Source organism: Numenius arquata, chromosome 1 (assembly GCF_964106895.1).
Source record: "Numenius arquata chromosome 1, bNumArq3.hap1.1, whole genome shotgun sequence".
Classification (NCBI taxonomy): domain Eukaryota; kingdom Metazoa; phylum Chordata; class Aves; order Charadriiformes; family Scolopacidae; genus Numenius; species Numenius arquata.
In genome coordinates this window covers 44,591,883-44,733,575 of record NC_133576.1, presented here as the reverse complement: position 1 = coordinate 44,733,575, position 141,693 = coordinate 44,591,883, and the positions used below count along the sequence as shown (strand labels likewise).

Genomic DNA, 141,693 nt, shown 5'->3' with positions numbered 1-141,693 from the left:
TGTCTCTCTGTTCTCTTTTGGACCAGAGCAATGACCCCAAATCTCCTAGAAAGGGACTTTTTTCCATGGGATTTCTGGCTTGATGGCAAGCAGGGATAACTGGGTGTTTCACTGACAACTCCTTCCCCTCGGGCCGTCTCCCAGGCTGTGCTGGATCAGGGTGAAGGTCAACCTGGAGGCAAGGGAGGGTGCTGCAGCCCTCGTGTCCCACACTGCCAGCCCTGCAGAGGCTCCCACTGCTCCCAGCACTATTCCAAGATTAAATCTTACTTGACTTAAATTTCCTTCCACTGCAAACATTTCCTTGAATTAATAATTTCTCAACAATAGATAATCAAAACACTTGCCAGTATTTTATTTTTAAATAAGCCAGGTGAGGGTCAAAAGCAGATAGAAAACAGACTGATTAATGAAATGGGGTGCTGGGGTTTTTTTTAATTTTCAACAGACGGAAAAGCAATTAATTTTCAGTCTGATTCTGTTGTTTTGATTTATTCTTCATGGGAATCCTTATAAAGGCTTCCAGCTAGTTGTGGCCCCAGTTAAAAGCACGGCTGGGAAGACGGCCACAGCCTGGTTCACTGCAGGAGGGCCAGCACAGTTCCCTGGGGAGGATGAGAGAGGATGAGATGTGTCAGCTAGTTGAAGCAAAGCAGGAACCCTCATTTGTTTCAAATACCTTCTTCAAACAAGTAAGAGGATTCTGGGTAGGGACACAATTAAAAGGAATCTCTTTCTCCCTCAAGGAAGCCAAATCCTGAGGACTTTTGCCTCTATCTGGGCAAAACTTTCCCACGATGCCTTGAAAGGTTTGCGTTAGCATAGGGTAGGCAGAAGGTCTGGCAGAGTCCTGGGGCTTGGGGCTCTGGCCCCGCTCCAGCAGTATGCCGGTGCCCAGCCTGCACAGCGACTCCAGAGCCACGTGGCAGATGCCCACAGCGGAGGGTGGCCCATCCTTGGCTTTATACTGGGAGCTGGGGATTGACTGGGAGCCATCAGCCTTCACTTGCAATTGTATAAGCGCTTAGGGCGGGGTGAGGTTCCCAACATTTCACTTGGGAAGCCCCAGATGCATATATTTTGCCTGCTTTGATTTTGGTGGGCAATAAGGAGCCTAACTATTTCTAACCAGGGGTGTTTTTAAACTGGAAATATTTCTGCCTGGTTGTTGCAGCCAGACATACTGTCACCCAGCTCAACGGTACCGAGAGCGCATGGCGAGCAGGGGCTGCCTTGCTTCTTCAAAAATCATCTCACCATAACTTCTGCCCCTCTTCAGAGAAAAAACAAGCCCTGCTCTTAGTCTGGTTAAACTCACTGACCTTAACTGAGCTGACCTTGCCCGTGACCTTGAGCCAGAGGAATCTCCAGGCTCTCCCACGTGATATTTGTGCCCATAAACACCTGGATTAAGTGACCCGTGCCAAACACGAAACAACAGCAACGTAGTTTGCTCAGCACTCACCCGTGGCCACCTACTACAGCCCTTCCCAAGCAAGAAGGAGGTGGTGTCAACAGGTGACCACCTGTGGCCACGTCGGGAGATTTCAGCAGTGCCAGTCGTGGATGACCAGGGCCAGAAACAGCTGGTGGCATGTCCCCAAGGACCTGGGTCCTCCCTCCATGGGTGGCTCAAGAAGCACTTGCTGCTCACAGCTTTCAGTGGTTGGTGACAGGAGCTGGGTTTGTGCTCCAGAGCCAGGGTCAGCGCTGTTTTTCTTTTCCAAAGAGCACGCACGCACTCGCTGTTGAGTTGTCACAGATTTGCAGCACCAGGAATTAGGGGCATTTTTTTTAATGCAAACACAATGTTATCTCATTACGTGTGCTCTCAGGGCACCACAGCATGAGGAAAGCAATGAAAACATCTCTCCCCTTAGGGCAAGGCGATTTTCTAACTGGGACAAGAAAAGAGTTGTCCTGGGCCAAAGCCAGGCAGAAGGGATTGCTGGCCAAGAGAGAAGTTTTAGTCCTCTAAAGTCTCTCCAAAATCCCACTGGCAAAGCTGAGTTACACCATTGAGAAGTAAACATCCTCATTTTAAGACGAGCTGCAGCAACCAAAGCTGTACAAAACACAGGCAATGGGCACTGGGATTTGGCACGCATCCCTTGCATTCCACTTTGTCTCCATCAACAACAGTTATAGACCTCTAGCCTGGCTTGACCCAAGGTAATATTGCTTTCCTAAGATCCAGAGAGTTTTCTTAAACTTGGCCCAGACTCATGTGATTCTCACCTCAGGCTTACTTAACCTTTGGTAAGGTTAAGGAACTCCAAGGATAGTAACGAGACCTGAAACTTGGAATTACTATATAAAGGCTCAAAACTGAAATGAAATCTTCAGCCTGTCCACTGGAAGACTCCCATCAAGACCTAAAGCTACACTGTGGAAACACACTAAATAAAATCTTGCCTATGCTAAAGGCACAATGTGGATGAATGACCTGTGCCGTTTTGAAAAAATGAATATATTTTATCCTTCTAGATTGCAACACAGGAATATGTTTTTTCCTATCAGAGAAAAGCATCCTACTGTTTATTTTAGTTGGCAGATTTGCTGCCAGAAAGGAAATGAGAATATTATCTCTAATGAGTCTTCTCATAATGGCAATTTTCTAAAAGAGGTACCAATTCTAGGTTTGTGTCAATAGTCCCTCATCTGCAAGCCATGGAATAAATCTCCCAAGCCTACTACAGTAGGCTTGGCAGCCTCACTTCTCCAGAGCCAATGTGATAATGTCTTGACAGAGCAGCAATTCCTACTTTAACAGCGATATAGATTCTTCCCACATGTGTACAAATACAATTATGCCTACATTGTGCCTCTGGTCTCCTCTGAACCAAACACTCTAACCCACATTTCTCTTCCCCATTTATCTGCTGATTCTTCACCACATTTGGTCTGCCCACCATTTAAAATGCAGCCTCATGGGGGTGACATCCTGCCTCATTTCTTTGGAGGCTCCTCATTTTAAGTCATTTGACCCATGTCTGCCAAAGCTATTTGAGGGAATTAAAGCAACATCTCAGGAGGTCTCTCTGGCATCTGTGGGAGGCATGAAGCCACAATGTCCCTCACCACATCTACAAGTGGGCCAAAGAGTCCACCTGCCTCCTGGATCTTGGCAGCAGTTGGGTGAATAAAGCCCTGATCAAACAGTCCTCTGGTTTTCAGGCTTCACCGAACTAGGATTCATCTTCTTTTAAGCCTGCTTCCAAGTGTGACTGAGATGTGTCAAAAGTCTTTGATCCTTGCACCATGTGGCAGGTGAGCTGAAAAAGCAAGAACAGTCTGCAAACTAATCTCACTGCTTTGAGTTTGTGTTTGGTAAGATTTTTGCAAAATCATCTTTGTGGCTGGTCTTTGCACAAAGAAGTTGTGTTGAACTGAATGTCTAATTGGTTCAGCTGGTCTAGATTCGATCACTCGGGGCCACTTTTCTCCATTTCTGAAGTGTATGTGTGTTAAAAAATTAAGAAATCCTTGGGGCATACTCAGAAACTTGGAGGTCCTACATATCCTCGTATGGAGAATGTTGTTTAGAATGTGGCAACGCTGCTGCTGACAAAGGTGTGCAGCTGAATATGGCAGGATTTTGACAGACCACTGAAATAGAAAGTTCAGCCGTGGCGTACATACTGAGCATGCATTACTCTAGCTTGTTTATCCCAGCATGCAAAGACCCGGGCAATCTATCAAGAAGCCAAGAGCATCTGAAACCTTTGCCGGATGCCCTTCAGCAGGACTTCAAAAACAAGCTCTCCTAGTCAAGGACGTGCTGGTTAAATATACCCCCAGGGAACAATTAATTCCTGTGCCCTGGCATTGACTGCAAAACCAGGAGATACTTTGAGTTATCCTGTGGTGGCAGGATCCAGAAGTCCCTCCAAGAGCACAAATGTTTCCCATTCTCCCTTCGACAAAACTCCCCATGGACAAGGGGTCCCAGTCGTGTGTTCAGCTGCGTTTGCACTCAGTTTCCAATTTGCTGTTTGCTTCCTTGAAGAGGACTGTGGTCAGTCTAATCCAGTTTTTCCCAGTTCCCCCCTCTTCTCTGCCTTGGGAAACTGTGGGTTTGTGTCCATGTCATCACTTAGAAAATGTCGAGCTAGCCTCAGTCCAAAGCTTTCCTATGGAAATCTGTGCTTTAAGCTTTGAAGGAAAAAAAGATTCAAGTAAAAACTGGAAACTCAGACCCAGGCTCTCCATAGGAATGGGAATCACAGACAAAGGGGCTGCTGAATACTTCCACAATGGCCCAAGCACTCGAGATCCACGCTTGTAAATGTTGCACTGGCATATGGGACTATGCACATCAATGCAGCAGTGAATTTCTTGTACTTCACCATAAGCCTATAAAACGAGTGAGCCAAAACTGAAGGTTTGTGGAGGTTCACAGATCTTTCAGTCAAGGTCAAGTCTCAAGCAAACCTGAGCCAACACCTTTCACTTGGAAAGTGCCGGGTAACCTTAGACTCTTGATAGAACTAACAACACAGAGGGGTTATGAGTCCAAATCCATCAAGTTGCTTTGAGACCCTTTCAAGACCAGAAGAGTGTGTCCAACCACATTTCCAAGTCCAGACTTGTTTCTTTGCTGTAGAAAATAATGCTGCAATATGAGTAAAAATGCAACAAAGTTCTTCAATGCCAGATCTGTTAAGAGGGGAAGAATGATTTCTTTCAAAACAAAATGAAGTCACTCCCTCATACTGTCATACCCACATAAGCTTAAGCACTGAGAAATGTGTATCCTCCTGATCTGGCCAGGATTCCTCATGCTGGCACAGAAGACCAGGAACACTGGCTGCCATTCCTCACCGAGTCCCCTGAGTGACACTGTCCAGGTTCAGATATGCTTTTTTACTTGTCAGGAGCTGACAATGATAATTCTCTCCATCCTGCCACACCTCTCTATGAGTCATCAGGTTTTTGTCTCCTGAGTCCTTTGTCTCCTGATCTGGGCATTCTGAGAAGCTGCCCCTAGATGTACTTCTCAAAGACCTGCTAGCCCAGATGCCATCAACAACTACCATCCCTCCTGTCCCTCTCCTGCCAGTTACTCCTTTTGGAGTTTTGCATACCAATCTTCCCATTCATTCTCCTTCCATACCAATCTTCACATTTCTAGCAAAACTTTCTCTACCGCTATATGGGCTCCTCATGCATGTGCACACCTTTCAGCTGAGCTCCAGGATGCTACAAAGGGGGAAAACCCAGCTCTCATTCAATCACTGGAAGGGTTCAAGGGGCTCAGATGAGAAGCTAAGTATACTTCAGCCCAGTCCTCCAGCAGGTCTTCTAAACTCAGTTCTTCCTGAGCACAAAGTGGGTGCTTTGGAAAAGATTCACCTGCTCAGATGTAGACACCTGCAATTAAATACCTTCTTCTGAGCTTGCTCCCTAGCCAATGGACATAGCCCATTCTGGGAGCAATACCTCTCTTTCTGATGGAGATGGCCGAGATGATGGGTTAGATGGAGTGTGCCCATGGAGTGGCTATTTTTTTCCATTGTCTGCCCAGGGAGAAAAGGACAGTGAGCTCAGACTGAGATGTCTACTCTGTAGACCTCTGAAGTTAGGTGAGATGAATCCTATCCCTGCAGCCCAGAGAAGAGCAAGCAATGGGGGTGGGAAATGCATGGGTGGTGGGGCTTGCCATTCACAACCTAATCCCAAGCCCTTTCTCAGCTGCACATTGCACATGCAGTTTGAGCTTCCCCACACTTCCTACAAACTTCCTAAAAAGCGTGAGCAACCCAAAAGCAGGTTTCCCAGGATTCTTCTTCTGCAGACTTCTCCCAGAGTTTTCATGTCGCAAGCATCCTTCTCCTGCCAAGCTGCTGGGGTGCTGGCAAGGCCCTTGAGCTGGTCTGCCGTCCCCCTGTAGTGCAGTAGAATTTGTGGCTTTTGATCTTTTGCCCTATGGATCTACGTGGCTCAAGGATGGTCAGGAAGTGCTTTGTGGTCTAGGGTGCATTGAGGCATGGGAAGAAAATGTTCTGTGAACCCTGGTGGGCAGGACAGCCTTCTGTGTGGTTGCTCGTAACAGTAAGGGACTGGATGGGGAGACTCAGGTGGTCACTTCCCCACCGATGTTACTAAGTGCATCTGTAGGACAGGTAGGTCAGCAGCTTGGCAGCCTCTAGTTTACCTACTGACGTGCAACTACCTTCTGATTTTTGCCTGTGGCTCTGATTCTTAAAGGACAAGCGAGGGAAATCTCACGTTACTGCTGGCCTCCTCTAAGCATGGGGGAGTTTTGTTGCCAAGCAAGAACAAACTGCAAGCAGAGTAAATGTACAACCAGGGTGCAAGGGGAGCGCTGAACACCAGCCAGCGTGTCACTGGCAGCCGGTAAGTTTGTGGGCTTGGGAAGGACATTGCTTGGAAATGTTACAGAAGACCTTGATGACTCCAGACATTCTGGTGCGTGCGTGCACAACGGCTACCTCAGTAACAGGTGTTAAAAAGTCCTGGCTCACTCAGGAATAGGCTTTGCCACCCTCCCTTTCCCTATAAATTTCTATTCTCGGCATGGTGGCAATAAATAACCCCCTTGTCATGCACCATGGGCACACCAAGTACTCAAACAGGGCCATCCTTTGGAAGGAAGGGGTTATTTTCAGCAGCGGATTTTAGCTGAAAAGGGGAAGCTCTGAATAGAGGCCCTGGCATTTTGCAGGGCTTAGTTGAATTGTTCGTGCCCGCTGGTTCCCACAGTCATCCCGGAGCGGTGGTGTCACTGTGTCCACACGAACGAGGGTAAAGTGATAGTTTGATTAATGTCAGCAGTCCGGCACTGGTGAAGTCGCAGTCTTTGCTCTTTCCTCAGCTGAAAAACGATACGGCTTTGTCGCTCTTCAGCAGTCTGCAGGGACGCATCCTGAGAACCGGCTGAGCCCAGTGACTTGGTGAGGGGAAAGAAATGGGGGATGTGTGTGGGAAACTGCTTATTGTTTTGAGAGAGAGATACTGTCTCAAAGATGAAAGAAAAAGGAAGAGCCAGATGCCTTGTATGGTTAATGGCAAGTACAATTTTAGTCTGACAGGCATATCAAAATGGCCCTCTAAAAAATCACCAGATCAGTCTCTCCTCCTCCTAGAGGGGACGTGTTTCTCGGTTTCCAGTTGCAACCTGAACGTATTTCTTCCATATTAGAGGCTTTAATAAACCACACTGTCTCCAGGGTTATTTTCTTGCCTTGATTCAGTGGGGATTAACATGAGGCCAGTTGCTATTCACCATCCTCCTATTTTCCATGGCTCCTGTACACCACTACCCCATATGTTTCTGGAGGGAAGGTTTTCCACTTTCCGTATGGTGTCCTACAGCCTAGTCTGCACTGCGGTGTCCCTGTCCTGGCAGGTATGGCAGGTATGGTCCCACCATGGGTACACCATGAACCCTTGGAGCACTCACAGGCAGCTGGAGCCTTGGCTGCACTAGCAGTCAGGCTTTTTGTGTGAGCTTTGGTCTGACAGAAGTGCTCTGGGGACCTGCAGAGACATGGCAAGGACTGGGCCTGGCCAGGGCTCTGCACAAGGGCAGATACATGGCTACAGCTAGCCTTGCCTCCTGGACCTGGCAGCGATTTATGAGTGATCTGCTGCATAGGCACAAAGCGGTCATGTGTGGGGAGAATCTGAGTTCTTCATGGGCAAGAGGGGCTGCAAGACCATGGGTTTCCCCTGGAGATGCAACTCTAGTTGCTACCAATGCAGTGGAGTGGAAATGCATTGTGTATACATGTAGGCATATGCAAGCTATCTCTATCACTTCTTTGGCATTCCCACTGCATGTGTACAACGTACAGATCAGTGCCTTCCATTATGCACACCAGATGCATCTGTTCCTTGCTTGCCATCTCTCCTTCCCAGCTCAGAAGGAAAGGCTCTAGCCTTTGGAAAGCACTGCTGCCAAATTCGTCCTGCAGAGGAGCTGCCCCAGGGGTACAACATCAGGAATTAATGCCGCCAGGTGAGCAGAAGCAAGCCACTGGAGGCCAGCTGGAAGCTGGCTGCAGAAGAGAGGTGATGCGGAGGCAGAGTGAGAGCTGGAGTGAGGCTGTACCAATTTGGGTGCTGGGCAGTAGTAGGGACCGGTGGATGGATCAAAAGGCAGTGGCCTTTAGGGGGAAGACACTGGCCAGAAGGAAAGTTCAAAGGGAACACAGTAAAAAAACCCCCGAGTTTCTCTGGAGCAGTGAAAGTTGGTACTTTGCTGTGGAGCACGTAGAACGTAATAGTAAAAATAGTGGCTGTACCCTCTCTTGGTGCTCTTGGTTCTCTGCAGGGGCCCAGCTAATGCCCCTAGGTAGCATCGCTGTAGCCTCATCTACAAACCCAGCCCGAAGTCAGGCCCTGGGCCCTTCCCTTGGAGTGGTTAGGGGGCTTTCCACCTATGCACAACTTTTGTCTTCTCCCATGAGGCCTCTTCTCAACTGCCTCATGCAGGGAATAGTTTGGGGCTTCCCAGGGAGTCTCTGAATTGCTAGCTACAGGGACTTTCCTCAGGAGCTTTTTCTCCCCACCAGGACCCGTCTGAAATTTTGTCCACCCTGTATAAACAGGTGCTACCAAAAAGCTGACTATAATGAGAGTAACAACACTCACACTTTTTCCAGGGGCACTCACCCACCTGGTCCAAAATCCTAGGAAAGCCACCCTCCAGACACAGATGTGCCTGGCTCACGAGGGCATTGCAAACCCCTGCAAGCATCGCCAGCTGGCATTGATGTCGGGGCCCCGTTGGTGCTAATTAAGCTAATGGAGGAACTTCAGCTCAGTTCATCTTTTTCCTTAATATCCTCCTGGGTGCTGGTAACCAAACAGCTGTTCCCCATCTTCCTGGGCACTGGATACCCTTGGCAAGAGCTAACTCGCAGACTCATCCTGTAAAAGAAGATGCCAGGAGCCCTCTTCCTGCCCATGTGCTTGCTCATGCAACTCCTCTTCTGTGTCTCCACTGGCTTCCTAAAACTTATCACGCTTAAGCTTTGGTCCCTACTGTTGGGGGGCTCAATAATTACCTCTCTCCATCTCGACTCTGCCCACGCAGGGCTTGTGCAGCTGCCTGAGCTCCTGTAATCTCTCTGCATGGAGCCACCTGAGCAGAAGCAGTTTCTGTACCCGGCGCTTCCAGGCTTAAGGCAACCCCATGTACGTGAAGAGTTTTCTCTCCAGCACCCGTATATTGCATATCTACAGAACACTTTTTAATGTAAAAAATTAGACGTAATTTTCACACTTATAATAAGAAGTAATGCAGAAGTCATACTGATCTCTTTTCCCCTCTGTATTCTCCAGACTTTCATCTTCTCTTTCCTTAAGTTCTATCAGAGAAGTGAGCTAGAGATTAAACCAAATTTTTGCTGCTGTTGCACGGTCTCCTAATCCTGCTTCCATTTAATGGCAGACACCTTGTGTTACCTGAGTGCTGACAGTGCCTGTGGACCCCTGGAAGGGCTGCAGCGTAGGCATTGCACAGGAAAATTTTGGCAGCTGATGTAGCAAATCTTGCTGCTGCCACTGGCCCCCTGTGTGCCACCCTGTCCTTTGCAGAGACAAGCATTGCAGACTGGAGGGCACAGCAGTTGGAAAGGAGTCATGTCTAACCCACCATAACAACCATGGTCAAGGCTCATCTCTCAAAGCCCTCACTGACTTGTAGGCTGGCTTTGGTGCTTAAAACCCCCTCTAATTTTTCCGGCTCTGCTAGCAGATATAATGAAAAATATTCCCTCTGTCTACAAATCTTTGACCTGGCCGTGTCCTGAGACATCGCAGCTACAGCAAAATATGCTGGAGACCTCAGCATCTGGTTGTCTTCCAAGGTAAAGAGAGCATTTCATCTCAGACGCTTGAGAAACGTGAATTCACGCCTGATTTATTGGGGGACATCATTCTGTGGTGCAAACACGCAGTGAGTAGCTCCTCTGTGCCCCAAGCACTGTGGGAGTCAGAGGGAAAAGGGTTTTCACCATAGTGACTGCTCACCTCGGACTGACTCCCTCTTGCCGAAGCATCCCTGTGTACAAACCCCTCCAGCAACAGCTGGCGATGAAAGGCCTGCGCATATGAAGCCACAAATGCTATGGATATACATTTTTTCCTTCCATTCATGCTGGCTTTTACATTTACAGGTAAAATGCTGTCAGACTCTGCTGTCTTGTTTTTTTGGTTTGGGTTTTTTTTTTTTTTTAAATCTCTCGCTTAAATGATTGCATTACAGGACAAGGCTACCTTCTGTGATTTGCCAGGCACGAATTTGAATGAGAATCTTAAATGACAGTTAAGCCCTCATCAGTGGCAGACTCCGAGCATCAGCTGCAGGGAGGGAGAGCAGTACAGTCCAGCTGCACAACGATGGCACGTTGATTTCTGTTATACTCTGCTGGAGAGCGTTTACAAGTATTTCAGATGCTAAGGTGACTCCTGCACTTTATCTTATCAAAGTAGAAACCAGATGAAAAATGCATATAGCCTGTGTCATGTATTTTTTTTTTTTTTTTAAGTTTGTGTTACTGATCCATAAACACGTTGATCTATACTTTAGCTGGAGACTTTGTCTCTGAGTTATCTGTCTGCTCCCCAGGAGAGAAGGTGGAGTGTGGCTGGGCTGCCTTTTCTGAGGAAGATGGAAATCTTCATTATAACCAACTTCATGGGTTCATCCATCGGCACGATTTCTTGTTTGGATCTTCCATGCATCCCAGTCCATATCTCACTTATTCCATGCTCCCTTTCTTAGTAAGTTAAAATGTTAGGGCATTAGTAGCGCCTGGAAGAGAAAAGCCAGCCTAGCAAGCTGCCAGTCACCTCTAGTGGGTACTGCTAGAGAAACTACTGCCTAGCAAAAAACGGTGAACAATCACTTGTTTTTACAAAATCCTTTCCCAGACTCTGTTGCATCACCCTGCCATTGCTAATTAACTTCATTGTATTCCATTTTCTCTGTGTAGATGCGACAGGGTATTTGTTTTGCATTAAATTCAGGTGAGCCTTTGAGCTGACGTTGAAAATCAATGAGAAGCAGAAATCATCAGGAGAAGCTAAAATGTTACAGAGGCAGAATGAGCCTGTTGGGCTTCCTGGCTTCAGTCCCATGAACAGGGTCATATATTCTGGAGTCGTGAACTTTACAAGGGAAATAATGACATATCCAGAGATTGAAACAAAGCTATGTATAGCTTTTCTTACCCCTATGGCCAGCTGAAGCAAATAAATAAGTCAGACATTTTGCATTACTGTTTTGTGGACTGTTTGGGAGTTGTTCATAAATTGTTGGAAAAGAAAGGTCAGGCTCTTAATGAATGCTTTGGAAAATCAGCATCTTTGGGATGGATTTGACACGCTTTGTTTACAGTGTGAGACAGTTCAACATACAAATCCTCTGAAACGTCCAAGGAGCCTTCCAGCAAAACCAGCGGAGACAAGGCTAGACAACCCAAATATTTCTCCTTAAGTAAAAACAAACAACAACAAAAGAAGCAGGAAATTAAGCCCCAGACCTTCCTTAGTCAGCACCAAAAACTATGAAGCAGCCTTCTTTCAAAGTTCTTTATAGCTCACCTCTGAGCTCTGGTGACAGACTCCTGGGTGAGTTATCTTAATATAAACAGCATCGGAGCCAAATGGCGCTCTGGTATGAGACCCCAGGATCATGCAAGGGATAAGGGTGGACAAAAAGAGACCCCTTTGTACCAGAGCTTCCTGCATGGCAATGGCCTGCACGTGGGGAGAGCAAAACAGTTTGGGGGGCATCTCCCCTCCCAGCTTCCCATTGTTTCCACCCCAGTGGCTTAGTGGCAGGGTGACCCGGCACACCTCATCCTCTGGGCACTGGCACAGCTCAGCATGTCAAAGGTGGGAGAGAGGCTTCGGCTCTAAGCAACCTCTCCAGTGGAAAAAAAAAAAACAAAACAAAAACAAAAAAAAACCACCCGACGTTGCAATCAGCAATTTGGAGGGGAGACAGTACTGCATTAAGTCCTGGGGCGAGGGGCTGACATCAGCCTGAGTGGGTGGAAAACCGAGACAGTGCGGACAATGGTGCTGCTCCGCTTCCTTTGGAGCACATTGTCAAAGAAAAAAAGGCAAAAGAAAACTGAAAAAAGAACTGCTGGGGGGAAACAAAGAAAAAGAAAAAAAAAGAAGAAAAAAAAAACAATCTCTGGAGGAACATATAGGAGACGCTTCAGAAAAATACCAAGCGTGACCTTTCGGTTGGGTGTTTCCTTCCAAGCAGGGGAGGCCACTCAGTCCCAAAGACGATGGGCTGCTGCCACCTCCCGGCGACCCCGCAGCCGTCGCTGAGCGGAGCCGAGCGGAGCTGGGTACCGGCCTCCCCGCCGGGACCTGCCCGGAGCGGAGCCGCTGGTACCGGGCAGGCAAGGAAGGAGAGCATCAGCCCGCCGAGGAAGGACCGAGATGCAAGGCCAGCGCCGCTTGTTTGAAAGAAAGCTGGAATGGTTGGTTGAGTATGTAAAAGTCCTTTGGTACGGCATCTCTGAGCACAGCATTTAAGGCAAGGAAATAAAATATTCTGCAATAAAATAGGTGCAAATATTCTGCCAGCTGTGCATGGGTTTGTGTATGCTGAAATAACTTGTGTTCGGGTAACTATAACTTACTACACCGACGTCTTTAAAGGCAGAGCAGAGAGTCTGATATAAGCTGTGTGCCTTTCCCCCTGACAGGAGGCTAATGAAATGATCACCCAACTATGAAAAGCTCACAGAGAAAGCACTGCAAGCAGAGCATGGAAATTCCCTTTTTCTCAACAGAGACCTGACTGCCAGCTGGGTTGTTGGTTTCCCTGGGATCTACCAGTCCACCCCACGCAATGGCATGCTGTCTAGGTCCATGTCTTCGAGAGGTCTCATGCTGAACTGACTCCGCACAGGGCTTCCCTACCTCTGGACCCTCACACAGACCAAGGAACCATCCCAAAATAGCTCCAGCAAGCTATGGCAGCGCACTCTGGAAGCAGAGAGCGCTTCAAGGAGGAGAGTCCCTGCACTGGTCCCCCAGGGCCTTGCTGATCAGCCTCTGCTTATACCCCAGGGGCAGCTGTGTCTCTCACCCGGCCCCAAAGCAGCCGATTGACATGTACTGGCTGGTGGTCCTTGGACCACTCAATTAATGTCACTGTGGTTTGGGTAGATCACCTCTTTGCATGCTGTGGTTAGAGAGCAGGCAACGGGCACAGCAGGAAGCACTGCTCTTTTGTGTCAGGATTTCAAAGAGCTCCTGTGCTAAAGCCCCCGTCCTCTCCTTGCCTGGCCAAGGAGATACATCTATAGCTGTGTGCTCTGCAGCATGCTGGAGGTGGCAGATGCCCTGCTGGGTGTGCCAGACATCTGTAGGCAGTGGCCGACAGCTCTCCCAGCCACCCTGAGCTGGTGGGTGGTGTGTCCCCCTGACCCTGCCCCCTCCCACAGTGGCAACCCCATGATTTACAGCTCAGCACAGTAGCCGTGGTGGCAGCACCTGCTGGCACCCTGTCCCCACAGCAGCCTGGGCAAACTTGAGCTGCGAAAGGGCAAGATGGGCAGGATATCAGGCAGAGCCACATGATGATGTGTAGTGGCTGGCAGGGATTTCCCCAGCAGCGCAGGGTTTTGCTGAGCCCCTGCCCAGATGTCAGCGCCTCTAGTGAGGGAGGGCAGCTCCTCCAGGCCAGGCTGATCCCACCTTTCTGGAGTAGAGGGATGATTTTCTGAAGAGTTCAGGGCCTTCATGGTTTGTGGTAGGTCTCTACAAGGCAACTGGAGGATGGCCTTTGGGTTGGGGGCAAGTCTCCTGAGTTTTGGTGAGTTACAGCACGCCATCATCTTTCCTTAGCATCTCCGACTGAGATTTCATTTTTACCCGGCTTGTGCTGCACTCTAAGATAATGCCATGAACATCTCTGCCATGTTCCAACCTCACATTTTTCCATTAAAGTGCCAGTTAATTGCAAGCTAGGCACCAGCCACGTAACCTGGCTCCAGTCCTGCTGCGTGGGCTCGTGCACGAACCCGACTGCACTTCCCCTGGGAAAAGCCCTGCAGCTGGATCGGGAGCTGGGAAAGGAGGGACTCGGTAATTACCTGCTCTTCTCACGTGAGCTGGTGGTTTTTCGAGCCAATCCTGACCACAGGTCACGCCAGAGGGACGAAGTCCAGGTTCGGCGGGGCAGAATCCACATCATCGCAGTCTCTTCTGGCTGTGTTTCCCAAATTTACGTGCCTGACACAGCAGCAATAAACCGCAGAGCTGTGCCCAGTGTATCAGTCTTACATGCTTTTGAGAGAATACTGGGGGATTCTGGGGTGTATTTGGAGCCCTTTTTTGCTGCCAATGGGGACAGTTACTGCTTTTTTAACCTCAGATGATAGAGACCTATGTGGCAGAGCCCAAGTGTTGATGACGATGCCAAGGAGATGAAAGGTTATAATGGCTGCATGCAACAGAATTTGCTTTAAAGAGAAAAAAAAAAAAAAAAAGAAAAATGCTGGTAAACTTTCATATTTTTATTCTACTCCTGAGCTTTACGTAACTTGCAAATTAATCAGAAACCAAGAAATGCCAGAGTTGTGCAACCCCCGTTGGGTCCATGTGCCTGCTAGCCTTGTGCCCCGGGTTTCTGTCTCCCTGGGGAGATGCTGAAACACGGGGCAAAGGGAGCCCTGCCAGAGCGCAGGAAAGGCTGCCACCCTGTGGGGACATGGCTTTGCCGGGAAACCCCTCCCTCTCTCCCGGGCTGTCCTTCTGCCAGAAGCCAGGGGACAGAAGTCCAAAGCAATTAGATAAAGCGGGGGCGAGAGGGGGGAGTCAAATCTCAGCAATCTGCTGATTGCGCGAGCCCTTGCACAGAAGGCTGTGGGAACTCTGTGTGCCTTCTCCTACAAAGGATGAGGAGGGTCCTCCTTATTACCCTGCCAAGAGGGGTGACAAGGTTGAGAGCTCTGGCCTAAGATGCTCAGGGACAGCTTCCTGGCTGGAGGCCTTCAGATTGGATCCTGCCAGCCCTTGTTCCCAGCTTTTTCTTGGAGAAAATGGGATCCTGGCAGAGGTGACATACCCTGCCCAAGCAGCGCCCAAGGAGGGGAGAGGGCAGGTACTGCACCAGGAGCTGCTGCTGTCTCCCACGTCGCTGCCACCACCACTGGGTCACTGGGGCCTGTGGGAGGAGGGCGAGTTGCTCAGAGGGGGATGCATGCCCCTGGACCACTGTCTGATGCTTCCCCCTCAGGACCCTTTAACAATTTCTCTGGAGGGGAAGCTAAAGTCGTTTCTGTTTTGCTGTAGGCAGGCAGGTTAGCACTCTGAGTGGAAACAGAACCCCCGGTTACAAGCCACCCTACACCAAACTTCCCAGACACTGGAAGGCGCCATTGTTGCCCTGTGGGTAGGGTTCTCCACTGCTTTTCCCTCCTTGATAAAACCATCCACTGAATTTCTAACCAAGAAGCTTCCAAGAAATTTTGTTAATCCTTGAAGAGTATTAGGAACACCTTATTAACAAGTGAATTTGTGCAGAAAGCTGTGATGAAGCTCCCTCTTGAAACCGTGATCATAGGTTATGAATGACAAGACTTTCTTTAAATGAAAGTTAATCTCAGGAAAGGGAAACTAATTTTTGCAGTATCAAGCGCACAGAAGAGGAGGATGAGGAGTACCCCAGAGTGATGTGTCTGGGAAGACTTTGGGGTGAAAAATGTGAAATATTTTGAGTGACACATAGACACTGGTGAGCAAGGAGGTGTTGTTGCCCATGCTCAAGCTCTTCTGTGGACCAGCAAACCCCTTGGAGCCAGAAGAGCTCTGGGCTTGAGGACAGTCAGGGGAGCTTTCAGTGACACATCCCCCCTCCTACAAGAAACACCACCAGCCACCCTGCACGTCCCTGCACAGAGGCTTTTAGCAGCCGTGCATGTTTTTAATTAGCTGATGGATTGCAGAGGGCTTTAAAATCAGGCCTTCCCAGAGCAGCAAGACAGTCGAGGTCTAGTGTCCCCAGGATTTGACCCAAAAGCGAGGGGCTGCACGGGTCCTTTGGTACCCGCTGTATTGCAGCACCAGAGCTGCTGCCCCCCCTGCACGGCTGCTGGCTTGCCCCAAACCTGCCTGGATTTCCTATCATCAACACTTTCGCTTTCTGCCATCCAGACAGAAAAAGGGGCCCGAAAATGGTTCAAATGTCATTTAATGGGACAGACAGACAGACACACTGCTCAAACACCTGCAGGTAATGTCTGCACACAGATTACGCTCAAAATATATTTCCCTATTTTTACACCTCTGAGAGGTTTGAATGGGGGCTAAACGTTTGGGGCTGGGTTTGGGGTTTTTTTTTTTCTCACAGCCGAGTTTGTGTCAGGAAGGTGAGAGATGTCAGCGCACAGTGGGGAGGCACCATGGCTCCACCTGGGACATGCCTCCGAGGGGACAGGAGCGGAGGCCAGGGGCTGTTAGCATCAGGCAAAGCAGTGAGAGGCAGCTGCTGTAAAAATGCCCTTTCCCTGCCATAGTAATGGCTCCCTCCTGGTACAAAATTGCCATTTCCCCAAACGCGCTTATTCACACCTTTTCCCTGCAGGTGAAAACGCAACAGGCTGCACATTTTTTTTTGGTAGATAGCTTTGGGATTGCCCCATAATTAATCTCAGTAAAAAAAAAAACGGTTTAAAATAGTGTCAGGTGCTGAGGGGATTCCTCGCTTTCTAATTACCAGACAGTAATCTCCTTCCCTTCCCTCTCGCCCCTGCTTCTGCGGTGCTTCCCCCCTCCTGCAGCCGTGCCGCTCTTCCTGGCTGTCCTCTGGCCACCCTGTTCCTGGTGGGCTCTGCCACCGTTGCTGTGATATGGGTCCCAATAATGCTCCCAGCACCCTTGGCCTCGGGGGGTTCAGGCAGGGGTCAGGGCTGAGCCCCAGGGCACATTACTTTCCCCAGATAAGGGGTGATGTACTTGCTCCTGGCCCTCTGGGGTTTGGCCTAGATGTGGTGGAAGAAAGTGCCTTTTAATTTTAAAAGGCCTAGAGCTTCTTTGTTTATGGCTCATATTAATATTTAAACCATGCCATGAGAAAAAAAAAACAAAACTAAAACCCCTGCATATATTTTCTCTCTTTTTCACAGCTAACCAGCAGCAAAGGGGAGAAGGTTGGTGGGTTCGTCTCTTTGGCAGAGCAAACACTCTTTCTCCAGGTGTCCTCACCTCCCAATGAGGGCATGGACCTGTGCTCTTTCCTGGAAAGGATGCGCTTGTTTTGTTGTTGCCCTGCCTTGTTTTGTAGGCGTGATCTGAGAGCACCCAGAAACATGCCAATTGAGACAAACTTGTTTGCTCCTGGGGAAGCAGTGACCTTAGGAGCCAAGGTGGATCTCAAAAGCTCCACTTCATGTTGCAGGTCTTGGATGTGAAGATCTTTACCAAGAGGAAAAACACTTACTGTCTGAACTGATTTTACCTATGGGATTAATTATGGGGATATGGGGTTATCAGTGATGCTATGCTTTTCCTAAACACCCTGGATCTCCACAGAATCATAGAATGGTTAGAGTTGGAAGGGACCTTAAAGGTCATTGAGTTCCAACCCCCCTGCCCTAGGCAGGGACACCTCCCACATCCATCTGTGTGTGGAAAGCTATTTGAGTCAAGCATGAGTGCTAAACGTTCAGTCTTGAGCGCGCTCACACCTCTGCAGGCCTGGGAGCCATGGATTTCATGTGTGGCAATGGCAGGGGGAGCTAGTACCTACGCCCTACCCACTCTGCCATCAAACAGCTTTAATCATTCATTTCGGATAAAACCCTTCACATCATATCACGCAAATGAGGTCTGCGTTGCCATCTTTACTGACGCAACAACCCTAAGAAATGGCATGGTTGTTGAATTTTGTTCTTTGTTTGATCCTTTTGTTTTGCTTGCATGAAGGATGACAGGAACATGAACCAAAGGGCAAGCCACCATCGCAAAGTGTACTCCCAGCGGTGGAAAGCTCTTCCTCCAAGCTGCGTTCGGCACCGCGTTTAACCTTTCGACTTCAAAAGCCTTAGAAAGGAACAAACGAAACCCCCAAAGCCAATTGCGTGTTTCCTATATCTCTTTATTGACCGCCACTGACCGTCGTCTTAGGTGGAGTGCCAGATACCAGTGGAAGAGGTGGAGCTACCCTAGAATTACAGCGAGAGGAAGGGAGACGGGGTGTTACACATGGGTTGGGGAGACCTGGCTGGGGATGTGAAGCCTCTGCACAGCCGCGAGCCACCCCCTCTCTCCCCTGAGGGCCTACTAAGACAGTGGAAAGACGTGCTTGTCCTCGTGTCAGTTGTCCCTAAGGGAAGTGACAGGGTAGTGGTGTGAACAGATAGACTTAAACACTTTGCTGCTGGAAAAAAAAAAAAAAACAAAACAGGTTGCAACCCCCGAAGGTAAGATGTTGTTATTATTTCTCCTGCGGTTGCGAGGAACCCGTGGCACGCTCATTGCATGTACGCAGGATCTCCGGTGTGGGGCTTGGCTCTGTTGCTTTTATTATTTTTTTTTTTAAACTCTGCGTGGGGTAGAGCAAGTCTGCAGGGCTTTTGCCCTGCTCCAAGCCTCGCCTCAAGACTCGGAGCACCAGGAGCCAGCGTGAACTCGTTGCACTCCCTCCTACCTGGTGGTGGTTATGGACTACAGCACCGGACGAAGACCCTGTCAGCAAGTACAACAGCGTGGCAGCACGTGCCATCCATGCCACCCCCACAGCACAGCTCTTCAAAGTCCACCAGCTGCTCACCCAGCCCCTCGGCCCATCCAAGGGAAAGGGGACCAAAAAAAAAAATAACCAAAAGAAACAAAGGGAGGGAAAGGGTAGGGGGGAAACCAACAAAATAAACCCCTCTAGATATTCACTGATATCTCTGCAATGGCTCTGGGAATGAGACCTGCAGACGGTGGCAGCCTGTGTACCGCAGTGGCAGGCGGGCTTAGGAGGAAGGGGCGGAGGTGGGCTTCTCCTCCCGGGACACGGGGATGGGCCTCTCGCTGTGGCTGGCGTCCATGTTGGTGGGGACCTTGGGGCCCGAGAAGGTCAGCATGCCGTCGTTGGACAGGGAGCAGGTGATGGCAGCCTGGTCCACGTTGGCGGGCAGGCGGTACCGGCGGTGAAATTCACGGGAGATGTAGCCGTGGTCATCCTGAGAGGCAGTGGGGAAAGGAAGGCCCATCAGAAACTCCCTGGCATCATGCCGTGCCTCCCTCCATCCCATCCCATGGCTCCGTCAGAGGTGGGTCCATGCTCACCCTGGCTTATCATGACGCTGTACTGCCAGTAACACCGAGTACATCTCTGCTTTTTATCCTATTTAACAGGTTTGTTGGGGCAAGTGTCCCCACGTGATGCCCCTGAAGCTGCAAGAGCGGAGCAGAGTAGCAGGGTGTGATTTTGGCCGTATTATAGATTGGGATCTGATCTGGACGGGGGCTCTGCTGTGGCCTCCGATTTCAAAGGATGCTTGGAGAGAAAGCCTGGGGTTCTGCGAAGGTAAAAGCAATGCGTGTGTGTCTGCCCATGTATTTCCTTACTAGGAAGCAACGCTGTGTCAGCCAAAGTACACAGTTCTGGTCTCCTCTTTTTTTTTGGCCAAAAGAATGAGAAATGTAATTTTTTCTTTAAGTCAGCTGTAAAAACGGCTGCTGTCTTCCTCTGGAAAAAATATCTATATTAAAAAATACATACTGTTTCCAGGCTAGAGCTTTGTCTGGCCAAAAAAGTGTATGAAAAGAATTAAACCCCTGCTGGTATAATTCACTTTTCGACCCCCACAGATATTTCCATGACATATGTGTTAAAAGTTTCCAAGCCTGAGGCACTCGGTTGTTTTTCTTTTGTTCTGTTTGCTCTTGCTTTTCTCTCCCAGATCAGCATACGAAAACTCTGTTTTTACTAACAATTCTGGCTTATGAAAACTCAGCCATGCTTCAGTAGCACCAGATGATGTTCTTTGTCTGGTCCAGTGTTATTAGTGAACAATGGACATCATCATCTGATGGTTATGGAAGATGTTGATTGAAAATAAACAAAAGAGGAGTGGATTAGCTTGTTATTGTCAGATATCAGGTTGGGGCTCTTAAGGGAATAGGCCATGCCAATAATGACAATTGATAAATAACTCCTTCTTCTGATATTTTTTTTTTTCCTTCAGCTGAGGACTGTTGGAAAGAAAGAAAATGGAGCTCAACCCCCCCAGTTGCTTCACCATCACTTCTACTTACCTGTCTTTCACTGTGCTTGCCATGGATTTCCACAAAGTCATCGATAATCTTCACACTCAGGTCTTCGGGAGAGAAGTGTTTTACATCCAGCATGATTGTAAACTTGTCCCGGTCAGACCTCACCTGAAACAAACATTGTTAGACAGTAAGACCCGAGCTCTAAGCAGGGAGGTGGTGCCAGTGTCACAGCAGCTTAAAAGCCAGAGAAGGAGTGGTCTGGCACGGCACGGTATTCCCTCCTGTCACTACAGGCATCATCGGGGAACTTCCTTTCCCATTGCAGGGACCCAGGGACACTGGGAGGCTGCAGTAGGCATCTGCGCCATTGCTACTGCTCCAGGGAGAGGCATCACTTCTCGCCGCTATTCTTGCGTTGGGGACCCCTTTGCACTCAGCGATCTGGCAGATGCACCGGGCATTTGTGCTCAGCAGTAAAAGGGGATGGAAACTAGTGTAATGTTCTCTGATAGCATACATTTAGTTCGTTCAGTGATTTATAGTTTCCTTGTGGTCTTAGCTCTGGGAGGAAGCCAGTAGGAGAGGGCTAGGAAAAGCACCGGTCCCTGAGCTTCAGACGAGACCCCCCATGGCTACACGCTCCTTCTAACACTCTGCCTTCCAAGAATTGCTCCTGGGTCCTCCAGTGTGGGCTTGCAAAAACCACTGGGCTCCTGAGGTGGAGAAGGAGGCCGGAAGAAGCTACCCCTCGCCAGGGTCCTCTCCCACACTGAGCTGCCCTTGCGGGCACTTACTTTGGGAGCAGCCTGGCTCTTCCCTCACCATATGGCCGGCGGGAGCCAGGGCAGGAAAAGCAGCCTTTTACATGTCGGAAACAACCATCAGGAGCCCAAACAGTTTCCGATTCTTGACGGGAAGCCTTCTGCCCAGCAAGGGTTTCCCTCCATGCCCAAGAGGTCCTCCTCATCCCTTCATACCCCAACACAGGGCTACAGCCACCAAACCCCACCGGCTAGCCGCAGGTTGAGGAGAGTGGAGGGGAGGCATAAAGAAGGAAAAGAAGGAAAAGGAGAAGAAGAAGCTGAAGGGCCCTTACCTCTGAAATGCCCGACTCCAGCACACTGCGGAAGAGGGACTGCCTGTAGTAGGGGCTGATAGTGGAAGAGAACAAAGGCAGGAGATCGTACTCGAAGAGACCCTCTCCGAAAAACTGGTCGAACAAACGGCTTGGAATGAGGGGTCCCAGAGCACGCTTGAACCAGGGGTGCTGGATGGTAATGTCCATGCTTGCTGCTGCTGCGACCTGTGGCTGCGAGGGGAGACAGAGATGCCTTGGCTGGACTGCGCAGTGCAGCCCCAGGGAAGCTCCCCCTATATATACCGGTCTTGCAGAATGAAGGCATTAGCGGGATTTCTCTGGAAAGACATGATCTCATGATGGAGGCAACGTGGTCAGCAGAAATGCGGGACTGACCTGGAAACGACAGTCTGGTTGGAATCGGTGCCAGATCTGCCGGAGGGATGATGCCAGGCAGCAGGCTGTGAGACACGGGGCGCCCGTGCCCAGGGGTACTAGCAGGTCCTCTACGGGATGAAGCAGGCTAAACGGGACACCCAGGTGGGCGTCTCAAGGATGCTTGTGAATTAGGTCTCCTCTGTGGGTCTTTGTAACCCGCCCTTGGCTTTTCGTTACTTTGCTTCTGTTTCTGCCCCTCCTTGAAACGGAGACACAAAGTCTCTTCCAAATAAATAAGGCAGCTTTTTTCCAAGCAAGAAGAAAGGGTTTGATTTGGGTTGAAGAAAGGGAACTTTTTTCGTGACACTATAAAGTGTATCCGCCACCTGAGAGGGGCCTGGCAGCCCTGGCGTGGGAATCCTGACAGGGTTGGCAGGGAAGCAGGACGAACGCATGATGCAGAGCATGAACATGAGTTTGACAAAACAGAAACTTTTAACAAGCAAATATTTTGCCAAAAGAAAGACAGAAAAATAACTTTGGTCACCGACTGTAACAGCAGTCCCAAAGCTGCTCTTGAGAATGCCTTCATTTTTGTTTAGGAATGTTGTGGGAGATTCATTTATCTCCCAGTGTCACGACACCGATCCTGCTTAACATGCATTTCTGGTTACGGCTGTTTTCCATTTCTGTTTCACTTAAAGCTGCCTTTAAGGGGTCATCTGCCATCCTGGGCGGACCAGGGAAGAGGCACATGGACAGCCCACTGTGGGAGCAGCAAGCTCTGCCAGAGAGTGGAGGCAGCTGGGTGGCAAATGGTCGGTGAGGCTGCCCAACTCCACAGCAAGGCTCAGCACGAGGCTGTGGCGACAGCTGAAACCCCATTTCCACTGGAGTCAGCTGCATCCTAAGGACCTTCAGGACAGCAGAAGCACCTACATCAGGATTGTTGTGCGTCTCAGCACCTTTCGCAGTCAGCAGGGAGTGAGGGAGAGGGAGGAGAAGGCACCTCCAAAAGGCACTTCAAAGCTGAGGGGCTGAATCATCCTCTGCTGCTGCCAGGGACGAAAGAAACTGAGGACGGCCAAGATCCTGGCATCAGTGCTTTGGGAGAAATGGGATCAATCCGGGCCAGAGGAGCTAAATTCAGAAAAGAGTTGAGGCAAAATGGCATTCAGTTGAGCATTGTCTGGCATACAGGTGCTACATGGTCTTGGAAAGTCCTTGACTCCCACACGTGATCCCTCCCCAAGCAGTGCGTGGAGGCAGGCAATGAAAAGTGGGAAGCGGAAGATCCCATTATAGAGGCTTCCCTTCATGGAAAGCAAAAAATTGAGCAGAAAAACACCCAAAAAGGCAGTAGAGACCACTAAGAAGACAGACAAGAGTTTAGGTTCAAATTCACCCAGTTCCAGCAAGAAAAGGCCCTGTGATCTGGCCATGACTCTCAGGCATGAAAGCTTTTCTAAAATCAGGTGCCAAAATGAGATCAATCCCTCCTCAAGACATGGAGGAAAAAAACACGACAGACAGACCTGGCCCCCATTCAGTCCCATTGTCCCAAATCTATCATTTTGCTTGAGAAAACGAAGGGAAAGCAGTTATAAAGCACTAACAAGATTTTTCTTCAAGAGCTCTATGAGGTTTGGGTCTTTGCCCCAGGAGAGAAGAAAATCTCCCCTCAGCAACCCAGGGAAGTGGTGGAGGCACCATCCCTGGAGGTGGTTAAAAGACAGGTTGACATAGGGCTCAGTAACATGGTTTAGTGATGGGTTGGTGGTTTTTTTTTTTATTAGAGTTAGGTTGATGTTTGGATTAGATGATCTTAAAGGTCCCTTCCAACCTAGATGATTCTATGATTCTGGACCAGCATTTTCATGGCTCTCCCTAGAATTAATCATATCCATTTTGCCTTTGGCAGATATTTTGTCTTTTATGGGCAAAATACTTCATTTACAGAAGTTTTTTCTGATACAGACTTCACACTGTCTGCATGCCTCTGGGCAAAAGTCTCCTGAAACTCATCACATCTAACTGATTTAAAACTTCGGTGTCCAGTGCAAATGAGTTGTCCAGGCTCCCTGTCCAGTTTGTGGAGACAGATGCCTCCAGATGGCTCACATGATAATATAGGTGGCTAGGAAAGCTGAAATGAGACACCTTTCAGCAGTGCCTAGATTTCAACTGACTAACCAGGGAGCCTGGACAGCCGCCTTCAGGGAGACAACTCTAATGCTAACCTCCTTCTGGACAAGCAGAGCTGGTGAGATGAATCCCGTTCAGTGTGATTTGTGTCTCCTTTCAGAAGGAAACTGTACCTGGGAATGCCAAGAGGGAAATGGCAAAGAGGGAAATGGCAGCTAATGAACTCCACTGGCACCGGATTAAATAAAGAATTAGGTATGAGAGGAGAAAGCGACCGCTTTGCACCAGTTCAAGGGACCATGGACTTCTCACAGAATGCACAGCAGTTGTGCATCATTATCACTTACTGAGCAAAAGCAGTGAGATTTTCTGGCATTCCTATAAAAGGAAGAAAAACTAGTGCATATGCTCACGAGCGCACTCAGAAGCAATGCACCAAAGGTGAGTTCTCCCAAAGCCTCCTTGCAAATTTAGAATGCGAGTCCAACTCAAAAGGTTTTCCAGTAGGATCTGCTGTTTAGCTTACTTTTGAAAGAATCCCTTCGAAAGCTATCATGCATAATTGCCAGCACATGAGACATTTAGTAAAGGATGTTGCCCAGGACAAGCTGCAGAAATCCTAGATCATGTTTCTGAGTAAAGCAAACATCAGTGATCAAGCACTAAATATAAGTGCTTGTACTTAGCTGCTATTAATTTGTTCCCGGGACTGACTCTCACCTGCCGATTTCCAGGTGAGTCCAGAGCTGTTTCCAACCCCTATGTCAAGCTCTATACAAGCCCAATGTGAAGAAAACCCCAAGTATTTAAGCGGAGCAGTGACTGGCGAGGTGTAACTGAGGAGGGTTGGTATGCGATACTGAAGTGATAATACAATTTGGATTACTCTTTCCGGCTGCCGTGTTGCAGCAGCCAAGAAAGGCAACCTCTCTGCTCTGATCTGCATGTTCTTTCCAGTTAACCGGTCTCTGCAGAGGATGCAACTCTTCAGATAGCTCTTACAGAAAATGGGAATGAGTTCCAGTACTTTTTCTTTTGAATAGACCTGTCAACCCAAAAAGGTAGAACTGTACTCATTTAGATGGTCCTCTGCATTTAGATGTAAGCTGTTTAGTGACAATATAAGGAAGTGAATAATCTCTGTCAATATTCAATGATAAAATTGTTGCAGCATGCTAATCAGACTAGGTTTTCCCTTTGGAGTAACATTTCTATAAGGTACGAAAAGGAGTTCATGGCAGCCACACAGAGCTGGGGCAGGTAATAATGAGATTTTGCTGCAAGTTTTCTTCCTACCAGTCTTCCAGTGATGGGTAATACTACATAAGGTGTGTGAGGGAGCTGGTGAGTGGGAAAAAATGACCATGCTTTTCTTAATCTTACATAGACCTAGCTGTGGAAAGGATGCAAGAAGTCCATAGAAGTCAGTATGCAAGCAAACAAGCTAAGAGGGCAGGCTCACAAGGGAGCCAGCATTATCAGTTTTGGCTCATAAGCTGCTAAAAACTTACTAAAAGCTCACCCTAGAAATGAACAGTTATGAGCACTTATTTCTTTCTTTTTAAGGGAACAGACCTTTCTTTAGAAGACTGCTGTTCTTCAAACAAGTGCATGCCACTCTGGGCAGTGCCACGGTCAGATCCAAACCTTTCTACCATGTCTGGCCCAGGATGCTGATGGAGGAAGGAGTAACTGATTCTAACTGCAGCTAAACTCATTTTCCTCTGCCCTCAACCCCCACCAAATACCATGTAAAGCACGAAAGTAGTGATTTCAGCCAAGTTTTGAATGCTGTTGATACCTTGCTAAATTTTGTAATGGATGGGAGGAGGCGAGGCCATGTTACCAGTGCAATTTGCACACCTTGTTTAACTGTGGTTCGGGCTGCAGAGCTAACGCAATGGGAGGGCTGACATGAGAGAGAAGGTAGATATTATATTCTTTTTTTATTAGATGAATAAGTGTTTCTTGTTAAAAGCAAAGAGAACACTTGAAAACCCCTCTTTGAGGACAGTTCATAGCAAGAAAGAAGGCAGTTAGTGGGAGGGTTGCTGCATGCTGAGCACCTTTGAAAATCAAGCCATGTATTAAGAAGTTTAAATATAGATCCAGGAGCCTAACTTTCGGCAAGTGTATTTAAAAAAAAAAAAAAATCAAAACCTTGTCTTGCTTTTCTTTTAAAGAGAGATCAGCGTGACCCTAGAGAACTCTGCAAATTCCCATGCCTCCCAAAGAGCCATCGGTTGCCCAACTGGGAGAAGGTGAGCAACCCCCTGCCCTCCAGCAGCTTGACTTAAAGAGCCAGGAACTAAGACTGTCTTGGTGTAAGTCATCATAGGTCTTCCTTCCCTCACCTCTGCAACTCTTGCTTAACGAATGGTCAACCCCTGTACCACAAGTTTTCTTCCAGGTGGTTCTCCCTCGCAACAGTTTTTGTCCCACAGGGATCGTGGTTGCAAAGCTGCTGATCACAGGAGCCAGGGAGAGAGTGATCACAGAGGGGACAAGAGGGGACAAGTTGTGGAGGTGACATTTCTACCTAAAAAGAAATCTTTGTCCCACTGTTGTTAAGGTACAATGCTCTGTTTTATTGCTGGTTTTTGGGATTCTTTTTGCTCTCCAACATCTCCTTCCTCCCTATTTTAGACGGATGGGGCAATTTTTTATTTCCTGGTTTATAGTGATCCACAATCAGATTTACTATTCCGCTGTATGCTGGAAAAGTTAAAATATCCACTCTCCTCATACAAAGACTGATATTTATTTTATCTAAAGAATTTATATAATACCAACAGTCTGCCTTGGTGCAGCCAAAGCGGCTTAAAAAATTACTAGCAATCCCTTTTTTCCACCTCAGAGCCCACATCCTAAACACTGAACAAATCCCATCAGTGTTTAGGGCACATAACATCATTGTTGTCAAATCAATGGTGAATTTACGTGCTGTTAATCCTTGGCATTTATTCAAACAAGCTCAGCAAGTTTTCGCAGCACAATGCATTTTATGTTTTCATCAATGGATTTACATAGGGAATGAGAGATGCTCTTTGCTTCCCAGTCTGCAGCAGCATATCCAGAGAGTGGGAGATGTGAAGAGAGCATCCAGCACGCCCAGAGAGCCGGAGAACTGGAACAGGAGCAGGTTTGGAAATTTACAGCTTCTAAGCAATGATGCTTCTCTCCATCTGTAGAGCGCTTTCCAGAGGAGGTAAGTATCACCACGGTGACTGGGAACAACAAGTAAAACGACTTCTCACCCAGAAAGGCAGAGATACAATTCGAGCCCTTTTCACCCCCCTAGTCTTTTCCGTGAATAAAACCACCTCTCTCGCAACTCCACAGAGCTTGCTGCTGAGAGTCCCTCTGCCTTGCAACCAGATCTCATCTCTGTGAGCTCTCCATGGCCACTCTTCCTGCAGTATAAAATATTCCCTTTGCTCTGGAAATTACACCCATTTTTCAGCCCAGAGAATTTGAGAGTGTAGAGTTGTTTTGTGACATGATGTTTACTCACCTAAAGCAAAAAAGTACGGTAAGGGATAAAACAGTTTAGGAGGAATTAGAACCTTGACTATTTTTCATAGGAAAGGAGAAATTACGTCCATTCTTTTTTGGTATTAACCTTTACCATCTAATTAACTAACTAAATAAAAAAGATGTATCTTCAGATTGAGACCTCTTCTTTTAAAAAAAAAAATAAATCACAACTTGCTGTATGGTTCTTTGGTTTTATAGAATTTTTTTTTTCCTTCCAGTGTTCTTGACAGTTTAGATGTGAGCTACTTCTGCATTGTCAAAATGAGCATTCCTGCATTGATTAGATCATCCTACAGAGCCTGTGTCAGAGCAATCCTATAGATTTTTTTTCTCCAAAGGATCAAAACCCAACCTCTGCCCTGGGAAGGTATGGTGTACAGGGAGGAACAGGGATATCCCAGGGAATGCTCTACCGTGGATATTCATTCAGCAAATAGGCAATGTGGAAGGCTTGGGAAGCAGACGAGACTAGAGGCAGTGTCTGGAGAGGGGGAAAAGAGACTGCAAGAGGAGTTAGCCAGGAAGAAATGTGGCTTTATCTGCTGGTCCAGGGAAAGAGGGAAATTGAACAAGTGGTGCTGATGTAGTAGGGAAGGAGAGGCAGAAGAAGGAGGTCTGAAGGAGCACTGGAAGAGAAGAGATGATATCATGGAAGGAGGGTGGTCTGTCCAAGACATCTGTAAAGGGTGTTCTGCAAACCCTGCAGCCACTTGGTAATCCTGCAGTGAACCACACAGTCCTGGTTTAAGTCTGCCTCTCCTTGTCTGAGCAGAGTTTGAAGGGAAAACAGTAGACACCAAAGGTAGATGTCATTGCATGAACTGTTAAACCACCTGGGAATGCTCCAAATATTGCCTAATCACAGGTGATGCTGCAGTAGTTTAGTGCTCAGGTGTAAACTGGCACTGGGAATTGAGCTGTTTGTTGGTGCTAGACGGACCGTGGAGACGGCTCACAGAGACAGGAGGTGGGCAGGGCAAGAAGGCAGTATCAGATCTAAAACGGACACTGATGCAAGGGGGTTTGGGCAGGCTAGTTGTATTATTGATTCAGGTTAGAGAGTGAGAGGTATCAAGAGACCTATTGGTACTATAGAGGCTGAAACCAACAAGATTCTCCACCAGGTACTGTGTGTACATAGGCTACCTGCATAATCAGTTTATTTAAAGTTAAACTATATAACCTACCACAATTGCACAATACAAACAGCATCTGGATTCTACTGCAGGGAGCACAGCCTTTAACAGGCAACCACACGAGTGAACCTCTCTGAACCTCCACTGGGTTCAGAAGTACCTGTGCAGCGCCATAGGACCTGCAAACCTCCCTGTGCTGAGGAGAAACACAAAATAATCACAGCTTCCATCTGGCTCAAAGGGATCCACTCTGTTCATCCAGCAGCCTAACAGAGAGCAAAAAAAGCTAGCACTCGATGGGATAACGATCCTCCGTCCCTTACGCCTGGATGCCAGACGAGTCTGTTACGGTGGCAGCTGTCTGGTGACTTGGAGAATTTATTTTTACAGTAGCTCAGTGATGGGAACCTTCAAAAAAAAAAAAAAAAAAAAAAATCACTTGGCAGAGAAAGACCCGAATGAACCATTTGTCTAAGCTGCTCCCAAATCCTCTTGCTGGGTTTATGTGCACTCATGTGAGGATGAGCATTAGTACGAGGGTGGTGGAGGTTAGCGGCAAAAAGATTAGCACGATAGGCTGGGCCAACGAAATGCTGAGACCCGCTCTGCGTGCGTCACCGTGTGCGCGCACAAACGACGCCAGGGCCCCCTCCCAGCAGCTCCTCTCAGCTGTTACGCACCGCAGGTTTATGGCTGCTTTGCATCACCGGAGAAGGGGAAGGAGTCGGTATGAGCCAGCCACCCCCATTGATGTCTCTTATGATCTTGCAAGGTAAATAGAGCACACAGGCTGGGGACTGGAGCACACTCCTGGGGAGAAGACCGCAAACTAAGGGATAATCAAGCTGAAGAGCATCACATTTCCCAGACTTTAACCCCTAGGAAAGTGTTACGCTCAGGCACAGCAGATGGGATGAGACTTCGGATAGTTGATGCAGCACCAATGGTCATGGCTCTGCTGTGTATAATTAAGGTTAAATGATAAAGATTGTCACAGCATCTCCAGTCAAAAACAACCCCTCTTTTCCCTTTCTTTTTTTTTTTTTCTCCCCAGATGCTTTATGCATTTTGTCAAAAGGTCATAGCCGGGCAGCCAAATACAGTGAGGGAAAACATGCAAACAGAATAATCCCCGCTGCAGCTGTTGAGTAAAAGAAATAAAGGAATTTTGTATGTTATAGCTGGGAAGAGCGGTGCAGAGGACGGGAGTTGCAGCTGTGGGTGCAATAATAGGAGGAAAATTTAGAGCAATCATTTTTAAATGCAGGGCCCCAAATGTAAACTCCCAGCATACAAACACAAAAGTCTTCACATAACATTTCTCATTTACGAGGGTGACACAATGACCTGCAGATCACAGAGGAGCTTTTCAGTGACCCACTGAGGATGTTTTCAGTTATAAAAGTTTAAGTAATGTATTTTATGAGCTGCTGTAGAGTAAAAGAGCAGTTCTGGAGGCTTCAGAGAGCATTCAGGCAGATGAGCAAATAAAACTTTGCACTAAGTAATACTGCCCAATGCTTGGTGTTCTTTCTCCACCTACTGCATGCCAAGAGGAATGCTCTGCAGCCTCACTGAGCTACCTGAGAAGTGACCCTCTTCTAGTGCTACGCACTGTTTTGCCACTGACTGAGTGCCTCCAACCTTCCTTTCTCACTCCGAAGCCTTGTCTGGCTCTCCCCTCTGACTCCCCAGTTCTATCCACTGGGATACCTCTATGTATTTCTGTGCTGGTGAGCGATTATACCTTGCGTCAATGCTCTTCCGTCTTCCTCTGGGCCCGTGTTGCTTTACAATTCTGTTCCACGGTACCTAAAAGAGTTGTCACCTCCAAAGAGCTGCTTGATCTTCACAACACCGCAGCAAAAAGCAGTCCATCATTCTCTGAAGGGCATGAAGATTTGACTGCTTTTGTGACCCTGCTGTGGCCATCCTCTATCAGTGTTCCAGCCTATATTGGAAGCTGGCTCCTGCCCCAGGGATCACCTGAGGGTAAGAGGGATGAGAGAAAGAGGGCAGACACTAAATCTTCCCTGTGGTAACAAAATGTGGCCTTGGGGGCTCCATCAGCTCTGCTCCTCTCTAGGATGGGCAGTACTTCCCAGCTGGGAAGGTCTTACTTGCAAGGAGACATTCAGACATTGGTACTAATTACCCTGGGAGGGGAAAAAAGGGAACTAGACACGACCACGTCATCTATAGTACTGAACCTGCTTACTGCCCCCTGTGCTCCCTGCAGAAGGGGTGTAAATAAAGCATTCACAGAGGGCAAAGGGTTGTTTCCCGATGGGAATGCATTCCCAAGAGCCTCACAACTCAGCCTGGCACACAGCACCCTTCCCCCTGCTCTTCCAACCTGCACCACTAACACCAGCCACCACGCCAGTCCTTGTGCACTCTGCTCCTCCTCTCTTGTGCTACCTTCTTTTGGAATTTGAGGTTTCTTTTTTTTTCTGAAGACAAGAGTTTCAAGAGGCTGCAACTGTGAACAAGACAGTCCTTCAGCCACTGTGCGCTGCTGCGGCTGTGTCACTTAATTTCAACCCCCTGCCCTGATCCAGGGGGTTAGATTATCTTGGCCTGCAAGGATCCAGTTTGGTTGAAGAAGTTAACAATCAGCAAAGAGAATACCTGCTGTAATCAATAAAAGCATGAAAAAAGATTGGCGTATATCTGAGAAAATGAGGACAGCCTTCCTGAAAACTGCTCCCCTCCCTTTGGTATTCCCAGAGCCTGAGAATTTCAGGCCATGTAAGTAAAAGTGCAGTTCTTGTAACACCAGGTAATAATTGTCTTCATAAAAAGCAGAAGAGATGTTGCCCTGAAAAAAAACAAAGGCCTTCTTCAATAACCCTTGTTATTGCAAGGGTTTTGACATGGCTGCTCCGTGGCTTACCACAGCTGGCAAGTGCTTTTTATCTCCATAAACTGTAGCGCAGGCAATTTTTCCAGTGTGTTCACAGCATATCAGAAGCAAACTGCAGTCTTCGGTTGAGATCACAATATGCTCTACATCCATTTAGCGTCTATTCCCATAGGTTGCCATACTGCAGAGTTGGCTTTTCCTTTACAAAGCACTCGAGCAAAACATGCTCTGGGGTCTGACAATTTGCGCAACTCTGGAAGGGGTTGAGCAGGGTCATTTTTACCATTCCCAGTTGCATGTAAAAGACTTTTTTTGAACCTCTGAAGGGCACCAACACCCAAACTGCGTACAAGATGACCTGATTTAGTCAGGAATCTCATCTATCCCATGAGCTTGCTCTATCAATATTATTCTCTACATATGGGACAGACATAGGTGTTCGTTTTCAAATGAGCTTAGCTTTCATTTTCACCCTTAAACGAGGTTCTGATTTTCAAAGTGTTTGTCTTCCAGCTCATTCTGCGTCACAGACAACTATATTTTCCCAAGTAGCCCCCAGGCAATGTGCCATATTCCTCTAATACCTGGCCTCTGGTACAGATAAGCAAGAGGAGGGAAGTGGTGTTATCAGTCAAACAAAAGAAGGTGCAAAGGAAAGAGCTGAGGTTTCACAGGTGCTCCTGCCTAGTTTCACACCTCTTTAGCTTACTATCCCCTAGACAACAATAGTCTTTGGAGGTAAGCACTGGTTTTAACTTGCCCCTGCATGCTTAAATCTCAAGTTGAGTGCATTTCCCTGGCCCAAACACCCAAAGCTAAACCCTTCCAACTGCGAAAGGAAGCTTGACTCCCAAGCAAAGCCATGTTATGTGACCCTCAGTCTAAAGACCCTACATTGTACAAAATCCAGAGCCAAACTGTGTAGCTGGACCTCTCCTCAAGGGCTTCTGTTCTCCCAAATGTGGCATCTCCTGACCTTTGCACCAAGTCCTTCACTAGCCCAGAAGTGTCACACGCACCCTGTGCTACATCCAGCATCACGCCTTTGCATGAAGGGGGCAAAGACGGGAGGGGACCTCACTGCAGCCCATCACCTCTTTGTGGCAGTGCAGGGCTTCTGTCTGCAGGCAAGGAATGCACTTTAGGGCAATGCCCCAGGGACTCGGGACTGGAAGAGGGACTATCACACCATCAGCTCCCTAATCAGAGAGCCATATTTGCAAGCCTGCTCCACCCCAACCCAGCGACAGATGCTGCAGATGGCACTCTGTGCTCCACTGGTCACAGTTAGTGATAAACTGAGGATGGGGAATCACCAGGAAAGACGAACTGAGCAGCAATTTCTTTTTCTTCCCCAACCTGGACTGTAGGAGTGCTCAGGACCAGACACACAGTATCTACCACATCAAAACAGAGTGAAGCATGACAGCTGTATGATTTGACCTTGTTAATCCAGCTAGTTAGTAGAATGTGTAAGTCAATAGCAGCTGTTAATGAGCCTGCATCAATATACCTGCTCAATAGCCAAGCACTGCTAACAGGACATTTTTTGCAGCTGTGACTTTAAAACCACTTCTGGTCTAGAAACACAGCAGAGCAAAATTCCCATGACATTCCAGTGAAGACAACTGCTTAGGAAAGCAGTTTATATGGGGAAAATAACAAGCAGGCTCTTTTGTAGGCATTGGCATTCTGATTGAAGTGCCATGTATCTTGCCTTAGGGTGCTCATTGTAGCTGTCGATTTGCTGAGAGAGACAAAGGGCAGAGCGAGCATGTGTGGAAAAGCGCACAGAAACAGGCTTGGATGGGTGTCTGCTGCCGTTCACCCACTGCAAAGATGAAAGTGATCCATTTTAATGACTGTTACAAAGGTAGACCAGCAATCCCTCTTCATCTCCTGGAGATGCTGCCCTCAATATCCATTTCAAGGTGGTAAAAGCCTGATTACATGCCACAGATGCCACTTGCTTCAAAAGAACTTTTTTCACACTGTTCTTTCTAAAAACTGCAGCAAGTGTGTGCACTTCTTGGGACAACTATTCAGCCATTTTTCAAACAACTTCAAATGTCCAGGTTGGGTTACAGCCAGCCACTTTCAACCTCTGGATAATAACCTCTTCCCTAGAGGTGTGTCAGACCCACAGAGCGGTCCCAGGTAGAGCCAAGGAGTCAGGTGGAGCCTGGGAGCCCGTTCTTGCAAGCTCCCTCCAATCTAAGTGCATCTTCAAGGATGAGCAGTAATTTTATATTTTGTTTTGTTAAGCAGAGTAAATGAATACCATTCACGCCTTTTTTTTTTTTTTTGTGCTAGGGGAGACCTGAAAAATCGCTGTGACCTGTGAGACCAGCTCATTGAGACCACAATGCTATGGCTGTAAAAGTCTCCCGACTGTTGCAGCGTCCTCCCAGCCCATCTTTGCAGTCTCTCTGAGATCAGGCTGGAGGGTATCTGCTGGGGGCAGCTGTGGTGAGGGACCCCAGGTCCCTCTGCAGCTGCCAGCCCGCTGCCAGCAGCTGCCCAGGCTCCTCCGCCAGGTCCACAGGGAAGCTTTTAGCAGTTCAATAGAACAAGAGGCAATATGGGCTAGAGAACTGAAATCAGCAGCATAAATCTGAGCCTAATGAGTGCCAGGGGCTACAGGAAAGCTGTTCCAAGTGACAGGAGGTGCAATGGAAAAAACCTTTCAGCCACATCAGTGAAGGGACAGGGGAGCCTCTTCAATTTAGGATCTGCCAAAGGTCTGAGTAGCCTCATGCCAGTTGCCAGGCTACTGACCTACTTCAGCTGCCCTGTCCTAGCAGAACTAAGGATCCCTCTTCATGACACTGTCACCTTCCAGCTCTCTCACTACCTCATACCAACAAAGTTAGGAGGAACTAATGCTCCTGCTGAGATTGTTTTAAATAGATTTTCATCTTGTGGGAAAATAGTTGTCTAGACATGTCTCCAGCATTCAGTATCGCTCAGCTCTGAAAACTAACTCTAAAACTGGGTTTCTGGGAAACTCCCTTTGCCTTTGCTAATCCAGATGAGGAATGTAGGTCCTTTCCAAGACCCTGTTTGTGCTACACCCAAAGGACATTTCAACAGCTATCCAGTGTTGCGTAGGTTTTCTGCAGCAGATTTACACCCCTAGTGTTACTTACTGAACTAGTGTTATTTCAGCTACAGCCACTTTACAGTGCTAGAACTAGTGCTGTAAATACTATCGATCTTGGCCCCTGCCCTGAAAAAAACAGTTCTGCTGGATGTTGTGAACATTTATTTCTTGCTAAGCTCCAGGGAAATGCTTTAAGATTGCAAATAACTTAGCATTAGCAAACTGACCTTTTTTTTTTTTGCTAAGCCTCATCAGTTCCTTAGTCAGGTGGTAGCAAAGAAGTCTGTTGTTGCAGTTAGTGCCCTGAAATTAAGGGCTAAAACAACAACGAGAAGAATTCACACGAGGCAATGCAGCTCTTCAGCTGTGTCAAAGCCAGCAGCTTTGATGCTTGTGCTTTCACAGGACTGATTAAACAGATCGATTAGATCTGCATCAGCCATTCCGCAAGTCATAATTGGAAAATAATATTTTCACAGGATTAGAGCTTCTTGCTTTGAAAATAAGCAGCTTGGGTTTGGGTAAAATTTTCCAAGGCACCTGTGCGATGCAGAGAGCAGAGCCTGATTTCAGCATGGGTCAGCAGACCCGTGGCAGCTTACCTGGCCTCTGAAAGGCGATGGTGGCAGTGGAGAAATGATAGCCTGGGCTTGGGCTGCACGTCACGCTAGCACTCAGAGCCTGCTTGCTGGCATGTTTCTACTGCAATTGCTTTTGCAGGGTGAATCTCCTCCTCTGCCTCTTCTCCTGCGGTAACTAAGGCTCTCTGACAAAGGCCAGAATCGCAGTCCCGTGTGCAGGCTTGCCTGCCATCCGTGTTATGTACCTATGCATTCACACCAGACAGGGACAGCCTGACTGGGGCAGGCCCCCACCTCCTGGCTGAGGTCAGGGAAGGGTTTGTGTGAGAGCAGGAAGAACACACCACAGCGCGGATTACCTGGAGAGCGCAGCTGTGTAGGGCAGAGTGAACCCCTGGAAGCTGAGCAAAACTCCATGGCAAAACTGCAGCCTGCCTTGCCCAGCTCTGGGGAAGCGAGAGGGGTTGCAAGCAGGCTCCATTGAATTCCACTGGCCTCCAGATGGGCTGTCTGCTGCCGCAGGACTCTGCAGGCAGCTGGGAAAGCAGAGCTCACAAGCCAGAGGCTCTTTAGGGCAAATGCACTGCACAAGGCAAGGGGCTCTTGGTTTCCTCCCATGAGCTCCTGAGGTGTCATGTACCCATCCCTTCTCAGGCCCTCCGTGCAACTGTTCCACCCCTCTTTCTGGACCAGTAGTTTCCCCAGAGATGTCAGCTCACAATTCCAGATGGTCTGGCAACACTTTCTAAGTGCTCCCGTGTTTATATAGGGTCAGGCAGCCTTTCCTAAGTTATTCTTCCTTCCCCCACAGCGGATCCCACATTTGTGTCCCCCCAAGATCTCCACATTTCTCAGATGATAGATTAGGCTCCCCCAGCATCACCCAGCATTTATGTACTCAGGCAAATGCAGGCAGCACAACCCTCAGCGCCTTGTTTCACACACCAGCAGAGAGCCAGGACTGTAAGCTCCCCCCATGTGCTGGGCATTGTCGGGGGGCTCCCTGCTGCTCAGAGAGGGTCCCAGGGGAGGACAGGGCAGCAGCACCCACATTGCAGCTGCATCGGGGAGAAGCCATGCCACAGAACAGGGAGAGGTAGACTCCAAAGTAGCAAATTGCATACTTAATGTGGGAATACTGGGGCAGCCCAGGTCTCCTGTCCAGGCTGCTGGGTCTCACAGGAGGGGAGCCTGGGACCACCAGCTCACTGAAGCAACTCTTCTGCCTCTGTAATGCAGGGGTCACTCACCACCCAGCACTGGGCCATGCGACCTGCTCTGCCCTGCATCCCCTCGACACCCATCCCGAGCACCTCATGCTGTCAGACGGGTCATGGTGGAAAACGCTGCCCTGGATTATCTCTAGCTCAAGTTCTGCCAAGGATTTGTGGTGCCGTGTTGGGTGAGCCCTTCTAGATGAAGGCCACCGGAGGGAGCCCCAGCAAAGCAAATGAAGGCTCATAGGAGCTTCTGCATCCATCATTTAGAGCAGTGGCTTTCAGGCAGTCATCCCCAGGCTCTTCCATGTCAGGGGATTATTTCGTGGGGGATTCATGGAAAGCAAACCGAGAGCAGCACATCTTTTTTCAGGAGGTGTCCATCACTGCATGTCAGTCCACCTCTTTACTAAACCACAGGGCATGGTGATGCAGAAAAGCTCTAGAGCACCCATTGAGTATGCGCCACAGGGTAGTGGGAACGTCTCATTCAGCTGCGCTTCTTACCCACATTTGGCCCAGGAGAACTCCTGTCAGCTTTGGTGGGAGGTTTGTCTGACACAGGGAAGCAGCAAGAAGCTTGTTGTAGGTGTATTGTGCCTTGCCTTTCTGCAGGCTGTTATGACTGGGCTCTTTTCCTAAACAAAGCATCTTCTATAAATATATTTCAGGATACATCTGGCACGCTCCTTTTTTTTTTTTTGTGAGTGTGGAGTTGTGAGAAGAGTTCAACTGCAGACAGCAAAGGGAACGTGCAGGACGTTCCCCCCCGCCAACAGCTTGCTCTGATATTACTCCTCTACTTCATTGGCAGAAATACCTGCTATTTTTAGGTCTAATATTTGCTGATAAAAAAGCTCCACTGTGAGGGTACAGTCCCATGATGGGCTTGAGCTGAACAACTTTGCTGCTAGAGAGAGGGAGAAGCCTTACACCCTGTCTTCCTCCTTCTACCCTACTCTTCCCACTTTCCCTCCCTCCTCCCACCCTGTGCTCCCATCTGTGCAGTGCAGCCTCATTTCCCCTTGCAAATTCTGATTGCAAGATAAAATGATTCAGCTTATTAACCCGGCCATTTGAGAGAGTTCAATGCGCTTAAAATGCAGTCAGGCAAGTATGAGAGATGGAACCAAATAAGCACGGGGAGGGGTGGAGGGAAACCTGCCCCTTACACACATCGTGGCTGAGCTAATGTTAGCTAAGCTCCTGCTGTATCAGGAAACCACAACCAAATGAAGCCAGCCAGAGCCAGGCTGAAAACAAACAAAATGATGCAAGCGGGATAGCAGATCTGCAAACTGCTTTCTGGAGGACAACATATGCAAAGAACTTTCATGGGCTCAAGGGGCACTAGGCAAGTCCTTGGAGGAGAAATATAATAAGAGGTACTGCACTGATGAACCACTAAAGGCTCAGGAGGTCCCCTGAGCTGGAAAAAGTTGGAGGCTGGGAGCGTACCCAGGGAGGCAGGGCAGCTCATGTATGCACACCCTGCTCTGCCTCTCCCTCACAGATATGGCTTTTCTTTTGCCAGGCACACACACCCACTAGCGATCTGCTGCCTCCTGACAGAAGGCAGCATGTCCTGCTCCAGACAGGGAAGGGATTCTCAACATTTTCAATGCATCCTTCCTGATAATCAAGCAGCCATGGAAGAGCCTGCACCAGCCAGCGCTCCACCACCACGCTCCAACAGCTGCTGGCAGGAGGACCTGCAGATGTCTCACTGCTGCTACTGGTACCTCTGTGCACACAGTAACCCGCACTGAGCTGGAAGCAGCCTCTGCACATGTATGAATTGGTCCCCGTAGCCTTATCAGCAAGCTCCTGCTGCACACCAAACACCTCACCCTGGGGGACTGCTTCCAACTGCCAGGCACTTGGGAGAGGCCCTGGTGCTCCACCAGATCAGACAACTGTTGTGATGGGCTCCCCACCATAGAACATGGCAGTTCATGGCAGGGCTCCCTCCAAATTTGCAAAGGTTTCCACCAAACTCAGCTTTTGCTGCCTTGCCGTCCTCTCAGTCCTCTGACTGCTGCCAAGTACCTGGGGGCAGCAAGCAAGCAATACCTGGAGAAGTTTTCCAAGAGTACTCAGAAGGGTCCAAAGAGATCAGCTTCTTTCACAAAGTGCTCCATCCAAACTGCCCAGAACAACACAGAGAGAAATTTCCCTCAAAGGAGCGGCTAGATTTGCTTGTCAGATGGACTTTGATTACTTTCCAGTCAATCCTTTTGGCCCTTGGGGCATGTGACAGGGGCGAGATGGATCAGGGACAGCCCTGGGGCAGCACTTCACATGGCTGGGAAAGGAGGTCTGAGACAGGAGAGCCAAGATTACACTCACAGGGGCAGGCACTGAGAACGGAAGAAAAAAAGGTTTTTCTCCTTTTTCTGGGGAACAATAGGGATGCCACACCCCCCAACCCCCAACACCCCCCCCAGCCACAGCACAGTGATGCTACCAAGTTGTGCACATTTGGGGAAAGCACAGGGGTGGGCACAGCCAGAAGGCAAGGGATGAGGCTCACCTGGGGAAAATCACCTTCATGGTCCTAGTACTCTCCTGCCATGTCAGTACCGCTACTGTCTCCACTGACTTCTCTTCAGGGTCAGGCTAGCACACATCCTGAACAAAACGTGAATCTCTGCCTAACAAGGGGGGGGATAGGGGGCTATGGAGAAAGAAAGCAGGGAAAAATCAAGTGATTTGCAGCTGGATAAGAAGAGTGTAAGTGATGGGGTGCAAAAAATCAAGCCTCAAAAAGTGGCTCTGGAGGAGTCAGAAGTGAGGCTGCTGCCTTGGGATGTACTTGTGCACTGAGGTCTTCCTCCTGGCATGAATAAGGGGAGGCCACAAATACATCAGTGCTCACCACTGTGTGCAGAATGTTCCCGCTCCTGCCCCCGAGGCTGTGGGACTAGTTTTGCACCCCTTGTTAGGGTGTTTCACCCTCTCTGCCAGCTAAGAGGTCCTGCCAATTCATGTATGAGTGAGGAAATGGAGGAAGTGCAACGCAAGTGCAAAAGATGCCTCCACAGCACTGTTTGGAGGTGGAGGGGCTGGATGTAAGACCTCCCTTATAGTGCGCTTGGGCTTGGTGAACCTTCCATCTGAATTGCCAAGGCTGCTCCTAAATTCTTATCCTGACTCCGAACACCTCCTGTCCATCTTGCTGGTGGGAATATCACCTGATTGCTATGCCTCCTCTGTAAAGGGAGGAGGATGGGGTTTTTGTCTAGCTTGTAAGCTCCTCTGGGCAGGTAAAGAGGGCCCTTTAGATAAAGGAATCAGCATAATGAGGGTCTTAACCACAGATTTCACAGCAGCTTGCTGGACCAAAGTGCTAAGCACAACATCAAGTTAAGTGTTGCACTTGATTAATTTTCCTGGTTTTCAATTGTAAGGCACTCTCTAATAGCAACAGTTAACAAATCAGCAGTATTCCTAATCAGGGGTTGGATCACAAAAACTCCCCAAGGAAAAGTTTCCATAAAACACCCAAATCTCTCAGCCATGCTCTGTAGTCTCTGCACCATTGCTTCTCTAATACTGTCCTTCAACTCAGTATCTCCTCTCCTTTTCCTTGCCATTCATCCTACCTCACTGACTGCCCCCCACATCAAACTAGTTACATTTACCTTCACCCACAGCATCAAAGCAGTGCCCTTACACCACTGACCGTGACTAGCGCTCAACTGTGAGTGACCTGGAGGACTCAGAGAGGGGCCACCCCCATGCCCTCTGTGGCATGGCCCTTCATGCCTGTGTACGTCGCCCTGACACGGGAAACAAAGCCACAGCCAGTTTGCACCAGACACGCTCCTCCCCTAGACCCATATGGTGACTATGGCTACAAAGACCTCACCCTTCTCTCTGCTGTGCTGTGTAGCATTTACTGGGATTGCTATAATTAAGAATCTTTGATAAGATCTGCTTATATAACCGTGGCGATTAGTGAAGTATAGGCATGGAAGTAGATTAGATGAGATTACTAGCTACAGCTCTGTTCTAATGTACACAAGTTGCCATCTCTGATTAATTTTTTGACGTTGCATCTTAAATTGGTTCTCTTTCCTTGCAGTTGTGCCTTGTTCCAAGAGATGCCAAGCAGAGAGCTGGTAAAATTGTTCAAAGGGCTTGCTGGCTGTGGGTTACTAATTATCCCTACACATGCACTGTTAGCAAAATCCCTTCAACCTGAGAAACCAAGTCCTGTGCACTGGCCTGGAACTCCAGCTACCTCTTTAATTAACACAGAGTTCTGGGGACCAGCAACAAAAAGGTGCTATTTTCCAGTGAACACATTAAGTACTTTATGTACTGACCCCCCAGGATGTGTTTCAGTGTTTGTTTCAACCTCTTTTTTTCTATATCCAAGCACTGCAGTCTTTTGTTTCACAACCATTTTTTCTTTGCCTTTCATCCTCGTTCTGCCTCTCTTAAAACTGGCTGCTTCCCTACCACCTTATTTTTTCTCTCACATCTTTATCTCCAAACCAAATCTGGGTGGCACCATTTTCTCCTTTGCCATGTGTTAGCTGGTATCCAGGGATGGTACTGGGCTTAAGAAAGCAGATGAAAACACAGGAGGGCTTGTGGCAGCATTTAACCCAATAGATCCGAGTAAGTTGGGGCGGTGGAGTAAGCTGCAGTAAGTCACTAACCAGAACAACCCTGTAGCAGTGGAGAGGATGTGTAAAGCTTGGGAACGTACCCAAGCTGTGTTTCCCTCTCCTGAGTCCTACAGATGTCCTCATTTAGGTTTGGGCGAAATAAAATACACAATAATGAGTAGTTACATGGAATTCTGCCTTTGATTCTTGCTTTTCTCTGGCGACCCTTTCCTTCACGTTTCCTTTGCTTTGATGGCTCCCGTCTTCCCTCCCACCTATCTAGCTGTGCTGTCAACATTAACTTCAAAGGGTCTTCTTCCTTCTCCCTCACTTCTCACACTCCCTAATTTCTGTCACTGGCCCCCTTCTTTCTTCTAAGCTTGGCCCTGTACGCAAGGTGAAGTCACTCAAGGAAGCTGAGAAGGAGCCTTTTATCCTCACTGTGACATGTCCACATGACGTTGCCTCCATTGTCCGTAGGCTCTGTCCACACGGCTGCCCTTCCATTAGGCAGATGCGCTGCAGCATCTCTTTCTTCCAACAATGGTTCGGCTACATCGACACAACGGGAAGATAACCCTCTTTTGAGATAGTCAGTTGTAACACTGCTAACATCTCTAATGTAGACGTCTCTCTGACACTGGATTAATTTCAAATTCACTGACATCCCATAAACTCACACACAAAAAACCATTTTGTTTCATTTCTCAATTCATTCTTAGATACTTAAAGAAGAAATGTGTGAAAAGACTGGCTGCTATTCCTATGCGAAGCACAGAGATCCCTTCTCCTGACACACCACAGGTACCATGCAGGCCCAGCACCCTCCTGCTCTGGTGTGTCACGGTGCTGGTCGTCTTGTCGGCATGTGCATGGCCAGGCTGAGCACAGGAGGGAAATGGGATGCCAAAAGAGGCAGAGGGTTATAAAGTTCTGGTGGGGATGGACTTCCCTGTCCCCAGTATGAGGTATAGAGGACTCCTGGTACAGAGGACTGATGAGAAAATAAAGAGCAAGACATGAGTGGCCTTATTTTTCAATAGTTTCGTGACCCCTGAGGTGTAGTCTGGGTCCTAGGACTGCTGTCTCACAAAACTGCGAAAAGATCTTATTAATCAAGCACTCTCTACCCAGCCAACTATTATTAGCACCGTACCAATTCCAGAAGCCACAAAGCAGAACTCCATGCAATTTGCTCTTTCACCTTGTACTCCTACTGAGTTATTTTAGGCATCTGCATTTGCTGGAGGCATCATAAGATTTCCACTTGTCATGCACAAAAGCGTATTTCCAACATGGGAGCAGCTGTTTGGGTTTGTTTTCTACTGGCATGTCAGGGTACTTGTCTGTGAAACAGGGATGCCAGGGTCGGCAGACTTCAGCACAACTGAAGTTAAAGTCTAAACTAACGCTATTCTCTGGAAAATGTTTCTTGCTCGCAGCAGCACATCACCCAACCTAGAGCAAAGGGAAATCTAAAGTGAACGGGGCCTTTACAAGATAAGGAGTGAGAACCCAGTGCATTTCAAATTGTGAAAACAGACTTTAATTCCACAAGAAGAAAAACACGTTACAACATATTTTAGCTGAAGGCTTTGACAAACTCTTTAAAGCAAAAATCAACACAATTTTGTTCTGCTTATTACGTAAAGCATATACTCTCTGAACACACATTACAGCCTGCTTTCAGTGATGAATGAAAATCATCAGGAACTTCTGCTTTGCCAGAGCTCATTGCAAGCCACTGCAGCTGTAGCTCCCTTGAGGACTTGGGACAGGTCAAGACTCGCAGCAGGTTCTCACTGGGTGACTTGAGCTGCTACTGAAAGGGGCTGTCCCATTCCTTCATCACCCTTGCTTGCTCAAAGCTACACCTGGAACTCCAGCCCAGTGAGACAGTTCAGTTCATTACATGAGCAGGAAATCACTCTTTTATTTGCAGGGTTTGGCTTCCGCTGGTTTAGTGAGTTTGAACTGCAATGTTAAGCCCAGGTAGGATGCAGACCAGCAGTGAGCAACTGAGGCACAGAAAGTACATCCTCTAACACACAAACCTTATTGGGCACATACCTGTTCTCTGATAACAAGATCTTCTGACTTTGCCAGGGATTTTTGCTTCTAACACCTGGATCACAATTGTCAATTTGAAGGGAAGTCGGTGCACGAGGAAGGAGTGAAGTTAATCTGTCTGTACATGGCAGAAGTTCCAGCAGAAAACTTTTGTTGTCTCAGTAAGGAGCAGTGGAGAGCAGGTGAGCTTTACATCCCCAAAGAATATGTACAGAAAGAATATGGAAAGGCATTCAGCGGTGCCAAGAGGACTGTCCTTGTCCTGTGATGGGTCACAGTGTCTTTGAGTCAGCTCAAACCAGCTGAGGAATTCCATGAGGTGTCATAGAAAGCAACTAGACTCCCTTCACTGGGTGTAACTACTGTCAAAGTAGTGAAACATTACTAAAATTGCTGTCCTGTTTTTAAAGCAGACGCGTTTTAAAAATCTTTTGGATTCAGCCAGAAAAATAAACATTCAGTGTACTTCCTCAGAACTGGACTTGCTGTTAAGTTTCAATTGTCTTGTGTTAGGACACAGCGCAGAGAGCACTTGTGCTGGCCAATAGTCCTACGGACTACAACTGGGGCTGTGAACACTGCGCAATAAAGCATATTCGTAAACGTTTCAGGGAATTTCAAAATATCTAAAAGATGAAATTTACTTATAATACACTGAGGTCTCAGTCTTGATTTCTGCATCAACAAAATGAGTAAGCTCACTTTCCTGCCATGATTTTCAGACTGCAACACCACTTCTGTTGCAAACGCTCATCAGGCTGTATAGTATCAGTCTTCTGCATGCGCTACTATTCCATTTAAAAAATTTCAATTTGCTTGGTTCAAATTTGCAGCTTTTGGCCCGTAATTCCCTGAAGCTTCCCAGAATGACCAAAAAGTGGTCCTACACTCCACTCCGCTTTTAATTAAAATGCATCCAAATTTTATTTAAACTCCTTCAGAACCTGCACCTTCCTGCCTTTGAGCAATTACTTTATTGCAGCGCTTGAAGCTGTGGTAACAAAGGTCTAATTCGGATTTCTTGTCAGTGTCCTTTGCACCTATGAGTAATTGCAGGAATCACAGAATGGTAGGGATTGGAATGGACCTCCGGAGATCATCTAGTCCAACTCCCCTGCCAAAGCAGGTTCACCTAGAGCTGGTTGGACAGGAACACATCCAGGCCGGTTTTGAGTATCTCCAGAGAACCAGACTCCACAACGTCTCTGGGCAGCCTGTTCCAGTGCTCTGACACCCTTAAAGTGAAGGTTTTCCTCATTTTGAGACAGAATTTCTTGTGCTCCAGTCTGCGCCCTTTGCCCCTTGTCCTGTCACCGGAAACTGCTGAGAAGAGCCTGACCCCATCCTCTTGACACCTGCCCTTTAGCTATTTGTAAGCATTGATGAAATCCCCTCTCAGTCTTCTCTTTCTCTAGGCTAAACAGATCCAGGTTTCTCAGCCTTTCCCTGTAAGCGAGGTTCTCCATCCTCTTGACCATCTTTGTAGCCCTTTAGCCCTTCTGAGCCCTTCTCTATAATCGTATTTGTCAAGGCAGTGCCCCAGCAAACCGTTCTTTCATGGCTACCTTTATTTTTTTTGTCAGGCTGCCATCTTTTGAGTTGTCACACCCTTTAGCTATGTGCTTCAATATCCATCAGAGGCTTCCCAATTTCTTTGAGCTGCAGGCTAAGCCGCCTTTCCCCTGTTCTGAGCTTACTCTGGCAACATCCAGACTGCTTCATACATTTGGGTGCGACACCCTGACGGCCACACTGCCGACGAGGAGAGCGCAATTAGCAAATGTGGCCACACACCTGGACAGGGAGGTGCAGTAGTACTCCCCAGTAATTCCCCCACCTGAACACACTGACCCAACGCTCCCGCTGAGATACGTGCCCGTCTCTGCGGACACAGGAGAGCTCCCCCAACTTCCCACAGGGCCTCCTCCGTCCCGCCACAGGCCACTGGCTCAGCGGCCCAGCTCCCCACCCCCCCCCCTCCCGCGGGGAACGGCGCCGTTATTCCCCCTCCTCTGCCCAAGGCAGCCTTCCAGCCCCGCCGGGCAGCCACCGGACACCGTCCCGGGGGCGTTAGCGGCAGCTCCCCGCCGCGGCCGGGCCGGGCCTGCCCCGCCACACCGCTGCTGCCGCCGCCGCCGGCACCACCACTCCGCGCACGCGCGGTAACGGCACCGCGTGGCGCGAGCAGCACTCGCGCGCCCAGCCAGGGTGGGGGAAAAGGAGGCGAGGCCCCCGCCGCTCCCCCAATGAAGGGGCTGGCGGCCCCGCGCGCATGCGCAGGGAGCGGCGCCCTCCCCCCTCCCGTGCCCGGTAGAAGTGTTTCCGGCGCGGCGGCTGTGACGTGCGCGGTCGGCGCCGGGCTGTCCGGCGGGCGGGCGGTGGGAGATGGCGGAGTATCTGGCCTCCATCTTCGGAACAGAGAAGGACAAGTGAGTAGCCCATCCTCACCCTACCACCCCCCTTCCCGCGCCGTCGGTGCCCCGGGGCTGGTGGGGGGGGGAAGGGAGGAGGCTGGCGGCAGGTTCCGCGGGGACGCGCAGCGCCCGTCCGGGCGGGCGGCCTGCACCGACCGCGGCGGTCAGCCTGCCCTCCCTCTTCCCCCTTTCCCCTCCCCCCCTCCCTCCGCGGTGGGGGGGGGAGGGGAGCGGCCCACTTCTTCTGCTGCTGCTTCAGGTGCCTTATGGCACCCCCGGCACCGGGGCGCGCGCCCGGGAGTGTGCGTTCCCCCCCCCCCGTGCCCCCCCCTCGCCACCTCCGCGCGCTGGAACGTGGCGGCGCGCGGCCGCGGAGGGAAGAGGAAGCGAGGCGGGCGCGCTCCCCTCCCCCCCCGCCCCCCCCCCCCCCCCCCCCCGCCGCGTGCCCGCGGCGGTCTCTCTTCCCCTCCTCTTCCCCCCCCCTCCCCCCCCGCTGGAGCGCGCCTGCGCGCGCCGCCAGGACCGGGGCGGGAGGGAGGGAGATGGGGGGCGCGCGCGCGCGCTCCGCTCGCCGCGTGGGGCCAGCGCGTGCCCGCGCCGCCAGCCCCGCCCATGCGCTTCCCTCTCCCCTTCCCTCCTGGGCCGGGCTGGGTCTGTGATCCATGGGGATTTCTCCTCCTCCTCCCCTCTCTCTTCCTCCTCCTCCCTCGCCGCCATGCGGGCGTGCCCGCGCCTCGTGGTGTGTTGCCGCGTCCTCCTCGTCCCCGTCATTCTCCTCCCCCCCCCGCCTCCCCGCCCTCTCCCCACGCCGGCCGCGCTTCTCGGGAGCGGCCGGGGCGGCTTGGGTGCCGATCTTCCCGCCGGAAAGGGCCTCTCTCCTTCCCCTTTTGTTCGCGTCCCTGCCCCTCGCAGCAGCAGCCCCGAGAGCTTCTGCTCTGCTGCAAGGACAGCGACTGGTTATTTCTCCCCCCTCCCCAGGGTGCGGAGGATTTGCCCGACTGCTGCATCCTGATCCTCAGGCTTCTGCCTGCAGCCTTCCACCCGTCGGGAACGTCTCTAGTTTCTCTGGTTGTTGGAAGCATACTTACAAAGCCCTCCTAACGAGAATTTGGTCACCGTCGGCCTGACCAAACCAACGTGTTTTTCCGCTCGTAAAAATGAAAGGGGGCATCGATGTGCTGCTGCTGGACTAAATTACTCTTGTCAGCCCCTGGCCGTGGGGCTTCTGCTTTCCTTCTGCTTTGTAGCGCTACGTGCCAGTTCCAATTCGCTCGACTGTCAGAAAAGCAGTATTGGCAGCCTCCCTTGAGCTCTGTTACTGTAGCCTCCTTTCTGATATAGTGCATTACAGTTTAACAGTATTAGTATATGCCAATACAGCACGCATGGAAATCCAGTACTGGGCTTACTTTCTATTCAAAAAGCAAGCAGAGCTCTCCAGAAAAGTCCTGAAGTTGGAGGCACTATTGGAAATTTTATAGTTAGATATTTTTTTTGTTGCAGGGTAGAATTCAGAAAAGACAGTAAGTATACTGTAATGCTAAGTATATATTTTCAAAAACATAATGAAGAGTAAGCATGTCACAATTTTACAGTAGAATGTTTTGCTAGAGATCAGATATGCTTTAGCATTTTATTATTCCTTCCCTCTATGAGTTAATGTTGGTTACACAGGATTGTGGAAAGAATTGGTGTTAACTATGAGTATGGGAATAATAATCTTTCTTCCAGGAGAATTCTTATATTTCACTTACCCATATATAGCCCATAATAGTTTTCTTGCCCTTCAGAATTTTGCATTCAGTTTTCTCAGTTAAGGTAACTGAACCTCCTTATGGTTTTCTTTCATCATTCCATGTGAGTTGCACTTATATGTGAGAGTTTTACTAGCATTCCTAAAACAGCGAAGTTTCGAAGGTGTCATGAGATGATAGTTAATTCAAGAAAAGCTTGTGTTTTAAAAAATTAAATGCTTAATTTTAAAATTATTAACTACGTTTGTGGAAGTGACTTAATTGAATGAATTTCTTTTGCTTATGTGCATTCTCTCTGTAACACGATTTTTCTCTTACCTGAGTAATTTCAAATTCTGTGTTGGCAGCAGTCTGAGTTACCCTTACAATATAACTTTAAACAGGTGGTTTATAAAACATTAGGTATGTGCAACTGTGTCAGCTTTAAAGCAGGTTATATTGTTTAGACTAGAGGATTGCATGAACTAAGGCACAACCATATAGTTCATAGCGTGACTTTTCAGACTGTTTTTCACATTATTTCCTGTCCCATCACCTAGTGAAACTGATATAAAGACAAGAGTGGAGAACCGGAAGGGTAAAACAGTAGTGATCGCTTCTGTCCATGGTGGTGTCTCAAATGCACTTTGGGTTTGAGTAGTGGGTGAAATTGATTACATAACTTGTTGTAAATCAGGTGTAAAGAGGAATGAATATGAACAGATTTACTGTAATGCTTTTCTATACCATTTTGATTTATTTTTTTCTGTGTTACTTCTCTACATCAAGGTAAAGGCATTTAGGGCATATGTTTTATAGGAGTTGCATATTAGTGTTTTCTCTTCCAATGTGTAACTACTTTGGGTTTTTTTTTTTAATTGCAGAGTCAACTGTTCATTTTATTTCAAAATTGGAGCTTGTCGTCATGGAGACAGATGTTCTCGGTTGCACAACAAACCAACATTTAGCCAGGTTTGTTTTCCTTTTGTTTTCTCTCTCTTGTGGAAGTATATTCTTTCTTTAAAACGTAGATTCTCAGATACAAGTGAATAATAACCAAGCTCCAGATTAACTAGTATGCTTTTGGCCCCAGTTTATATGGGTTTTTGCTTTTTTGGGGGTATATTTACTTCTCCCAGCATTTCTAATTATCTCCTGTCACCCTTAATGGCTGCAGGAAGTGATGCTGTTGTAAGCTTGCCTGTAGTAGAGACCAACCAGTGCTAACTTTCAGGTGAGTGTGCCTTCTCAGTGGTGTTTAGGCACTTAAACCATCCCAGATTTTTTGAATCACACACAATGGCAGCATATTCTGCCTATCTCAAAGGTGTTAACTCAAGTCCCTTATGCATATAGTAGAAGAAAACTAATTAATAAATAAAAGCGACTCTTCTGTCGTTACATTTGCTCTCTGACCCAGGCTTTTAAATTTAAAGAGTAACTTACTTGCTTTGAATGTGAAAGAATTGTTTTTTGAAAACAGCTTGCCTGGTTGATGAGGGTATATACGTCAGTTGACTTGACGGATTATTTAATCTTTGGCTATGTGAATATTGTAAGAGGCACGATGTGTGACTGCCTGTCGGCAAAAAACCAAAAAGTGCAGTGGATGGTAGGGTCTTTATTATTATGAGCTCTGTAGTTTTAAGAAGTTACATTCCTGGAGAATTGTATGCTTTGCCTTTTTCTATCACTGCTGATTGTTAAGGTATACAGGTAAATAGATTTCTTTGGGTGTATCGTGTATGATACGCGTGCCTATGGAGCTGTTGCATTATCAGCGGTTTCACCTACAAAAGTAAAATCTACATAGCAGTGGAGTCCTCTGCTAGTTCATTTTAGCTGACTTGGAGCAGGATTGATTAGAATAGTGGGCTGGTGTTGGTTTGAGAAGAATAGGGAGGCAAGTACTGTCCACGTGACTGGAGTTCAGAGCAGTGGTGCTCATGAAGTTAAACTTTGAGTACATGAGTGGACAGGGTAGTTCTAGGAGGGCCTGTCTAGGTTACTGATCGGTAGGGAGGGACTACTGCTGGCACTTTATTTACAAAACCAGTTTTCCAGCTCTGGGAACGTAATAATTTTTAATGTAAACACCATATTACAAAATGATGTTGTCCATTTTCAAAACTGCTCCATGTTGCTGACCTAAATGGAGAGAGGGCTGAAATGTGACTTGTTGTTTAGAGACCTGAATTTAGGTCACTGGCTACTACAAAATATTTCTAAATCAGACAACCTCCATGGTAGCTGTCTTTAAGTTAAAAACAAAAAAAACCTACCAAACAACTTTTTTTTTTTTTACAAAAATCTTTGTGTGCAACAATGGTTTCCTCTGTTGATGCAGTCTTTAGCTTTGCTTCAGAAACTGCTGTTAGCCACGCTAGCTGAAGTGGGTCAGGAGGGTATGTCGCATTCATCCAGGGATGTCTGGGACCGCTACAGCATCGCGCCTGGCAGATGCACTGTATTGTAATGTCTCAAACCTACCTGGCAGACATGTAGGCTTCGCTACAGAAATCTTTATTTGTATGCAGACTGATAATCAGCTGTGATAGAAAATAGAAGAACTGATATCTTACCAATGGGAAGTTACTGGCACAATATTTTTACCTTGCGTTGCTATTGCTGGTGGCAGCTACTTTATAGAAAAGCTGTGTTAGGAAAGGTCATGCAATCCAGGGTGATCAAATTACCGCCAATCAGCAGAAACACTGTAACTATATGCCTGTTTCTGGCTCTCTCCAATTGTAGGCTAAAACATAAGTATTTTAAACCTGGGCCACAGAAGCACAAAGCTTTGGTTGGTGTGATCGTACCCATGATAAAAAAAAAAAGTGTGATTTTTTTTAAATGTGATGTTACGGATTTATTTTTTTTTAACATGTTAAGTGGGCAGCGTATGTAGGTATGATATTGCTAGTCCTGTGACTTGTTTAAGCTCTGATTTTTTTACTGTGACTAATAATAATGCCTAAGATAAAATTATTTGGGGATTGTGATTTGTACTAACGTTGAGCTTGTATTTTAAGTAATCAAATTTCAATTTTTGAGCTGCTTACAGTGATGTGGACGTTTGGATTTTTTTTGTAATATTAGTTTACTAACTTAAACATGGTTTGTTTTTTCAGACAACTTGATTTTAAGAAGAACGGTACAAATGTAAGGTTTCAAGTCTGCCTGGGCTAATTCTTCAAGTAAAAAGCAGAAGGGCTAAAAGGATATTGTCCTTATTTGAAGGATCGGAAACATGTGAACCCATGATGCTATTATATTATTTAAACAGAAATTCCACCAAGAAATTCCTGATGCCAAAATGAGATGTAGCTCTTGCCCAAAAACCTTACTGTAACATTTTAGACTCTCTGGCATTATGTATTATATGCTGTGCACATAACACTATTTTTTTTTCCCCCTAGACTTACAATAATGAATCTGATCTTGAAATCTAGGCATCTCTATAATATCACGTAGTTTCAAGTTTTAGGTTCCCGTGCCTCACAATTCCCATTTTGAGGATAGCTGTTGAGACAAATGCAGCTCTTTCTTGGTGGTCAATTAAAACTGTTTTCATAATATGATGGTCTGGATGCAATTTTGGAAGATATTCTGCAAATACAAAAGGAAGTCTTAAGAATAAAATATTACTTTTAGCTGTTTGCAAACAAGTTGTCTCTTTGCAATTGTCTATTATATGCACAGCAGCCAGTAGAATTCCCCTTTTTATTTTTTTTCCCCGCAGACCATCTTGATTCAAAACATCTATCGTAACCCCCAAAACAGTGCACAGACGGCTGACGGCTCACACTGTAAGTCCCACAGTTGGAGAAATTTTTTTAAAGAATGGTGTTAAAGAGCCCACTCCTAATTATGAGAAAATAATGTTGGCTTCTGAGCTGCTGACATAAAGCTGTTGCAAACAGGACAAGTGACGGAACTCTTCTTGCGCATAGATCAAGAACTTGTCAAATGTGTGCAATTCAGAATGCAGAATTGACTGCTTAAATTTGATTTGGTGCAAGTTCTCTTTTGCCCTGCAGAGAGAACCTCATTTCTTAGTAACACTGCATTTTTTTTTTAAAAGGTTAACCTGCAGACATTTCTCAAATTCTTGATTTAACAAAAAAATAATAAATAGGTATACATGTGATGTACGGTAAGTTTCCCAAAACTGTGGGTTTTCTGTTATCTTAACGTTTTTAGGAAAATGGAGATTTCATGTTATGCTGTAATTATTGTATTACTTGCCTTCCTGGCTTTTGCTACTGAGAAACTATTCAGTATAACCAAATTCAAACAAACTACTATGCTTGTAATTTCAATACTGTGTTTGGATGCCATCTATTACGTACCTGCCTGAAATCTTGCAAAACCCTTCTATATTAATATTGGTGAACAAAATTTTTAAAAAGATACAATAATGGAGTATCATGAGATCTCTATTACTTTACAGTGTTAGGTTCATTCAGAAAGGTCACCAGCTAAGTGAAAGTTCTCCTTCTTGGGAGAGAATAACCACCTCTCTTTTCAGCACAGACTCGGCTAAAGCGACCCTAAAGGAAACCGGTTTCTTGTTAAAATTATTTTCCATAATATAAAGTTGTTGCGTTTTGTATTTCAGACCATTGCCCTCTTGAACATTTACCGTAACCCTCAAAACTCTTCCCAGTCTGCTGACGGTTTGCGCTGTAAGTTCATACAAGTTCCTTCACTGGTTCCCTGGGCTTGATTGTCAGAGCTCAGTGTCGACTTAAGCTGGTCTACCATTTTAGTTTAACAGATCAAACTGACCACGTTTCATTAAATGTGTCCAAAACAAACACACAAAAAAACCCAACCAACCCACCAAAACCTTTTTTTGTGCTGCTCACCTTCCTCCCTACTCCTAAAATTGTGAGGGGAATCTGAGTACCATCTATTAAATCAAAAAGGGTTGAAATTGTACTTCCCTTGTAAAGCAGTCTTGTTTGCACTGCTTTCTTCTCACCACCTTTCTCCTTGCCAGTTGCCTGCATCCTAGGAATGCTTTTCTGTATGTTTTGTGTTACCCATTAGGTTCCACTCTCTAAAAGAGCAGGACAATGACACGTTGACTTCATCCAGAACAAATTTCCTGCTCTGTAAATGTTAAGAGAACTTGAATTTGAAGCTTTGCATGCAGAAATTTGTCCTAAGTTAATGCAGTTTCCATTTAGAGTCTACTTTGGAAGAATACACTTTGACTGACAAACGCTTCCCTTCTGGCAGCTGTCCTTTTTGGATGGGTGCATGCTTAAAATTCCTTCCATGCTTTGAAAATTCAAATTCCAAAACCAAGTTGCACATTTACCTAGGAAAATACATCTTTAAAAGTACTTTTGAGGAGGGGAAAGCATTTGGGTATGGTCATGAACTAATTTAATGACGCCTCATGAGGTAGGAGTGGGCGTAAAAAAACACACCTGCCATGAGACTGGCAGAAGTTAAATGACCAGGATTGTTGATCTGCGATTACTGATATATCATTGTGATTGAATCATCAATATTAGAAAAAGAATTAAAAAAAAAAAAAAAAAAACAACAAACACTTTAGGACCAAAAAGGATCGGTGTTACTTTCTAACTAATATTTCTTGTTGAAGTGATTATTGACTGTGTGGTAATAAAGCTTTGTTTGGTTATTCCTTTTTTTTGACTGTTGGATTATAGACTAGTTCAGATTAGTTACCAGCATTTGATTAGACACGCTTTGTGGAATCAGCCACTAACTTAAAAGTCAACACTATCTCCTGCTTCTAAAAGTAATAATGGCCCAGTGAAGTAATTTGAGGGTTTTTTTCACACAATCAAGCTAGATACATAATGAGCTATGTAAGTTTGTCCAGATGCTTAAACAGTTCTATTGGTTTGTAGCTTTCTTGTTGCAGATGCTTAGTAGTTAATGCTTTTTCAGTAAACCGAAAACCGTACAGTTGGGTATTTCCACTCTGTCCCTACATTCTCAATGCGCTGGTAACTAATTTGCACAGAGTTAACAGCAGTTTGGTCTGTGGAGCTGTTTAGATTGTACAGTTGTAAGAGTCTTGAACAGATTCTCTAGTGTTCTAAATGCTGGTATTCGACTTTAGTTTGTCTTGACAAGTGGGTAGACATGTAACAGAGCCCAGCTGTACCTCCTGTGGTAGAGCTGGAGCTCTGTTATCAGTAGGTTTGCTGAAACTCCTGGCTCCCTCTTTTGATATTTGTCCCTACTTAAGTACTGCATGTATTTTAAATTGATGACTTGGGTAGTTATTTAATGCTTTTGTTATTGTTGCTTAACTGTCTTCCTTTCTATTGCCGTCGTAGAGGATTAACCTTAGTTTTGAACAGCAATAGTTTTCCTGAGTATTTTAATTAGTAATTGGGCTTCTCAAGGTTCAGATACCAGTAGCCCTGGAACATGAATGTTTATAAAGCCTGTGCATATGTATGCTTCCCGCTTTAGAAGGACATTCAAATAGCCATTAACTAACTGTTGCTTATGATCTCCTAATTTGACAATGGAATCTCCTTATAGTTTTTTAGCGCTTGTCCATCTGGTAAAAAGTAGTTATTCCCAGTGTGGCTTACAAAGCCGCTGTCTGATATCTTTAAAAAAAAAAAATACTAAAAAATCATTAGGTGTTAGTAAGCTGTGATCAGTGGTGTTGGCAGAACCTTAGAAATATAGTTAAGTATTAAACTGTCTAGAAATACTGGTTTAATGTTTGATATTTGCTTAATTTGCTATATAACCACGGGGAAAAAGCAAGCTCTTAAAAGCAAGCATAAATGCAGAAACATTGTTAGCCTAAACTATATAACAAATGCCCCTCAGCCTTCTTCAGGAGGTGAGCTGGGTAGAAGAAAAGTAATTCAAGTTCCAGTGTGTGGCTGGTTAATATTAGAACTTTTGAAGAAAAATGTAAGGTTTGTCCAATTGGTAATACTAACCAAAAATGACTGAGCCCAAAACATCTTTTTTTCATAGCAGCCCAAAGTGAATAAACTCAGCTTTGTTGGCTCAGTTTCTTGTCTTCCACATTCGGTGAACTAAAACAGTAGTGTTTGTAATTTAAAGGCTAGAAAATTTTTATAGCATAAAATGCAGGTGTCGTTTTAAAACCATTCCGCTTGATCCTAATAAACTACTGAACTGCTGAAGAGCTAATTCATTAGGCTTTAATGTGTACAGCTTAATGTAGTTTAAAATGCTGTAGACTGGAAGAAATAAATTTATTTTTATATTCTTAAAGCTTTGAAAAATCAGCCAAACTTACATTTTTTTCAGAGCAGCAGGCAAGCAGTGCTTATTTGTAAAGTCCAGCTTGGAGCATGAGAATAATCTAACCTGAATATATGGCTGGCTTGTCTTGCACTAAAAGGTGTTCTGCAGGACTACAGAAAAACTGATATTCAAAATTAAATTAGAAACTTGCTCTCTATTGTAAAGCATTATGGTACCCTTCTTTGAGAGCGCTGAGAAAAGTGTGTCATTTCAATAACTATTTTGAGCAAATTTAAAATAAAAAATTCTGGACTATGTTACATTGTGAACTCTCAAATCCTAGTGTATACACTGGAGAGGTGTATATGTTAAAATGAAATTCCGCCTTTAGGAAGAGGAACACTAAATTGTTACGCTATAAGATATGCAAATGTGAAAAAGCACTTGCCTTCTGTTTAAGTAAAATTGTTCGTAGATAGAAGGTGGGACTGTACATTAAATTTAAGTGATATTTCAAAGTAATTCCTTTGCCCTTCCTTTAAATTTGTGGCATACAAGTTTGGTTCTGATTAAAACTTGTTTTGATTTGATCATGTCAATGTAATGTTTTGACATATTACTTTAGGGACTCAAAGCTCTTCACGCACACTTATTTTTAATATTCCTATTAGTTAGCTCCATGCTACATGGTGTCTTTTATGCTCCAGACGGCCTCTCTAGATTGTTTTGTAGTATGATCAAAATCTCTTCCTTATTTATAGGCTCTAATTGATATGACTCTTGATTTTTACAGGTGCTGTGAGCGATGTTGAGATGCAGGAACATTATGATGAATTCTTTGAGGTATGTAAAAGATGTAAAAATGCATTAAAGTGTTTGTGGATTTGTTGACACAAATGAGATTCAGTGTCTAGCACAATTAGGTGGATTCAGAGAAAAGTGCTTGTTTCCTCAGGTGTTCATATAAAACTTTAAAACTTTTGGTGCTAAATATTTCCTGGTATAGCTAGATATCAGGAATATAACTATTCCTTGGTTAGATTAGCTTCAGTGTTACTGCTTATAATAGACTTTGTTTAAAAATCAGCAACTTAAGCCATGTAGCATTTTGATTCCATAATCCCCTTCTTCCCTGGAAATTTAAAATAAACTTAATTTGCTTCTAGACAAACAAGTAAAACTATAGCATCAAGGCTTATATGTAATGTTTTCAGTGCATCTTATGTATTCTGTAAATACTATATGCTTACTGTTTTCCATAGCATTTTATTGTATCCTGTTAGTGCTGTACTTACAGATGGACACAGTACAGGCCAAGCAAGTACTAATTTTAAAATCAGAAATGTACAAAAGTATTTTCTTTTTTTTTAAAGGAAGGCATTCTTTGGTATTTACTAACTGCTAAATGCAATACTTCTGTAGTGATGTGCTGCAAACTTCTAATTGGCTGCTTTGTGTTTAGGAGGTCTTCACAGAAATGGAAGAAAAATACGGTGAAGTTGAGGAGATGAATGTTTGTGATAACCTTGGAGATCATCTAGTTGGAAATGTATATGTGAAGGTAGGATAAAGTGTCATGTTTATATAATCAATAGGGGTGGTATTTATTGATTTATAATTTTAAAAAGCTACCTTACGCTTGTAGACTTTGTGAGAGCAGCTCTTCAGGATATAAGCTCCTCTCGCACTTCACAATATAAAGTAGAAAGAGGGAAAATGTGAATAGAATCTAAAAAAATTTTAAGAGATGAGAAGCTTTCTTGATAGTCAAAATCCTGTGTCATTTTCATAAAGATTAACACTTCTTTTTTTACATTGTTACAAACACAGTCACCACTGCTGGACTGTTTAGTTTGCCAAGATTAATTTGGGGTCTGTCTTCCCACCGCACTGCCTTTTAAGCACTTCATTATGAGAAGAGGTTTATTCGCAACAGGTGTGTTTATTTTCAACAGCTGCATTTATTTTCTAACTTCCCAGTTAAACAAAGCATCTTGTAACCAAGTTACATTTGGCAGTAGCTGGGTGATTTAAGGTGCAAACTGGAGCCATTTAGGTTTGGTTCTTAAAAATCAGTGGTATCTCTTTGAATAATGAGTACACAGTTGTCACCTCCAGAAATTTGATTGTGTGTACAGTGTTGGGCATGTGTGAGTTTACTGTACATTCCCTTAAGTGGAAAGTATTTTCATGCCTAAAATTCTCAGCTTTGTAGGTCATAATGACAAAGTTGTTTTTAAAAATTTTTAAATGGTTAGCTGTGAAAGAGTTTCAAATTTAGATTTTACATTCATCGTAAAACAGGATCAGATTTTTGTAAATTCTAGTTTAAGTGAATGAGTTCTCATGCAGATTTCTCTTAAATATTTGAAAAAAAATTCGTTACATTTGGAGCATTATTAGAAAATACTCATATGCATTCTTTGTTAGAAGTTGTACTAAGAAAACACAATGTCTTCTATCATATCTTCTAATACAAGCCACAAAACTTGAAAGTCCTAATAGAACATAATTAAGAGAAAATATTGGTGCTGTGATTAGCTCTGAGTCCTGATTAATGAAAAGCTAGCATCTTTACCCTTCATTTGATGGACTGTCCCAGGAACTCTGAAGTAGCTTCTAGTTTGATTACTAGTCCTAAGCGTCAGATGCAACTGATTTGATAAGAATCTTTGATCTACTTCTGTGTAACATAAGAAAATGTTAATTTTGCTTTTAGTTTCGCCGTGAAGAAGACGCAGAGAAGGCTGTGATTGACCTGAACAACCGCTGGTTTAATGGACAGCCCATTCATGCTGAGCTTTCACCTGTGACTGACTTCAGAGAGGCCTGTTGCCGTCAATATGAAATGGGGTAAAAAGTGACTTCCTGTTTGCCTGTGACAGTATCTTTGAAATGCTTGCACAGACAGGGTGGTTGCTTGGGTGTGGCTTCTGCATGTAGCTTAGTGTAGGAAGAAAACCACTTCAGGAAATTGTAACATAGAGAACCTGCAGTCAACTCTTGACACTTAACATATTTTTAGGATTTTGATCTAGGAGTGAGTCAGTGTCAGTAAATGATGCTTGCAGTTTACTGGTTTTCATGTTAGAGGTGATTAACTTTCAGATGGGTAGAGGTCCAGTAGGGCTTAGGGCAAACAGAGACAGTGTAGAGCTGGGAATTTTAACTGTCTCTCTTGAATTCTGTTTCAGAGAGTGTACACGAGGAGGCTTCTGCAACTTTATGCATTTGAAGCCCATTTCTCGAGAGTTAAGACGTGAGTTGTATGGACGTCGTCGTAAAAAGTAAGTTTGCTTTTAAACACTATTAAAACGGTTAAATTAAGGATCAGTTGCTGAAAATTGTGAAGGCAAATCTTTAAACTGAAGTCCTCTGTTTATTCTAATGCAGTTCTCACACATGCCAATGAAAGGGCATCAAGTAAAGCTAAAAAGTGGCCACTTTATAACAAAGGAATAGGTCTTTCTTTTGAAAGTTACGGTGCTTCTTGCTCAGTGGTGCTGTGGATGCTGAAGGTTGATGTGGCTTCAAGGGAAGGCAAACTTCAAGGAAAAGAATATTCACTGAGTTACTAAATACATAGGACCTGCGTGAACTTCAGATCTCCCAAACTGCAACCTGTCATAGGCAGACATTATTTTGGAGAAGCATTGCTTTACATCTCTTCTCTATTTGATTATCTTCTAAATGTATTTGCTTGTGGCCCCTGTTAGAAGCCAGCTACTTGGCTAATGGGCATTTTGGCAGAATTGGATTGGCCCCTTCCAGCATTATGCACAGTCAAGCATATCTATAGATTATATTCAGTACCCAGCCTTGTTTGTTTTTAACAGTTAAGGGCTAACTCTTTTAGCCAGTATTCATTCCTTAGGGTTAGTAACAGGCAGTCACTGTATTGAGCTCACATTTTTACTAACGCTAGCCTTGCAATGTGACCCTTCTTGGTAGGAATTCTAAGTAGGGCAAAGGAATAGTAATTTTGCTTAATGGTAAAAAAAAAGATGGTGATAAATACATTTTATTATGTATTTATATTATTTATTAAGGTACCTTGTAGAAAGGCTTATACTACAGCTGTTGCTATGATACCTGTCTTGTGGATGGTTCACTTCAAACTGGATTCAATCCACTTGCTTTTAGGACCTTACTATTTAGGACAGGCATATAAAATTGTTGAGCTTCCTTTTATATAGAGCACAGTTTTGTAGGTTTTTCAGTCACAGAAGGAGCCTGGGATTGTGAACATGTTTTTCCTATAAATGTCTCTAATTGGCAGTGTCTTAGAACTTGTGAGGATGAATTTAACTTTGGAAAAATGTAGATTGTGTTGCTTAGGCATATGCATTTGTGCCTAAACACTTTCCTGAAATATCCCAATTAATATTAATTTAAACTAAAATATAAGCTTTCAAGATGTTTGATAAGAAAATAAAAAAGCATATTTTGTCTAGCTTTGTGATCACTTTCACAAGTCTGAATCTGGATCTTTTGACCTTAGTAAGGCTAATTAAAAGGTAACACCTTTTAGTGCAAGAAAGATCAGACTTGTGTTTTTGGCTTTGGAAGATGATTGTTTTACCGATAGCCCAATTTCAGTCTGTGGTAAAACATGAAGTAGATGAATCCTCCATCCAATTCTGTCTTTATTAGCCTTATTTAAATTCTTTGTGCAGCTAAAGCTGTCACAAGTAAAGATGTCACAATATCAGTAAAGCTTGATATTAAAAAGTCTGTTCCTTTCAGTGGGGTTTCACAGGTAGACTGTATAAACTTGGCTGACATGAAAGTAGTTCTACATGGGATGAAATATATCAAAGTTTTTCAAGTAGAAAAAAAGTTGGGTAAACCAGGACTTTTGAATAATAGGTTAATTTAGTAATTCTGGACAGCTCAGTGGTATGCAACAGTTACGTGTCTTTCTCATAGTAAAATTTGTCACCGCACACACTCCCACCCCAAAGCATTTCACTATGGAACAATACTCTGCAAACTTAGGACTTGTAGCATTCATTTCCCTGGGCTTTTTAGTTTTGCTGTAATTTCTAAACATATTTAAAACTGAACTCTTTACCTATTTTATAAAGTTGACTTTTCAAAAAATTCTTAAAAACATTCAAACCACTCTTTTCCTTGACAAGTGCCATATAAGCTACAAATCCATAGTACCTGTGTTAGCAGTACATTCTGGGTGGTTTTAATTTTCTTCCTGAACTTAAGTCATTGACCTCAGAGGCAGGGAAGATTATTTGCAAACGCTGATGGCTTCTAGAAGGGTTTTGGGAGTTGTGGAGGAAAAAGAACTGAATTGTACTTGCTAGTTAATGCAATTAATTTAACAGGAGTGAACTTACAAACAGGCGTAGACTTTAGCTGTGTGTTACTAAGAGTAATTAATTCATAACTGCAAAAGCAGGTGTCCCCTTCTCTTGCTGCTTTAATTAACAGCTGTGTAACAGTGCATTTGGTTCCTCTGCATACCTTTGCTTAAGTTTTGCACACCCATTATAACTGATGATTGGCAGTGAACAGCTGAGTCTTTTAACAGTATGTGTTGACTCCTTGGTATTAAGTTTGTTCTGTTTGTCAATACATGGTTTTGCAGCCTGAGTGCCAATTTACTATCCTTCTAATGCCACAATGTCTTTCTTCTCCCTCATTACTTATATCCCTAAGCATTCCGCTGTGTGGTACTGCAAGTAAATTGCTGAATGTGATGAAACAATAAAATATTCACACTTTCTTTGAAGGCATAGATCCAGGTCGAGGTCCCGTGAACGTCGGTCTAGATCCAGAGATCGTGGTCGTGGAGGTGGTGGTGGAGGAGGACGTGAACGTGACAGGAGGCGGTCAAGAGATCGTGAAAGATCTGGTCGATTCTGAGCCATGCCATTTTTACTGTATGTCTGCTAGAAAGTGTTGTAGTTTGACCAAACAAGTTCATAATGAGATTTTTTTTAAAGATGGGCTTCTGAATAAAAAATTTGTAGTGATACAGTATTCTTTGTGTAACTTGTTTCTTGTGGGGGGGAGTCTTTTTAACTGTCATTCCTCTAACTTGACAAATACCTGGATTAACTATGCCTGAGGGAAAGGTGGTAAATGTATTGGAGGAGCGCCAGTTTTGGTTTTGTTTGGTTTTTTTTTTTATTTGGGTATAATTTGAACTGTTGATGAAAATGTGTGTGTATATAATATAAAATATTATATACATAGTAAAAATAATATACTGCTTAAGAAACAGTTACTCACAAAAGTTTCCCTTTTCTGCTATGCTGTCTGCTTATTTAGGTTAGTTTAGGCACATTTAAAAGGAAGGCTGTGCGAAATGCATTTATTTACCAAGTAGAAACGCTTAGTTACAAAAATGTATGTTTGTTTGTTACCAGAAGTCTGTGCTGTCTATCAATGTGACTGTGGCATTTACAATAAATCCAATTTCTTGGTGTAAAATCTAAAGCCTATTTTCTAAGCACTCTGGAGTAGTTGAGTTGCTACTCCTGGCTGTGCCAGAGTTGATAGTTCAGTTTTTTTTTCATATGATTCTTGACTAAATTCCTTTTCTTTGGCTGGAAAGAAAGTTGCCTAGCACAGTGTGGGGAAAAATGTAGTATTTTTATTGCAGTGATTCATAATAGGCAGATGGGGTTTTTTTTAAAAAAACTCATGCTCCATGAAACATGATACATAGGATCTATTGAAGGAAATGCCAGGTCCTAAATACAAGGACCAAATTTCTTAAGACTGATTTTAGTTTGTTTTGGTGTTTTTTTTTTTTTTTTCAATCTGTGTTCTCTTAGTTGTCATTTAAGGAAATGCATTTCGTTAGTGTTCAAAGTCATAGGATACTAATTGGATGCTAGTGGAAAATAATTTTTTCCTACCTTTACTTGCTTTTTAATAGTCTGAAGTGCGATAAAAGCTAATGGATGTTAGCTAAAAAACAGCTAATGGCAGTTTCTTAACAAAGAAGACATCTTTCTTTTTCTGTCTGAGTTTTAATTGAACTGCAGAAAAGCTATGTATTGTAGGTTGTGTCTCTTGAAGAGTTAAAGCTGTAATTGAAATGTTGCTGGAACCTCTTGAGAGACAATTTGTACAATGGCTGCCTTGCAGTTTAACTTCATGTCTGCTTCTATTCAAAGTGTAATGTAGTAAGAAATTTTGGTTAGTGGTCATATTTCTGCAAGATACAACTTTATGTACATGAAGCAGTATAATACAGTATAGCTTTCCAATGGGGGAGAGAATTTGCTGGTGCTTAAGTTGATTATTATTTAAAAAAATAAACAAAAAAAGGGAAATTAATGGAAAAGGTATGGAAGCATTACATAGCCAGACTAAAAAAACAGCTTCTCTCTGCCTCCAAAATACATATAAAACCATTTTGCTCACTGGAAACTTGGAGCTGGCAAGCAAAATAATATTGAAAAATGAGCTGTTCTAAATGCATCTGCTTTGCCTCTTACAACTGAATTCCTGCACCAATTCAATTTGAATTTATTTTGTACTCATTGAATGGTTTGGCCAACCAGATTGTGGAATTTATTTTGCCAGTAACCTTTTTTAAAGAAATGTGTCTCTCTATGTGAAGATAACTTCACTGCTTAATGTTTTGTTGCAAGTACGTAAATCAAATTATGCTTTCTTTTCACTGGAAGAAATTGAACAGTGCCTGGCATTAGACAGCTGAACTGAAACCTTTGTTATTTCTGCTAGGCATTAGGAATTTAATATTGGTAATTTAGTTATTGCAGTTTACAGGATATTAATCCAGCTCCGTTTCCTGTTTAGTGAGATTTAGGATTATTAGTGAGCTAATTTAAATCTCAAGGTCAAAAAGGTGAGGATAGTCTTTCTGCTTTTTAAAACAGTATCTAGTACAATGCAGATACTATTTAAAAAGGTTTAAGATCTTTTTTTTTTAACAGCAATAATGACAGAAGCTGATTTGCTTTATAAACAATTTTAAACTAATATAAATGTGTCCCCGTAACAGCTTTCATCTGTTTATCTAAACCCTGTTAAACTGCAGGTATATTTGTGTGTGAACAGATAGCAGAAGGTTGATTTCTCCCTCCCCCTAATACAGTTTTTCTTAAGAAAGCACTCTTGAATCCCACCAAATGCATCATTTTGTGGTCTGCCTGCACAGCTACCCAAAAATTAACCGTGTAACTGGAATATGTCATAACGGGCGGTGAAAGCAATGAATGGACTGTACTGGACACTGAAAGGAAAAAAACTCAAGCACTGATCACTACCTGATTGTGTAATGATTACCTAAGGACAGCATTCAGCATATAAACTAAGCTCATGACATATCTTCGGTTACGTTCGCCTTCTAAGGCTATATACTATCAGTAAAATTCAGCAAACTTGAAATTTAAACTGCACAAATTTGGTTAAACATTTATACATGGTAGTAGTCCAAACTGTATTATACCAATACAAAGTGGAAATCCTACCTCCCCCTTCTGTTGTTGCTCACAATGTCTTCGAGTAAAATTTTTTCCCCCTCCTTCCCAAAGGTACCTACTTCTCACAAATATTTCATTGTTGGCTCTTCTGTTAAACAGTGGATCTTAATTTATGGAATTCCTTTACCTCAAATAAGTGACAGCATACAGTATTTTATGAAGTCTGAGTCAATTAGGTTGAAACTGTTAATCCCAAGTGGCTTCCTCTTTGTATTTGGCTCTTATTCTGTGAAAATGCTGCTTGTCCATGAATATGATGTATGCTGAGACTGTAAAACCAAATGGAGAAAACTTGTTCAAAATAAAGCCTTTTTTTATAAGAATCTGACAAAAATTATCCCTTTCCTTCAGATGGGATGCTGCTCTTCAAATGACTAATGAGGACATAGACTACAAAGTGTTAGCTCTTGAGCTATATTTCTTGAGTGATTCTTTGCCTTCTGCTTCTTTTAGACCCGGTGGAGCATGTCTTCAACTAAAAAAAAAAAGAAAAAAAAACTCAAAAAATAACCTCTCCATAGTTACTTCGCAAAGTTGAAGTATCAAGAGTGCAACTTGGGGTTAGGAGTTGGGGTTTGTGTCTTATTTTTGGTTAGTTTTCTTTTTTTAATGGTAAGGTTCTGGTTAAGAGATCCTGCAAGTTTCTGTTGCGGTGGTCTGTAGAGAACAAGGCGGTTCATTTTTGACAGAAGGAGTATGTTTAATGGAAGAAATGAATAACTGAGAGGGGTCATAGCTTTTTAGAGATGATTCTTCCTAACGTTGCAATTGCTCCAGCTGCGAAATTTTGGGCATGAGCAACTGCGTCCATTGCCACTATTTTATAACAGCACCTTAAACTGAATGTACTGTCTTTAGCATATTAGAAGTGAAACTGCTTTCACGGCAGTTTGGGGGGGTGGGGTGGTAATCGCTCCATTTTCCAAATGCTTTTAAGTGCTGATGCTGCTGCGCTGATGGCTGTCCCCCCCCTCCCCCAAAAATAGTTCGCTTCAGGAAAAGACCGCATAGAAACGGAATGGAGTTGGTGTGTGCTCACTTCAGCTGATGAGGAAGTAATGCCTCCTAGGTAAGGTAGAGGAGAACACTTGAAGCTGTATTTGCCATTTATTGCAAGGAGGATGCTGAGCTGTATTAGAGAGATCACGATTTTACCTTGGAGTGCATTTTGAAAAAAATCAAAATTACTGCCAAATGTCTGTAGGATAAATCAAGGCACCTTCACGTTGAGTTGATACGTGATGCATTCTAAAACTATGCACAAGTGTTTCTGAATTAGTCTGTTTAGCTAATGTTACTTTTTTTATAAATGTCTCCAAATCCTTTTTGCAATATTAAATTTATTAAATCTATACTTGGGGAAAATGGAGCGATTCTCCTCAACTATGCGAACAAACCTTCCTTGTCAGCAAGGTGCTTACCAGTTATAAAGATTTAATCTCCTGTTAACGCATGTCGTGTTTTATTTCTTATAACATTGTAACTTCCAGCAAGAACTACTAGTGAAAAGACACCGCTATCCTGTACCACAGTCCCGTAGTATTTCAGCAGCAGCAGCAGAACCACTTTAGAAGGCCGCTGTTTTCCTGCTGGAAGTTACTGCCAAAAAAGGTGTTAATTCAATTGATCTAAAGTTTCCATTGTAATTGGATTTGGGGGATCTGGTTTGAAGGGTGGGAACTAAGAAATCGGGTCTGCTGCCAACAGATAACTCTGGTAGCTCCTGGCTTCATTTCACCATATGCGAAGTGGGAGGGGGAAGGGTGTGCTTATCTCCAGCTGTTAAGACACAAATACCTGCTTCTTGGCACTGCTCTGATAATCATTGGGTTTGCTACTTTGCTACAAATTTCAGTTTTGGTGTTTGCTTTCTAACTAGATGGTTTTGACAGGACCAAAGGTAAGTTACGGGCGTTCACGCATCAGCAGAGCAGAAAGGTGGTAACTTCTGCTGAAGTGGTGGGATGCTGGAGCCCTGTAGCAGTTTGTGTGAGTATGGTTGCCCCATTGATCCAAATACCTTAAAAATACGTTCCCACTAGGAAGAGAAGGGTGTTCCTTTGGGACAAACTCATGCATTTTTGACGAAGGTATGCAGAGTGCTGTGTTCCTGAGCACTGTGAAATGGGTGTGCTGTAGGCTGCTTCCAGGTCTCGGTTTCCAAACAGCTGCTCTTTTAGTTAGGTCTGGAAGGAAGGAAAAAAAAAAACAAAACCTACTATTTTTGCTCTGGTTTCAGTGAGCCACAAGACTAAGTGGGAAGAAAGGCAGATAGTGATCAAGCCAGTCTCCCTGCCTCTTTGTTTTTCAAAGCCTTTAGTCTACCAGGCTTGGGCCTGCGGTGCTTCTGCCAGCACCTGGCTTGATTTCAAGTCTTGCTACCTATGCGACCGAATACTGGCCGTGTTTCAGATCATTCTTGCTTTCTTCCTGGAGCTGTCTTGGATTCCGGCCATGCGAAGGGAGGGAGAGAGCGAGCTGCTTCCACTGCAGCCTGTGCACCAGCCTGCCTCCTGGACCTGAGAGCTGCGGGAAGAGCCAAGGGAAGAAAGCATTCCTCCCTTTTCTACCCAGCCCTCTTTCCCTTGAGAGCTAGTACTGCTCGTGTCTAAGAGGAAGATGAGAGAGCACTTCACGGACCAAGAGAGTCCTGCATCTTCCATTATTTCCTCTTCCTTTTCCCTTCCTCTCCAGTGAACAGCGGAGGATGCTTCCTCTCTGCTTCCTCTTGTGTTGGTGGAGATAAAAGTCCTGGAGCTGCAGGGGGAAGCGACTTGATAAAGGGACTGAGGCAGGACGTGAAGAACTGATTTCTGGACAAAGCACAAGTGGAAAGTGAGCAGACTGAATTACTGACTTTGGGATTGTGTACATTAATTGTTGCATTGCTGGGCTGGGGATGGGCAAGGGAAATCCCGAAGTCTAAGACAGGCCAAAAGCTGACCAAGTAATAGTCTCAATAATGTCTGGGCCTGTCTTTTCATTCTGGAGGAGTTTGACTCATGGTTTTTGACCCTTCCGTGTGACCATGTTGACCACAACAAAGAGACATTTAATTACCCTTCTTGGCTCAGCCGCCGAGGAGGCAAGCCTTTGGTCTTTTGGACAACTCTGTGATTCTCAAACACACATGTGGTGGTAGCAGTAACACCTTAGAGAAAAGACATCTTCAGGAAAGGGAACAGACTTGTAGTGGAGGGAGAGGAGCAGATTATGTCCTCCTTGCAGTACTAGCAGATGACTGCAACAAAGTTTCTGATGGAGTCTCTCACTCCACCCTGGTATCCAAGCTTGGTTATTACAGTCTGCATTGGGTGGCTTGTCAGATGAGAGAAAAACTGGCTGGGTCATTGGGCTTAGAGAGCAGTGATTAGTGGTTCATACTCTCCCCGGAGACCAGTTATGAGTACCATATGGGGCTGTGCCGTATCTTGACTGTTTGAATTTTTTTTTTTTTTTTTTTTTTTTTTTGTTAGTCACTTAGAGGAGAAAATTTATGTGTCCTCATTGGGTTTGTGGATGACACCAAACTGGGGTGGTGTTATGTGACACGCTAGAGGGCAAGGCAGTCATCCACAAGGACCTGGACAAGCTGGAGGGAATGGGCCAGCAGGAAACTCATGAAACTGGACAAGGACAAAGTCCTACCCCTTAGGTGGACCAACCCCTGGCAGGTCACAGGCTGCTTGGCTGAGGAGCAGCTTTGCAGGTAAGGCCCTAGGGGTCACGGTGGGCAGCAAGCTGGACATGAGGCCACAGTGTTTCTGTGAAGCAAAGGAGGGGAAACTGCATCCTTGGTAGGATGAACAGGGACAGCCAACAGACTGAGTGAAGCGATTATGCCCCTCTGCTTGACACCCGTTAGACCATAGCTAGATACTGGCTACTATTTTGAGCCCCCAACAGGGAAAAGACCTCAGTAACTTGGAGTGAGTTGGTGGGGAGTGAGCCTCCAAGACAGTCAGGGGCTGGAGTGGTGGCTCTGTGAGGAGAGGCTGGGGGGACAGGGCTTGCTTATCCCAGGGGAGGGATGATTATGGGAGAACCTGACAGCCGCCACCTTATGCCTACAGGGAGGTCAGCAGGAGGAAAAGTCAGGTTCTTTACTGAAGTAATAAATTGAAAGAGGGGAGGTTCCAGCTGGATGTAGGGAAAACATTTTCTCCATGAAGTCAGGCACTGAACTGGCTGTGCAGTCTCTGTACTGGGAGGCCTTCAAGGCCTGAGCAACCTGGGTTGATCTCTAGACAGACAGTGCTTTGAGCAAGAGGCTGGACTGCAGACCTCAGGAGGTCCCTTCCAGCCTAAGCAATGTTGTGGTTCTGATGTTTACCCTAAATCCTCCTTGCTGTAACTTTGACCTTTTCCACTTTCTCCTATTGTGAAGGAACATGAAAAATTATCTATCCCCTTCCTCATTGCCCTTTAGCTAAGTGAAGATAGCTCTGCCTCTTTTCAGTTTTCTCTTTTCTGAACAACTCCACTTCTTTCAGTCTTTTCTCCTGGGCCATGTTTCTCTCTACACCTCCCTGCTGTGCTTCTCAGGCCATGTCCCACATGGGCCATATCTTTTTTGAAATGCAGCATTCCAGGTGGGACATGGTACCTCAACAAAGTGCACCAATGCTGAGAGTGCCATGTGTCCTGCAGACTATATTCCTGTTTGCATAACCCTGTATGATGTTTGCTTTTTTCACAACAGCAGGGCCTTGTTGACTTACATTGAGTTTGCATGGCACTATAGTTATACCTTCCACCCTACGCAATTGCTGCCCAGATGGCTACTCAAGCAGTTGATTGCTCCTGCCTGGCTCTAAAATTTTGCATTTGTCCTTATTGGCCAACTGCCTGTTTTACTTTCTCATCTCATTTCTCCAGTCTGTCAAAGATAATTTTGAACTATGATTCTGTCCTCCAAATTGTTTGGGGCCTCTCCCACGCAGTTAAAATGCGGAGTGGCTCTTCTTGGGCTGCTTTTTCCTCCCTTTGTATAAAAACATTTCCACAAGCTTGCGTGATAACCCTGTGCTCTCCCTTGGGCTCTTGGTAGCATCAAAGCACCACTGGTTCATTAGCCTCTCCCAAAAAGCCTCCTCCACCTGATCTTCCTCCTCCAGGGATCCTACCACAACAGCATTTACCTTCTCTCCTTCCCCCTTTCATCACTGATTGCACTTGTCCAAGGGATCTCTCTTCTCGAACCTTTCAGTTTTCAGCATGTCTACTCATCACTGATACAAGAAACAACATTCTCTGCTTGCTGCTCCTAAACAAGCTGTTTATTTCAATGTTAATACTCTAGTCAGTGTCACATCGCCGCTATGCGATTAAATTAATCATGATTTAAACTATATATCAATCTTCACCACAAGTTCTCTTGTTCCTGGGGAGAAAAATAATCCTAAGCGATGTCAGATCTCAGGAAATGGCTTAAGTGGCTCCACTTTTGAAATTGGTAGTGACCTGCTGATTTATGGGAGTTATTTGTAAGGCTGGGTTGAAGAGTAATCTAAGTGTCCCAGTGATTTGGCTCTTCCATAATGGGTCTAATTAGCGGGTAGTGGCATGGAGAGAAGCTTTGTGCATTCATTCCCAGCCACAATGACTGATTTTAATGCCACTAATGCCAGTAGCACAGCGTGGGTCATTGTTGCTGTGGATATCTTTTAAGTCAGTTTTTTAACTCAAAATTCCTAGTTTCTTGTAAGTGTTGCTAACTTACCTTCACCTGGCTGCTGACATGGTGAAGGAGATAGAATTTTGAGTGCAGAGCTGTGGTGTAATTACAAATCCCTCTCACTAGTCTCACACATTATGTTCAGAGAGTTTCCAACATGCCGAGTGCTGTCACTCTCTGAGGTATCTGTTTTACATTCTACAGGATCTGGCAAATCCATCTGTGCTGCCGACTTCGTATGTCGATGCCCATCTGCCTGAAGGTGCAGTGGCTGCTGCGAGGCTGGCACTTTTTCAGACAGCAGAGCTGACTCAGTGCCTCTTCCCTCAGTCCCTCCTGAAAGGCATAAAAGGTATGGTTATCCCTCTTTGGGTACTCTCTGTGGGTACAACTGCAGTTTTCAAACACTTGCACCCATTCTGTTTCAAATACTCATGGATTTTTGCTTTGCTGTGCTTTGCAGCTGGGCCTCACGTGTGCCCTCACGTGTGTCTCGTGTTTTTTCTGATACCCATTTCTAGGGCCAGGTGTTCTTGACCTCACCGTTTTCACACTCTGCAGTCCCCTTGTGCCATTCTGTAATTTAGCTACACCAAATGCAAGCTAGAATCTGATTCCAATTTTACAGTTGATGTTTTTCATCATAGTGGGGCTAATGGTTACTTGTGCAAACCTCACTTTACATGCATATTTCAGACATAATTAGCTAGGCAAACTGCGATTTAAAGTAAAAAATTGTCCTGTTTTAACAGCAGTATTTTCTAGTAAATCTTTAGGAAAATAACAACGTGGAATTCAAAGTAGGTTTACATCTACTTTGATCCAGAAACAGGCAGGGAAAAAGTAATGTAATTTGTCATCACCATGGATTTTTTTCTGTAATTTGTGTGGATTTTTAGCATATATAGTGAAACGGCTGCCGCAGTGTCACTGTTTATTTAAGACCAATATAAAATACCCGGCTCTTCTCTTGATTTGTTTTTAATTGCTCGGTGCTTTTGCTGTGATTTTTCATAAGTTTCACCCCATATTCTAGTCATGGTCCATTTTCTTACCAGAGAGACTCTTGACTTTGTAACCCTACGACTGGTCATTCAGTTTCAGACCAGGCACATCCAGTTGTAAAGTCTCGTTTTACCATTTGATTAAAGCATCCTGTGCCTTTTTATTTTTTATATAGCATGCAATACTCTCCAAATAGCTACACTATGTAGTATCTGTATGTACAGATGGAGACATACAATCGTCTCCACTCCTTCGATTACCTAAAACACATGGAACACTTCAGGGTGAATCATGTTCTAAAATAAAGCTACCTTGAATTGCTTTTCTCTTTATTGGTATCTTTTGTGTAAGATACAGAAGAAAGGGCTGCTTGGACTTTCTACAGCAACAAGGTATGTTCTTGAGATGTTTCACTCTGGTAAGTCATTTTTGGTATCTCATGCTTTCATGCAGGGATTTCTGGGGTGTTTTGTTTTGGTTTTTTTTCTTTCAGCATAATCTGGAGCACCTTGTAGTTGTCAAGAATTATTCTGAGACAATTTGCACTGAGTGTCTTGAATTCACCTGCACCCTGTTATGTATTGTAAAGCTCCGTTCAGAACAGTGCAGATGCAGCCATTGTGACACTGAGTGACCTCCCAGGCGAATACTTCATTATCACATTCTCAGACAGAACCATCAGAAGTGTAATAATGACATCAGGGCATAATAACGATCCACTGCATTGGTGCAGATGGAGATGAAGCCAATTTGGCCAGGATACGGCCGCCCACAAGGATCAAGATGGCTGCTGCTTCATAGAATCATAGAATGGATAGAGTTGGAAGGGACCTTAAAGATCATCTTGTTCCAAGCCCCCTGCCATGGGCAGGGAGACCTCGCACTAGACCAGGTTGCTCAAAGCCCCATCCAGCCTGGCCTTGGCTCCTTCTTCACAAGCAGTGTGCAGCCTGCCTCTGTGCCAGCAAACACACCAGCAGCCATATTGCAGGCAACACAGGAGCTTCAAGTAAAGTGTTTAGGTGTTTTCCAGAGCCACGCTTAGAGCTCGGCACCTTTTGGGATAAACCCATTTCCTGATTCGTGGCACAACTACCGCTAGTGAAATGACCAGTGTGGGTTTATTTCAGCGAGACGGTCACACTTCCTTTCTGTAGCACCATTTCCAGCCTGCAGCTCCTACCTGGGGCCTTCACCAGCTCCATCCCACCCTGGGGCTGGGTATTTCCAGGCTTTGACACCAGGCCCAGAGACACCTGGACCCTCTCTCTCCTGATGCCAATCTTGGGCAAGCTGAGACAGGGCCACAAGGCTGGTGGCACAAGGCCAGGTGCCTGGACACAAGCACAGCCCTGAGGACTTTTCAGGGGGTTCGGCTGCAGCCCCACCTTTGAAACTCCCCTCACAGCAGCCCCTCTGATGCAGCGGGTATTTTTTTTTTTTTTCTTTCCCTAAATTCGGCAAATAGCCGGAGGCCTGGAGCTCGGGGGTTACAAGCAGCCTGGGCACCTCTTTCTTCCTCACAGCCGCGGCCTTCAAAGACCGAGGCCTGGGCGCGCCCCCTCGAGCCCGCGCCCCCGTCAGAGACCTCGCCCCGGGCTCCGCGGGGCCCTTTTGGAGAAACCCGGTCTTATTGCCCCCGGCTTCCCCTCAGAGCTCCGGCCTAGGGCCGGCCGCCCCCCGGCCCGCGCCCAGTCGCCACACGGCTGCAGGCGGCAGTGCCCCGTGGCCGCGCGCCGCCTCTCCATTGGCTGTCCCTGATTCGCCAACTCCCCCGTGGCGGCCAATGGCCGCGCCCGCTCCCCTTCCCTCCCCTCGGGGGGCGGGGCCGGCGGCGGGGCGGGGCGGGGCCACGATGCTCGCGGGTTCTTTTTAACCCCCGGCCGCAGCCGCGCCTCTCCCCTTCCTCACTCTCCTCCTTCCCGCTCTCCTCCTCCTCTTCCTCGCTGGTTTGCTGTGCCTGCGCTGCAGCGCGGGTGGGCGGCGGTGGCGGTGTCCTGAGGAGCTCGCGTGGGGGTGAGGTAGCAGCTGCGTCCCCCTCGACGCCCGTTGCATCATCCGCGGCGTGGGAGGGTGGGGGAGAGCTGGGAGTGCCCACTTCGCCTCAGTGGGGGCGGCCGTTAAACGGTCACCGCGGCGTGGCGCGAGGTGGGGGGTGAGCTGCCTCGGGAGGGCTTCCATCGCTGCGGGAAAAGGATGGCGGGCGGCGGGGTGGTGGGTGGGCGCGGTTGTGCTATACGGGCGGGCTTTCGTTTTTATTTTGTGATTAAGAGATGGGAATGGGGGGGGGGGGGCGGTTCAGGGCTGTTCTGGGCGAGCGGAGCCCTGGAGCTGGCCTGCCGGCGGGGAGGAGGGGAGCGCCGGCCTCGGGAGAGTGCCTGTGGTGCTCCGGGCGGGCGGAGGATGCCCGCCTCCTCCGGGCGAGGAGCGGGAGGAGGAGAAGCTGGCTTCGTGCTTCTTACACAGGCTCCCAAGAGGACATTGTGTGCCTTTTGTTCTCTCTTGGGTTTGGCACTGGCTCTTCGGCCGCTCTTGGCCTGTCATCCAATCCTCTCGTGGGTACCGTGGTGGTCTCTTGCCAATGTTTTTAGTTAATGCAGGGGACTGAGAAGCTGCTTCTATTACACTTTATTGCATGCATTGCCCTTCTCCTGTTAGGAAGGGTCTGAACTTGGCTGACACCCATGAGACCTACTTAATAGCAGTATTAGTATTAATATGGTGCTGGCATATTATTGAGCTAGCCATTACTTGAAAGACAAGCAATTCCTCTCCTATTCCTGTTTGAGTATCTAGTCTTCTATATATATATTTTTATTTTTTTTTAAATCATAAAGTCTTTGACTGTGGAGGTTTTGGAGTGCTGGGCTCAGTTCCAGCAAAGTTGCTCAGAGTGTTTACCCTTTAAACGAGTCTGTTTGCTGTGTTGAGGCGCGAGAGCTCTGTGTTCTGCAAAACTTGTGCTGCAGCAAGGAGGGAAAACTCAGAGCATGGAGACAGGTGAAATCTGGGGATTTTATGTCAGAGGAGGAAAAGCATTTTCTGGGAAACTGAGACTTGCTCAGAACCTGGTATTTCTTAGCAGGAGAATGGCTGTAGTGAGATCGCTGCTGATGAACTATGGTTTAGGTGCTAGGTTAAGTCCAGTACTTGGGGCATTTGTGTGGGTTATCTGTTCTGATACTAGTTGGTGGCTCTTTAGTACCCCTATTGTGACCCCTCTACCTGTGAGTTAACCAGCCTGCTTAAGCCAGAGCAGTACTTCTGAAAACTGTGGTTGGTAGCAAGGGTCATGGAGGGCCCTTGTCCTGGAGCATGCATGCTGACTCAGGTATGTCACTAATCTGGCGCTGGCAGCATAGCAGGCTGCCAGGATGGCTTGGACAGGCTAGCCTCTGGCTATTGGCAGGTGCCTGCTGTCTGCATGTGAGACACATAGGAGCTAGGCAGGCAGCAGGCTGTACTGTCCTCATGGTTGGACTGTGGATGCCTGCCAAAAACTCTACAGATGTAGCCAGAGTGGGCGGCAGCTGGTCTTTCCCACAAAACATGCATCAGCCAAAAATCTGGCTTCCTACCCAGGCAGTAGTGACCAGTGCTGCTTTGCCAGCCTTTATCAGAGGTTCTTGGGCTAACGAAAGATGCAATGTCTTGTAATGCAGGGGAGCTGTACTTCTACCTGTTTTATAGACCTGGACAGAAATTAAGAGCAGAGCTCCAATTCCCTCTTTTTTTTCATGCTGGGCACCTTGCTTAATCTCTGAGCCTCTGTTACCCCATCTGTAATGCTTTCCTCCATGAATTTGGTGAGTTTAGCAGATCAAGAGCAGGGGTTAGGCTGTAGTGTTGGTCCATCTTTGTGTGCTAAGGAAAGGGAATTAGAAGCAGGGAAAGAAATAATGAAAGTTTCTGACAGCAACAGATGAAATGCAGATAAAGATATTCTCCAGTCTTTTCTCTAATGCTGTTGTGCTCCTTGAAGACATCAGTCTTCGTTCAGGAGGCTTCTCAGGTGAGTCTGGACAGGGTTGGACTAAACTCAGGAAATGAAGATGTCAGAAAGCACCTGGGTTACAGCTGCGTGCACAGCTTCCCTTCTGTGGGGGGAAGGCAGACTGAACACTTTTATGTTTTCACAGGCTGATCTCTAGCGTAACAATTGCCATAGCAGTGGAAGTTGCTTTGGTGTTGAAGTTTTAACATCTCTGCAGTGTTACAGAGGTGTGAAAGAACTACTCATTTCCTATCAGGAGGCTTGTGGGTATGCCAGCCCAGCCTTGAAAGGAAGAGTGATGATTGAGAGGACACAGGTGTGCTCATCTGCTCTGTAAAAGAAAACAGATAAGATTAGATTCTCAAAATATTTCTTCCTAGAGCCAGAGTGTTGTTAATTCATATGTAAGTTACTTCAGGTCACTTGATGTTTCCTGACACAGAAGCGATGGCTGCCTGCTACTGAGCAAGTAGCAGAGTGGAGGGGGAGGAGGGAATAAAAAACCCAACCAAACAAAAAAACCCCAAACAACAAAAAAAACAGATGGCTGACTGCCTCCTGAATCACTTATAACTGTGGTGTTTCTGAACAGCTTCCAAAGGCTGAATGGTTACTGCTACGTCTTTAAACCTGTAAAGATCCTAAAGCTCTCTAAGACCGTATGATACTCAGAGTGAGCAGAACAACTGGTTTGTAGTGGTTTACTTGTTCATGGAGTACTTGCTTAATGTCAAAATTTCCCATTCTCAGGCCACAGCGTAATGAAATCCTGTATCTCATCTCTTGCTGACTAGTTAGTCCTTGGGGCATCTCTCTCTGATCCACCTCTTATACCTGCCTTTCTGGCAGCTTCATTTCTGCTTCAGACAAGTCTCAAGTTAATTAGGTTCTTGCATACACGATACTCTTTAAATCTGCATCTGTCTGCATTAGTGCTGACATCATATACTGTAAACAGCCTTAGAAACTGTAGATCCTAACATATCTATGGAGTGAGTTCAGCCCAGTCTGACTGGGGATTAATTTCACTCAGTGGCCTTCAGTTCTGTAGGAGTTGAGAAGTAGTTTAGGTCTTGGGTTCCCTGTGGAGATGGATCCAGAGATGTGAGCCTTGCCCATGAGGCTTTCTGGATCTCATACCTCTGCCTATATCCCAGTCCCCTTCGTGACTAGGTACAAGTGACTTTGTAAATTGTCTTTCTGATTTTTCTGCCTCATCTACTCTGCAGATATAATGGCAGAAGTTAGTCCAGCTTGTCTAGTTAGACTCTGCCCACACCCCTAGCTAGTTATGGGAGTGTTTTATAGCAAACTTAAATTCAGGCTGACAGAATTTCTTTCATGAAGATGGGCATGAAGCTCTTCCTGCAGCTTATGTCCTTTAGGCTCTTCTGAACAGGATTCAGTTACAAGTTGGAGCAGCAGTCACCATTCTCCTATCCTGTCTCCCTGGTCTACATTCCCAGAAGAAAGACTGGGAAGAGGGTAAGGCTAGCAAAGAAGTTGCTATCGTCCTCTTTTGGTGATTTCTGCTCACCCCCTTTCCTTTGTCCTCCAAAGATCTCTCCAGAAGAAAGATGCACCAGCTTCCTATGGCCTGATTTGGGCCTGTAAGCAGGATCATAGGTCTTGGGAGGAATCTGGATGTCCTATGCTGACCACCTCTGCCACTTGTTTTGCTGAAGTTGCATCATCTAGTACTGTAAGCACCAGTTGGATGCTCTGGGTGGTGTTCAGGGAGCCCATCAGTAGCACTGAAGGAGCTTGAAGATCTGAGACCTTCCTGTTGGTTCTGAACATGACAAGTTACTCTTGGGCTATTGACCTGTTTCTTAGGTGTAACAGTAAGCCATCGCAGATGCTTTTATGTTTCTGCTGAGTGCTTTAGTAATAATTCCCATTGGAGAGCAACCAAGTCTGTCCTAGGATTTTGTCCTTTTTCAAAACCCTAAGATGTTAGGTTGACCATAGCTAAGACCGATTCTCTACCAGCATGATTAGAATTTGACTTTGTAAATCCATGTATGCATACTTATCTACTTTGGGCTGTGTGGCGTTGTTTAAAATAATGCCTAATACAATGATTTGAAGAGATTTATTAACCAGGAGCTTATGTTCCTTCCAATGAATGATGTTGCTTAAGGTTGGTATTTGGTGACAAGATTTTTGTTGGCAAGGCTTGTGGTTAGCTTTTTCTATCCTCGGTTTTGTTCGGAGTTCTAGACTCATTATTGAAGCTTTGATCAAACATCAGAGTATTGCCATCTAAACATGTGAAAGAATCTTACAGCTTAGTTGAAGGCAATAAATATAGCTTTTTCTCTATTTCTGCTGTTCCCTCCATTTCTGTTTCTAGTTCAAGAGGTGATGGGTGTTGCTGTTAGTGGATTGTGGATTTTTTTGCCTTACAATACAAGAAATGAGGTGGTATTGTCTTTCCCAATTTGGAGGGTATCCTCCAAAATGCAGCTTTTGAAGAGAACCACATTCATTCCTTTCCTGCCATCAGTACAAAGAATAAATACTTATTTTTTTGAAACCTCTGAAACTTTTACTGAAACAATTTTCTCTCCCTTCCTCCTTGATTTTTGGACCCTCTTGAACAACACTGAGGAGTGGTGATTTAAAGCTTTTAAAGGTTTTGCACTCCTATTTTATCAGAACCTAGAAGATGAACAAAATCTGCTGTTTCCTGTCTATAACTCCTTGCTGCTTTCTTCCTGAATTTGAAATGGTTTGATCCTTTGACAGCAAGGTACCCTTATCAGATGGACTTTGTAAATATTGTCAGTGCTACCTGTGAGCAGAAGCAGTTGGTGTCTATGTCCAGTATTGCATGCCAGCTGTCTGAAGGAGCATGTGAATGTGGCTCATAAAAAGACTTGAAACTTCTTCAGTATTTTTTCTTTACTAAAAAAAGTGCTGATATTCTGAACTATGAACCAGGCACCTTCTAGAAACAGAAACGAAGTCTGGGTTTCACTCTGGAACTGGAAGTAAGCTAATTTCTGGTAACAAAGACTGATAGATGTTAGATTATGTATATTTATGGGATATTAGCTTTCTTGGACTGATGTTTCTCAGGCTAGTCCTGGTCAGTAGTCTAGGATAGAATGTAGTTCATCCTGGCTCGTGGGTATGTATTAGCCTAAATGAAGTAGATTCATAACATTTTGGTGGCATGGAAGACTTGTATCCAGAAGGAGAATTATTTCAAGCCTTAATCTGGAAAGTTGGCACTTTCAGAGGTTTTTTTTCCTAAAGGAGGGCAGTTTAAATGCCTTAGGCATTTTCTTCAAATCAAGAAAGGAATTGCTGCGCATAAGACGGTAGTGGTTAGTGGTGCATGTTAACTTGCAGGATCAAATGCTAAAGTTCAGTGATCCTGTGATTCAGATTTTTTCCAGTGTGTTACCAGATCATCAACTCTGATCTAAACTGTGTCTGTTTTGTGTGTGTGTGTGTCAGAAGGAAGAGGATGAGGCTAGGGACCCTTTCCAGGCCTAGCACAATTCAGTAATGGAAGGATCTTGAATCTTGCTGCAAAATGGTGATGAGAAAATCAAATATTAGGAAAAAAAACCCCACACTTTCCAAGACTTCAGCCACATTTTTTTCTTCAATGGAAAGGAAGCAGGGAGACTTTATGAACAGCTGTTTAGAGTAGGAGAAATGAACTTACTGCTTCTAATTTATATTTACTAATTTCTGAAATAAAAAGCCAGCTAGAAGGCTTCCTTGCTTCCTTGTGGTTCAAGTGTTTGCTGTGTATGTTATATCCAGCATCACTACAGTTGTGCATGCAATACTGATTCAGTTTGGGTAGGAACTTGTGAGGTTTAGGTCTCAAGGGTAGAGAGGCCTCTGCAAGTGTTCCTATATAAAGCCTTGCCTTTTCCCAAGTTGTGTACAGGATCTTTTGGTGATGGCCCCATGAAGCCCTTTCACCCTTGGTGTCCCTAGAAGTATATATCCTGTGAACTGGAGTATTTTCTATTACTTTGTGTGGCTTTCAAGCTTATGGAATTGCAGACAGTCCAATGGAGGTATTTTCTGCTTACTTTACTGGATCTGAGCTGTTTGGCAGGGCAGAGCAAAGATTAGGTAATGCGGGAAGAACAGGATCAGGAGACCCTCCATTGATCTTGCGCAATACCTCTGCTGTGTGATTATTTTTTTATCCTGTTTATGCAAGACATCTTCACTTTGTTTTGCAGCTTCTTTTTTTGCCTATGAAAGTGGAATGTGTGTCTTGCCCCTACAAGAGATTTTTTCTTTTTTTTTTTTTTTTCCACAATCTGCAGCTTTGAAGAGGGTTCCAGTCTTGTGAGCCACAGTACTCAGTCTTCTGAAGAAAGTCCAGTCTACTGTGCTGTCACCTTCACCAAAGAACATGGAGAAGTTGATATTGGAAAGGCCTGTTTCTGTGTCTAAGGTACTCGTTGGTCTTTGGGGAATACTGTTTGCCTGTTTTTCTGTCACCAAAATTTGGGAAAAACCTATCTGTTCTTGGAGGGATTTCTAGGGTGTGGGTTTTTTTTTTCCTTTCCCTGGAATGCTGTGGAGGTAGGTGCTATTGAAACCAGTGGCATTTCTGGAAGAGATCTCCTTCATCACCACAGGTAGCAATTCAGTTTTCTGGCATGTTTTCTAATTAGTCATGAAGTAGTCTTACTCTGTTCCTCTCTGCTTGGAATGGGGAGTGCTTATTTCAGAGAGCTGTTTTTGGTGTGGGAGAGGTGTCTCCCATGAGGTTAGTCCTGTTTTCTTGATATTTATGGAGACTAGTTACAGTAAGCACATTTCAGTGTGTTTAAGCTCTCTTCATGTAGAGCACTGTATTGAGCTTTTACACTCAGTGTTGCAGCGCAAGATTCTCATTTTGGTTATAAGAATTTGGCAAATCAAAATTTTGCTGAAATGCTTTCCCATCTTCAAAGTGGGAAGTGAAGTTTGTTGTGACCTTTTTCACATAACGGAAAAAAAAGACTGGGACATTTGAGGATGGGGTTCATCTAACTGAGACATACTGTGCTCTCTGCCCTAACACCTGGATCTTAGGTAGAGTGATACGATCTCTTATAGTCAGTGGCAGAACCTGGTCTTGTGTGTTAAAGGCTAACTTGCCATTCCTCCTTTTGACTTATAGGCAATTCTGCTCTCTTGACAATTGCCACCAGGGTAGTTTCTGTTCAGGCTTCCCTCAGAAGAACTGCATGCTGAAACACTAGACTGGAAATAGATACTTTGGTGAAGGGACAGAGACAAGAGTAAGGACTCCTTATAAGTAGCATGTTTTTTAGCTATTTTAGGGAGGGCAATTATGTGAATGTGGATGGGTGGTTTCCCATGGTGCAGAACTTGAGTAACTTTGGTAGTCTCAAAGGATGCTCTGACCTTGTTACAGCAAGGCATAAAAATCGCTCTCTCTCTTCCCCTCTCCTTCTCCCCTCCCCTCCCCCCCCCCCGCCTTCCCCCAAGGATGAAACGCCTAGACTTCCTCCCCAGCAGAAGCCAGATACGAACTCATGCCCACATGCATCTGGCAAATATTTCCTCCCTGGTGGGGCGGACAATGAGAACTGCAAGGCCAATGACAAGGAAAGGGAGTGGATCCGCCCTGATACACCTAGCAAATGCACATGGAAGCTTGGGAAACCCCCCTCTGCCTCCCCCCATCGTCATACCACTCTGTAAGTATTACTTTTATTTGTTGACTTTTGATAGAGCACTAATCCAGGTCCCCTCAGAGCCACATGGATTTAACAAAAGATGACTGTTTTAAATTGATGCTGTTTAGCATGTAGATATGCTGGTGCTTAATTTCCATGTATAAGCAAAGCTAAGAACCCAGATTAAGGGGCCTTGCACTGAAGATGTGAAACTACATGGACTGGAACTAGCTTATTTTAAGTAACCTGGCAAGCAGTTCCCTGACTAGATGAAAGATTGCACTGTTAATGCCTTTTCCTTGTGAAGTAGCTGACTCTCAGCAGTGCTAAACTACTTCATGCCAGGAAGAAGTGCAGAGCACTTAATTCTTGCTTCAGCACTTGGCTTGATATCCAATTAATCCTTGGTTTGGTCAAGGACTTGATGTTTTGTGAATTTGGACCCAATGGACGTTCTTTTAAACTAAAATAACTAGCCTGCTAAAGTTGGGGGAGAAAGCTGGTTGAAATAAAAAGCATTGGAAGCAATGTGTTGCTTTTGTGTGATCTGCTTGTGGCCCCTTCTGTGAATACACTGACTTTGTTTGTATGTGTACCAGGCCAGAACCTCTGAAAATCCTGCCAAGCATCCTCAGTAAAGTTGGCAATACGCCCTTGGTGCGAATCAACAAGATTGGGAAGCAGCATGGGCTCAAGTGTGAACTCTGTGAGTACTTCTGCAGGTAGAAAATCAAAATAAGAAACACCATTTCAGAAACTTGGGTAGTCCTGGTTAGCAGTGGGACCACTGGAGTCCCCTCTGGGCGTAGGAGGAATGCAGGTACCCTGTAGAAAATGTTGAGAAAAATTCCTCTTTTTCTTTAGCAGATTTTTCAGATTTTTAGGATTCGGTCATCTAAAACATCTTTCAGTTTGTACTTCATGAGGACATTTCCTGCAACTTTTCCATTTTTGTAGAAAAAGTAAAATTTTTTTTCATAGAAAATAGTTTTTTAATTTTAAAAATATTTTATGACATTTTTAACTGCTTCTCATATTCAGAGTATTCATCATTTTGTGTACAAATGCAGATCTGCATTTACCACTGAAGATCATTGAAAAGTGATCAAAGGGATGAAACCGTCCGTGAATGTCTTGTTTGTTTGTTAGTTTTTTAAACCCAGCTATACTGGAGATATCTGGAGGCTCTGATCAAAGTCCTGAGAGGTGTTTAACACCATTGAAGGGATTAGTGCTGGGAGTACTGAAGTGAAAGTGTAGGCTGAAGAATGGGAGAAACTTCCAGTTTGATCAGAAGCTCTTTGGCTGGAGAATGTAGTGGGGAAGAGACAAAGCATGTTGGTAGGATTCTCTTTCTCCCGTGCTATTGCAGTGGAAGAGCCCTGGGGCTTTTCATCCGAACAATTGGGCTGTAATGAAGAGAAAAGATGAAAGGAGAGGTCATATTTTGAGACTGACAGAGTGGGGGTTCCTGGCTTCTGTGGCCAGCATCAAATACCAAACTTGCTTTGTTGTTGTGACTCTTAACGGTGGAGATGCTGTGAACTGAATCCCATCTCTGATGTGAAGTGGGGAGGTCAGTTGGGCAGACACGTTAACACCGTTGCTCTTGCAGATATGTTTGGGTTCAGCAGCCTGTTTAACAAATGACTGCTGTTTAAGAACTCTGCTTGGTTTCTTTGTTTCCAGTGGCAAAATGCGAGTTCTTCAATGCTGGGGGCAGTGTGAAGGACCGCATCAGCCTGAGGATGGTAGAGGATGCTGAAAAAGCTGGGATCTTGAAGCCTGGAGACACTATCGTAGAGCCAACCTCTGGAAACACAGGTAGGGGATGGAGAGACCCTAGCAAAGTGTAGGGGGGAAAATGCTGTTGTGGTTTTCATGGAAGAGACAGACTTGAGATTGGAGCGTGGAGGCTGCCTGTGCAAGGAAGAAAGGGGATCCCTTCCTGCTTGCATGGTGTAGGGAGCAGTGCCTCTTCCATCTCACACAAGGAACAATTCTGCAGTGTCCTATGCTGAGCAGAGCAGCTGAGAAGGAGGTCTGCTAAATTTGCAGAGGTCCTTTGGTTTATAAAAAAAGAAGAGTTAGGCTGGATTCAGTAGGATCTTTAGGTCCTATTCAGGAACTAAAGTCTGACTGAAATTATTGATAAAAAAAGCACCAAAAGACTGGCATGAATGTGGATCTTCCCATTATATTTGGGAATAGAATGGTCCCTGTCAGGTGAGGTGGGCCTGGTTTGAGAAACAGCCTTTCCGTGTTGGTGTGGTTTTGATGGCGGATGAGCTGCATCCCCACAGCATTGTCTGCTGACATAGCCCTTGCACACTTAGATTTTTCGACAGACTCCACTTGGGTCAGCATCTCCTCCTTGGAGGGCTGGAGGAAGGAACAGTCCCACAAGTCAGGGCCGGGCAGAGCATCTGATGATCTGAGCAGCCTGGAGTTAACTTTGGGCACCAGCTGCTCTTCTTCTGTTAAGCTGCTCTGCTGGTGGGGGAGTAAACATACCTGAAATGCTCCCCCTTGAGCTAGTTCAATATAAAATGTAATGCTTCCTCTGAGGAGGATCCTGAGCTGAGCTACAAGCTACTGTCCTGCCTGACGTGTTCTGGAGATGTATTCTGTCTTGTCCTGTTAAACTTTTTCCTTGGCATCCACTGTTGCCTTCTGATAGACATAGTCCAGGCGGATCTTCCTTTTGTTACTTCGATCCAGTACAGCCTTTGTTAAGGGAGGGACTGGGATGATGAGCTGATCTGTGACCAGTTCTCCTGCCTTCAGCAGAAAACTGGGAAGTCGTATCTGTTGCCATTTGCTCAGCAGCTGCTCTGTGGGGGGTGCAGTGCAACTGAAGTCCTTGTGCCTTGTGACTGTGGCTATACCTCTTCCCTGAACAATGGCACGTAGTGGAAAATATCCATATTCTGTTTCTCCAGTATCTGGGGTTATACTATGACATCTTGCTTTCTAGGTCAGTACCTGATAAATGGTAGTCCTTGCCACAGAATCCAAAAGATAGAAGGCAGAACTGAAGGAGATACATAACAATTACTTCAGAAAGCTGTCTCTTTTCATGTAGAAGCAAAGACCAGGGCAGATGGTAACCTGAGAGAAGTGGCTTTTGCTCTAGGCTACTGCTCAGAGCTACTGAGTATGTTAAATGTGAGAGCTAATGTGTTACTCTTTTGTCCTCTCTGCATCTCACTTTTCCCTCAGCCAAAGTCCTGTTTTGATGTTTGCTGCATTTCCAGGTCAGCAGCAGAAAGTACAAAGTGTTAGAGTTCAGGTCTCAAAAATGTTCTCTTCATCACAGACCATAAAGGATAGTAGAGTGCTGGATGGCTTCTCTTCAGTCTTTAGCCTTAGTGAGGCCTTTGCTGTCTTTTTTTTTTTTTTTTTTTTTAAATCAGGCATACATATTTATCTATAATATACCGGGAAAAGTTACCCCCCCGCCCCAAATAATTAAACACTACTTGAATTACTTGAGATGTGAGTTATGTTTCTCTTACAGGAACAGTTAAAGATACTTTTTTTTTTTTTTTTTTTCCCCACCCTGGCAGAATTCAACACCATGTAGAAACAGAGCCAGCTTTGAACAAGCACGTCTCTGTATAGGGTAAACTGCCTGTGAGGCATTGTCATGAGCATGTGTTGGTACTGTGCCTGGTACCCAGAACGGCAAGGGAAAGTGCTGTGCAGCCTGACCTCAGAACATATCAATTAACTTGATCTGTTTAGCTTATCCAGCAGAGAGGTGATTTGATAGCAGGTGTAAGCTTCTCTTCTATGGGGAAGGCCCTTCTGAGCTTAGCTCTTCAGGTGGGCAGACAATGAAAAGCTGGAACGCAGATATCAGGCTGGAGGTGCGGATTTTTAAAGTAGAAATGTGTCTGTCTCTAACAGTCAAGGTACTTCACTGTGGTAGCAAGTTGACATAGTGTATTAGAACCTGAATTACAAACAACGTTTAATCATAGAGTACCGGGTTGGAAGGGACCTCAAGGATCATCTGGTCCAACCTCTCTTGGAAAAAGCACAATCTAGACAAGATGGCCCAGCAGCCTGTCCAGCTGAACCTTAAGTGTCCATTGTTGGGGAATCCACCACTTCCCTGGGGAGATTATTCCAATGACTGATTGTTCTCATTGTGAAAAATTTTCTTCTTCTGTCCAATTGGAATCTTCCCAGCAGTAACTTCACCTATTACCCCTTGTCTTTTCCATGTGGCTCCTTGTAAAAAGGGAGTCTCTGTCTTCTTTGTAGTCACCCTTTTAAATACTGGAACGTGGTGATAAGGTCAAGGTCTCCCCTAAGCCTTCTTTTCTCAAGGCTGAAGAAAACCAGTTCTCTCAGCCATTCCTGGCTGGCTTTCCACTCCTTTGATCATCTTCATGGCCCTTCTCTGGACCCTCTCCAGCCTGTCCACATGTTTTTTTGTGTAGCAGGGGCCAAAACTGAACATAGTGTTGCAGGTGTGGCCTGACAAGTGCTGGCCAGAGTGGGATAATGACTTCTTTATCTCTGTTGGTGATGTCCTTGTTGATGCAACCCAGCACCCTGCTGGCTTTCTTTGCTGCAACAGCACACTGTTCACTCATACTGAGCTTGTTGTGCACCAGGACCTCTAGGTGTCCCTTTCCACAGAGCTGTTCCCCTGCCAGGTAGATTCCAGTCTGTGCTGCACTCCTGGATTGTATTTTCAAACATGTAATAATTTCTTTTTCAGAATGGACTTTCTTTTGGCACACTATAAAGTAAGGATTTAATGTAGAAGTGCGTCAATAGAAGCTCTAATGCTCTTCTGACAGTACCAAAATGATTGCTCTAACCTTCTTTAGCTTAAAGCTTATTCCTTTCCCAAATTAATTCTGTAAAAATGAAGTGGGTGAGACAGGAGGAAGGTGATGTGCATGTGGTAAAGGTAGGAGTTTGCACATGTTAAGTTTTCCCACCCTTGGCTAAACTTTGTTGGCTGTGATCCTCAAAGAACTAGCATCATCTGTAAATCCAGTTCTCCCTGGTAGCCAGAAATATTCCCTTTACCACCCCTCTAGGGACACTGTACTCTGAAGCCTCTGGTGAAAATCTGATTAAAGTCAGGGCATGCCAAAGCTAGCATTGTGGGTTTTGTTCTTTGTTGCTCCTCACTGTATGCTCTACGTGTCTTTACTTGCTTTCAGGAATTGGACTGGCCTTGGCTGCAGCAGTGAAGGGTTACCGCTGTATCATTGTGATGCCAGAGAAAATGAGCATGGAGAAGGTCAGATCTGCTTTTATTTTCAAGAATTTAAAAATAAGCTTGTTTGTGCTTGCAGAGCTCCTGGTGCAGATTAGTGCTGTGGCTTTAGCAACGAAGATGTAAGCTCTTTATCTCCAAGTCATTGGCCAGGCAGAGCTCTGCTGAGGGGCTGTTGCCAGGGCCCAGAGAACTCCAGGCTGGCTAGCTATGGACAGAAAATGTCTTTTAGACCCACCCGCACGGTCACTTGGAAAACTGTAATAACTGTTTTAAATACAAATGTCAAGGGAACTTGAGACTTGCCCGGCACATTGAAGTGACTACCTGTCCCTGGGTTAGCTGTCCCCTCACTGTGCAAAGAGTAGGAAGGAATGCAGTGCTGAAGGTTTGAATATTCTTCTGTTCTGCACTGGGCTAAACAAGGCTGTGATGGAGCCTGTTTACCTCCTCAAGTTACATTGGGGGTACTGGCAAGCATCTGAGTTGTGTCACCACAACAACAATGGAGAAGGAAAAGCTGCCTGGGTAATGTCCATTTACCTTCACTGTGGAAAGCACAAAACATCTGGTTCTAGAGCAAGCCCTGTCCTGTGGTGCTGCACCAGCAGACAAAACAAGAGAAGAGAGTAGAGATCCCCTAAGTTTCATGCTTGAGACAGCAAATTGCTGTTAGCAAAACCACTTATCTCAGTTCAAACACTTCTAGTGTTCCAATTAAAAGGCAGTGGCACAAATGAGAACAGTGTCCCCTGAAGGCCTATACCCATTGCTTGCTCTTACCTGCTCTGGAGGGAGAGGTACCACATGGCCATTGCCATGTGCCATGCAGCACCAAAGGCCTGCCTCCACCCCCACTCTGGAGGCAGGCTTTGCCTTAGCTCAGTGTCATAAACTTTCTTGCCCTTAGAGCAGTTGAATGGTACCTAGGGCCCTGGAGGATCTGCTTTGCTGCCTGCGTCCAGAGGAGGAGGTAAATACTCATAATTTGCACTTAAACATAAAATACTGGGCTATAGCACTGTTGGAGTGCAAAACATACGTGACCATCATGAGAGGAGATGGTGTTTTGCCTGAATGAGGCTTCTCAATGTGTACCAATAGTTCCTACAGGCCTGAAGGCCTAGAATAGAAACAGGAATTTGACATCTAGCTTCCAAGTAAAACTTAGTTAAGAGCAAATGACATTAAGGATTTGGACTCATGGTTCAGTGATGCAAGGCTGGGGTTTAGGAGAACCACTAGGAGGCTATTGCAGACCAGGTAAAAGGGAAGATATTTTCTTTCCCCTACATCTCAATGAAGTCTCTGTGCTAGAAGAGCATTTTTGGATTTTGTGACCACCTTTATTTCCTACAGGTGGATGTTCTGAGAGCTCTGGGTGCCGAGATTGTGAGGACCCCAACTACTGCCAGGTTTGATTCTCCTGAATCTCATGTGGGAGTAGCCTGGAGACTGAAAAATGAAATCCCCAATGCACATATACTAGACCAGGTAAGAGCCAAAGCGTCAGAGGTGCAGGCGTGGCATGGGAGGAGGTTTTTCAAACTTGTTTCTTGCTGTCCCTGGTTGACTGTTCAAAGCCTAGGTGTGTCTCTCGAGGTAAAGTGTCCCAGGTCTGGAGCTGTAGTTGAGGCATCACCATGCTGTAGGGTAGCAAGCTTTTATAGTCAGTAGAGGGCAGCAACGAGCCTATATTTGCAAAAACTTTAGCACATGGGTGGCTTTCCACTGTCCAGGCAGTCCTGTGTGGAAGAATAGGTACAAAGGTCATGTTCTTAAAAGAAACTGTCCCACAGACAGATCTGATCCTGGCATTGGAGGGTGCTGGCACCTTAGAACTAATGTTAAATTAGTTCGCTGAGAAAGGTTGTACCTCCCCTTGAGCATTCCGCTTAGGTCCAAGTAATAAGGAAACAGTCTGGAAGGAGTGTATGTAGCTGTTGTGGGGCTTGGATGATGTTTGTTGTGTTCTTGAAATGCCTCACAATGTGATTGTTTTTGTCTTTCTAGTCTACTTAATGTTTCTTCTATGTTCCAATATAGTACCGTAATGCCAGCAACCCCCTGACGCACTATGACACCACAGCTGAAGAGATCCTGCAGCAGTGTGATGGTATGTTTGATCTACTACTAACATAGTAGTAGATCTTCAGTGAGTCTCTAGTATTCTTTTATTGTTAGGTACTTGGGGGACAACCACTTGGGAGGTGGTTGAGAAGTGCATGAATTTTCGCACAGCAAATACCATACATATCATAGAATCATAGAATGGTTTCGGTTGCAAGGGACCTTAAAGATGATCTAGTTCCAACATCCCTGCCATGGGCAGGGACACCTCCCACTAGACCAGTTTGCTCAAAGCCCCATCCAGCCTGGTCTTGAACATTTCCAGGGATGGGATGTTCACAGCTTCTCTGGGCAACCTGTTCCAGTGTCCCACCACCCTCAGAGTGAAAAATTTCTTCCTAAGATCTAATATAAATCTCCCATCTTTCAGTTTAAAACCGTTACCCCTCATCCTATTGCTCCACTCCCTGATAAAGAGTCCCTCCCCATCTCTCCTGTAGGCCCCCTTCAGGTACTGGAAGGCTGCTATAAGATCTCCCCAGAGCTTTCACTTTTCCAAGCTGAACAACCCCACTCCCTCAGGCTGTCTTCATAGGAGAGGTGCTCCATCCCTCTGATCATCTTTGTGGCCCTCCTCTGGACCCGTTCCAACAGGTCCATGTCCTTCCTGTGTGTCATTAGAGAATTACTTTATTTCAGTAGTCATAGTAATGAAATTTTTTTCCCCGTTAAAGAAGGGTGCTTTGGTTTTTAGATTCCTCTGCTTGTGACCAGGTGGAGAAAGCAGTGATGCTTAAGTTATCTTTAAAAAAAACAAGCCATAGCTAGAGTGGTGTGAAAACAGCATTGCTTTCTCTGATCACAAATACAGAATCATAAAAATCACAGGATCATTTAGGTTGGAAAGGACCATTAAGATCATTGAGTCCAACCGTTAACCTAACACTGCCAAGTCTACTGCTAAACCATGTACTTAAGTGCCACGTCTACATGTCTTTTAAATACCTCCAGGGATGGTGACTCAGCCACTTCCCTGGGCAGCCTGTTCCAATGCTTGATAACACTTTCAGTGAAGAAATTTTTCCCAATATCAAATCTAGACCTCCCCTGGTGCAACTTGAGGCCATTTCCTCTCATCCTATTGCCTGTTACTTGGGAGAAGAGATCAGCTCCCACCTCACTACAACCTCCTTTCAGGTAGTTGCAGAGATCAATAAGGTCTCCCTTCAGCCTCCTTTTGTCCAGGCTAAACAACCCCAGTTCCCTCAGCCGCTCCTCCTAAGACTTGTTCTCCAGACCCCTCACCAGCTTCGTTGTCCTTCTCTGGACCCACTCCAGCACCTCGATGTCTGTCTTATCATGAGGGGCCCAAAACTGACCACAGCATTTGAGGAGTGGCCTCACCAGTGCCAAGTACAGGGGGATGGTCACTTCCCTAGTCCTGCTGGCCACACTGTTTCTAATACAAGCCAGGATGCTATTGTCCTTCTTGGCCACCTGAGCACCCTGCCAGCTCATATTCAGCCAGCTGTTGACTGTGGTCCTTTTCCTCCTGGAAGCTTTTCAGGCTCTCTTCTCCAGGCCTGTAGCGTTGCATGGGCTTGTTGTGACCCAAGTGCCAGACCCGGCACTTAGGTATTTTTATATTCTCAGGCCAAATACTCCATTACACTGAAAGCTTGTTCACTTAGGAGTTCTCAGGAGTACAAACTGTCCTGTGTTGCAGTTACCACCAGTAAGACCTGTTTACTCTGCAGGGGTTTCATGTTAGCTGTAGGCAGCTAGGTTGGAGTACCAGAAGTGATTGAGCTGTGGCAGCAGAGAGCTTTAGCTGGGCTAATTCACCCAGCAGAGGAATTGGTTTGAGAGCTATTGGAAGCATTCAGCGTGATGCTGCCGTCTACCACATAGTCATTTGCCATAACAGGTGGTAGAAGGAAGTCTTAAAGGAGGCTACTGACCTGTCTTATAAAACAGTACAGTTTCTGATGGGACCTTCTAATAAGAAAATTGGGTATTAAATTCCTTCTCAATAAGGTGAGGACCATGTGAAGGGTTTTTCTCCTGCCCACTCCCTGAAAAGTAACACTGGCTTGTTCAGGGGATTTGGCTTGTCTTTCTGTGGCAAACTTTCTTTAAATCTGAGTTAAAATGAATATACTTTCACAAACTGCAAACCCACAAACTGAGAGTATAGATTATTTCTAGCTTTAGGCTTCTTGTTTGTATTTACTTTTCCTCATAGGCCAGTCACTGTTCAGTTATTGAGCTTATACCCCTGTATGGCAGGGTGTTATTCTTTTGACTGGCAAGCATTTGTTTTGTGTGTGAATTGGTGTGTGTGTGTGTGTGTATTATTAAAAAAGCTATTATGTGGATGCACCTTGGAAACTAGGGGGTGGCAGAAGAATGAACTATCATACCTACACTCACTCTGAGTGCTTGTGACCAAACCAGTATTTTTCATATGAAAATGAGAGAGTAGTTGTGTTAACAGTTCTCTCAGTGGGTACCTATGCCATGCTCTTGGCACTCATTCAGTAAATTAATATAATGGGCTGCTCATTATAAGTTAAAGAATGGGTTCTCTGCATCAGGAAATACAGTAATAGGAAACTACAGGTGTCAGCTGTGTGGGCCACCTCCAGCTCTGTCCAAAGTACAACAAATCAGTGCCTTGCCAGGCCGCTGGATGGACATTTCAAAACCACTGTTGAAGTAAATGGAGATAGAGCAAGGTGGTCTCAAGGTAGGTCTCATAACGCAGCTCCTGGGAAGCAAAGAGCCTTATCTTGCCCATCTTTGTTAAAGAAACTCCATACTTAGATTTAAGTGGGTTTTTAATTCATCATTCTGGGGGAGATTTCACAACTGCCTTCTATCCCTGACCTTTAAACAGGAAAAATAGACATGCTGGTGGCTGCGGCTGGCACAGGAGGTACTATCACTGGCATCTCCAGAAAGCTAAAGGAGAAGTGTCCAGATTGCAAAGTAAGTGGTAAGCCTAAAGCATTTCTCTTTAGTGGCATGAACCTCAAACTGCTCCACTTGGCACGTCCTGTTTCTTGCAAGTCTGCCCTGGGTCTCCTTGGAACCTCTTGGATGTTCTCAGTTAGAAGGTAGTTCTGAGCAGCAAAGAAAGGTTTTCAGACTGTCTGAAATCGTCATACTCTGGTCTCACTGGTGACCAGAGTTCAAGTTTGGCTCAGCAAATGAAAAATGGCCCACAGATCCCTTCATGGGGTGTCTGAGAAACTTTTCTCTAGTACGTACTGCAGCCTCCTCTTTCCTCTCAGACTATGCCTTCACTAAGTTGTCTGGACCTGCTGAGGTTTTACCAAGTGAAATTTTCTCTGTATGTGCCAACCTGTGTGTCTACCTGTGTGCTGTGTTAGATTTCCTCACAGAAATTGGTATCGTGTCTCAATTGTGAATATTTTTCTACATAGGCAGGGAGGGGTAAACAAAATAAAACAACTCTGCTTACACTTGGCACAAAATATATTGGCTGTAATGATGCCTGACCTGTGAATGAGGACAGTCTTGTCTTGGGGAAACCCTGTCTTCTATTTAAACCAAACAAACCCTATGTAGAACAAGTGGTGCCCCTTACTTAGTGTCCACAGTCTGAGGAGACAGGATGTGTTGCCAAGGGGCCAGAAGCAGCAAAGTGTTTTGCTCACAGGGGAGGTGAATGTTGCCAGGAAGAAATGAATAGGAGACTAGGTTGCTGTTAGCTTGGCTGTGTGCACAGCTAATGTGACACCAACAGCTGTAATGAGGCCAGAGCTCATGAGTAAATAGCTGTGTTCTCAAAAGGAGTGTGTCATGGTATCCAAAGTGGAAACTGCTTCTCCAGATTATAGGTGTTGATCCTGAAGGCTCCATCCTTGCTACACCAGAAGAACTGAACAAGACTGACAAGACAATGTATGAAGTAGAAGGAATTGGATATGATTTTGTCCCCACAGTGTTGGATAGATCTGTAAGTCGTACTGCTTATTTTACTGCCCTTTGCGCTCTGTTGAAATGCAGAAGTGAGGTGAAAGGTGGAGGAAAAACTTGTGGAAGTATTTCTTTGTGCTGAAAGGGGAGGGCTAGCAGACAGAACTATTCCTGTTCTTTCCATCAGCAAAAGTCCTTGGGAGGACTTTTGTAAACAAGTGTAAAAACACTTGTTTTACAACACTGGATGGAAATGCTGTGAACAGATAACCTTTTCCTAGACCACTGTACTTCTTTTTTTTTTTTTTTTTAATTAAATAAACAGACCAAGCAACCAATTAAAAAACAAACAAACAAAAAAAACCCCAAACAAAAAAAACCCCAAAAAACCACAACGCCCCAACAAAGCACCCCAACCCCTCCCAGCCAGAAGTGATACGACTACGGCCTGAGCAGAGCCCATGTCCATGGGAAGCTCTCCAGGAGGGGAGGAAACTGTTTGGTGCTCTCTGGCTGTCTCAAAACAGCCTGTTCTCACAGCAAGGTTTCAATAAGGAGTCTGTTGTGCTAATGTGATTGTCTGTACTTTGGCAAAAAAATCCCCAACCACTTGGTATTTGGAGGATGGAAACCCAGGCACATGACTCAGTAGGGCAGCTGTTACCTCTAAGAGCATGGGTTGAATTCGCACTAGTTGTGTCGCTCCCCTAGCCCTCGTCATTTAAATAGACCATTGTTTCTGTCGTCCTGCTTCTTCTCAGACAGTGGACCAGTGGTACAAGAGCAATGATGAGGAGTCGTTTGCTTTAGCGCGCATGCTGATCCGAGAGGAAGGACTGCTGTGTGGTAAGAGCAGATGTGACTCCTTTGGGTTTCTCTGAAAAATATATGGGGGGTTGCAAGTCAGGGAGACCACCTTCCACTTCAGAAGCTCCTCGCCCTGGACTCCTCTACTTTCTCTCCTCCTCTCTTTCTTTCTTTCTCATTTCACTTATGGTTTGACAGTTTTGACCCTGATCTGCATTTTGGCAGGTGGCAGCTCAGGCAGTGCCATGTCTGTGGCTCTGAAGGCAGCCAAAGAGCTGAAAGAAGGTCAGCGTTGTGTTGTTATCCTCCCTGACTCTATCCGGAACTACATGTAAGAACCTGCTTGTTTTCTCTCTGGGAAAAGGGTGAGGCAGTCCCTCAGACCTCCTTACGTCAGTGGCGAGTTGAATACATATTTCTTATAGAACCCAGTTACCAAAGCAAGGAATGTGTTTGGGGCACAACTTCTGAGGTATCTAGAAAGGCTCTGACATGGAGTAGAAAGGAGCTTAGTGCTCTGAAAGCTGAGCTCCTCCTTGTGTCTGACTTCAGTATGTAACCATCGCTGGTTAGCATCTTTCACAGGAAAAGACTTGCTTTCACTGTTTTATTTATTGAGGACCATAGCTATTATCCCATTCCTGGAAGGGGCCCTGTAAGGCTGTCTGCTCTCTCTGCCTGTGTCCACAGCAGAACACAGCACTACTGTAGCAGCAGCCAATGTTGGGGCGAGTTTACAGGTGGAAGTGTGAGGGCTTTGAGCTGTGCCAAGAAGTTGTTTCTCTCCTGCCACATTGAAATATATCCCAAAACATGATGTTTCCTGATTTCTCTTGCATCCAGCATAATGCTTGACAACTAGAAGCTGCAGACAGACCTTGCCTGAGTACAGGTTGGCACTTGTCCATTCCAAGCTGTCTCTCTATTGTGTCGCAAGGGACTGATGTAGAAGAGGCTTTGTTTCCTATGGGATTCCTTTTTCTTCCTATGAGTATTTCTTCCAGTGTTCAAGTCTGGTAAGCTTGGACGGTGAATGGCAGTATATTTTCAGTTACTCTTTAGTTGTTAGTGGTAGTGAGCGGTAAACAGTTGCCTCTGTGTGCTATTAGGTTTGCGGTCAGATGTTCAGCCTGCTAATGAGCTTTTCAATTCCTATGCTTTCCAGGTCCAAGTTCTTGAGTGACAAATGGATGATTCAGAAAGGGTTCATGAAAGAAGACGACCTTGTCAAAAAACCTTGGTAAGCATGTCAGATCCATTTGGCTTTTCATGAGTCTATTCAGTCAACTTTGTGGCAGTTGCTAATTTAAAGTTCATTTCAATTTATATTACTTCCTTTGATTTAGCTACTCTTTCATGCTATTGTGTTGATGTATAATTGCAGCTATTAATCAAATCTACTTAAATTAATTGACTTCCTTCTTTAAGTTGCGTGGCAGCAGAAGAAAACTTGGTATTTAATGATTTATTTTATTTTTTTTTTAATGAAAGGGGTTGTATCTGAAATGAAAAGGTAGTATACAGAGAACCCCTCCAAGATCGGAGCTCTGGAGTGCAAAGCACTGCAATTCTACATAGGTGGAGGGGGTAAATTGATACCTGTAATGACTATAAATATGGGTAGCCCTTTGAGTAGGAGCACAAAAATTTCTGTGTAAGATATAAATAAAGAAACTAGGGAAATTAGTGCTCTGCACTACCTATCTGTGATCCTAGAAAGTAAATTAAATGAGGAAAAGAGTTTCAATCTTAAAGCCTTCTCATACTTCAGTGACTTTCTGATATTGGGGAGAAAACTTGAAAGCCTTGAAACTTTACTGACTCTGGCTGAATCCTGGCTCTTCCTTTTTGTCCTTCCCATAGTGTTGAAGGCTGCTGTACATGAACAACCAGTTCTGTTCTCTCCGTAAGACTTGCATGGGTTTGTTTTTTTTATTTCATCCCCAGGTGGTGGAACATCAGTGTTCAGGAACTCAAGCTCTCTGCCCCTCTGACTGTTCTTCCAACTGTTACCTGTGCAAAGACTGTTGAAATTCTCCGGGAGAAGGGATTCGACCAGGTACCAGTTGTTGATGAATCTGGGTATGTCCACATATATCACTTCATCCATATGTATCACTTCTCTCACTGGATCTCAAGGGATGTCTTTAAATGCTTACTAGAAATGTACTATCCTTTCACTCATCTTTCTTCAGTTATAGTAACACAGTTCAGAAATGTTACCTTAAACACACAAATGCTGGACTTAATATACTGTCCTGGTTTCAGCTGGGAAAGAGTGAATTTTTTTTCTAGTGATTGCTGTGAAAGGAATGTCAGTAATGTTTTTAGTTGTTGCTAAATGATGTTTACACTATTCAAGGACTTTTTTTGAGCTTCCCATAGAAGCATAGACAGAACAATGGAATGGCCAATGAAATATTCCATACCGTAGACGTCATGCTTAGTATATAAATGGGGATTAGCCAAGAGGCAGTAATCCGCAATCACTGCTTGAGATGGTGCCAATTCACTGGGCAGTGAAAGTGACCCATGTCATTATTATTGTTATTTTTCCTTTTCTGTTATTATTTTATTAAACTGTCTTTATCTCAGCCTACAAGGCTGTTTTTCTCCCTTTCCCCTCCTTTTTTTTCCCGTCTTGTCCTCACACTTCTTGGAGGGGGAGAGGCAGCGGTGTGAGTGAGCAGCTGCATGGTTCTAGTTGCCGGCTGGGGTTAAATCATGACATGTTGTTGTGCCAGGACTGTCCTGCCCTTCACATAATAAGCTTCTAAGGATTAATATGATATACATGCTCAGTGTGTCTCTGCAGGATCACTTCACTGTTTTTTATAGTAGCTGCTTAACATAACAAAGCAAAAAATCATTTTTAAAACAGCCCAAACCTACCTGTCTCCACCACAGCTTTTACCCAGTTTCTTCTGAGCCTTGCACTATAGTGCAATGTTGTGGTGACCCCTATAAACCAGGGTGTCCCCAGCAAGATGGTATGCCTTATTACCCTGCAAGTCTCCTGTAGAACAGGCTGAATAATGAAGAGTTGCTCAGTTACTCTCTGCTTACAGTTCTAACTCAAGGGAGGTCCTTGCAACATCCTTGCAGGGAGAAGGGGAATAAGCAAAATTGAAGTGAGCATGTCTCTGGCCCTGTCACACCTTTCAAAAGGACAGATGAGGGTGTAAAACAATGAAGCTGTGTTTTTCAAAAGCGCTCTCAGATTGCAAGAAAGCTCTCCAGTTGCAAGAACTAGAGACACAAAAAGCCTGATGCTCAGCAGAGCCAGGCACCCACAGCACCTGCTGACTTCTGTGTGAGTCTCCAGAATTGGAGTCTGTCTCCTGCAAAGAGTCCAAGTATACTATCAATAATGTTGCTTTACACCATGAAGCAGTTGAACTGACTTCTCTGAGAACTGAGAGTCGACGCTTTTATCTACAGGAACACCTGAGGCTTTTGTGTTGTTTAGCCCTATCTTCTCTCTCTCTTTCCCCAGAGTGATTTTAGGCATGGTTACCCTGGGTAACATGCTGTCTTCACTGCTTGCTGGAAAAGTTCAGCCTTCTGATGAAGTCAGCAAAATAATCTACAAGCAATTTAAACAGGTGAGCAGATATATTCTACAACTCCTTGTTCTCTGGTTTAAAGTACTGCTGTAGGTGTCCTAAGACTACAGTGCTGTTAGGTTGGGTAAGGTTTACCTGGGACCATGCAGAGCAGCTGTTACTGAGCACAGATGCGCTCTAAACTCTGTCCTAGGTCACTCAATAGCTCCCAGGTTTGTATTGTGGCTCTATGTTGTGCTTTATATATACATATATATATGTGTGTATATGTTTTATATATATATAATGCTTGTCCTTTCCTCCTTCCCCTAAAACCCCGTCACAAACCTGGCAATGTAACTATCCAGGGGAAGAGAGAGGGAGATGTTGAAACAGCTCTTAAAAATAATTTCTGTATTGGCTAAAAACAAGCAACTGTTTGCCTTTTGTATCAGATGCCTTCTGAAACAGGGGGATGGCTACTCAAAGCTGATGTTGTCCAGATATGTGAATTTTCATGTTAGCCAGTTTCACCCGTCCATCTAATGTGGTGTGCCAAGATACCACAACTTCCCAGCTGTATGGGTGCTCTTCTAAAACATTTAAGTATTGTTGCTATTGCTTTTCTTCTCTTGCAGGAAATGGATTTTGTTTTTAACATGGAATACTCGACCTATTTTTTACCAGGCTTTTTAGTTTCAAGAATGTCTTGTAGTAAATGAGGCTGTATTCTGGAAGTATGTGTGATGCTTCCATTCAGCCTACAAACTACCAAGTCCCTGAGGTTGAGGGAGGATGCTAGTTCTTTATGGAAAAACGTAAATATATCTTTTCCTTCCTAGACGGATAATCAAGCATCAGGTGGAAATGTGGTGCGTAACAAAACTGCTTAGGTCATGTTCTCCCTCACTTGGACAACTTAAGAGTTTCTGGGCTGGTGGTGTGTAATCATTTCTGTAGCTACGCTGGTGTTAGTTGTAGTAGCCAATTCTCTGCGCTTCTGAGGTTGTGGCTTTTTTCCGTGGGCAGCTTGAAGTTTCTCATGATTCTTCAGTAGAGAAGAGCTGAACTGTTTATTTTCTCTTTAGTTCTGACTTTTTTTCTTGGTGGAGGATGGAAGGAGAGTTACACAAAAGTGGTGGTATTGCTAACATGCTAACTAAAAGCATCATTTGTTGTTTATTTTCATTTGAATTGATGATTTAATGGAGAAACATGGTTAAATACATATAATCTCAGAGGTATTGTAGATTTTGCTTTTCTTGCCACTTTAGTCAAGCTTATTTGGCTTGTTTACTGGTGAGATTGGGAAAACAGATCATCTGTGTCACTGAAATGACTTAGGATATCCTAGAGTTAGGATCTGTACCACAGCATCCATCAATAAGAGGTCAGCTTAGCCTGTGACTACCAAGGCAAAGCTATCTTTTGGCAATGAAGGACGCTTTCTTTGGTATGATCACTACAATTATTTTGTGGCAGTCTCTTGGAATGGAAAAGTAATGGTTATAGCTTTTTTTAAAGTCTCCGGTAGGATAGTACTCGAAAGCTTTGAAACACTAGTCACACGATAATTTGCTAATCCAAACAAGTGCTATGTGTTAGTGGAGTGGAGAGCCATTCTTGTGGAGTCAGATGTTAGTTCCAGTGGTTTGGAGTTTATCCCTTCTTCCCCAAAGGATCTTTGCATCAACTACTAATAGCTGTTAGGTTTGGTGCAGGCATAGCCTTAGCAGATTTCTTGTCTGCCTTTGCCAGAAAATAGGACTGGGGCATGGTCTCTGACACTTTCTTATGACTATGTTTAGTTGTTTAATTGTTAGCCTGTTCCCTGGTGTGATTTTGGTTAGCGTCATGAAGCATTTACCATTCTGCTAAACAATGCAAGGCGTGGTGTCCCCAGCATCCCTGGTGGACCACAGCCTGCTTCTGGGGAAGGAGAGAATTTAGTTGTAGGACCACGAGCAGTGCAATGTCACTTGCCTTTGGAGCCAAACAAGCAGTCCCAGTCATGTGTAATGTGGTAGCATGTGCATGGGCTAATTGTCTTAAAGACAGTAGGTTTAAAAAAAAATGACTACATGTGGGAAAACTTGTGGGCAAAATTTTTAGGGAGCTTGAATGAGCAGTAGTGAGATAGGTGAAAACTGTGGGAGTTCTGTTAAACATGTTTTGGAATGCTTAACAGAAATTTATGTTTTCATAGTTGTCCCAGTGCTGCCTATGGGCTGCTTGTCCTGGTCATCTTTAGCCTATCCAGTCCCTGGAAACAGGTCCATTTAGTATACACAATCAGATGTCAAGGGGCTCTACCCCTTCAGTGAGCTTTGAACTTTCAAAAGTTAGGCTTTGCACATACATTTGCATAAAATTGCTTGTCAGTGGTGGTGACTGATAGCTGACTTGATGTGATAGTAGGTCCAGATTTCCTCCCACCTCTTGCCTGGCCCACAAGTTTAAGGATCAATGCTTCAGTGTGCACTATAGCCTGCTGATCCCTTAAACATGGGCTGCTGGGAAATCCTTTTGATCTCTTCTAACTCACAGTGTGGAGATGAGAGCTCTGTGTCCCAGTGCAGCCCAAATGCTCATGCCTTTATTCCTTAGTCATAAGATGAGCTCACTGCAGGATAAAGGTTTTTTTTTAATCTGCAGTGCAAGACATTTTCTTTGCCATAAATTGCTTTAATCCCCTTTAAATGGAAGTATGTCAGAGAGTGGTTGCTGCTGTTACCTGGAGAGAGTCACGTGGGTAATAGGCCTGTTGCTGCTGCTTAATATGTTAAAGCATGTAGGGAGAACAGTTTTATGCATTCTTTCAAATGGGTCCAGCAGGTCATCAGCTAAGTGTTTCAGAAGGATTTGTATTGTTTCTGCAGTTGACACTGGCTGCTTTCTTGTTTAGTCTTTAGCAAAGTTGAACACTAAAGATGAATTCTGAATTCTCAGTTCCTTGATTTCCACCTGAATACAGTGTTAGCTAGCAATCTTCACCCTTGGTTTTGTATTTGGCTTGTTTGGGCTTTTCTCTTCACCTGCTGCCTTTGCAGATAACATTCACTTCCACAATGATTTGCGGCCTGATTCATTCACTTTTTCCCAGTCTTTACTACCTAGAGTAAAATCACCAAGTATAATGAGTTTTATGGCAAATTCTTTGGTTAGACACATGGAACACTTGATCTTCTTCTATCATAGAGGTTTTTCAGATATTCAGCATACTCGTTATGTTTACAGAATCACAATTAATAGCTTCATATAGTGTTTCATTTTTTAATTTTTTTTTTAAATTAGAAACAAACAAAAGATCTTTTAAGTTAGCCTTGATTTTTTAGTGTTTTACAACACTTCACATGGAGAGCAGTATATAAATGTTGATGTATTGTTTTTAATACTGCACAAAGTATATGGAGATTATCGACCACTAAACTTCTAAAGGCACTATTTTATTTAAGTTTTGTAACTCTCTCCTCAGATAAACCTGACAGACAACTTGGGGAAACTCTCTCATATCCTGGAAATAGACCACTTTGCTCTAGTGGTTCATGAACAAATTCAATGTGAGTATGATGTACTGCACCTTATAAGAGATAATCTTTGAGTGGTAACAAGAAGCAAGTACAAGTGTGAGTGTGTAAACAAGTTCTGAAGAGAGGCTTTGGCTTCTGTGTGTATGTACCTACGTGCTACTAACACTTAGTAAGAGACTAATGCTGTAATTCTTGTGGAGTAAATGTTAAATCCATTAATAACCCTATGTACTGTAATGTACCTGCTTTTGGAGCAAGTTACTGCTCAGAACTGAATGCCCGAGTCTTGTCCACAGGACAGTGGCTTTGTTAGTAACAGTTAGCCGATGAATAAGCTCCTGCATTACTACTGATTTTTGCTACTTCCTGCTCCATGCAGTTCCACCACAGGGAGCATCCCAGGTTAGCTACACTTAATTTTTTTTTTGCCTTTCTAAAGCAAAACCTTTATTATAACTTAATATTAAGTTTAAGATCTTAATAAGAGCTAGATGTCAACACTGAAATCACTGTCTCAAGACAGCTTAATATTTATTTTTCTTTTTTATTTTAACTAACTTACTCCCCTTCACTTGACGTTTTTCCTCCAAACTCTACTTTTTTAAATCCTTCTCAAAACTCTTTGCTCTGCCTTCTTTATTAATTGGAAAGGACTAAATAAATCTTCAAAGCTAGGATATATCACTGTTATATGTGAATAATATTTTTTCCTGGTTTATTTTCCTTACAGCAGACAACTGCAAAATTACAAACACTGAGGAACTAGTCTAAAAACAATATTAAGACTCACTAGATAAACTTATCTGACAGCTATCTCAATTATAACTGTAAATGAAGAGTAGTAATGAAATTTGGGCGTGTTCCTGATAATCTCCATAAGGATGTGCTCTTGTCTCTGTCCTATTTATCAACCTAGAATCTCACTGGAAGCTTGCAATGAAACAAAGATTGAGTAAATGAAAAGGCCAGGACAATCCAGCTGGCTGAGCAAACTGCTTATATAAGACACTAAACATCTTAATACAGCCAGGCTTTAGGAACAGGGAACTTGGACCATAGATAAAGGGCCAGAGGTCACTTGGCTGCTTGGTTCCCAGGTCAAAGGCTTATGCTCACGATGAAAAATCTCTTGAACCTGTGCTCTCAGTGCAGCAATGATTAAATAGTTAATAGTTTTTTGGATATAAATGGGAAAATGCATTGTGGATTTTTTTTTTTTGTGTGTGTGTACTAATTCTGTATTTAGAATCATAGAATGGTTAGAGTTGGAAGGACCTTAAAGATCACCGAGTTCCAACCCCCTGCCATGGGCAGGGACACCTCCCACTAGAGCAGGTTGCTCAAAGCCCCATCCAGCCTGGCCTTGAAACACTTAAAGGGATAGGGCATCCACAGCTTCTCTGGGCAACCTGTTCTAGTGTCTCACCACCCTCACAGTAAAGAATTTCTTTCAGGTATCTAATCTAAATCTCCCCTCTTTCAATTTAAAACCATTACCCCTTGTCCTGTCACTACATCTCCTGACAAAGAGTCCCTCTCCGGCTCTCCTGTAGGCTCCCTTCAGGTACTGGAAGGCTGCTGTAAGGTCTCCCTGGACCCTTCTCTTCTCCAGGCTGAACAACCCTAGCTCTCTCAGCCTGTCTTCATAGGAGTGGTGCTCCATCCCTCTGATCATCTTTGTGGCCCTCCTCTGGACCCGTTGCAACAGATCCATGTCCTTCCTTTGTTGGGGACTCCAAAGCTGGACACAGTATTCCAGGTAGGGTCTCACGAGTGCAGAGCAGAGTGGTAGAATCACCTCCCGTGACCTGCTGGCCACACTTCTCTTGATGCAGCCCAGGATGTGGTTGGCTTTCTGGGCTGCCAGTGCACACTGCCGGCTCACGTTGATCTTCTCATCCACAAGCACCCCCAAGTCCTTCTCCTCAGGGCTGCTCTCCAGCCATTCTCCACCAAACCTGTATTTGTGCCTGGGATTGCCACATCCCAGGTGCAGGACCCTGCACTTGGCCTGGCTGAACTTCATGCGATTTGCATGAGCCCATCTCTCAAGCCTGTCCAGGTCCCTCTGGATGGCATCCCTTCCCTCCAGTGTGTTGACCACGCCACTGAGCTTGGTGTCGTCGGCAAACTTGCTGAGGGTGCACTCTATCCCATTGTCCATGTCTCCAACAAAGATGTTAAATAGCACTGGTCCCAGTACCAACCCCTGACCGTCACTGGCTGCCACTTGGACATTGAGCCATTGACCACAACCCTGTGAGTGCAGCCATTCAGCCAGTTCCTTATCCACCAAGTGGTCCATCCATCGAATCCATGACTTTCCAATTTTGAGACCAGGATGTCATGCGGGACAGTGTCAAATGCTTTGCATAAGTCCAGGTAGATGACGTCTGTTGCTCTGCCCTTGTCCACCAAACCTGTGGCAGTATTGTAAAAGGCCACCAAATTTGTCAGGCACGATTTGCCCTTGGTGAAGCCATGCTGGCTGTCTCCAATCACCTCCTTATTTTCCATGTGCCTTAGCAGAGATTCCAGGAGGATCTGCTCCATGATCTTGCCAGGCACAGAGGTGAGGCTGACTGGCCTATAGTTCCCTGGGTCTTCTTTTTTTCCTTTTTTGAATATCGGGGTTATGTTCCCCTTTTTCCAGTCAGCGGGAACTTCGCCAGATTGACACGATTTCTCAAATATGATGGAAAGCGGCTTAGTAGCTTCATCCAACAGCTCCCTCAGGACCCGTGGGTGGGTTTCATCAGGTCCCATGGACTTATGCACCTTCAGGTTCCTTAAGAGGTCTTGAACCTGATCTTCTCCTACTGTGGGCAGTTCTTCATTCGCAGAGCCCTTGTTTTTGCCTTCCGTGACTTGGGCAGTGTGGTTACAGCCCTTGCCGGTGAAGACTGAGGCAAAAAAGTTGTTCAGCAGCTCAGCCTTATCCATATCCTGGGAGGCCAGGTTTCACATTTCCTTCTGGAGAGGGCCCACAACTTCCCTAGTCTTACCTTTATCCCTGACATATCTATAGAAGTTTTTCTTATTGTCTTTGATGTCCCTGGTTAGATTTAGTTCTGCCTGGGCTTTTGCTTGCCTGATCTGGTTCCTGGCCATTCAGACAGTTTCTTTATATTCTGCCCATCCCTGCTTCCACCCAGTAAGGCCTCCTTTTTGGTCCTGAGCTTGTGCAGCAGTTCCTTGTTCATCCACACAGGCCTGCTGGCTATTTTGCCTGACTTCTTTTTTGGAATGCATCTCTCCTGAGCTTGGAGGAGGCGATCCTTGAATACCAACCAGCTTTCTTGGGCCCCTCTCCCCTCTGGTTCTTTTTCCCACACCACCCTGCCAACCAGATCTCTCAGGAGACCAAAATCTGCTCTTCTGAAGTCCAGGGTAGTGAGCTTGCTGCACACCCTCCTCGCTGCCCTATGAATCTTGAATTCTACCATTTTGTGATTGCTGCAGCCGAGACTACCCTTGAACTTGACATTCCCCACCAGCCTCTCCTTGTTGGTAAGGACAAGGTCCAGCACAGCTCCTTTCCTCGTTGGCTCCTTGATCATTTGAAGAAGAAAGTTATCATCAACGCATTTGAAGAACTTCCTGGATTTCTTGTGCCCTGCTGTGTTGTCCTTCCAGCAGATACCGGGGGTGGTTGAAGTCCCCCATGAGGACCAGGGTGTGCGAGTGCAATGCTGCTCCTATCTGTCTGTAGAGGGCCTCATCCTCCCTGTCACCCTGGTCAGGTGGTCTGTAGCAGACCCTTACTGTAACACCACCTGCCCCTGTGCTCCCTTTAATCCTGACCCATAAGCTCTCTGTCGGGTCTTCATCTGTCCCCAGGTGGAGCTCCACACACTCCAGCTGGTCGTTTACGTAGAAGGCAACACTCCCTCCCTGTCTGCCCAGCCTGTCCTTCCTGAAGAGTCTGTAACCCTCCATTCCAACACTCCAGTCATAAGATCTATCCCACCACGTCTCTGTGATGCCAATAAGATCGATCCATCCCACCATGTCTCTGTGATGCCAATAAGATCATAGCCCTGGAGGCGTGCACACGTCTCTAACTCCTCTTGCTTGTTCCCCATGCCACGTGCATTTGTGTAAAGGCACTTCAGCTGGGCGCCCAATGAGACTGACTTATTAGCTGGAATGGCTCCATCTCCTTCGTATTGCTGTTCAGGTGGCCTTCCTTTGTGGTGTTTTATCTGTGATTCACAGGTTCCTTTTGCCTTAGGAGCCTCAAAGACAGGCCTGATGTTATCACCCCCCTCCCCCTTCACATCTAGTTTAAAGACCTGTCAATCAACCCCACAATTTGACAGTGGTGTAGGAAGATGGTAGTGTTGCATGTCCTCTAGTGATCTCTGGTTCTAATGGGGATAGTATCAGTTTGCAGCTGTTTCAAGTAGAGCCACGGAAACTAATGTATGAGGAAAATATGTTTTATAATAGAGGATTTGGTTTAAATTTTCATGTCAAGAAGAATAAATCTGATGGACTCTTACTTTTCCTTCCATAATGTTTCAGTTTCTAAATCCCTTTTGTTGAGGAGCCCTTCTGAAATTAAAATCCTTTAAAATCCTTACTTACTGTGTGACTGCCAGTCAAGATGACGTTTGGGTTCCCCCTCAAAGTACAAGGGTCATCAGTGATAACTAACTCCACTGACAGGCTCTGGCATGTGGAGCCGGGTTGGCTTGGCAAACAAGTCTTTACAAACCAATGCCATTAAAACCAAGTAGGATTGTGTGGTTTTGTGTCTCCTAAAGCCGGAATCTCCTCTTTGTTTCTGTGTAGATCACACTGATGGTTCCTCCCGTAAGCGGCAAATGGTGTTTGGCATCGTTACAGCCATCGACCTGCTTAACTTTGTGACGGCACGAGAACGGGAAAGAAAGTCCAACTAATGTCAAGTAGAAACGTGTAGCCTCTTCAACAACATTTTTGCAATCTCCAACAAAGAATCAGGTTTATTTCTTAGGTAGAATGGTCTGTCCTTAGGGTGGGTTTTTTTTTTAAATTCTGAAAATAAGCAGTTAACTGTCCTGGTGTCAGCTATACAGTCAGTGCATTATGCTGTATTGCACAGCTTTTGGGGACTTGTTTCTTAATCGGGTTACACATATTTCTTATCAAGACAATTTATTTTTTTACCTATATATATATGTTAAAATATTGCCTAAATTAACTGGTAGGTTCCTAACTTGTTATGTCTAAAGTCTGGCTTTCCAAAACATTTTTTCACATTCGTATGATGTGTTGAAATAAAGAGTTACTGAAGGAGGGGCCCAAGAGAGCTCTGGAAAGTTTTGGATGATATTTTTTTTTTTTCCATGCTAGAGTTTTAAGTTAGATAATACTGGTGTGGAGACAAAAATGGAACTCTGGGGCATGGAGAGAGGAAAGGGGGGTTTCTCTTTGGTGACATCAGTGTAAAACAGGAGGAAGCCCAGCGGGCTGGAGTTGAGGCTTGTTTCAACCAACTGCTCTGAGGAAAAACTGACTTGAGTAGAAGCCTGACAGTGAAGTGACAAACATGAACTAATGACTTTTGTTTTGCACGGTGCACCAGCTTTCACTGCAGAGACAGACCTTTCTTTTTTTTTCCCCAATTGTAAGCACAAGTGAAAAGATTAAAAGATAAGATCAAACTTCTCACCTAGAGGTTTTTGAAAATCACGCTGTTTCATCTAGTACCTTCCCCTTACCTTTACACCCTCCTATTTATCTTATAGTGCTGCTTTTTATGCCTGTTTCAGAAGAGCCAAAGGTAGTCTGTCAAGAGCTGTAAACTCTTTCAAGTCCTGTTCAAGTTCTCCTACACTGTAGCGCCTTATTCCAGGAGAAAAACCCTACTATTAAGTGAATTCACTGTAGCCAAGCTTGAAAGTAACTGGCAAACATGGTGTAGGCTGGTACTCAAAGGCAGACAAGAGTAACGTGCACTAGCTGTTTGCAGCTACAGCTTTTCACTTCTTTAACTCTGGATTTTTCAGTAATGTTTGAATTGCGTAGCCATGGCAGGGATTGGCACTGGCAGCCCCATCCATACACTGCTGTCCTCAGGCTACCGGCTGCTCTTAGTGATGAGTGGAATCACCCTCTGGTAACAGGAGAAAAGTAACCGTTCTTCATCTTCATAAAGACTCCTGTAATCATCTTCTGACTGGCCTTTTTCCAAGAATAAAGTTTTTGATCAGTAAGAGTGACACTTCTTAGCTTGTCTCTTCACTGTAGTAGAAAAGTGCTACTTAGGCTGAGGCTATTGCTGCTAGGATAGCAAAGTTGTATATTTTTTTTTTAATTTTTTTTTTTTATCTCTTATGCTGTGCACTGATTCCTTTCTCTCTGTTTCCCCTCACTGTAGTAGCAACCCCAGCCTGGGTGCTTTGACTACTGAAAAGCTGAACTAGTGTGAGTATGAGGTGTGTGTACCTGTGTGTTAAAGACACCGTTCTCAAATCTGGGTTGGCTTTTCTAGGCTGAAAAGCTCTGTCTTACCTCTGTTGCTGCTTGGCAGAGCCTAATAACTTATCTTTCAAACTGTATTTTTTTAGCTTCTTCCCAAGGGGTCATAAATAACTTAGTGCAGTTAAGGGCACGGTCTTTGATCTTAGCACTTCTAACATCTTTTACGTTTCTCAGTGTAGAGAGAGTCTGTGAATGGTCGGTTGTACCCCTTGAGACATTAGTATTTCAGCCAAGCTTCTAAACTCATTTCCCAATTATTTCAAATACTGTTGTCAGATATATTTTCATATCTATTCTTAACTTACAGAGGAGACTGAGAGGGACTTATTTCTTTGATTACTTGTATTTTCACCGTATTCTTTGATTCCCACACTTGTAAAAGAACCTGTATACTTCACTAGATGCTACTAACTGGAGTTTTTGCTGCAATCTTAGCTGTCACTGCTGCTACATTTTGTTGTTGCTGTTGCTCTTGAAAATCTACCCTACTTGCTTCTATCTGATTTTCCCCCCTGGCCCCTCATTTTTCACCTGATGGTGGCGGGGAGGGGGTGCTTAAGTATATGGGGCTTTTTCTTTTTTTTTTTTTTTTTTTGTGCCTGTAAAAGCTCCGTGTCCCAGCCTAGCCAAATTCGGCAAGAAATACGGGGAGGGTAGAAGGAGATTCCCAAAGTTGCTTTTCAGAACAGCAGTACAGGAGAGAAATTAGAGTTGGGGCAGCAGAAGATTAATGTGTAGCTTTACCTGTGATATGGAGAAAAGTGTAAAGATTTTAATTTGCTTTTTTAGTTTACTGTTCATAAATGAGTCTTTGTAGTGTCAGGAAATCAGGTAGTATTGCTGACTAAGAACGAAGGGGTGGTTAGGGCTGGTAGGGAAGAGGGAATGTGGGTCTGGAGCAATCCAGATAAGCCAAAGTATCAAAGAAATCTACCTGTGCTGCTCTGCTTGTGCAGTTTGTTAAGGGCCGGAGCTGTCTCCTGGCACAAAGAGAAAGCTGTGGCCACCAGCCAGTCTTACTCACAGGAGCACCCCTATTTGACCAGAGGAATTGGAGAAATAGATGGAGTCGCCGAATGACTGAAAAACTTTCCAGAGCTCTTTCATGTAGTAGGAATGAAGGCAGCAAAGAGAAGGGGACAGGGAATCCTGCAAAGCTGAATTTTTTCTGATGCAGAAGCTTATGAGCATGATGGTTTTTGCATATGTGAGAGCGTTGTTACTAGCCTGGTCCTGGTTAGTAGCGGTAGGGCTGGATTAACGCTGGACTCATCTCTTTGTTTCAAATACTCTGAGGACCAAGAAAGACTGCAGTTTGTTTGTTTGGTCTTTAACCTGAAATTCAAGTCCAGAGCTTGAACAGAACTGTATTTTATTCTGAAGTGGGTGCCTTGCATCTTCTGTTTACCTGTGCTGCTTATGTAAGTGCTGACTAAGCCTGAAAACTGTTTTGCACATGAGTATTTTTATCAACAATTTATGCTGTATTTGCTTGTCACTGTAAGAGAATATCAGTCGTTTTGGTCTAATGTTGGCTCTGCAAAAATACTTTTATTTTCTCACCTGGAGACAATTATCCAGTAAAATTTGTATAATATTTTACAAGCAGTTATCAGGGCGATGACTCAAGGATCATTTTGAAGTCATTGCATCCAATATTACTTCCCACTTCTTCCACAAGCTGTGTCTGACTCCAGAGATCTGTCTAGCTGAGGTTCCTCTGAGAAACCATACCAGTCTCATCTGGTCTGGAAAGCTAGTTGGTTTCTGAAAATGTCTGCTTGCTGTTACGAATTTCACACAACATGCTCACTGTCAGGGGTTGCCTGGCGTTGCCACTGCCATCCAACAACCTTTCTTACTGCGTAGTGTCAACATGCTACCATGACAAAGGGAAGACTTCTTATGCTTTAAGGAGCTGGGAAAAAATACTATGTGCTCTATTTATTGCACAAATGTTCACAAATGTTCAATATAAAGAGTTCAATAAAAGCTGTTTGATTGCAGAATGACTCTGGGCTTTTTAATGGCAGTTCAAGTTGAAAGTGTATTAGATTGAGCAATTTCTATTGGTGGCAGAAGACCTCTTGCTCTCAATGTGTGGAGTGCAATGCTCTGCTGTTTTTGTCTTCTGTCTCTAGAGAGCCATCGGTGAGCCAGCCCCACCATCTGCTTCTTGTGGCTGGCTTTGGTACAATCCAGGTGTTTCTGTACAGAGTGGGAAGGGAAAGGAAAGGATGTAGAGCTATGGGGCTCAGATGCCACTGGTGAAGTTCCTACAGCAACAGGTGCCTGTGTGGTCAATTGGATTGGTATTTCTGAATAAATGCAAAGGGTATGGGCTGGCCTGTTTCTGTGAGAAGGCAATGTCTTTTGGGAATTACAGGGAAGTTATAATGGTAAGAGGTGCATGAGTTCAAGTGAGTTGCATGGATGTTGTTCTATGGATAAGGAGCAGCTGGGGGAAATTGAGGGGGCTGGCTGTTTTATTTCAGAGCTGTGTATTTGTGCTGCTGCTAGGTATCTTGGTTGATTGCTCAGGTTAAACTGCGATGAAGGTGGTTTATACCTGCTAGGCAAGCAAGTAAACCCCTCATCCCTTGGTTTTTTGGTCGCCATCTCCAGGCCTTGCTCAGTCCTGTCTAGGTAGCTTAGGATGCTGTCAGCCGGTCTCATCGGGATGTTGTTCCATCTCACAGAGACACGGGGAAAGGCTGGTGGGTGGAGAGGTGCAGGGGGGCTTTCTCTGCCTGCCTCGGGTGCCGGGGCCGGTCCCATGGGCATGTGGCATGAACTCCTTGCTGGCTCATTCGCCCGCATGCCACGTTTTGTTACAGAGGCACGGTTCCTCTGCCTCCTCACAGGCATAGAGTGCTCTATCCTCAGCTTTATCTTCGTTCTCCTGATCCAGTGTGCTCTCCAGCAGCATGAGGTGACTGACGCAGCAGGCAAACAGTACACTAAACTTTCTTTACCTCGCCCATCATCTTCATGTGATAGTCAAAGTGCTGTCATTGCTGGCAGCCTCGCAGATCATTGCCTTACCTTTACATTTCGGCAGTCTGCTCAGAGGCAACAAGGATCCTGAAGTTGCAGCCTGATACGCTGATATCGCTCCCAGGTTCACCCCTGGGAGGAAAGAGTGTTTGAGCAGCAGGGCCAAAGGCTAAGCAGGCAGGGAGAGCAGCAGCAAGCAGCGCTGGATCAAGTTTCACCTGCCAGCAGGTTACAGGCATGCCTGGCCCCTGCTCTCTGCTGGGCTGCGGTCCCCAACAGGGAGCTCAACCGGTTAAAAAAAAATACCCTAGGGAGGTAAATCCAGGGGCAGTTTCAGCCAGTGCAGCTAGTGAGGTAAAGAGCTGGGGTCCTCGATGTGTCTTAGGGCGCAGACCCTGTTTTTGCAGAGGGAGGCAAGATCTTTCCTGACAGCTGAGGCGCTGCCTAACGGCACCGCTGGGACTGAACTGGCTCCAGCTGCGGCGGTGCCCCTCCTCACGGGTCACCGATCCAGGGAAAAGTACTGGGTGCAATCTGCTGTACTGGCTCTGGAGATAAACGGAGGACTTCAGTCCAGAAAGCTACCTTAGAAAGCAATAAATTCCCTTTGGGGGAAAAAAAAAGTGTTGCTGATGGAAGTGCTGCTACCTTTTGCCATTGCAAGGTAAAAGCGGACGTGTTTGAGCTTTGCTCATGAAATATTCCTGAAGGCGTTCTTTATCTATATGGGCTTACGGGAGCGGGAGGTGGCTGTGTGCAGGCGTGGGGAGGCACAGCCCCTGCCAGGGCACGAGGAGCGACAGCCTGCACCAGGGATCTGGACCCACTTGCCATGGGGTTAAACACATACAGTGGGGATGTTCTGTGTGTGTGTGTGTGGGGGGGGGGGGGGGTCCCACAGAGCCTGAGCCCCTTCCCTCGGTCCCTGCCTAAGCTGTGCTGCAGCCGTGCCTGTGCCCAGCCTTGCAATCTCATCGGCCGGGGCCCTGGCTTCGCCTCAAAGCTGCCCTAGCTCTGCACAGTGAACTGTGTTGCAGACACATCCAGCCAAAATGCAGCTTTCCCCCCACACCGTGTGACCTCGTTAGTTAAATCAGTTTCCTGCTTTGTTTTTCTAGGCATCCATAATGGAGAGGGCAACGCATGAAAGGGATGGAGGGTGGGCAGGAGGACCCTTGTGATCAGGCAGGGGTTGGCTGCCACATCAAACAGCGGCTCCTGCGAAGCAGGACCAGCACTGTGACTTCCTCAAGGTAGGAGGAGAGCCACGTGTCATAGCTGTGTCCAACCACTCTTTGTTCTGTGCCAAACCCCAAGAGTCACCCAGCAGCTGTAGCACTGGGGGACAGTGAGCGAGGGGAGAGCCTGCAGGACCCGACCCGTGGCGTGGCAGGAAGAACAGCCCACACGGCTGCCACCACCCCTGCCTTAGTCTTAAGAAAAAGTCTACCCTTATTTAGGGGAAAAGCCAGGTGCTGTTCACACTGCAGGTTGCACTACTCTTTTGGTAGCTATAAATATATATGCCATAGCTTCTTCAAACAAACGCACCTCCTTCTTTCACACCTGCCAACTCTCAGGCTTTGAAAAGTCGCTGGCTGTTGCAGTGGTAACCAGCTGGATTTGTATGCCCAAACAAATGGGGCGAGCGGCCTGCATGCACTGACTGTCCCTGTATTCCCGACATAGTGTGATATGTAACAGATACTTCGTGCCGATTCACAGCGAGACTGCTGCCTTTGGCACCCATCGGGATGCGGGAACATGCCGATCAGCCCCACGGGGCGAGCACAGCGGGTCTGACCTGCGAAGGGTGGGAAACCCAGTGTGTTTGGAGCTGCTGGTGCTTTGGGCTCCTTCCAGCGGCCCCTCAAGAAAAGGCAGCAGGTCTGCTTTCCCCCTGCCTATCTCTGGAGCGCAGCTGTCCCTACAGCCAGGAGCAGTAGAAGACCAGTAAAGGCACATCAGATCCATTGAAAACATCCATGGGTTGCACAAGCAAATGCTGACCTCTCCTCAAACAGGTGGGTGTGAATGGCTGCTTCAACACAGTAACAAAAAAGTAAGTTTTCTAACGCATTTCTGCCTTGGATTGTGACAGGCTCAGGCTGGTGCACCTTGTACTGGGTGCCTCGCTCTGTAACACGGATCCCTGCTGAGGGGAGGTAGTCACAGTGGCACTGCTCAGAAGTGTCAGTGGGGTGTAGCCACAGGCAATTAAATTTTTCACCTGTTTTTGGTAAGACTTAAATTGTGCGGAGGAGGGCTCCATAAAATCCATATTTTGGACACATGGCACATGTCATGTCCCAACTGGAATAGTTTTGCACTAAAATAAGGCTTTTACACCAAGTGTGTTGAAGAGGTGACGAATATGTTTAACAGCAAGTAACATCCTCCTTTTTTTTCTCATTTTACCCAGGTAATTTAGATAGTGGGTATCATCACTGGTATTCCAACTCACAGCCCCGCTCAGCTTGACCAGTAGTGGTCAAGGACCCTATGTCCTCACAGCAAAATGGCTTTCTCTGATGGCCAAAGACAAGCCAAGAGCCAAGGAAAGCCTGTTCTGTCCTGAGTTATCTATTGGGCCTTCTCGGAACATTGCTAACCGTTCCTCTCTAGACATCTTATCAAGCCCTACATTGAGCTTCAACTCCTTTGGCGACGCCATTTTGATTATTAAATTACATAGGAGGGAAAAACGTGGGTATCTTCCTGCTTGGTATGGCAGAATCAGGAACATTTTAAGACTGGAGAAAAATTCACCAGAGGGGTGGCTCTGGTGTCATGAAAGATCTCTACTCCCAACCGATCAGAAGTAAAATCCTGGGTGCCATGTCCCTTCTGACCCCGCCAAGACGAGTACTAGGAAACTACCTCTGCAAAGAGTCTTTTCCATGATGCTTTAGAAGCAGAGGCCCTGTCCCTCTGCATGGGCATGAACTCTCCCGTCCCGCTTTCTTGTGAGAGCCAGGAGCCGTCTGGGGTGCTCTCAGCCTCCTCCCTCACTCCCCGTGCCTCCCTCGTGCCTCCCTCTCTTTTTTATGGACGGCTGGCCAGTTCTCTCCGGTTGTTGCTTCCTGGCCCGAGGACACTGCCGGTTAGTCAGCCGGATCCCGCAGGGTAAAAGCTGCAAGGTAACCATTCAGATAAAGGACAGGGTGGTGGGAGCCTGCCGTGGAATAAACAGCTGTGCGATGCGCCCTCGTGTTTTTGTCAGTTTAGTGACACTTAAACACAAGCACTGCAGAATAGCAAGGTAAAATTAGAATCAGAGAATGGTTTGGGTTGGAAGGGACCTTAAAGATCATCTTGTTCCAACCCCCCTGCCATGGGCAGGGACACCTCCACTAGAGCAGGTTGCTCAAAGCCCCATCCAGCCTGGCCTTGAACACCTCCAGGGATGGGGCATCCACAGCTTCTCTGGGCAACCTGTTCTAATGTCTCTCCACCCTCACAGTTCAGAATTTCTTCTCAATACCTAATCTAAATCTACTTTCTTTCAGTTTAAAACCGTTACCCCTCATCCTGTCACTCCACTCCCTGATAAAGAGTCCCTCCCCATCTCTCCTGTAGGCCCCCTTCAGGTACTGGGAGGCCGCTGTAAGGTCTCCCTCGACCCTTCTCTTCTCCAGGCTGAACAACCCCAGCTCTCTCAGCCTGTCTTCATAGGGGATGTGCTCCATCCCTCTGAACATCTCCATGGCCCTCCTCTGGACCTGCTCCTACATGTCCACATCCTTCATGTGCTGTACCCAGGGGCCATGTTTTAATTATGTGCAGGGGCTGTGAAGTGCCTGCTGTGTCTCTGGAGTGGAAGCACCACAAGGGTGCCAATGCAGACCCCAGCCAGCCCCCTGCCGACCAGCTCCTCCTCTGCTCCTAACCCAGGCACAGGCAAAGCAGGAAAACCCATGTCGAAATGCCTGCCAGGGGCAAATCTGGCTGAATGCATGCTCATATGGCTGGTGACGCTGGGCAGAGTCAGACCATGTAGCAGTTCAGGGATGGCGGTGGTGGTGGGGCCAATTACTTGAGCATTCTGACCAGATGTAGCTTTTACTTTGCCCAAAAAAGGGGGCGCAGGGGGATTTTTTTTTCAAAATACCTGAACTTGCCATTTAGACCTTTTTTGAAAAAAATGTTTCATTAAAAAAAAATTCTCTGAACCAAATTTCAAAATTATCTTCTGTCCCTCCGGATGCCCATCCAAATCTCTGTTTCATTTTAGGTTGAAAAGATTACCATTTCTTGCAGTTTGATCAGAGAAGGTCAGAATCTTATTCTTTTAATTGTGACTACACTTGGAGCCGGCGCTGCTTCAGGAGGTAGCCAGGAAGGGGTGGCTGGGTTATTCTGTAACTGCAATACCCAGAAAACACAATTCTTGCTGGGGTTAGGGTTATTTGCAGCCTCTTTACGAGAGACCTGCATGCTCTGCGTCACATCAGATAGCCCGCAAGATTTTTCTACGATGGATTACCTCTGGCAATGTTTTCCAGAGAGTTCATCTATTGCAAAAACACCAAAGGTAATGTCATTCCTGTGCTAATACCTACAACAGTTGTGTCTTTGAAAGGTTTAATTCCAAAATAAGCATTCCAATAAGCTTTATTCTTGCCTGATCATCTGAATAGCAGTGAAGTTTCCTTTGCGACTGAGTTTTGGGAGAGCACGGCCCCAGCCTCGGCCAGGCAGCCTGGGCACTGCCCCATCCATGGGAAGGAGTGGGGAAAAGAGGGACCGAAATTCCCATGGCCTTTTCCTCTTCCAGTAAATCTGCACTCAAGTAATTTCCAAATCGCCCAGCCAGCATTTGGGAATCACCGTGGAGCAGAAGCTGTTCACTTCTCTCAGCTGATTTAATAGTAAAGCAGTTGTGTGAGGAGCGGGAGCTAGCATGAGAAAGAGATTTAGGTCTGGAGGCGTTGCGGAGACTAACCCTAGGTGCCCAGAGGACACAGAGTCCATATCAGACAACACCTAACATAATATGTCATTTCTGTCATTGCTTATGCCTAATTCAGCAAGGCACATGCTGACGCAGACAAGACAGGTTTAAGCATCAGGTTAAACACGAGACACGAAATCAGATCAGAAACGAGATTCTAAAGCCAACACAGAATTGCTGGGGGTGGGTTGAGAGCACTTCTGAAGATAAGTATGAAATAAAAAGAACAATAAATCGCTTATCTTTTTTTATACCCCAATCATTTACGCTCGGAGAGCAATCAGGTGCTGGGCATAATTAGGTGTGGGGCAGGACCCAATCAGCGTCCCTCAGCAGAGCGCTTACCGCTGCTCATTGGTGTCCGCTGCCACCCGGCACGTATAAGCTCAGAGCTGGAGCACAGCAAAGGTGCTTGGCTGATACACTGAAGGTGGTAAGTATGGCTTGCCTATTACCCAACATGCTGCTTTTCTAAAGGCAGACCGCATGGGAGCCGTGCTTACTAACCAGGTAATTTTGTTATCATGGAGAGGCTTGAAGAGAGGAGTAATCTGGTAGCCTCTGCTTCTCAGCCTGCTCGAAGATTGTCTCTGATCCAGAGAGAGTCTGTGCTTTTTTCAGCAAGATCTGAGCAAATCTGAAAACTGGGGAGGTTCTGGTTTTGTGCTACAAGGTCAGTCGGGCGGAGGAGAGGGTTACCTGGAGAGCTTGTGCAGTCTCCATCCTTGGAGGTTTTCAAAACCCAAGAGGACAAAACCCTGAGCAACCTGTCCTGAACTTAGTTCTGACCCAGCTTTGAGCAGGAGGCTGGTCTGGGCACCTCCCGAGGCCCCTTCCAGCCTGGGTCACTCTGTCATTCTGTGAAACTGATGTTGCATTTGTCTTGCTCAGAGACAGCAATACCATTTCTTTAAAATAAAGCAAGAAAATAGCATTTTGCTTTGAACGGGGCAAGTTTGCAGGTAACTCTCTCTGCCCTGCTGAGTTGTTTGGGTTTTTTTCCCTCAGTCTACTTAATGAGTGTCTTGATTTTCTTCCTTTTGAAGTTATCAGTGCAGTCTGATAACCTAATAATTGCAATCTCCTATCTGCAAAGTACTCTATCAGTATTAGCCTATGTTCTTTGTCATGCATTTTCAGTAAGTGACAGCAGCTGCAGAATTGCGTGTTAGCATGCTCGGTCTCTTGGCTTGCCTCCCAGCTCCAGTGGATATTTCCATTTATCCTTTGTCCAGCCTTGCGCTGTCTCAAGCTTCTCTGTTTAGAAGCGAGTAACTGGGCCATTGCAGGACACCTCTAAGAGGTCAGATGTGTTTGAAGGTTGATCAGATGATAGCTGAAGCTTCAGGCAGGGGTTAGGCGGAGTATTGGGACATAGGTAAGAGTTTCGATAATCAAGAGAGGACATTGCTTTGTGTTATAAGGTGACTTGAAATTGCACTGGAGGCAGCATGGGGAGATGTTTGCGCTGGACATCGCTCCTCTCAGCCATCCTTGGCTGCAGTCATACTGTCCACAGTGGCCCCATGCTCTTTTCTGGCCAGACTTGCTGCCCAGCCTGTGTGTTCGTGGGATGTGACTGCTGAGACTGTCAGCAGGGGAGCAGCTCACTGGTGTCCTGTCCTCCAAAAGATATGGGAAGGTCTGATTCTTCTTATCCTTCATTCCCTTTACAGGTTGTCTGCTGTCTAGCAGAGAGGGTTTTGGGGTTCTACACATGAGGCAGTTTTTAAGGTTACCTTCAGAACCACAGTGGTTTTAGACATATCCTAATTTAAATATGAATCCAAACGCTGGGCACAGCAATGCAGCAATTTTAGAGTGATTTGTAACTGGAAGGACATCTGTGCAGTCCTGCAGCACCATGCCAGGAATTAACCAACCCTTGAGGAGATACACAAGAAACCCTCCAGCAGCGAGGAATGTAGATGTTGACCTAGTCAAGGGCCAGGTCTTGCTTCTTTTTTCTCTGGGCCTCTAGAAAGTACACCTCTATCCACGCTGGGTGAGTGAACAAATGAAAACCCCATTCTTGCCATGTTTTTTATATCAGATCTTAAGGGGGCTGAACACAATGAGCAGAATTCATCCCTATTTTAAAAGGTGGAAAGCCAGTAATGCTTTTATTTCCATAAAGTCCTCCTGCACCAGCCTGCACCATCATGGCATGCTTCATGGCATGAAAGCCTCCAGCACCGGCTTTCAGGCCAGGTTGGCTGCTCCTGGCAGGGGTGACACTGGGGCCTGCGGCACTTCTTGATGGTGGCCAGGGAGGTGCTGGGATGCTGCTGTTCCCAGCTGGGTGCCCAAGGGGCATTGGACACTCCTGAGCCCCTGGGGAGGTCACCCACCTCCACCTGGGGCTTGGCAGGTGGCTGTCCCCACAGCTGGACCCATGGAGTCAGCTCCCCACCTGCTCAGCTGAGACACAAAGTGGCTCTGGGGTGGCTGCCCTAAAGTGGGTGTGCAAACTGAAGGAGGGGAACACCAGTGGCACCGAGCCCTCTCTGGTGATCCCCGCAGCTTAATGTTGCTCTCACAGCTGCCCCATGAGGGAAGATGGGGCAGAGGCAGCATGTCCACGCAGCTGGGGCTGGAGGGGAGAGGGGGCTTGTATGGGGTCCCACCACCACTTCCAGCCTCCCTTGGGGCACCGACACAGGGAGCCACAGGCTGGCAAAGTGGGAAAAGATGGGTAAAAGCAGCCCTAATAATTTCAGCCCCCTGCCTCTCCTCTCTTTCCACCCCGCCGCAAAATGGTGGAGATGGGTATCACCAGGGAAAAAAACCCCAACTCGTAAAATCTAGTTTGCCAACATTTTGGTTGGTAACTGGTGACCTCTGTTGTGAAAGTGTGCTAACTGCCGCTGATACACTGCAGCTTATCTCTTCTTTACCCACCAGTGACTTTTGCTCCTTCCCAGTTAATTCATTAGGTAAACAAGGATTTGCTTGGGGAGATACACTCAAGGCCAACACAAATCCTGGCTTGCAAGGAAAGGAACATTTTTTTTTTTTTTTTTTTTTTGCCTTTAATCCCTCCCAAGAAGCAACAGGTTTGGCAGTGGTGGGGAAGAGCGCCGGGAGGCAAAGTTTGCCAGGAGAGTTGTTTTCGGACTAGCTGTGTGTGGTCTAAGACATTTTGGTATGACTGCCGTGCATCCTTGCAGCCTCTTGCTGCTTTATGGGGCTGGGGTTGGCGTCTCCGAAGGAGAAAAATGTGGCTCAACACCTGACATGGAGGTGGCCCAGTATCCCTTGCCTGCCATCCTGCTTCAAGCTTCGGTCGTAGGGTCAGGTATCGACAAGGAGTTGTTGACCTCCATCTTCGAGATGTCCTAGGTCCTCTGGCTGAGACGAAAGCTCAGCCACATGCCACAGGCCATTTCAGCCCTCTCATATAGCTAGAATAATGGTGTGGTGTATTTCTGTGTTTCAGGGACAGCCCAACACGCAGGGAGTGAACCGCAGCCCCATCCTCCCGACCAGCGTGGAAAGCACCGGGAAAGCTGACCTCAGGTAGCCCTGCCAACCTGCTTCAAAGAACTTCCTGCCAAGGGGGTGAAGCAAGCAAGCAAGCAGAAAGAGGATGGCAGAAATGGTAATTAAGGCTTGGCTTGGGCTCACGTGTCAAGCCATAAATGAATTAGATAATCAGGACCCAGCCATAACAGCATGTTGGCTGTTTGCCTGGCCGTTGTGAGTCAGCTGGGCTTCACACGCATTGCAGGCAGCCCGGGTGTCCAGGAGAGGCAGAGCGGTGGCTTTATGGCCTGGGACGAAGATGATGCTCTTTGGAACTGTTGGCCTCTGCTATTGATGCTGCAGATGTTGGCTCCAGCATCCTCCTGTCAGCTGCCTGAATTCCCTCCCCAGGGCAGGAGCCAGGGTGGATTTCCCACATTCCCTTCCCTACACGTGGCAGCAGGCCTGGTCCTTCTGCAGGCAGTCCTCTGCATTTAGAAATGAGATAGTTCTTCTTTGTGTCACTGGTTTGGTTCTATTAAATTTCAAAATTACATCTTTGTTCTCAATCTGAAGTCAAATGTAGAAGGAAGGTCCCACATCAGGGCCTTCAGAATATCTACTATGGTAAAGTTATCGAGAGCACTACCCTTGCTCTAAATGCAAAATGCACCACCGTAGTACTGTAGGAAGATAGGGCAGGCTATGCTACAGCAAGTAGGTTAATGTCAACTTTCATCGTAGGATCATAGAAAGCTTAGAGTTGGAAGAAACCTTAAAGATCACCTAGTTCCAACCCCCATTCCATGGGCAGGGACATCATCAAAATAAGACACAAGTCTCTAACCATGACCCTACTGAACTGCAGGGTCCCTTTTTTCAACAAAGGCTGAATCAAGGTAAGTTTTTTCTGTGAACAAGCCAGAAAAGAAACTCTCAATTACCAAAATCACATGTCTTTTCTCCATGCAGCTGGTTTCCTTAGCACAAAAGGGTGGCTGATGAACTGCAGAGAGGGTCACACCAGAGAGGGTCACACCAAAGCTCCGTGTAACCCTTGTTTCTGATATTGGTCAGTAGCAGACAGCGAGAATAAACTATAAAACCAGACTCCTCCTTTTCTCTGTATATGCATCAGCCATACAGAGAAACCAGCACAGCAATTTGCCATGTTCATGGAGTGCAGGTATCATTAGGGCCAGTGTGTTTAAAAGTCACTAATGAACTTGACTTTTGCAAACTTTTTTGCCCCTTTTCTCCTTCCACTTTTACCTGCTCTGTTCCTATAGTTGTTCCTGATAATTTCATTTTGCCTTATTATTTGATTCTGATATACAAAAAAGTGTTTCTCAGGCACTTTCTCCAGTTCCCCCTGGATTTACAGCCCCCTCCCACAACCAGATGCTGGTATCTTTTCCAATCTGATGAATCCTCCTCTATTTAGGCTGTTTTACTGTGGAACTTGCTCAGTACCCCTGAGCACCTTTGCTGACCTTCCCTGATGTTTTATTTCTATCAGTTCTCTTTTTTCACTTTTATTACACTCGGATGCCAGAGTACAGGTGTCCTCTGGCCCTTTGAGGCCCATAACCACTGTACAAGTATTCTCAAATTATTGCTGGGTAGACTTATCCACAGTTTCTTCACTGCCAGGGTGAAAAATACTGCTCCTGACCAAATAATTAAATACAGAGCACCAAATTTTCTAGTGGAGGGCATGGTTCAATGTACATTAGAGCAGGGGAAGATTTACTGGAGATGGTGGCCAGATGATGGTTTACCATGTATGTGGTCGAGTACAGCACTCCAAAAGAGCAATTCTATGCATCTGTTAGAACTGGGTCTTTGAAATGCCAGTAGGGATGCCCCATGCAGGTTGTCCACCCTGCCTGCACACCCATACGTCATTTCTTACCTTTGACAATTATTGCTCAGGTGCCCGCCCACCTGTTTTTCCTCCTGGCTGATGGTGGGTCTCTATTTCCACAACCCAGGAGCTGACCAAGACGTGCCTGCTCATGAACGGCAGTTGCGTGGGAAGTCAGGAAAGCCAAGCCGACAGCACGTGGGTTCTTCCCAACTTGCCCAGTAAGTGCACATGGACAGCTGCAACGCCTGCCACCAAGTCTCCGCACTCCTGTATTCCTTTGTAAGTAATTCTCTTATGCTGGTTATTTCAGAGTGCAGACAGCTCAGTATCTTTTTCTGAAGATGAAATACTATTGTTACACCAGGATGGTCATGACCAGGAGCCAGTAGTTTGACAATACATTATGTTAATGATGGTTTATTTTCTGGAAGGCAAAACCCACGTAGTATCTCCTCTCCAGAAAGAGCTTTCTCGCTCCCTTTAATCTTGCAGAAAGACATGGCTGGCTCGAGACTCAGCTCTGTTTCCCAGCACACATTTGAGAGCATCTGCTAGTTCGGGGCATCTCATTTTAGAAGAATTAAGATTAACATATTTTAGAGGTAGGTTTCAACCAGGGACTCGCACAATTCCGCAGAGTGGACTCCATGAGGTCTGGTGTTGCACAGCATAAGTGAAGGCACACTCCCAACTGCCAGGCACTCGGGGAGACGCAGTAATGGCTCTCCTGGCTCTAGTGTAGTGCAGTCATACACCCCAAAGCTGTTGCACCCATCTCATTGTGCAGCACAGTCAGTAACAACCACGCAGTCATCAGTCGAAGGGCTGCAGCTCAGCTCCCCTTGTTCACTCAAACAGTCTGAGGCTGTGCGTAAGAAGATTTTTAAGTACTAGCAATGTCTTCACTGATGGCCAAGAGACCTTCATGAAAACAGATTCATAGAATCATATCATAGAATCATAGAATGGTTCGGGTTGGAAGAGACCTTAAAGATCATCTAGTTCCAAGCCCCCTGCCATGGGCAGGGACACCTCCCACTAGACCAGGCTGCTCAAGGTTGTGACCAGGTTGATTTTACCATGGCCTGGGCCTTTAAATAAGTAGAAAATGGCCCACGTGGAGGTTTTAAATAAGGGCCTTTAAATAACTAGAAAAGTGGCCCACGTGCCCACTCTGTGAAAGTGACCAAAGAGTGCAGTGAAAGGCAAAGGGATTGCTATAAGCAGTTCTTGTCCTCACAGCAGCCGGTTGCCTCCCAGGGTGAGGTAAGCCTGCCAAAGTGCCCAGACTAGTCTTGACAAGAGGCGCTTTAATGGCCCGGCAAACCAGACCCAGACAAGCTATTAAAGATAAGGCTGTCCTATAAATGTCAGGGGAACTGCGGACACAACCCTGCTGTGCCAAAGATGTAAAACATGAATTCAGCTCCAGCGTGTGAGGAACTGGAGCCCGTGGGAGGTGCGGCACTGCTCTGCGTGGACGTCTGCCAGCCGGGAGCCGGCTGGGGGAGCTTTGTACAGCATGCCAAGCAGGACATGGCCAGAGCACAGACACCAGTGTGTGTGAAGCCCAAAACAGCCTCCAGGTCTGGCCCGTGAAGGAGGAGTGGGACTGAAATATAACCCACTGTATAGCAGTGAAGAAAATACACTGGGACACGTCACAGCGTTTCTTTCACTTTGCAGCAGTGCGTGGAGGAGGGTTGTTCGTTTTCTCTGCTCTGAGTAAACCACAGATGGCAGCTGATGTGGCAAAAGTCTCTGGACTTTCTGAGATTCCCATGTGAAGCTGATTGAGTTTTGAGGTAGAAGCAGAGAATGAGGGGGGAGGGAGAAGACAAGAAGTTATTTTAATTGAGAATATTATTTAATTTTTCCCAAAGACACAGAGGTAGACTGGTTCTCACAGTCCTTGAGATAATTCTGACCCGCTATAACCTCAAAAAGAATCGCTTGGTTTGCCAGGACTGTTTTTCCCCCGGACATCTTATGGAATAACAGGCCATGACTAAAGGCAGAAATCCTGGAGAAAAACCATCCTTGTCCACTGTGAGCCTGAACTTATACCAGCAGTTGCAGGACTGGAGTGTCCCACCACATCCCTTAGGAGCACCAAAGGCATTTGCCACAGATCCTTGTATCCCCGTAGACCTGCTTTCAGGCCCACGCACAGAGCTCACGCAGCTGGGGAAGGAAGCTGACCATGCTTGTATTATTTTTGTAGTAAAATACGGTAGAGATTAGGAAAGGATTTTGATAGGAACTGCAGCAAATTTGCCATAGAGTGAGAGAAAGGATATTTTTTTGAAGGGACAGTCACTATGGCTGGTAGCAATACAAAAGGGCAGTCCTGTTTCTGGTTCTCACCTTTGCCATCCTGGCAAGGCTCATGGTGGCATGCAAGGCAGCACAGGTTGCCTTCTCCTTCCCCATCCAGGAAGGCTCCACCACTCCAGACCCCAGAGCCACACAGCACCTTGCTGTGCCATATCACACCTTGCTGGGGTTGAAAGGGCATGGTAGCATCCTCTTTGCCACAATTACTGGCAGGGTTGTTGGTTTCATCTCTCCAGGTGACTTCCTGCAATCTAGACGTGTAACATAATACATAGGTCACTTTCTTGAAAGCCAGGCTCCAGTTAAACACCGCCTGAAGGAGCTGGGGTCTGCTCGTGCCATGGCTCAGCCCCACTGAAATCCCTGAGCATTTTGGTGGCTTTTAGAGCAGATGGAAAATGGCTGCAGCTGTGGGTGAAGCTCATTTATTGAGTTATTGCCTCACATTTACCAGTACTCTATAGAGGTTGTGGAAGCACAGTAACACTTTCCATGGAGGTAGAGGTAACAGCACGTGTGTAATGCTCCATCACTTTTGTGCTTGAGATGTAAGGGGGCTGGCTCCTTTTGGTAGTAAAGACTTGCACTAAACCCCTATCCCTGTACTCTTGCAAAGCAAGAAGTGTTTATATCATGCTTGAAAAAACTGGAGGGAGGGAGGTGTGTGTGTGCCTTTAAGTAAATCAGCATATCATGCCTGCACCATAAGGATTTTCTGTCAGCAGACAGCCATCTGCCTGGCTGTGATAGCAGACAAGGATAACTTGGTTTCAAGGTTCAACGGATGATAGTAGGCGAGAGCTGTGCAAAGGGGAGCCGAGCAGTGAGGGAGTGGGGCTTTGTCACCCCACTCAGGGACAGACGTGCTGGCTGTCAACCAGAGGCAATACGTTTGTGGCCCCAATAAACACAGCCCTCATCCATCTTTTTCCTCCATGTTTTAAAAAGTTCAAGGACATGAGTTCCCTGGCTGCGTGGCAAGATGCGTTCGGTCGCGTGTTGGGCAAACAAGACTCTTTCATTCTGATTGCAATCGCCGTGATGTGGTTCTTGGCTTCTGCCAGAATCTGACAGAGACCAGCAAAACTGGGTGCCTGAACTGCACTGATCCAAGAACTCAGTGTAATTATTTGCAAAAAAAAGCTAGAGAGTCCTCTGTGGCTTGGGCCTTTCTAATGGCTTAGAGCCATCCTTGCAAGTCTGGGAGTCCTGGCCAGGCAAGTAACAGTTGGTTCAGAGACAGCTGAAAATGCAAAAAGCAGAGGTGGTGCTGGGTAGGATGGAGGAAAGAGGAGGAGCCTGGTGTTGTGCATGGCCTTCTGGCTTTCTCACCCGCTATGTAAAATCCCAAGGCTTGTCAGCTCTTGTCACTTCACCTAGTTTTAGGTCTGGCCTAGGGCCTTCCAGAACAAGGTATTTCAGAACAGCCCTGAATATTAATTACTTTATTTTTTATGCAAAAGAATGAATAAGTCATTTTAAGAGTGATGGAAAAATACTAACTAGCTCCTGTTGCCATAAGTTGTTGATGGGGACCTTTTTTCTTGGAGTTGGGGTGTCTTCTGGTGGCCTTACTAAAGTTGCTGAAATCTCACTCAGATTTATCTTCATTCACATTGTGTAACAGTTGCTTTGATTTGACATATTTCTTTTTTTTTTTCCCTGCATTATTTCAGGCCTGAGGAAACAAAGATCTTGCCCAACATCCTGAAGAAAATTGGCTGCACACCAATGGTCCGAATCAACAAGATTGGGAAGTCCTATGGGCTCAAGTGTGAGCTCTGTGAGTGTCCCCTTTCCACCAGGTTTTTCCATGCCACGAGGTGAGGGTGAGGGGCGGTGGTAGAGGGGGGCTTCAGAAGAAGCTCTGTGGTGAGCAAGCAGAGATGGGGAGGGCCAGATGTGGCACGTGTTGGGTACTCCTGCTTATTTGGCTACACTACAGCCATTTGTCAGACCAAACAGGAAGGTTTCAAGCTGCAACAAGGAGGGTGGTAATGGTAATGGAGGTGTCTCTCCTCCCAAATAACTGCAGCACAAGCTCAGAGCAGAGCTGGGCTGAATTTGAGGATGGGTGGATGACATCCTGGTAATGGGCAGGGATGCTGCAGCACCCAAAGTAGCACGTGGCGTCCACAGGAGAGACAGGCCAAACCTTCCCAAAATGTGGTGTCTGGGATGGGGTGAAGGGCATGGCAGGACTCCTCCCGCAGCCTGCCCAGGCAGAGGAAGCAGCTTGGGCTGCAGGAGACACAGGCCAGTGTAGCCCCTGGCCACCAGGCAGAGCTCCCGTGCAGGGGTGACTCTGCTCTGTGGTGGCATCATCTCCACCTGGTCAGCTGAAGTCTGGCCAGGTGCTGCCATATGCTGTTTCACTGTCCCAGGGACAGGAACAGCCCCCTTGGGGACCTTCCCAAAACACAGCTCCAAGCAGAGCAGCAGGGCTGCAGACAGCTGGATTTATCAGCAACATATATGCCAGGCTCTGGTGCTAAAAGCTGGGCCAAGGTGCTGGCTGTGGGGCCAGGTTTTCCAGCAGGACCCAAATCTTCTCCCCAAGGGGATGTTAGCAGGGTGTGGTGGTATCTCATGTAAGGTTTGGGCTTAGCTTAGTCCCCTACAGAGATAAGGATGATACGATTAGGCTATCTCTGTGTATATGGACTTTTCAGTCTCCTTTCCTGTAACTTTTAACCCTATGAATTAATTTCAGCCAAACTAGGCAGAAGGACAGATGTCTCAGAGGCAGTAAGATTCATGACCATAGCTGGGTAGGAAGGAGAGACTTGATGAGTGCTCGCACTCAGCAAGAGGGCACAAGGGAGCCTTGTGGTCCTATGTGGCAGCAGGGAATCTGCATGATAGCCAGCCTCCACCAGGCACACGGCCACATGGAGCATGCTGCTCTCTTCAACCAGATCCCTCCTCTGGATCTGGGATCCTCGGGCCCCAAAACCTGCAACCTCCACGTTGTACCACCTCTCGCTTCCCTGAATGAGACTTCAGGGGACTGTAGTGGATCGTGGAACAGAGGTGGCAGAGGCAGGAGGACAGCTCTGCAATGTCTGGTCACTCTCTGAAGCAGTCTGTCCCTCGGAGGATGTCTTGCTGGGGAAAGCACCTAAGAGGAGCGGGAGGATTTGGTGCAAACAGCAGCAGGGAAGCTGGGGTGACCCTGTTTGCTGGGATGGTGTCTCCCTCCCCTGGCGCAGGAGAGGAAGGAGAGCCGGACAGGCAGAGCAGCTGCATGGTCCTCTCTGAGCTGCCGATCAGCACGGAGCCTCATAGCAAGCAAGTATAGGAAAGCTTGCAGCACTGCCATGTCAAGGAAGCAGTTATGGTTGCGCACAATGACCTTGTAATCTCTGTGCCTCCAGGATCTCTGTGTAGCTGAAGTTTTAGCAGTTTTACACTATAAAATGTAATGATGAGCACAAGATATTTTTTTTCCCCCATTCTGGCTGCTCAGGTATCGGGTTTTGTCTTCAGCCTGAAGTAGCTTGCTCTTCTTGGATGAAGTGAATGACACCCTGAAAGTACCCTTTACTCCCCGCTGTCCATAAAACACAGCTCAGTGCCATCAGTTCAGATGTAGCTGCTCATAAACCTTGGTGAGAAGGGTCCTGCCCCAAGCGTTAGTGGTGTAGAGGGCCTGATTAGGAGCCGAGGTGCACCTTGCAGTCTGTGCATACCTTGGAAAGTCTTTGTTACTCGAGTTTTTTAGCAGATCAGTGAAGAAATTATCATTTTGGTTGACACTTGAAAGTGCTGTTTCTATTGTCTCATTTTCTTTATGGCACCCCATTCAGAATCACCACTACAGAACAGCACCTTTTTAGATACTTATTAATAACTGCCATACCCCAGGAAAGACTGAGAGACCTTGCTGTTAACCCTGACAGTGCCTTGAGAAAAGAGAAAAGTCCTCAAGGCAGGGCAGCAAGGTGTGTCGTGCCAGTGTGGGACCTTCCAGCTAGTAATCACAGTATGTCCAGTTAATTTTAAAACCATCTTGGACTTACCGGTCCTTCCCACTGCCTTCAGGGTACTGCAGATAGATGAAACATGGGGGAAAGATGGACTATGGGCAGGTACACTCATGGGCAATCCCATGACAATCTGCAGCACCCTATAAGCAGATAGTGGATGCGCTCCCCTGAGCAAAGGACCATCCTGCAGAGGAGGAATGGGTGTCCTCAAATGACTGCAGCAAGAGCTGAGGGAACAGGGAGCTGGGGGCTGTGGGGAAGCCATGTGCCCCCCACTGCAGCTTGTCCCTGACAGAGCCTCACCTTTCATTTCCAGTGGCAAAATGTGAGTACTTCAACGCGGGGGGCAGTGTGAAGGACCGCATCAGCCTGAGGATGGTGGAAGATGCAGAGAGAGCTGGGATTATAAAACCAGGAGACACGCTGATTGAACCCACTTCAGGAAACACAGGTGGGAAGAGCAGGGATGCTCCCTCTGCTGGGGTACCAGGCAGGGTGGCACCTCTGATGGGATGCAAGAGGGGCAGGGATTTGAGGAGCTCTTGCCCTTGCAGTTACAAGGTCAGCTTGGGGCCCCATTGCTCTGGCTCCGTCCTCCCCTTGGCTCGTCTCCCGGGGGCCATGGGTATCCTGGGGTGCTGAGGTGCCTGAAATTCTCAAGGGCCTGCACGGGTCCCACGCCTGCACAGATGTGTCCAGCAGGTTACCTTGCAGCAAGGCAAGCAGCCTCAGAAGCTGAAGGACCTGGGGCAACCCTGGGTGTTTTCAGGCTGGGAAGTCCTTGAATATTCAGAGGTTCCCAGAGAGGGTTTCCCTAACAGGCTGGAGGATAAATCATCTGGTTTTGTTTTTTTTTTTAAATTGTCATCCTGCTCAGGCATTAGATTATGGTGGGGTATGAGATGAGGGAGGACAACAGAGGAGCCTCTCCTGTATTTTGCAGCCTGCATGGGACCATCTGTGCAAGTTTCCATGGCCCTTTGCTGCTCCCTGCCCCAGTGTGTGTGTTTTCCTGAGGGAAGGCACAGCGGAGGCTGTCCAGGTGCTCTGAGCAGAGCTGTGTCCCTCACTGCGGTCCCTGCCTCCCCCTCACTAGCCATGCAGAACAGGGCTCATCTCAGAAATTTTCTCCTTCCTAGCCTGTTTGCTGCAGGCACCCCAGAGCCAGCCCCCGCTTTCCTTGACATCCTCCCTCCCCCCCCCACTCCGATATGGGGGTGAGGGGAGTTGTGTGCCCCCGGGCTGTTTCCCTGCTGGGTCACTGCCCACCCGGGGCAGTTAGGGTGGCTCCATGTTCCCCACAGCCTCTCACAGGGGACATGCAGCTCCAGCCTCACCTTCCTCCCCCAGCCGGGGAGCAGCTGGCTCCATCCATCACCCCCAGTGAAACAGGAGCAGAGATTCCCTTCGCCTGCTCGCCACAGGGTGACATGTGCAGCTTCGTGTCACCCCCCCCAACCAAGAGCATTGGAGAGGGAGGGGAAGGCACTCCTGAAGCAAAGTCACCTTCTCTCTCCTGTGTTTCAGAAAGCAAAGGAAAAGGTCTGAGCCTCGGTGAGGGGGGGGAAGTGATCCCCAGCCTTGCCTTTCGCTCTGTGCCACGCTAACAGTGAGAAAGAGAGGTATGGCAGCTGGGCTCGCATCCTCCCGCGCTCCCTGGTGCTCCTGGCACCTCCCGAGAGGCTCGTGGAGGATACGAGTTCACCTGTGCCTCATCAGTGAACATTTCTAGGTTACGTTCATCAGCGGGAGAGAGGAATGTGGGAAGCAATACACATCGGTCGGCTTTGCCAAATGCTCTTGTCAACCAATTCCCTTTCCTCCCCACCGCCTAGGCATCGGGCTGGCACTTGTAGCTGCAGTGAAAGGTTACCGCTGCATCATCGTCTTGCCGGAGAAAATGAGCATGGAGAAGGTCAGAGCTCTGTACGACATTACCCCACAGCCAGGGAACATCTCCCTCCCTGTGTGTCCCTGCCTCTCCCTTTCTAAAGACAGAGTGCCCTCTCCTTTAAAGGGTAACGCGCCTTGCCGCACGCACTGACATAGCTTTGTAGTTATTCAGAAGGTTTCCTCTTGGTGAAAAAAAAAAAAAGCACACTGTGATGGCCTGGCTGGTTATCTAGAGTCAGCAGTGCAGCCGGGGTCACACATTAGCCAGAGACGGTGCGTGACTGCAGAGAAATGGAGCAATGTCTGCTGTCTGTGAGGGCAAGGGCTGGATGGGACCCTGGATGGCGCTGGGCCTCGGGCTGCCGGTCCTGCTAACTCCCCCTCTGACATCTGATGTCCCACTTGGTCTCTCCGTGTCTTTACGGTTCTCTTTAACCTAGAGACACTTATGGTTGTCTGAGCTGCTTTCTTGGGTTGGTGGAAGTCAAGTCACTTGCATGAGAGCTGATGATTAGGTAAAACTGCCGTCTCCAGGATGGCAGGAATCTCTGCCTTGGGGAGCCAAAAGTCTCACAAACTGCTCAGGTGAACTCATGCCAGTGAAGCCAGACCTGGACCCTGATTGGCACAGCTGAGCCCTTCTCCAAAGCGCCACCCTCCTTTCAACCTAAATCTCACTTAAGCTCAGTCCAGATCAGATGCCACCTCCAGCTGCCATGGGCTTCATCTCCAGGCACCCCAACGCTCACCCACCCTTCTCTTTTGACTCCCTCTCCCTCCAACAACCGTATCTCCCAGTGGATTGATACCTTAGGTCTTACTTGTAGTTGCTCCTTTGCCCTGCTTGGCGAGGGGAGAGAAGGGACTTGGGGCAAAGACAGCTTTAAGACCTCCTCCTGGCATGCAGGGGCTCAGAACACAGCACGTAGGAGACCCTGCTCCCTACCCCGGTTCCCTCTGTCCCTTTGCAGCACAGTGTTACCTACCTCTGCCGTATCCCCAGCCTGCCCTCTGAGTAGGACAGGGCACGAGGCCAGGCTTGAATCCATGTGCCGGCTTCATGCAGGAGGCCCTGGGTGCCAGGAGGATGTCAGAGATAGTATAACCGAGAACTGGACATTGTATCTCCAAAATGCTAAGCGTCTCCCGCATGCAAAGCTCCGCTGGCATCTGACGCTGCCATGAGCCCGCAGGTTCAGATTACCATCGCTACGTGGGATCAGTTGCGTTACATCTACTCTCTTCCCTCCCAAAGGTCGATATTCTGAAGGCGCTGGGTGTTGAAATTGTGAGGACCCCCTGCACCCGCTTCGATGCCCCAGAGTCTAACATTCGTGTTGCCTGGAAGCTGAAAAGTGAAATCCCAAACTCTCACATCCTGGACCAGGTAAAACGCCGTTCCTCCACTGACTCTCTTTCCAAAGACGGTTTATAGCATGTCCTCCAAGTGTGCCTGTGTTTGGGGGCTTAGTTCAAACTGGCAACAGAGGCAGATTTCATCAGTGTTTTATGGTGTTTGAAACTTAATCGCTCCCCTGTAAAGCACGTGGTGGCAGAAACGAAATAAGGGACACTTCCAAACCTGTAATACTTCTGCCAAAGCCTGGATGTGGGCGAGGCTGGGTTGTCTTGCGCACTTCAAAGACTCCTCAAATTGCTTCATATTTAACTTTGACCTGAAAAAAAAAATATCACTTTTTTTGCCTGGCTAGCAGCCTTTGTTCTGCCACAAAAATAAGCCTCATCCTGTAAAGGGCAAACACCCACGATTCATGCCAGTGGTTCCTGCAGCACTGGTTCTTGTACAGGAGGGCACTTCTCCCTCTGGTCTCACCCCACTGCAGGAAGGCAGCCCCAGAGCAAGTAGGGAGCCCCTACAGTGTGGAAAAGTTAGGGATACTCCTTCCTTTTAAGAAAAATGGAGCTCAAAGTCTGAGTACGCTTTTCAGAAGCAGCCAGGCCTATGAGTGTGAGTGTGGGGCTGCACACATTTCAGTGCTGTACCTGTGCACCCCCTGTGGCAAATCCCTCTACTCTAGCCCATGGTTCTCGGCCACCTAACTTGCTGCACTGCCAGACACAAATGCCCCTAAATGACAAAGCAGCTCTCAAAATTATATATATATACATATATATATATATTTGAAAAAAGTTTTCTAATACAGCTTTGGAGGAGGGATTTTTTTGTTGTTGTTTTCTGAGCTTTTTAGGAGTATTGTGGGGCTGTGTTTTCAATTTTTTCAAGGCAACAGAAAAGGCTAAAATGCTTCTATCTAAACAATAGCCAAAATATTGAGAAGCTCTCTTGCCTCCAGCAGCTAGGGCTTTAACAAAACCACCAGATCCCACCAAACCTGGCAATGAGGCACATAGGACAGCCACACCACTCCATAACGAATAGGCACCAAGTGCCGAAGAGTGAGTGTTTGTGGGCACATTTAATCTTCCAGTGTGGACAAATCCCAAGTGTCCTTGGAAATCTGTCCCAAAGTGACAACCAGGAGGAATACCTGTGACCTGGCCTGGCCGGGTTGCAGTCCACCCCTCGCCAAGGAGAGGAGAGGGCAATTGCATGCTTTGGGTAAAGCTCGTCAGGAGCTATTGCTAGTTTGGTATTTGACCTACACTTCACACAGTAACTCATGCTGTTCTCTGTTGAAATAAACAGTACCGAAATCCAAGCAACCCCCTGGCTCATTACGACACCACAGCTGAGGAGATCCTGGAGCAGTGCGAAGGTACTGTCTGCATTCTTGTTTCTACTTGCTGAGGATGTGTGGAGGGCTATAGCTCTCTCCGAGAGGCTTGTTTTACTCCGTTTATTGATCTAAATGTCTAGAAATGCCCAACTGGGCCTCTGTAGATGAAGGTACCCTTGATAATACTGACACACAGAGTGTAGCAAGTTCATGTAATCTACTCCAGATCCACCTGAGCCTGCCAGACTTCTCTGCTACAGCCTCCCATTTCAAAAGCCTGAGGGAAGAGACCAGAGGCTTAACAAATTCAGGCTGTACCCGAGGAGGAAGACCACATTTCTCAGCAGCTACAACATCTCTGTGACCTGTCAGCTGAGAGCACAAGATGGCCCAAGAGGCCCCACTGGGGAGGATATATCCATCAGTGCATGGTAGACTGCATTTGGTCCAGCACACTCATTTGCAAATCAAGATAGACTGAAACTTCACAGGCTAATGACATTTCATGCCACGGCCGGGGAAGGATAAAGGACTATCCCAGTCCATGTCTGTGCAGATAGAAGTGAAATTTATTGCCAGTACAGGGAGCACTGCAAAATGTAAACAGGACTCAAAGGTTTTAACTGGAGAGCAGTTATCATAACAATAAAGCAGTCGGGTAGCAACAGGCACAGAACAGTCCCAGCCTTCCCTCCACTGTAATGTTTCGATGTGCTCCTGCTGGCTGCCAGCAGTGAATTGTAAGTCCCCCTCTCCCCATGCAGCTGCAGCATAAGGCCCTGAAGGTCCAACTCTGATTCTGCTCCTACCAGTCCTAAATCAGTGTAACTTCACTGACGCCAGTGCAGCTACATCTGACCAACATGGATGCCAGAGCAGAGCTCTACCACCTCTCCACTGTGCATGCTAACACTAGCTGAAAAGTTGTGCCCTGATAAAAACACACTGATATGTGTTCTTATTCACCTGCACGCTTTGCTTCAATGTGATGTGGTTTGAAAGGGCTGGAAGTGCTGACATACTCTCCCTCCCCCTTAAGCCAGTAGATGCCAAAGGCGCAGAAATCATGGAAACCAGTGAGAGATCTGGAGGTCACCTTCAGCCCCCTGCACTGAGGCAGGATCAGCTGTGCTCAGATCCTGCAAGTTCATCTGAGCTTCTCCACAGGACCATGCTTTGGCCACTAGCATCACCCCTGCCTATCCTTTCCACACATGGGGTTCTAGCATGAGGGACACAGGCTCTGCATCTGCGCAGGGCTCTGAATAAAGGGGAGACCATGCTGGAAGCCATGATGAGTCCCTGCAAGCCTCTCTTTTCCCTGTTCTGCAGGCAAGGTCCACATGGTGGTGATTGGGTCTGGCACAGGGGGAACCGTCACTGGCGTCGCCAGGAAGCTGAAGGAGAAGTGCCCAGAGTGCAAGGTAAGAGAGAGCCAGGGCTTCCCACTGGGAGCTGTGGCCCTCGTGGGTTTTCCTACCTGTACTTTTGATCAAGTCTAACCCCACAGCTCACCTGAGCTAACAGTTGTTGTCTCCACCTATTTGTTTTTTCACAGCGAGCTTGGCTTTTGTTGGAAGCAATTTGGTGTTAACGCTCAGCTTGACCTAGATCCATCCGAGTGCCTTAGCAGTCAAAGGCTCTGCAGCCCCATTACTAATCCCACCCTGCAGGGTGCCCTGCCCTTTGCAGGACACTGTCAGACCTCCACCGAAGAAGTGGCTGGCCCAGCTGACGGCCTTACTGCTCCTGGCTAACCCGTCTGCTGAAAGTTTCTGTTTTGGCAGCTCTGTGGGGGTTGCAGACTGTGCAAGTGCTTCTCATCTGCCATTGCAAAAGCCTCCGTGCTTTACGGTTCACACCAGTCATAGATGCTCATTCTGCAGAGCCTGTGCTTCAAGGCAGACTGGAGGCTTGACAGTTGCTGCATTAGCCATCCCTGATCCACCAGAGACAAACTGAGATGGTGTGGACCCAGCCACTGGAGGACCCAGGCATGAGATTTCCTCACTGACTGCTTGAGGCTGCGTGTGGAGCAGTGTCACCATCCCTTCTTAAGCTGTCTGCTGGGGGAGGTAACCTCGGCCCAGATGTAAAGCTATAAGCAGCCAGGGAGGTGCCATTGTCAGCCAGCACAGCCAGATCCAGAAAGCGTGACTGTAGTCACAGTTTTCCATGGGTTTGAGCTAGCTGGCTGGCTTTGCTCTGGAGCAGATGAAGGAGAACTCTCACTATCCCAAGGGTTGAGCTTTGGAAGTAGCAGGCTCTGCCAAAGGGGTGATGACAAACACCTTGAGAGAGATAACTTTTTAAGCCACCAGTCATTTCTGCAGCAGCTGAACACTACCTAGGATCTATTTAAAAGGCCAGTAGGAAACAGTACCCTTTTATCCTGGAAGCTCTCCATGCTGCCAGTGGATAGGAATATTAATGAATATCGTGGGAAGGAAAACATTGCTGATAAGGGTGTGGGTGATTTTTCCATTGAGTTGTGATTTTCACTATTTCTGCACTCCCTTTGTGGTTTAACAAAACTTCCTTCCCTCAAAGATCATTGGTGTAGATCCTGAGGGCTCCATCGTTGCTCTGCCCAGTGAGATGAACAGGACAAACACCACCACCATCGAAGTAGAGGGCATCGGGCATGACTTTATCCCTACTGTCCTTGACAGATCAGTAAGTAGCCATGTGATGAGAGGTCTCTGTCTGATCTTTGGCTTTGCATCCGGCCACTACGACCACACAGAAGAGGTCAGGGCTGAGGCTGCTCTTCATGATGCTAGCCTTTCCCAAGCCTTCGCTGTCGCAGGCACCACACGCACACAGCGGAACCCTTGCACCGTTTACGGGCTGGAAGGCAAGATCCAAGCCATGTAAGATGAGATCATGAACCTCGTACTGCTTCTTGTCAAGTTTCTTTCGGTGTATCAGTTGCCACCAGGCACAGAGCTTTAAAGCCGTAATTCATGCTGCCTGTGTTCCTCCGGCCTTGTTCTTAGAAAGGTCCCCACAGCCTCAGACCCCAGATTCTTTCTGCTTTCAGATGTTATGTTAACTACACCTCTGCTGTGGGCACATGGCTTTAGAGCTGTGACCTGCAATAGCCCAAAACTCTTTTTGTAGTTGGATCTGATTTTGCATGGCAAAATCTTGACCATTAGTGCAGCCTAACCCGGGACATCATGAACACCATTCCCTCTTCCACATCCTGACTGACCTTGGACCTGTCAGATATCCCTAACTCTCCAGGGAAAGAGTGCTGGCTGGAAAGGCTGGAGTGGGTGTCTGCAAGCAAGGAAACACCCTCTGAACCAAGGACACCCTGTATTTGCTTTCAACAAGTGTGGAAAGCAGCTCAAGGCTGCCAGATGTTCTGGGCATCGGCACCACGAAATGCCTCAGAGGGTTGGGACAGCCTGAAATAACATCGCCAGGAGCCAACCTTCTTGCTTTCTCTTCAGGTGGTTGATCAGTGGTATAAATGCAACGACAGAGACTCGTTCCTCATGTCTCGCAGGCTGATTAGAGAGGAGGGATTATTGTGTGGTAAGCACCAATGACAACAGTTGCTTCTCTTAATAAACTTTCTGAACCTTATCCTTTTGGGACTAAAATGCTTCGGGGTAGGTGCTCTCTGCATTTTCTGTCTGCTAGGTTAAGAGGGCTGGACGGCCAAACCCCGAGCTGGTGTGTAGGTCACTGTATACTTCAGAGGTGTGACAGTGAGTCAGTGGTCTGGGACTGGACTCATTGGCCACAATAATTATAGAAGCAATAACTATCCTTTTACTGGAGCACTTCTATGGATGGAACTGGATCTTCAGGCCTGACTCTGTGTGGTGTAGTGTTACAGGGGCTGAAGAGAGGATTAATGGGACTCAGGGCAGGACAGGTGGGCTAAAACTGTCTCTCCATTAACAACTCTGCGAGGCTGTACTCTCTGTCGTTGAATGGTTGTCACACTAGAGGTGCCAGGTTTGGACCAGGAAAGTTTGAAAGTAAAGAAAGTGTAAGATGTTCTTACTGAGTATTTCTCCTTGTACCAACAAGCTGTAAGTGATCCCAATGGCTTTCCAAAATGAACAGGTGCCCTCAGACAAACCCTGCTTGTACCCTAAGAGCCTCTGCACAGCATTAACATTTTTCAGCCTTCCCTGCTGCCGAGCAGATAGCTATAGGTTTGCTCCCAGGGCCAGGCAATATGTAGGCTTGTAGTTACAGCTGATAAAACTCCTGAGCGCTCACATCCAGGGAGTTTTGAAAAAGATCAGGCCATTTGTAATGAAAAGCTTAAATGTTGATTTAACCTAGTAGGCACAGAGTCACTGTGTCTCAACAGAAACCACTTGCTGAACTCAACTATAGTTTGTGAATAGCTTCATGTTCCCTGAACTGCATTTTTCAGGGCCTTTCCTCATTTGTTTGAAAAATGTGACCCAGCGCTAATTAACCTGCAGTAAAATACGTGCTCTCTTGAATGCAGTGTGTAATTGGCACACAGATAGTGGAATGTGTTTAACTTCCAGTACTCGAACTACCGGTGGAAGAATTGCCTCTGTAAAGCAGGGACCTGCTTTCCCTACGTGCAGCAAACCACATGCGTGCACACGGACACAGGGAGCATTTAAGTCTTCCCATCACGTTGGCCTGGTATTCCAAGCATGACTGTAATGTTTATGGTTTTTTTCAGTCCTCACAATGTGTTTAAAGCCAATCTTTGATTGACAAATACGTCAGCCAGAAGCTCCAGATTTGGCATGGTCTTCTCCTCACCCAAATAAAGGGGTGCAGTGTGGGCAGCAGTGATGTGAACGTCCCTGTATTGAAACTTTCAGCCCTTGGTCTGCCCACAGTCACCACAAGAAGTGGTTCATGATGTTCATAAGGTGATTCTTATGCTGCCTCAAAAGCCCATTGCCCTCGCCATGTGAACACGTCCCTTCAGTCCCTACCTCCTCCTGACCATAAAGCCTTCAAGGCTACGGCACTGATTGTCCTCCCACTCCCTGCATTTTGAGCTGCCCTGGTGTACGTGGTGCCACCTCTGCTACTGCTTTGCCCTGGTGCCTCCGAGCCATTAGCTGGGGCAGCACTGTGCCCCATGCACTGGGACTGTGGTCCTACACCCTGGGCAGCCCCAATGCTTGTCTCTCTTCTTGGTGCCCATCCAGGTGGCAGCTCGGGCAGTGCCATGTCCGTCGCTGTGCGGGCCGCCAAGGACCTGAAGGAAGGTCAGCGCTGTGTTGTCATCCTGCCTGACTCCGTCAGGAACTACATGTGAGATTCTTGCTTCTTCGCCTACTTTCCGGCAGTGGGGTGGGAGTTTCCATACTCTTCTCCCCATCCTCTCTGCATGTGGCCTGGGCTGGAGTCATGGGGCCCTTTGGTGACATTAGCCTAGCACTGCTGAGCTTGGGTGGTGTGCGTTGCTGGAAAGCCACCCCCAATAAGTCTGATTGATAGCATTGCACTTGGAGTGAGCCCAGAGCTGCAAGTCTCCCTCAAGCAGCTCAGAAAAAAAAAATATATATATATAAATAATCAGAGAGAAATAACATACTACCGTGGCGAGCACCAGGGGCTGGGTGTTGGGACAGTTGGGTTTTATTTCTTCTTGTTACTGACTTACTGCACGGAGCAGGAGTCAGCCAAGCTACAGTTTTTGAACTTGCATGCCTGAAGTTAGGAAGGCAAATAGCTGGCATGCTTCTAAGAGTTACTGAGCACCCGCAGCTCCCATTGACCTTAAAAGGGGCTAAGAGCAGCCAGCTGCAAAAATCATGGGAGCCCCGGGGCAGTGCTGCGGTCTAGTGCATGAAACAAAGCACGACTTCTTCTGGAAGGGTCACAGACTCACTCTTTGTTCATGATTTCTAGGTCAAAATTTTTGAATGATAAGTGGATGATAAAAAATGGTTTCCTAAATGACGTCCAGGAGCACAAGCCTTGGTAAGACAACATCCGCCTGTATAAACTGTGCTAAGGGAATCAGCTTTCTGAGGCTGGAAATTATTATCTTCAAAGGAAAGTATTATCTTTTGGTATTTAGAAAAAACGCAGTTAAGTCTAGTTCCCTCTGGGAAGGCTGTAATGTCAGCTCCTCTCTTTTGAGTGGTTAGATATCCCAGTTCTCCACTCAAAGTCTATAAAGGAGCAATTTCTGTCCCGAAGTTGCTGATCCACTCCCACATGGCAGTCATCGTCCAAGCAATTTAAACCCTGCTGAGCAGAATGGCTGAGGTGGACATCTAGCTGCAATTAAAACCTCCTCTCTCTACTCCACAGCTGATGTTCAAAGGAACACCAGGCCGACAGGGAGATGGGTCCCTCCTGTTGCAAGCACCCTTTCAAACAGCTCTGGAGATCTTTTCAGGCAGGGAACAGAATAGTAAATTTTCACTTTCCAGAGCTGCAGGCCAGAAAAGATGACCAACTTGGCTGTCTCTTGCACACCATGGGGAAAGAGTCCCCTCAAGGCAGGGAATCACAAGCAAACTGCTGATGCCAGCTTACATGTGGCTGGACAAATACTGGTTGTTTACAAAGTGCCTAGTCTTGCTTTAAAGACAGCAGGTATTACTGGTGTCACCTACTCCTTTGGGTTACTATAACCAAAGGTTATTGCAAAATATTTCCTAAAAATGTAATATACTTCCAAGGCCTTTCATGCCTGGTTAGAATTGTTCTTGGCCCTTCCAGCATCTAGTATTGTCCTGCCTTTTCTGCAAGGACAAAGGGCTGAGATGGTTTTGGTGTTGCCTGTGGTCCCCACAAACAAGCATAGCTTGTCCTTCAGAAGTTGCACAAGCATCTCTGCCAGGTTCTCTCCTGGAGGAGCTGCAAATACTGCATTTGGAGGACCAAGGATACAAACCAAAGAACTGAAACTGGTAGGCTTCCCCACTCATGAGCTTTAAGTGAAGCCCTCAGTGCTGGCCTCAGCCCTGCCTCTGGAGTTATATGAACACCGGGCGTAGGGAAAGTTTGGCTTCAACAAGACCTGGCCATGGTGGACTCATAGCATTACTGCTTTGGGGATAGGAGTGGGATGAGCTTTGCAGGCAGGCAGAATATCTCTGCATGGTTGGTCTCATCTCTACTGGCCTCGCCTCCCTGAGCAACGCCCACAGCTTTGCAGCAGAGAGTAACAGCTTGGTGCTGCCATTTGTCTTTCAACAGGTGGTGGAACATCAAGGTGCAGAAACTGAATCTCTCAGCCCCTCTCATTCTCCTCCCAGAAGTCAGCTGTCAAAAGGCAATTGAGATCCTCCAGGAGAAGGGATACGACCAAGCTCCTGTTGTTGCTGAATCAGGGTGACTATTTTTACTTATTACAGAGATGGCCATTCACATAGGAAAAGCAGCCATGATGAAGCTAAAGAGAAAGTCCCATTCATCGATCCAGTGTTGGGTCTCTGGCATTGGATTCTATGGTGTATATTTTTAAAATATCATCTGCCTCCTTGTGAGGATTTGTCAAGAAAATTCCCTGTAAATGAGCTAGTTAAAGTCAAAGCCAAATCCAGTGCCCACCAGACCCAAGAGATGTTGGATCAGTGCACAGGCAAGGGGAGGCCAGAGGAGAGGTGGGGACTGGGTCAGAAACCCACACAAATAAGCAACTGGAGAGCCCACAAGTTTTCCTTCTCCTAGCTGCTAAGTCCTGGACTGCAATAGCAGGTTTTAGCTACTGTTAAACTAACAGCTTGGTGAGGACAAGCATTTTCTTGTCCTGCTCAGCTGAGGAGAAAGCTGATGACTCCCGTTTACAGCAAGAGCAATTTAGCCACTGATTTCAAGGGGAGTATCTCAGCTCCTACATAAAACATGTGCCCTACCTCAGGTCTGACCTTTTGGAAAACTCCCTGTTCCCTTACAGACTTATTTTGGGAATGGTGACCCTCAGCAACACACTTACCTCAGTGCTGGCTGGAAATGCACAGTTCTCAGACCCTGTTACGAAGGTCATCTACGACCAGTTCTCAAAGGTACTGTTAAGGCTGTGGCTGGTGTCAACTGCTGTCCAGGGATGGGGAGAGGGGGAGAGGTGCACCAGCACCCTGAGGTGTGAGAGGAGGTGGGAGAAGAGGTCAATGAAAAGACAGAGAGATGAATGTAGAGAGAGGTGGGGAGGGCAATGGTGACATCATGGAAATGATAATAAGGACAGGCACCTGCAAAAATGCTGCTGAGCCTGTGGGGTTCAGGCACGGGAGCTTTCATGCCAGGGCAAAGCGTGTGAATGTCCAATCCTAATCTTATATTGTCAGAGGATTTAATCCAGATGGGGAATCAGAACCCTCTGAAATCAGAGCCCAGCCATTGCCAGGGCTCAGCAGGACTGGGGCAGCAGGCACAGACTCTGACAGGACAGGTCCTGTTGGTGTGCAGGTCCTGTTGATATACAGAGGAGGGATGCCTGGGTTGGATGGCCATCAATGGTGCAGAGATGGAGTGAGGTAAATGGATGGTAGTTTAGGGGAGGTGGAGCCATCACCTCATGCTGGCCCATGGGGGCTGGGGAGAGATAGCGCTGTATTTCAGCTACAGCAAAGCCAGGCTTGCATGTTGCCTGCATCCCCTCCCATCTCCCCAAAACAGTGCTAGTGAGTGAGGCATACCTGATCCTGGTCCAGCTGGGTGCCACCCTGCCCACTCACAGCTATAGTCAGAGGCAGGATTCAAGCTCTGCATCACTGTCCTTAAAATGCAAAGTGAAAAAAAAAATGCTTTTTTTGTGTGTGCTGTTTAGATTGGCCTGGAGGACAGCCTTGGGAAGCTTTCCTGCATCCTGGAGAATGACCATTTTGCTATCGTTGTACACAAGCAAATGCAGTGTAGGTATCTGCAGAAGCACTGTATGGGCATTGCACAAATGTTTGAGATGGGCAAGGGAAATTCTCAGACTCAGCTCGTTGGGTATCAGCTCAGCTGCTCCACATGTGCAGCCCCTGAATCTTTGCAGGAAGGATTTCTGCCCTGGAACTGCCAACTATTCACCCGTTTCCTTTCCTGACATCACAAGAATGAGGGGAGAGGAGAGAAGCTTTAACCGCAGGAGCCTGGGACCAGCACTCTCCTATGTGTGTCCTGCAGGACCACTTCCCAGATCCTGGCCACGGGAGCTGTGTTGTTTCCCCATGCAGGGGTGATGCTAAAGCACCCAACAGCTCCATCCATTGTGGCTGGAAAGCTGCCTGGCAGAAAAGGACTTGGGGGTTCTAATTGACAAGCAGCTGAATATGAGCCAGCAGTGTGCCTAGGTGGCCAAGAAAGCCAGTGGCATCCTGGCTTGTATTAGAAATAGCGTGACCAGCAGAAGTAGGGAGGTGATTGTCCCCCTGTACTCAGCACTGGTGAGGCCACACCTGGAGTATTGTGCCCGGTTTTGGGCACCTCAATACAAGAGAGATATCGAGGTGCTGGAGCAGGTACAGAGGAGGGCAACGAAGCTGGTGAAGGGCCTGGAGCATAAGTCATATGAAGAACAATTGAGGGAGCTGGGACTGTTTAGTTTGAGGAAGAGGAGACTGAGCGGTGACCTCATCACTCTCTATAACTACTTGAAAGGACATTGTAGAGAGGTTGGTGCTGGTCTCTTCTCACAAGCAAATAGCGATAGAACAAGAGGGAATGGCTTCAAGTTGCAACAGGGTAGGTTTAGACTAGACATTAGGAAGAAGTTCTGCACAGTAAGAGTGATCAGACACTGGAATGGGCTGCCGAGGGAAGTGGTTGAGTCACCATCCTTGGATGAGCTTAAGAGTCATTTAGATGTGGTGTTGGGGGATATGGTGTAGGGAAAAACTTTGTAGAGTAGGGTAGATGGTTGGACTCAATGATCCCAAGGGTCTTTTCCAACCTGAATGATTCTATGATTCTATAATCCCCTCCCCTCATCTCATGGTTTCCCATGGAAACCAACTTTTGGGGATGGGAATTTATTCATGATGGGATTTCATTTGGTCCCCTCTGATGACCAAGGTGGACTGTAGGTAGCAGCTTGGGGTGCAGTGCCTTTGCTGCACAGCCATAGTCTCAGGCCTCTAGTACTCATTTAGTTTCTTGACCTTGAATTCAAATGACTGCCTTGCTGGTTGTGGGCAAGAGGAAACAAGGGGGAAGTTAGGGATCTCTGTATACTTAGTATCTCAAGGGCAAAGTTGGAAGGAGCATTTGGGCATATTAGATAAAGCTTAGGTGGAATTTGGGCATTTGGAACAAACTACACTCTCTGCATCCCAACGCTTAAAGACCTTCTGCTATGCATGCCCAGGGGCTGTGACATCTTCTCTGAGCACCCCTGTTCCCACTTGCCACCTCTGGAGATGCAGCCAAGAGATGTCCTTATGCCTATGTGCCCCAAGGGATCTGGGTACATTGATATGCTAAGGGTGGGTGCTGTCAAACACCTACCTACCCTGGAGGTCCAGGGTAAGTCAAGAAAGCCAAAAACAAATGTGTTGGACTGTGAGCAAGCCCTATGGCAGGGGCACATGTGATGGGAGTCAGGAGGCACGATGCACACTGATGCGTGCAGCCTGGGGCATCTGCGTATGAGCCTTACCCGGACCAGGGATGTTCTGCCAACTCAGAAGCACCATCAGATTAGTCCAATAAAGCAGCTGTACCAGCAGCTTTGATTTACTCTCAAACCAGTGTACGTACAGCCATCCTCTTCCCGGAGAAGCCAAACCGGCTCAGTGGAGTCACGTGTGGTAGGACCACATTAGCACGAGGGCTGCTGACACATCGATGGCAGCAGGGGGTCACACCTTGCTGCTCCTCTGACAAAAACAGGTATGGTGGAAAGTGCTGTTCTGCAAATCTCACCTAACACACCTTTCCAGTGCAATTATACAGTAAAACTTCTAGAAGTACAAATTTGGCCTTATCTCAAGGGCGTTGCTTTGTTTAAAACATTAGCAACATGAAAAAGCAGTCAGAAGACCCACGTTTAAGCCTTCTAAATTAGAGCTGAAGATTGTAATTATACTGATTTTATGGGATTACGCACTGAACACGCAAAGCATTCCTATGGTGAGCAGCAGGCAATATTGCGCTGTATCGACTGCCAGCAAAGGGCTGCCTGCTGAACTCAGGGCTTTCGAAACCCACCGTGCACAAACATCCCCACCCCTCTGCTTGTATCCTCATGGCCTGCCGCCCCGAAGCCCCATCAGCTCTAAAGCTGGCTTGCAAGTCCAGCCACGTTCCCACAAAACATTGCAAACAAAAGTCGTGTCATTTGAAGCTGCCTCTGATGCACGTTTCCGGTTCTCTCACCAAAGTTAATGCTAGGCAGAATTTCCCAGCTATGTTGTCATAAAATAACGAAAATCTATTCTGTATCACGTTTTGATATAAATTAAATGGTATCTGCAAATTAAATGATACCCACCAAAAAATATCAGCCAGCTGTGTGCAGTGCCTCTTGCTCTGGTTTTCAAACAACACCCGTTTTCTTTTCCAGAGCTGCTGTTTTAATCCCGTCACAGTTACCCCCTTATTTATTACTTTCTTCCCACACCTTCGGAGCTTGCATTTTATCTTGTGTTTGGGCTCTGGTGGCTAGTTTTATTTTTATTTAAGAAAACGTTTATCAGTTAAAGCAATTGTCGCGATGCTGGTTTACTAATGGTGGTGTGTGGGACGTTATGAGAACAGAGCAGAAAGCGTCTCACTGCTGCTCTTAAAAAGAGCCTCATTAGTTTGGCCTGAAAAGTTTGTGGTGATAGAAGCAGGACTGGAACAGAGGTTGGGTAAAAACAACTGGGAAATTAAATTTCCTGCTCTGGTAAAGGGTGCATTATTTGCAGCTGAAGCCTCCCTGATGTGATCCCAGTAACCTGACCAAGGCTGCATCAATCATTGCTGTTGAAGCAGGGCTGAGACAGCTGCTGTCCCTGTTAAAGTTTTCTTTTGATAAATGAATAGCAGCCTCCGCACAGCTGGGGGAGGGCGAGCTCTGCTTTTTTTTTTTCCCTCATTAAACTGGCATTTTCTCTGCTTACAGTCAACGGGAACGGCAGCTCCTTCATGAAGCAGATGGTGTTTGGTGTGGTCACAGCGATGGACCTCCTTACCTTCGTCAGCAGGAACGACAAGAAGTAGCGCGGCAGCTTGGCTGCACCCACCTCCTCTCCTCCGGCAGGGCCAGCTGCTCCCCCCCAGCCTGAACCACCCAGCCGAGGGGGCTGCCTGGTTTAATCCAGCTGATGATAGTTTCTCAAAAATGACTAGGTGAAAATTGTAACGTAATAACCATTTGTCCGCTAAATGCCACCCAGAATACCACTAAAGAGAAGATAACTAAAGCAATTGTGTTTAATAGCCATGTTTGGTTACACGGAGCTACCCGGGGCTGGAGAGGTAATACAGAGGGAGAGAAGGGAAGGGGATGGTTGCTGTTGCTCAGATTTTAGCAGGTTGTGGGGTTTGGTGTGTTTGCTAGCAGTATCTACCTTCTGCCTACTAGTACCTACCGCTGATGTTGTAGCTTCCGCGAGCTGTCCTGGTCCCACTAGGGCTGGAGCCTGTTTCCACCATGAGAAGCTCCAGCCCTCTTGAGGGCTGGGGGCAAGCCACATCGCGCTGCACCCTCCTGCTCCTCTCCAGCCCTCACAGGGAGGGCTGCAGGCACCTCCCAGAGACCTTCCTTCTCACCCCCCAGCTCCATTTGCTGGCCCAGGAGGCAGCTTCTTCTTCCTCTCCCCCTGGGGCGAGTGGG

The 141,693-nt window shown here is 46.3% G+C and overlaps 3 protein-coding genes and 1 pseudogene across 11 annotated transcripts; 3 read left to right on the top strand and 1 right to left on the bottom strand.

The window, feature by feature from the left end:
* Positions 1-18,968: 18,968 nt before the first annotated feature.
* Positions 18,969-21,499, bottom strand: CRYAA (crystallin alpha A). Its single transcript, XM_074151490.1, has 3 exons — positions 21,311-21,499; positions 20,257-20,379; positions 18,969-19,178 (listed from the first exon to the last, which is right to left on the bottom strand). Exons 1-3 carry the CDS (start codon positions 21,497-21,499, stop codon positions 18,969-18,971), a joined length of 522 nt encoding a protein of 173 aa, XP_074007591.1.
* A 23,786-nt stretch (positions 21,500-45,285) lies between these two features.
* U2AF1 (U2 small nuclear RNA auxiliary factor 1) lies at positions 45,286-63,116 on the top strand. 9 transcript variants are annotated; one of them, XM_074159677.1, is made up of 9 exons: positions 45,286-45,373; positions 47,976-48,063; positions 50,834-50,900; positions 51,713-51,779; positions 55,112-55,161; positions 55,781-55,879; positions 57,038-57,171; positions 57,513-57,605; positions 60,069-60,767. In XM_074159677.1, the coding sequence occupies exons 5-9, from the start codon at positions 55,132-55,134 to the stop codon at positions 60,199-60,201; spliced, it is 489 nt and encodes a 162-aa protein (XP_074015778.1). In that variant the 5' UTR covers positions 45,286-45,373; positions 47,976-48,063; positions 50,834-50,900; positions 51,713-51,779; positions 55,112-55,131; the 3' UTR covers positions 60,202-60,767. The 9 variants fall into 9 exon arrangements, with proteins under 9 accessions (XP_074015778.1, XP_074015743.1, XP_074015752.1 ...); XM_074159668.1 differs by lacking the exon at positions 50,834-50,900 and adding an exon at positions 46,337-46,881 and having other exon boundaries at positions 45,311-45,373; XM_074159709.1 differs by lacking the exon at positions 51,713-51,779 and adding an exon at positions 46,337-46,881 and having other exon boundaries at positions 45,322-45,373.
* Positions 63,117-77,778: 14,662 nt separating this feature from the next.
* LOC141473049 (cystathionine beta-synthase-like protein) lies at positions 77,779-106,764 on the top strand. Its single transcript, XM_074160401.1, has 16 exons — positions 77,779-77,909; positions 78,956-79,167; positions 79,746-79,852; positions 80,836-80,970; positions 84,336-84,415; positions 85,751-85,885; positions 86,438-86,507; positions 89,361-89,452; positions 90,321-90,450; positions 91,172-91,252; positions 91,439-91,544; positions 92,379-92,453; positions 93,161-93,295; positions 94,710-94,818; positions 98,234-98,318; positions 103,086-106,764. Exons 1-16 carry the CDS (start codon positions 77,868-77,870, stop codon positions 103,193-103,195), a joined length of 1,704 nt encoding a protein of 567 aa, XP_074016502.1. The 5' UTR covers positions 77,779-77,867; the 3' UTR covers positions 103,196-106,764.
* A 9,358-nt stretch (positions 106,765-116,122) lies between these two features.
* LOC141478991 (cystathionine beta-synthase-like) lies at positions 116,123-141,277 on the top strand (annotated as a pseudogene).
* The last annotated feature ends 416 nt before the right edge of the window (positions 141,278-141,693 follow it).

Bases quoted from the DNA above. Each gene is read 5' to 3' on its own strand.
- U2AF1 (XM_074159642.1), top strand. From the start codon at position 45,330: ATGGCGGAGTATCTGGCCTCCATCTTCGGAACAGAGAAGGACAA. The intron at 57,172-57,512 runs GTAAAAAGTGAC...ATTCTGTTTCAG, and splicing joins TGCCGTCAATATGAAATGGG to AGAGTGTACACGAGGAGGCT. The intron at 57,606-60,068 runs GTAAGTTTGCTT...CTTTCTTTGAAG, and splicing joins TATGGACGTCGTCGTAAAAA to GCATAGATCCAGGTCGAGGT.
- LOC141473049 (XM_074160401.1), top strand. From the start codon at position 77,868: ATGGAGAAGTTGATATTGGAAAGGCCTGTTTCTGTGTCTAAG. The intron at 79,853-80,835 runs GTGAGTACTTCT...CTTTGTTTCCAG, and splicing joins TGGGCTCAAGTGTGAACTCT to TGGCAAAATGCGAGTTCTTC. The intron at 94,819-98,233 runs GTGAGCAGATAT...CTCTCTCCTCAG, and splicing joins TCTACAAGCAATTTAAACAG to ATAAACCTGACAGACAACTT.
- CRYAA (XM_074151490.1), bottom strand. From the start codon at position 21,499: ATGGACATTACCATCCAGCACCCCTGGTTCAAGCGTGCTCTGGGACCC. The intron at 20,380-21,310 runs GTAAGGGCCCTT...TGTTTGTTTCAG, and splicing joins TGGAGTCGGGCATTTCAGAG to GTGAGGTCTGACCGGGACAA. The intron at 19,179-20,256 runs GTAAGTAGAAGT...ACTGCCTCTCAG, and splicing joins GCAAGCACAGTGAAAGACAG to GATGACCACGGCTACATCTC.